At 40.3% G+C, this 144,179-nt stretch overlaps 1 protein-coding gene across 2 annotated transcripts; it reads right to left on the bottom strand.

The window, feature by feature from the left end:
• Positions 1 to 38,167: 38,167 nt before the first annotated feature.
• gfra4b (GDNF family receptor alpha 4b) lies at positions 38,168 to 137,264 on the bottom strand. Of its 2 annotated transcripts, none has more exons than XM_010900914.3 (8): positions 136,570 to 137,264; positions 70,372 to 70,647; positions 68,429 to 68,509; positions 67,275 to 67,620; positions 44,073 to 44,182; positions 42,374 to 42,508; positions 40,350 to 40,504; positions 38,168 to 39,988 (listed from the first exon to the last, which is right to left on the bottom strand). In XM_010900914.3, the coding sequence occupies exons 1-8, from the start codon at positions 136,610 to 136,612 to the stop codon at positions 39,854 to 39,856; spliced, it is 1,281 nt and encodes a 426-aa protein (XP_010899216.1). In that variant the 5' UTR covers positions 136,613 to 137,264; the 3' UTR covers positions 38,168 to 39,853. The 2 variants fall into 2 exon arrangements, with proteins under 2 accessions (XP_010899216.1, XP_034147572.1); XM_034291681.1 differs by having other exon boundaries at positions 136,941 to 137,264.
• Positions 137,265 to 144,179: the final 6,915 nt, after the last annotated feature.

Genomic DNA, 144,179 nt, shown 5'->3' with positions numbered 1-144,179 from the left:
ACCTCTCTGATTTCCTCCACTCTTCCGAAAACCACCAGTCCCTCCCCCATTTCCACCGAATTGCTGACCTTGTCCCTGATAACACGAGCTGAGCAGCCTGGAGCTTGGTGTTTTCCTGCTGCTGCCATTCTGCATGTTTACAATGTTCAATCACAGTCTGTAGAGGTACTGTCTCCCACCCAATGCAAGTGAGTTTCACAGTTTTGCTCAAAGCAGGCTGGAGGCCATGCACCATGGCAGCCTTTAGGAGGCTATTATAGTTATCAGAGCTGGTCAGGCCACTGTATTTCCTGAAACATTTCTCCAACCTGTCTCTGTAGTTCTTCCATGGATTCCTTAGGACCCTGTATCGCAGCCCAATCAGTCACTGTGGGGTAGGCAGTCTTGATTCAATCCAGGAGAAGAGCAAGTTGAGTTTGGTATGCCCCCTCTGCGGATCAGAGAAGGACCTCATTAAACCCCTCCTGGGCACCTGCCCAGCGTAGTTTCATCCTGGAACGCGTGATGTGTGCAATCTCTGCACCGGACGGCTTCTACAGGCACATCAACTTGATCATGTGAATCCCAAACTCAGCATCCTTGGTGGGATCTGGCATTTCATTAGCAATGTCCTTCAGTTCATCCAAGTCTTTTGGATGTTGACCTCAGGCATCCATTCGTTATGGCCAGCCTGTCATTGGGCTGGCTGTGGCTGTGGGTTAGGATAAGTCACCAATGGAGCCAGAAGGAAAGCCTAGTTAGGGTCAGGCGATAGCCCGGATCTTGTAGTCATGGGAGCTGGTTCACAAAACAGATGATAACACACACACAAAAATGTTTTAGTTCATGAGGGAGACCTCTCTATTTTCGCATTTGTCACCAAACCATACAATTTTGGCAATTATTCTCTCTTTTTATTTATTATGTTTACATTTTTTATTATTTTTTGGTTTATTTTAGTTGAATATGTTTCGTTTTCGTTATCTTTCATGTATACAGGTGCTGGTCATAAAATTAGAATATCATTAAAAAGTTGATTTATTTCAGTAATTCCATTCAAAAAGTGAAACTTGTATATTATATTTATTCATTACACACAAACTGATAGATTTCAAATGTTTATTTCTTTTAATTGTGATTATTATAACTGACAACTAATGAAAATCCCAAATTCAGTATCTCAGAAAATTTGAATATTACTAAAGACCAATACAAAAAAAGGATTTTTAGAAATGTTAGCCAACTGAAAAGTATGAACATGAAGAGTATGAGCATGTACAGCACTCAATACTTAGTTGGGGCTGCTTTTGCCTTTTTACTGCAGCAATGTGGCGTGGCATGGAGTCGATCAGTCTGTGGCACTGCTCAAATGTTATGAGAGCCCAGGTTGCACTGATAGTGGCCTTCAGCTCTTCTGCATTGTTGGGTCTGGCGTATCGCATCTTCATCTTCACAATAACCCATAGATTTTGAATTGCTCTAAAACGTCCTGGTAGATGGCTGCGTTGACCTTGGACCTCAGAAAACACAGTGGACCAACACCAGCAGATGACATGGCACCACAAACCATCACTGACTGTGGAAACTTTACACTGGACTTCAAGCAACGTGGATTCTGTGCCTCTCCTCTCTTCCTCCAGACTCTAGCACCTTGATTTCCAAAGGAAATGCAAAATGTACTTTCATCAGAGAACATAACTCAGCAGCAGTCCAGTCCTTTTTGTCTTTAGCCCAGGCGAGACGCTTCTGACGCTGTGTCTTGTTCAAGAGTGGCTTGACACAAAGAATGCGACAGCTGAAACCCATGTCTTGCATACGTCTGTGCGTGGTGGTTCTTGAAGCACTGACTCCAGCTGCAGTCCACTCTTTGTGAATCTCCCCCATATTTTTGAATGGGTTTTGTTTGCGGTTATCCCTATTGCTTGTACACTTTTTTCTACCACATTTTTTCTTCCCTTCATCCTCTCTATTAATGTGCTTGAACACAGAGCTCGCTGAACAACCAGCCTCTTTAGCAATGACCTTTTGTGTCTTGCCCTTCTTGTGCAAGGTGTCAATGGTCATCTTTTGGACAGCTGTCAAGTCAACAGTCTTCCCCATGATTGTGTTGCCTACAGAACTAGACTGAGAGACCTTTGCAGGTGTTTTGGGTTAATTAGCTGATTAGAGTGTGGCTCCAGGTGTCTTCAATATTGAACCTTTTCACAATATTCAAATTTTATGAGATACTGAATTTGGGGTTTTCATTAGTTGTCAGTTATAATCATCACAATTAAAAGAAATAAACACTTGAAATATATCATTCTGTGTGGAATGAATGTATACATTATACAAGTTTAACTTTTGGAATGGAATTACTGAAATAAAACTTTTTGATGATATTCAAATTTTATGACCAGCAGCTGTACATCTGTGCCATGTCATAGCAATTATCTTGTCTATACATGCATCTTACATTCATCCTTGATGAATTACAGTTTCCCAAAAACTGTTTACTGTGCAGCCTGTCTAGGGGCCCCATGGGCCCGAACAGGTTTTATTATAAGGTCTTTAGAATATTGTGTGTGAGCTCCCTGAACCAGACTGTTGTGCGCGCAGTTTACCTTGGAGTCCCCAGGAACGATCAGTGAACTGAGTTAGCCGTCCCATCCTTGTCGCCAAATTGTCATGGAAATCACTAGATGGGAAAGGCAAAGAGACTGTAGATTATTTTCACAAGTAAAGCTTTATTCAAGCTCCCAGTTGAAAGTTGAGCTCAGGCCTATATACATTCAGTACAGCCCACTGTATCCCCCTCCTATGCATGGTTAGACTACATGTCTCACCAGCTTCTCTGCGAACTTCGGCTTAGAAAGATAACAGCATGAGCAGTTCAGCCATAACTATAGCTACCTGTTGTAGGCACATCCAAGTGAGCAGAGCCGAAAAACACAACAGCCTTACTAAATTACTGGATTATACTTAAAATAAGCAATATGATTTTATTTTAATATGGAATAAGAAAATGTCTACCACAGGAAGCAGTGTGATGGTTTGGGCATTGTTCTGATGGGAAACCTTGGGTCCTTCCTTTCATATGGATGTTTCTTTGACATGTACCAACTACCTAAACATTGTTGCAGACCATGTGTGCCTTTTCATGGAAATGGTATTCCCTGATGGCATTGGCCTCTTTCAGCAGGATAAATCGCTTTGCCACAAAGCAAAAATGGTTCAGGAATGGTTTGAGGAACACAACAATGAGTTCAAGGTGTTGACTTGGCCTCCAAATTCCCAAGATCTCAATCCAATCGAGCATCTGTGGGATGTGCTGAACAAATATATGTCTGATCCATGGAGGCCCCACCTCACAACTTACAGGACTTAAAGGATCTGCTGCTAAAATCTTGGTACCAGATATCTTAGCATACCTTCAGAGGTCTAGTGGAGTCCATGCCTCAATAGGTCATGGGTGTTTTGGTGGCTAAAGGGGACCTACACAATATTAGGCAGGTGGTCATAATGTTATGGTTGATCTATGTTTTTCAACATAGCATGGCTCGTTAGTAAAAGAGTCCGGTTGCTAAACTGGCCTGCCTGCAGTCCAGACCTGTCACCCATTGAAATCATTAGTCACGTTATGAAATATATTTTTCCAAAAATAATACAATTTCTCAGTTTCAACATTTGATATGTTGTATTTGTACTATTGTCTATTCAATATAGGGATTAAATAATTTGCACATGATTGCATTCTGTTTTCATTTGCATTTCATGCAGCGTCCCAATTCTTTTGGGAAAGGGGTTGTATATTCCTCTAAATAATCTTTTCATTTTTGCTATATAAATCAAATTTTCAACTAAACTGATACTTCTTAAGTGTTTTGGTCATTTGTGTTCACAAATAGCATCGATCCACATTTTCAAGTGTCAAAGTAACTTTGTAAACAACCGCTCAGCATTCGCTAGCTACCGATGACATCATTCCTGAATAACAGACTGGCTGGGTGTGATTCCATAGTGCCAGTTTTGTCAGTATGCAGTGAAAAAAAAGGATGCTTGCGTGACAGATTACTGAATTTTGTTTGACGTGTTTTTTAGTTCAGTTCATTTCCTCCTCCAATGCAGCTTTTGTGGATCGGGACACATACTTTCAATTCCTAATTTTGGACAATTGTAATAATGTCCCAATTCCAGACTGGGACAACTGAATAATAGCTTGTTGTGAAAAATGACTCCATGGGCCTTGAAGAACAACTTAGGCTAAGCAGAATTTCACACTAATATGAATCTTGATCAAAATATTCCTTTCAAATCATAATACAAATGCAGCAAGCAATGGTTAAATGAGATTGAGATACAGTACGAAATCTATGTTTGCTCTCTTGTCTAACAGGAATAGCTCAAAGCCCCCAGTTGATATGTTGAAAGGGACAACCAAAGTAGATTAAGTGACACATTATTTACTTGGGAAACAGTATAGGCAAAGTAATTTCCCCATTAAGTATTTTAATACATGCTGGAAATCTCAAATTCCCACTTGAGAATTGTGTAAAGTCATAGGGTTCAGTTACATAATTAATGGGAGTCTGGGGCTTTTTCCTCTGTCAAGTACGTTATTGACATTCTGTGTCTCTACTCTTATAAGCAAGCTGACGATACAGGGGTGCTTTCCAATTAAAAGTGCAAAAAATATATATCATAATAGAAGAGTCCATTATTATCAGGAGCAGAGCTCTTCAGAACCCATCAAGGTTTTTTTGGCCCCTACTTCCACCTTTTATGGGGTGACAAGTCCTGCAGCAACTCTATTGAGTTGGTTTATTGATTTGTTTATTCTTGTCTATCTGGTTATTATTGTGCAACCATATGTTACCTTGGACCAGTTTAATTTGACTCCACCTTTTGAGTGACTTGAGTCACATTGCTATGTGCTTGCAAGCAACATTTTCAAAGTGGAATCAATGACTGGAAAATAAGCAGCAAACAATAACATATGGATGTGTTCATTTATGGCTATGATTAATTTAAACACAACATAGAAAAGTTTATGCTGTGTTTATTACATTATTTATCCTTATTACAAATTATACCTGTTCGGGGAATTGCCTTGGTAAGAGTTCCAGGTTTTAGCTTGTACCCAAGACCTGTGTGTGAGTTAGTGTTACTATTGGACAAAAAGCCACTACGTAAATTATTTTGTAATAAGGGTGATTGAAAGTTTACCACTAATTAGGGTGTCAGCTATAATTGCAAGGGTTTATAACCTTCAATGACTGAAGTAAAATATGCATAATCTGACTCCATATTGTTTTTAAATATACGTGATCGTAAGTTTGCATAACCTTGGAGAATTGGTAAAATACAGCTCTGTGGTCTCTTAATTTTTTCCAGAGCTGTATGTACCATTTGTAAAGAAAACATGAGTGAGCAGGCAAAACACATGTTTTATTTCTTATGGGATTCATTTTCAACAGAATGGCACAATCACAAGACAAAACACAACAACAAAGAAAAAAATGAACTGAAAAGTCTGCATACCCTTAGTTCTAAATACTGTGTATTGCCCTCTTTAGCATCAGAAAGTGTGCAGTCTTTTGTAATAGTTGTCTACGAGGCCCCAAATTCTTCTAGTTGGTATAGCTGCCCATTTGTCTTGGCGAAATGCCTCAAGGTCATGCAAAGTCTTTGGTTGTCATGAACCGCACATTTGAGATCTCCCCAGAGTGGCTTGATGTTATTAAGGTCAGGAGACTGTGATGGCCACTCCAGATCCTTCACCTTTTTCTGCTGTAACCACTGGAGGGTCAACTTGGCCTTATGCTTGGGGTCATTGTCGTGCTGGAACGTCCAAGAGTGTCCCATGCGGAGCTTTCATGCAGAAGAATGCAACGTTTGCCAATATTTTCTGATAACATGCTGCATTCATCTTGCCATCAATTCTCACAAGATTCCCTATGCCTTTAGAGCTCATACCCCCCCCCCCCCAAAACATCAGTGAGCCACCACCATGCTTCACAGTGGGGATGGTATTCTGTTCACTATAGGCCTTGTTGACCCCTCTCCAAACATAGTGCTTATGGTTGTGACCATAAAGCTCTATTTTGGTCTTGTCACTCCAAATTACAGGTGCCAGAAGCTATTAGGGGTGTCAAGGTGTTGTCGGGAATATTGTAGCCAGGCTGTTATGTGGCATTGGCACAGTAAAGGCTTCTTTCTGGCAACTCGACCATGCAGCTCATTTTTGTTCAAGTATCATCATTTTGTGGTCTTGAAACAACCAGAGCAGCCTGTATTTCTCCTGAGGTTACCTGTGGGTTTTTCTTTGTATCCCGAACAATTCCTCTGGCAGTTTTGGCTGAAATATTTCTTGGTCTACCTGATCTTGGATTGGTATTAACAGATCCCCAAATGTTCCACTTCTTAAATAGTGATTGAAAAGTACTGACTGGCATTTGCAAGACTTTTGATATCTTTTTATATTCTTCTCCAACTTTATAAAGTTCCATTACCTTGTTACGCAAGTCTTTTGAGAGTTCTTTTCTGCTCCATATGGCTTAGTATCTATCCTGCTCAGTGCATCCACATGAGAGCTGACAAACTCATTGATTATTTATACACAGACACTCATTGCAATTTAAAAAGCCACAGGTGTGGGAAATTTACCTTTAATTGCGATTTTCACCCGTGCGTGTCACCTTTTGTGCCTGTAACAAGGCCAAACATTCAATGGTATGTAAACATTTGATCAGGTCCATTTGGGTGATTTCTGTTATCATGATTTAAAAAGGAGACAAACAACTATGTGATAATAAATGGCTTCAGATGATCACTATCCTTAAATAAAAGCAACAAAATATCTTTGCATTATAATTCACAATTTCAAAATCAATGCCACAATTTCACAGTTTCTGTCAGGTTATGCAAATTTATCAGAAAAGGTAGCAAATACTTTCATCACGAGCCTAGCATTAAAATGGCATGTGTTCCTGGGCCCACCGAGATTATTTTGAATCCAAAGACTCAGGGATGAATAGTCTGGTTACCCATGAAGAGCAGGTGTTTTATTATTTCTTATTACACTTGTAGAAGTGTATGAATGTAAGCTTGTTAAGTTTAGATAACAAAAGAACATCCGTTTACCCGTACACAGGAAGTCTCGTTCAATCAAAGCGCGACAGTAATTAGCCAATGGGCTTAAAGTACTGTGTATTCTGTCCTGCGCTGTCTATAATGTAGAAAATGACCGGAAGATTCTTTTAGATCAAGTTGGTGGAACGAGTTTGTAACATCATGAACAATGGACTATCAAATGCTGCAATAAATAATTCAATTACTCTCTCCCTTGACGACCAGGTATTCAATCATTATTTCACCACTATAAAAACGGCTGATTTCTAACACACTACACTTTCAAGAGGGTTTGATTGAATTTAGTCTTTTCAGAACTTAGGCTCCTATACAGGCAACTGTAATCTCACTATAGAAGATTTACAGTGCCACTGTATCCAAACTCCTGACCAAGTCTACAGCACTACCTTTGGTGTCCCCCTCAAAAATTGCTCTTGAGAAAATGTTATGTAATTGTCCCCTCCAAACTTGATAGCAGATTTTCGCCCCTGCTTTGGGCAGGGACAGCTGTGAGTCATTTGGGCCAGGTAGTCTTGAGGTGTGGTCCAAGGGCTCAAGTCCTCCTAAGTTTAAAAAGAGCAGGACACCAGGACATTTTGAGAGTGAATTTCTTGGATTCACAAGTCACTGCAGTTTGGTCACTTTGCCGTATGTGTGTAAATATCTGTAAGGTCTAAGACCAAAAGTATAGACATGGGTTCACAAGGTATTAGTGTAATTGGAGATTTACAGTGAATTCCATAGTAATATACAGCTCCGGAAAAAGTTAAGAGACCAATGCAACTTTTTCTTTCCTTTCCAAAAAAGTTGAAAAGGAAAGTTTTGAGTGAGGAACCGAAGCTTTAAAATTGCAGTGGCCTCTTAATTTTAACCCTTCTGCTCCTCACTCAAAACCTTCCTTTTCTACTTTTTTGGAAAGGAAAGAAAAAGCTGCAGTGGTCTCTTAATTTTTTCTGGAGCTTTATATTAAAACGTAAAAATGTTACAATACATCACCTAGTAACACACCAGCAGTATTCAAGGTCCTCTTTGATTGTCTGAATACATACAAAATATACCACAAGTGTCTAAAACACATTATAGCAAGCCAAAAAAACTGCATTCACACATTTACATGTATTCAATTAGCCCCATACAAAGCTAGACAATTGGTTTTGCTTGACTATAAGGGATTCTTGTAAATGAGCAAAAATTTACCTGTTACAAACAATACATAACATATACAGCATTGAAACATTTAAGAATGCATCCCTATATGAGACACTTTAAAAGACAACAATATAATTTATCCAATGGATGTCATTTTACTATTTTGTTGGTTTGTCTGTCTTCACATCTGGTTCATCTGTGGGGCTGAAAGGAAAAACAGTAGGCCCTGAAAGGCAGAAAAGGGGAAACTAAAAGCCCTGCTGAGTAGCAATCCCACAACATAATGCTGCTTTCAGCCTTCATTTCTCTGAACAAAAATAGGCTGAAGAGTTTCAGAAGAAAGTTATTTGTTTCTGGTCATTTTGAGCCAGTCAATGAACCTACAGTGCTGATGCTTCAGATACTATAGTCTAAAGGACAGTTTTATTGATTCTTTAATCAGCACAACAGTTTTCATCAGTGCTAACATACCGCAATTTAGTGCATTTTGCGCGGACCCGTGTTAAAACGCGTACCCTTGCATAGCGCACAATTTTTCAGTTTTGTGTAAAAAACTGTCCGTAAAAAACGCGCAATTTTACATAACGCGCACATGACGCCAAAATAATATTTGTTTTAACATGCTTAAAAGCAAGTTGTACACTGCTGATTTTAATTTGCAAGTAAAAAAACATGCGACGGACAAGGGGAATAGGGCTGATGGTCGAGAGTTCAGTGCTGGTGAAATGTCCGTTTGAGAGTGGAGAAAAGAAGAGAAAGTCTTTAATTTTGCAATATACATTTCTAGGAAATGTATAAACGAAAATTATTTAATACTTTTCTTGTGTTATTTCGTATGTTGTTATATTGTATATATTGTAAAAGTAGATAAATCGGTAGCACCTTTACAATGCAGAAAGAAATCGGTGGTGCCGTTATAATAAGTACTGGTAATTATTTTATCATAGGAGAGTAGCTTGATATTCCGCCTGCCGGACATTTTGGTACCTGTTGTTCTTTGACTCAAAACCTGAAACAGAGCACATTGTTTACGTGTAAAAAAAGATGTTTGTAAAAATGAGTATAACGCGCAAAAATACAGAAATTGCAAAAGAGTTTATAATGATCAAATAGCTTTTCAAAATGAATAACTTTGATTAACAAACACAGTGTGTCATTGGAACAGGACTGATGGTTGCTGGTCTCTCTATGGAGATATTCCATTACAAATCTCCCGTTTCCAGCTACAATAGCCATTTACAACATTAAGAACATGTTAATTAACAACATGTCTAAACTGTATTTCTGATCAATCTGAAGTTATTTTATCATTTTTCTTTTGAAAAAAATGACATTTCTAAGTGACCCCAAACCTTTGAATGGTGTATCTTTGTTTTTTTTCCTACATCTTTCTCCCTACATAACATTACATAACAATTGATTTTGAGTGTCAGTGTTTTAAATGTCAAACTGAAGGAAACGCCAATGTTGTAAGAATACGACACAACCAGATGGTGGAGTCAGACAGGCAGTGGTTGATACACAGAAGATCAGAAAGGCGGAAGTACAAAATCAGTCAGGTTCAAAAATGGGGTTGGGACTAAACAGGTAGAAAACAGGTCAGTACACTGGAAAATCTAATAACTAAGGAGCACTCTACAAAAAGGCTTAGTACCTCATAAATACAAACAATACCTCACAAAGAAAACAGTGCAACAAACTGATTTAAATAGAGAACAACTAATTGAAACCAGGTAGGTGAACAGGTGTTTAGAATTCGGGTGATTGGGAACTGGGGAGCAAGCTGCGTTCATGGTAAACGGGAAGTGCGGTGTGTTCAGGAAGCTGAAGATGATTGATGAAAGGTGAACTGGGAGTCGGTCTAACTAATGTACTATTTTTTATTCAGTAAAATTAGAAAGGCATTATCCCAGCAAGCAACACGCCAGTGGCCCACCGGCGGCCCACTAGCTTTTTGCTGCTGTGGCCGCCGAGCATTTCTGCAAAGCATCCGGTCAGCTTCGCTTCGCTATTTTATATAGCACGCGTCGCAGTCGGGCCGCCGGTGGGCCGCTTTCATGACAATGCCTTCTAACATTACCCTGATCAGCGGCTCACCAGAGGCCCGATGGCGTCTAGCCGCTTTTATGCACTAAACCCAGTGGGATGCCTCACGCCCCAATATTATGTTTTATTTATAATAATGCTTTATAATTATTTTGGTCATACCACAAATGACAGTGAACTGAATAAAATCTAAACAATTTATTTCAAATAGTGCAAGATGCATTCAAAAAAACATGCATTATACAGCAAGCATACAAAATAAACATGTGCAAATGAATTGAAATAAAACATTTACAAAATCAAATAGTGCAAAAAAACGTGTCCAGCCACAGATATAGTAAAATTACAGTATTTGAATGCGAAGGTACAAAATAAACATAATACAATGCAACATAAACAAGGGCTAGAATGACAGTAATATAAATAAGTATGACCTAGCAGCAATAGATAGTTATTGAATATCATAGATACATCAGTACTGCAACTTAGAAGCAATATTGGTGGTGCTGGAGATGTCATTCATATTCACGGCAGGTCCCTTGTACCAGTCAGCTGCCCCTTTCTGGTACCTGGGGACCTGGTTCTGTACAGCCTCATCAGTGGCATCCCAGTTTGAAGGATTCTTCCTTATACTTCCTGTAATACAGTAATCAGATATTGTACTTAAAGGGTCTGACATGATTTTGAGAATTGCATGAAATTCAAGACAAATGAAATGTTTCAGGATGACAAAATGCTAGCGCAACTATAGTGTTGTTTTTACTTGATTGTAGAGCCAGCTGTTCCCTCGGCTTGACATTCTTTTCAGTCAGATGTTTATCAGAAGCTAAAAAGCACAATGAAATGTAAATAGCTTAATAGTGAAATAAACAAAACTGCCATATACATGTAATTTCAGAAAGGCTGTACAGTATTGCATTTTAGTAAAAGGCACACGTTCAGACAAATGAAGTTTTATTAAGACAAAATGCTAGCGTAAATATAGTCTTGTTTTTACCTGATTGTAGAGCCAGCTTTGCCCTCAACCAGTCAGCTGCTTGATCTTCTCCAAATGTTCTGAAATTATATCTAAATATCTGGTTATTTTACAATCAGAACTCAAATCGCAGTGTAGGCCAAAATGTACATTCTTATCTTCATGTACAGAGCTAAAACATCCCCATACCTCTGCCTTCTTGCCCTTTAAAATAAATAGAAATTGACAAATGAAATTGGAAGCAACATGCTTTAATAACAAGTTAAGCATCTGGGTTAATTGAATGAACCCACACTTACCTATGTAGCAATCCTCTACATGGTGGCGTGGAGTACCTGTCTGGTGCCTTGGAGTACTGTGCTTGTTCCATCCTAAAAATAAACATAAAAGTTGGTGAACAGGTAAATATGGTGAAACCAAGTAAACATTGCAGCAATTACGAGATCAACATGTAATTCACATACCTCCAAGGCTGCAATCCACAGGTTGTTGTGGTGTAGATATACGTCCTTGGGGTGGTAGGGGCCCACGCTGGAACTATTTTCATTCCTCTGGCGATATCTGTCCGGCCTATCACGTGTCTAGGAAAAGTTACGGTTTTGTAAGCATTTACACTGCAAAACATATTTTCATTCCAAGTTTCAAATTGTTATTATGTTTTCAAATTCACCTGCATGCTTGATGAGCTTATAAGGGACAGCCTCTCAGGTGTCTTCAGGTGGTGAACAAGTTCTGGCAAACTTGTTGTGGCTGAAGGACTTCCTGCTGGTGATGCTGTGTGGTGGCCAGTAGCAAAGTCCACCTTTGAGCCACTGGCGTGGAACTACTGCCACACAGTCATCCTCCTCTGGGAACAAAACTACAGAAAACGTCATCACCCGAAAGCAATGTTTAGAAAAGACGTTTAAAACACCGGCAGCATAAGACACACACAGGCTAGCTAAGAACTATGTGGATACACAAAGATACCTCAGTAATGGAATTGTAACAAGTGCAGGTTTAGCTAATCTAAATTTACTGCCAAGAGTAACGTTATCCACATCATGTGGTTAACGTTACACAAAGAAACAAGATTTAGCTAATGTTACGTATCAGTTGATAAAAGTTACAAGGAGTAAGCACATATTACAACATTCTAACTTGTTGATACACTAAGAAACACGATTTAGACATGTTAGCTAACGATGTTACCATACCTGTTCAAATGTTGATATGCGAAGAAGCACAAAACATCCGAACTTGAGGACAAACGAAGAAACAAAAAATAGTAAGCAACCAAACTTGTAGACACACAAAGAAACAAGGGTTACTGTAGGTATTTCATCTCAGGCCAATGCTGTTTTTTTCAAGCTCAGTTTCTATAACTTGTTTTCCCACCAATGGTTTAGAACTTGCGTTCAGCTACCAGTAACTTGACTAAAGAATTAGAATGTTAATAGAATATTGCAAACAGTCATTGTTTAATACAAAACAGTTATTATGTTCTTGCTCAGTAACCTAACAAAACTTGATGCTAGTTACTTATAATAGAACAGAACTCACCATAGATGTAGGTGACTCGGTGTTCAACAATTTTCAGTCTGATAATATCCTAGATCTTGGTTTATTTCGGGAGTTCATCAAATTGTAGTAAAACAATGTCATAATCCACATGTTGTATTGTCCAATTCAGAGCAAATAGCTTATACCTTACACACTTTGAACAAGAGTTGACGAAATAACCTAGTCACTGAAATGAATGATCACGCTACTACAGCGTGGGATTCCAAATGGCGATTGTCTTGCCTTACACATGTGCAATTCACATTCGCTATAGCGCTATCTATGGACACGGCAGTGTTTAAACACAGTAAAGAACTGTCCCACATGAAGCATTAAAGTCGAGACTATAGGCGAGTAGTTGAACCGGTACCATGCAGTGAATAATGGTAACCAATTTTATGGTAAGCAATGGGGAGAGACGGCTGTTTACACAAAGGGTCTATGTGTTTACTGTACATGTCTACACAAAGGGCCTATACACAAGCAAGAGTGCAATAGTCAAAGTCTATTTTATTTATAAACTACCAATGTTAACCAAAATTCTGTACGCTAAGATTTAACAATATTAAAATCAATCAAATATTCAGTACAAGAATAAAGGGGTACAATAGAATATCTGCTGGAAGAAAATGGCAACACAAGCAGATACAGCAGACTAAAGCGCACGCCCAACGCAGTCGGGCCGCTGGTGGAAAGCCGCCTGAGATGCAAATTAGCTTGTGCAAATTGAGATCAGGAGAAAAGCGGCCAAAGCTGGTGGCCCGCTGGCTGTACGACATTGATTGCTCATTGGAATATTGTACCCTCATTCAGATAAGTCACTTCATGTCTGAAAAATACAAATGACAAGCCATGAGTCTTGCAGTGGTGTAAGGCACTGCTTTGCTCGACAACTGCGTCATTGCAGGTGTTTAACTTCTGGTCACGGCATACCAATATCCAGGGACAGCATAAAATAGCACATACCACAGCCCTGGGGTGGGCGGGTCGAGGTAGGACATGGATACCTGGTCTCTTTTTACTGTAAGAACTGCTTGTGGTAGGTTGGGTGCCTGTGAGTTCACTTGAAAAATAAGTTCTCTTTCAGTCCATGTGTACTAGCTGAAACATCCTCGATGAGCATGCAGTGTGATAACCAGAAAAGGGACCAGGCAATCCTAGTTCAGCCAGTCCACGATTAGAAGGGATGAATGTTGTTGTCCCTGGCTGGTTTTGATCTGCAGGTTTATATGTGGTAGACTGTGACTTTAACCATTACATGATTTAAACGACAGGAATGCAACTTTTACCTCAGCCATTATATTTTTGCTGAAATAATGTGGACACCAGAACATTTATTAATGGAATTAAAGTGTACTCTTGTACAAAGATTACTGTACATGGCTAGCTAATAGCTATACAGTACCTATAAAGAAAACAATGACTCCAGTCACTCCATGGCTGGGCTGTTTCTTTAGAAAGCAATACAAATATAAAAGGGTCATGTAATACAATTATTCTTTTAAATATATGGCATTCAGGGTATTACAGAGTGGATATATATTGTTGTGTGATGGCTGAAAAGTACAGAGTGGATGAGTATTTCTGAGAGACAAAAATTGGAGCGTCTGAGAGGGAAATCCAACCGTGGTCAAAATATTGAAGATCAGGGATGCTCCCACAAGACCACAAGCACTGCAACTTTTATCTGAGGCATTATATTTTTGCTGAAATAACATGGGCAACAGAATGTTTGCTGAAATAACATGGGCAACTAAAGTGTACTCTTGTACAAAGACTAATGTAGATGGTCCTCCATACAATAACAGTTTAATAGATAACCACTATGCTATGTGAACTACAAGGAATTCGATAGCATTGGCTGAATGTATAGTAGATTAGATTACATTTTATTGTCAAATATAAGTACAGTACAATGAAGTGCAGTTTGCATCTAACCAGAAGTAGAGGAGGGCAGAGAATTTACACGTATTAACTATAATGTATCTATAAATGGGATAAATAGTTGTGTGGGTACAAGTGGCAATTCTCAATGGCATTCTGAATTTGCGGTCAAGGCAAATTAAAGGAGTAGGGTAGCATGTGCAACTGAAATGCAGGGATAGCAGCAATGAGGTTCCCGAGGTAGACATGTACATGTATGTAACAATTGAAAATGCAAGTACAGTGGCAGTTCTAAATGTGCAATGAAGGCAGTTTTAAGGTGCAAGTCGGCATGTGCAAATGAAATACAGAAATAGCAGCAATGACATGTACCTGTAGACAAACTGAAACTTCGTTATCAGACTTTGTAAGGCAGTGACATAGTCCAGCAAATTGTTAGGCAAATTAGATATTCTCATGTTCATGTCTATATATATATGAAAAATAAAGTTACCTTTTACCAGAGTAAACAACTGTGTGCTGGAAGGTTTTTTCACACTCTTCCCCATGTTCCTTCATGTTAAAATAAGCCATTAGTATGTTGGTGAAGAGCCTGAGAATACATACATAAAATGGAAACAAAATCACAGGTTAAGATCCTGGCCAAACGTCTACAAAATCATCTCTTTCCCAATTCACTCTTTTCCTTTTCTAAGCGAGAAGAGGAGTGTGAACAGAGCAGGCAATGTGTAAACATTTTACTGCATAATTATATTTTATATTCAGAGCATGTGGCAATTGATTAATAGCTGTCCATCACTTTATGGATGCACTCTGGATTGTTCCTCCCTCTCACTTTTGAGAGGTGGGATACCTGTACGTGTCACATGAAAAGCAACTCAATACCAGTACATTATGAATAACCCCATGGTGTTAATGAATCTACTGTATGTTGCCAGATTGAGTTTGAAGGTGAACTGGTCATGTTGATTTATCCATACATTTTGAGTCCAGCAATTAAAGCTATTATGGGACAGTAGCATACATCTACAAAGGCATGGAAATACTCCTTTAAACAACTTGAGCGCTGTGTATCCCTCAATTCCACATTTTAAAAATAAGTTAAGTGTGTCATTTCTATTATTGTGTCAAGTACTTTATAAATCAGAAATAATTATGATACAATAATCAGAATTGACCATGGACGTACTAGCATGAGACAGGGAAAAAGCCCTGTCATTGGATTGTGAATTCATGGTAATGCTATGCTGATGTGTGTGAGAACATCTAAATGCTGAAAAAGAATTACAAAAACAGCAGCATCACTCATGAAATAGTTTTTAAACACCGCTGCTCCTGCAATTGTGAGTGGAATAATAGAGGTTCCACTCAGGAGAAATGCAAACTATGAACAATGCAACTGATCATGGAATGCAACTGACCACACTTCTGTGTTCCCAGACTATGATGTCATGGCAATGCTATGAAGAGGTGTGCCAGAACGCCCAGATCCTGATGTTACGCATGTAGGTATCCTGTATGTGCGTTTGTGTTTTTCCTTCCTGCCATTTCCCAGGGTGCCCTTATGTTCCTGATTGTGCTCGTTGGTGTTTCCTACCTGACAGTCATGGGTGCATCGCATGACTGGTGAGGTGGACCAATCAGTGGACACTCCTCCTAATTGCACCACCTGTTCCTTTTTCCATTACCCAATCGCATCACTTATCCCCTGGTTTAAAAACCCAGTCAGTTTGTTCTCCCAAAGAGACTCTTTTGCTTACCCCACATGGACACAGACACTCTTCAAATACATACCCTTTTGATAGACAGACACTTTGTTCATTCTTACATCACTTAGTATAGCACATACATCTCACTCTGTCCTGTTTCATGTGACTATGTATTACTGTGGTGTTTTGTTTTGGTGTTGTCTAGTCCATTGTTTACTGTTTAGTCCTTGTCCGACCTGTGTGTTTTGTTTGTCCCTTGGAAAAGTTTTATTTTAGTATGTGGCCCTTGGGCATACACAACCCATAGGAAACCTATGTCTAAAACAATAGTTAGAACTGAGCAGACCATCCACTGTATTTTTGTATTGGTTAGTAGTCAGTTAAGTGGTTCTTGAGGCACACAGGTTTAGTTTAGGGGTGTTTGGACTGTATTATTTCATTGCTTGGGTCCAGCTCAGCCCCTTTTCCCCGACCCTTTACCGTGTGTTTATAATAAAAGTTTTATGTTTGACGGTAGCTTTGGTTGTCTGTGTCATTTGTTCTCACTATTCATTTACCCTACACTAATTTGCATGGGTTTTATGAGACTGCTAGAGCCACAGAGTTCGTAACATAACGTGGGGGCTCATCCGGGATATCTCATTGATACCCATGCCACTCATGCACTTTGGTTTAATTGTCTAGTTCAGAGTTGAACTGTGCAGCTGTGAGTGTGTGATCGGCTGGTGTTGTATTCTGTATTTGTTGGCTCGTGTTGCTGGCTTATGATGGCTGCGTTTGAATTGGATGCCTGTTTGAATAACCCTACATGGGATGATTTTGATAGATGCCATAAAGTGGATTTACTGGCTTTGGCTGACCATTTTTCTTTAACCATAACGAAGAGTTTAGTTAAAGCAGAGGTCAGAATACTTGTTAGATGTTTTGTTGGAGGAGCAGGTGCTTGTGCTGCCGCTGCCTGAGCCTGCTGCTCCTGTTTGGGATGTAGCTGCTGCACCTGTAAGCCCTTCCATGTCTGAGGACGAGGCCAAGGCTCCAGCCACAATGCCCCGTTTTGACCCACTCTCCCCACTGTCAGACAGAGATGCCAGAAGGGACATCCGTTCAACACTGCTCCAAGTGGAGGTGGAAGAGAGAGCACAGATCAAGCGAGAAACTCTCCAGTTGGAGATGTGTACCTTGTTGCTGATGCAATACAGTTACCAGTAATCCATGAGCAGCTGGTTGCTGACCAAAAGGGTGACAATAGCCATGCTAAATATTTTTCCAGTGTTGTCTCAGTGGAGGAGCTTAAGAAGAAAAACATGGCATACTTCATTGATGGTAATCTCCTCATGCGCAAAAGGACATCCCACGGTGATGCCGATTGTGATTGGAATGCTATTTACCAAATAGTGGTTCCTACAGCCTTTTGACAAACTGTTTTATCCCTTGCTCATGAGCACCAGTCATGGTCCAGTCATTTGGGAGTCACCAAGACTTATGATCGGGTGCTGCAACATTTATTTTGGCCCGGTTAAAAAAACAGGATGTGGCTCAGTACTCTCGGACATGCCACACCTGTCAGGTAACTGGAAAACCACACCAGGTTATTCCTCCCGCTCCTTCTTGTCCCATACCCTCCATAGGCGAACCATTCGAACAGATGGTAGTTGATTGTGTTGGACCATTACTGAAAACAAAAGCTGGTAACCATTTCTGTTGACAATTATATGTGTGGCCACACGATACCCTGAGGCTATTCCTCAAGGATTACTGCTCCGGTGGTGAGCATAGCCTTGATTCAATTATTTTCAACATTTGGGTTACCTAAGGTGGTACAAACTAATCAAGGTTCAAATTTCCCCACAGTCAGAGGACCTATGAAAGTCATTAAGGATCAGTTTTTATCAGATAGATTGTGTGCAAAGGACAATGTATTAGACTATGCGGCTCACTTTCATATGCGCCAACATGGCGCCTGTGTGCTGGTGTAACTGGTAGTACACTGTCATGTGAGATATCACGTGAGGTACACGGAAATGAATGCCCGTTCAGTAAGCTCCGACTTCCCCTTTTCCTGCTTTTGTTGCTTCCTGGTGTGCCTCGTGTGCTGTTATCTGTTCTGTGGTTCGAGATTAACGCTCTGTGTGGTTTGCAGGTTCACTGGAGGAGACAGCCAAGGTACTTTTGCTTTGTTTGATTGTCACTTTTACTGTATGTTTTGCCATGCCGGGACAGATCTTGACTTGTTTTGACTAGTCTGCGTTTTACACTTACTCACTTAGCTTACTTTTTTGTATAACATTTTAACTTATCGATATTGGAACCTTTGCCTGTTTGTGTATTGTTACGATTTGGTTTTATGTTTGTATTGAGGAGAGTTAAAAAGAGGTGGTGACATATAACTGGCTAAATGGTAGTTTGTTTTTCGCAGTTATTTTAGCACGTATAATAGTTGCAGACTGTCTGTCTTTAGAGCGGTTAAGATGATCTGTAGAAAACACCTAGTAACACAGTCCAGGGCAGACTGGCGTATTATTAACCATATTTAAACGAAGAAAGACGTTGTTCACTGGGTAACTATCAATACACACCGGTCAACTATAACATTATGACCACCTGCCTAATATTGTGGTGGTCCCCCTTTTGCTGCTATAACAACCCTGACCCATCAAGGCATGGACTCCACTAGACCTCTTAAGGTGTGCTGTGGTATCTGGGACCAAGATGTTGGCAGCAGATCCATTATGTCCTGTAAGTTGCGAGGTGGGGCCTCTATGGATCAAACCTGTTTGTCCAACACAACACACAGATGCTCGATTTTGATTGAGATCTTGGGAATTTGGAGGCCAAGTCAACACCTTGAACTCATTGTTGTGTTCCTCAAACCATTCCTGAACCGTCCTGGTGCCATGTGTTCTCAAAAGTAACGTGATTCATCAGAACTGTCACTCACTCAGTAAGAGACATTGGCTTTTCTTGGCCAGCTACGCCTACACGGTCCGGCAAAAAGGAAAATGACTTGAAGAGGTATGCCTTATCTCCCCAACACTTTAGAAATTAAATTAATAGAAGTTTTTTTGATTCAGATTTTAGATTCATCGTCTGAAATTGAGTAGAAAGTGTTGCATTTAAATGCAATTTCAGAAGATATACTTTAATAATGATCACATGGAAAGTTCACTATTAAATTATTGTTGATTATTTGCAGATGCTCCATTAGAATTAGGCTGTTTCTACCTTTAAGTTTGTTGTATTACATATAGGTTGGTGTGTTCAGAAAGGACCAGAGCAGGGACAGTATAGTGTAGACATAGTGTAAAGCCTAATAATTAGTAATTAGTGGAAAAGGAGCCCCAACCAAGTATTGATTGCATTAATTAACAGACTTAGGAAAACTTTGCAGGTGTTTTGAGCTTTTATGACTTTTTTGTCAATTGCTACCCATAGATACACAAGCTAGGAAATACTAAAAAGTGCCTGCAAAGATCTGGAAAAAGGTTTTATGGATCGATATCAACATGTACAATATTGATGGCAAGAGTTGTGGAGGAAAAAATAGGAACTGTCAAAGAAACACGAAATAAGGATGAGAGGGTGTACTGTTTTGGGTACGAATGACTGCCACAGCTGACAGTCTGCATTTTAACATTTTTGGTCTCTGCATCATTTCAAATAAGAATGTATTATTTATAAATATCTGATATCTCATTTTAAATCATAGTGGTAAATCAAGTAAGCTGATTCAACACGTTTTTGTCAATAATTTTATGGTGGAGCATGGCAAGTCAACCTTGTAGTAAACAGGCTAGACATTTTTTCAAATTGTTTCACCCCATTCTGTTCCACAAAGTAAGCTTGTATTCATTCCCCCATCACAAAATGATTAAATTGTCAACCTTGTTGCTGTCAACCATTTTTTCTGCACATAATATGCACCTACTATAGTAATTTTCATATGGGAAAACATGTTTTTTCCTAAGCAGGCTTGAGAGAGCTCTGTGCATATACTTTATTTATAATTGGCTGCTAAATGACTAAATTGTAAAAGTGCTTTTCGGACAGAATATTATGAAGGGGAAATGAAACAAAATACTTTACTAAGCTACTGTAAACTTCTCAAAAGGCACGATGCAGGATCTTAATTTGTTTGACTGTGTTGTAGGAAAAGTTGCCTACAGTGCAACTATTTTAAAAGTCTTACTGGAACTGTATCACCCCATACACAAAAATATCCATTAATTGATTCACATTCTGAACTGCTGAATGATTATTATTTTCCTTCTGTTCATTATGATTATTATTATTATCATTTTCAAACTGGCTCAACTTATAATTCTACAGTTGTACTGTTCTTGATGGAACAAACCACAAAACATGTACATTAAAAAGAGTATTGACATTTTCCCTTTGCTTGCTCAACTATCGACAGAAAGTCAATACTGTGCCTTCTTGCCTGGATAAAGGAAACTGCATCAAAGTAAAAAAGAATTGCCACCTTTGTCCAGGTAGCCATGAATTAGCTGAAGCTGTAGCCCATGGGTCGGAATGATGTAACTCTTCTAACTGTCCAGTGTATCAACAAGCACAATGACATAACGTGTCATGCATAAATAATGTACTATAACCCGAAGGAATGACAGTTGCTGGCTAAATGGCCCCTTGCAGGCAGAGTTTCATGTCAGAGGGCAGTCTAGTCAACCCACAGGGAGTCTTGGGTCTCAGATGGAGGGTAGAGCGAGTTGGACCCCATGGGGACCCACTGGCCAACAAAGAGAGCGGTAAAGGGAGTGGGAAGCTAAGCCAGCCCAGCTGATCCCCTCAGCACTCCCTTCTGTTCAGGAGCATACATCTGCCACACTGCAGCTGCAGACCACTGTGATAAGAGCACTGAACACGTGCAAGGGCACCGATGCAATACACACATTCTCATATTTTTCCCACATAGATAAAAACTTGCTCACACACAGAAACAAGAGAGATTTTCTAAAGAAAAGGTACACACAGGCATAATATATATGCTAACTAGACACATATACAGTACACACACATATGTGCTCATCTGGAGCCACCCTGACCCATTTTCTGAATCCACAGTGATACCTGTGTGACTTCTCAAACTTCCCACAGCAAGCCAGCTGGGAGACAGGATACAGCTGCAAATACACATAAATATGTAGACCAGTAACATATTCATTCCGCCAAACATAACCTAACGTTGCAGGCATTCAAAGAAACACCTGGAACTACATTCACCATATAATTGTTGTGATGAGAAGAAAAGAAAATTGGCTAACGTTCCTGCACTGTTCCTGCAAAACAAATTTAACCACCTTCTGCACTGTTCAACCAATTCAGTAAATGTCAGTGAGGGGTTAAGATGGAGTATTAACTTCTAACCTAACTTCTACACCTCTCTTTCCAATTTAATTTGTCAGGTACAGGTTGGTCAATCAGTGACGTCATATATTTCTGCTGGCTTGCACTGGATTTACATTATTTTGCAAAAACTCTTATCCAGAGGAGCTTACATTTTTCAGTGAGTGGATACATTTTTATACTTATTCCCTGGGTCAGACCTGGTAAAATCAATGTTAAATCAGCACTCCATTTATCAAGATGGGAGTTTTCCATCGATTCCACCACATTCATGGTAACCAAAAATTTGTGAACACATTTGACATAAATGATCCAGGTCTGCTACAGTTGGTGTTGTCACAAATGTAACTGAATGCTGATTGAATATTCCAGAAAGTGCAGTGTTTTGACAGATTTGTCATTGAACTTTGAAAACCCAGCAATGCCCTTCAGACAGAATTTTAGCATTTGAGTTAGACTGATTATAGCCAAACTGTGCAAATAGGTTCCAGTATGTGGATTAAAGCTTTAGCCAAATAAAACACAGACGTCACTCTTTTCTTTGAGTGTCTATCTTAAACAACTCTGGAAAATGGTTTTGTCAATTTCTGATTAAACACAGCAAGCAACCGGTGGCCCACTAGCTTTTTGCTGCTGCGGCCGCCAAGCATTTCTAAGCTTTCTAACAATACCCGGATCTGCGGCTCACCAGCGGCCCGACGGCGGCTAGCCGCTTTTAGGCACTAAAGCCAACGGGATGCCTCACTCCCCAATATTATGTTTTATTTATAATAATTTGTCATATCACAAATGACAATGAACTGAATAAAATCTAAACAATTTATTTCAAATAGTGCAAGATGCATACAAAAAAACATGCATTATACAGCAAGCATACAAAATAAACATGAGCAAATGAATTGAAATAAAACTTTTACAAAATCAAATAGTGCAAGAAAACGTGTCCAGCAATAGATAGTAAATAAATTGTAAAATTACAGTATGTGAATGTAAAAGTACAAAATAAACATAATACAATACAAAATAAACAAGGGCTAGAATGACAGTAATATACATAAGTATGACCTAGCAGCAATCAATAGTTTTTGAATATCATAGATACATCAGTGCAATAAGCTTATGAATGGTGGCTTAACACTACAACTACAGTCAGAATTAAGAACATTCACACAGAGCTATAAATATATTAAGAGGATAATGCAATCATATACACTCACCTAAAGGATTATTAGGAACACCATACGAATACTGTGTTTGACCCCCTTTCGCCTTCAGAACTGCCTTAATTCTACATGGCATTGATTCAACAAGGTGCTGAAAGCAATCTTTAGAAATGTTGGCCCATATTGATAGGATAGTATCTTGCAGTTGATGGAGATTTGTGGGAAGCACATCCAGGGCACGAAGTGCCCGTTCCACCACATCCCAAAGATGCTCTATTAGGTTGAGATCTGGTGACTGTGGGGGCCATTTCAGTACAGTGAACTCATTGTCATGTTCAAGAAACCAATCTGAAATGATTCAAGCTTTGTGACATGGTGCATTATCCTCCTGGAAGTAGCCATCAGAGGATGGGTACATGGTGGTCATAAAGGGATGGACATGGTCAGAAACAATGCTCAGGTAGGCCGTGGCATTTAAACGATGCCCAATTGGCACTAAGGGGCCTAAAGTGTGCCAAGGAAACATCCCCCACACCATTACACCACCACCAGCAGCCTGCACAGTGGTTACAAGGCATGATGGATCCATGTTCTCATTCTGTTTACGCCAAATTCTGACTCTACCATCTGAATGTCTCAACAGAAATGGAGACTCATCAGACCAGGCAACATTCTTCCAGTCTTCAACTGTCCAATTTTGGTGAGCTTGTGCAAATTGTAGCCTCTTTTTCCTATTTGTAGTGGAGATGAGTGGTACCCAATGGGGTCTTCTGCTGTTGTAGCCCATCCGCCTCAAGGTTGTGCGTGTTGTGGATTCACAAATGCTTTGCTGCATACCTCGGTTGTAACGAGTGGTTATTTCGGTCAAAGTTGCTCTTCTATCAGCTTGAATCAGTCGGCCCATTCTCCTCTGACCTCAAGCATCAACAAGGCATTTTCGCCCACAGGACTGCCGCATATTGGATGCTTTTCCCTTTTCACACCATTCTTTGTAAACCCTAGAAATGGTTGTGCGTGAAAATCCCAGTAACTGAGCAGATTGTGAAATACTCAGACCGGCCCGTCTGGCACCAACAACTATGCCATGCTCAAAATTGCTTAAATCACCTTTCTTTCCCATTCTGACATTCAGTTTGGAGTTGAGGAGATTGTCTTTACCAGGACCACACCCCTAAATGCATTGAAGCAACTGCCATGTGGTTGGTTGATTAGATAATTGCATTAATGAGAAATTGAACAGGTGTTCCTAATAATCCTTTAGGTGAGTGTATATAACACTGTACATAGCAGCAGTTAAAAATAAATAAATAAAAACAGTACTGCAGCTTAGCAGCAATTTTGGTTGTGCTGGAGATGTCATTCAAATTCACGGCAGGTCCCTTGTACCGCCGCAACGTCTTCTCCCACGTCTTCTCCCACCTTTTTGGTACCTGGGAACCTGGTTCTGGACAGCCTCATCAGTGGCATGCTGGTTGGAAGGATTTTTCCTTATACCTCCTGTAATACAGTAATCAGATATTGTCCTTAAATGGTCTGACATGATTTTGAGAATTGCATGACCTTCAAGACAAATTAAATGTTTCATGATAACAACATGCTAGCGCAACTATAGTCTTGTTTTTACCTGATTGTAGAGCCAGCTGTGCCCTCAGCTCGACCTTCTCTTCAGTCAACCGCTTGATCTTCTCCAAATGTTCTGAATGTAAAGACAGACAGTTATTTATTCAGTCCTAAATATCTGGTTATTTTACAATCAGAACTCAATTTGCAGGGTCCGACAAAATGTTCATTCTTACCTTAATGTGCAGAGCTAAAACGTCCCCCTACTTCTGCCTTCTTGCCCTTAAAAATAAATTGATATTGACAAATAAAATTGGAAGCAATATGCTTTAATAATAAGTTAAGCATCTGGGTTAAGTGAATGAACCCACAATTACCAATGTAGCAATCCTCTACATGGTGGCGTGGAATACCTGTCTGGTGCCTTGGAGTACTGTGCTTGTTCCATCCTAAAAATAAAAGTTGGTGAACAGGTAAATATGGTGAAACCAAGTAAACATTGCAGCAATTACGAGATCAACATGTTATTCAGTGCTGCAATCCACAGAGTGTTGTATTGTAGATGTGCCTCTTTGGGGGGGCAGAAACTGAAGGACTTCATGCTGGTGATGCTGTTTGGTGGCCAGTAGCAAAGTCCTCCTTTGAGCCACATGCCTGGAACTACTGCCACACAGTCATCCTCCTCCGGGAACGAAACTACAGAAAACGTCATCACCCGAAAGCAATGTTTAGAAAAGACGTTTAAAACACCGGCAGCATAAGACACACACAGGCTAGCTAAGAACTATGTGGATACACAAAGATACCTCAGTAATGGAATTGTAACAAGTGCAGGTTTAGCTAATCTAAATTTACTGCCAAGAGTAACGTTATCCACATCATGTGGTTAACGTTACACAAAGAAACAAGATTTAGCTAATGTTACGTATCAGTTGATAAAAGTTACAAGGAGTAAGCACATATTATTACATTCTAATTTGTTGATACACTAAGAAACACGATTTAGACAAGTTAGCTAACGATGTTACCATACCTGTTCAAATGTTGATATGCGAAGAAGCACAAAACATCCGAACTTGAAGATAAACAAAGAAACAAAAAATAGTAAGCAACCAAACTTGTGGACACACAAAGAAACAAGGGTTACTGTAGGTATTTAATCTCAGGCCAACGCAGTTTTTTTCAATCTCATTTTCTTTAACTTGTTTTCCCACCAATGGTTTAGAACTTGCGTTCAAAACAGACATTACGTTCTTACTCAGTAACCAACCAACACTTAACGCTAGTTATTTATAATAGAAGAGAACTCACCATAGCTATATAGGTGACTCGGCGTTCAACAATTTTCGGTCCAAAGTCCAAAACATCAAATTGTAGTAAAACAATGTGATAATCCACATGTTGTATTGTGCAATTCAGAGCATATAGCTTATACCTTACACACTTTGAACAGGCATTGACGAAAGAACCAATTCACTAAAATGAATGATCCCACTAGTTTTCACGATACTACAGCATGGGATCCAAATGGTGATTGTCTTGCCTTACACATGTGCAATTCACATTCGCTTTAGCGCCATCTACGGACACTGCAGAGTTTAAACACAGTAAAGAACTGTCCCCCATGAAGCATTAAAGTTGAGGCTATAGACGAGTAGTTGAGCCGGTACCATGCAGTGAATAATGGCCATTAGTTCAGGAAAATATTATGGTAAGCAATGGCGAGAGATGGCTGTTTCTGGGTGTTTAATGTACATGTCTACACAAAGGTCCTTTACACAAGCAATAGTTCAATAGTCAAAGTCTATTTTATTTATAAACTACCAATGTTTACACTAAGATTTAACAATATGAAAATAAATCAAATAATCAGTACAAGAATAAAAGGGGTACAATAGCATCTCTGCTGGAAGAAAATGACAACACAAGCAGATACAGCAGATCACAGAAACACTCTCTCTTCAGTGGCTAGTCGGCAGTGTCACGCAGTCGGGCCGCTGGTGGAAAGCCGCCTGAGATGCAAATTAGTGTATGCAAATTGAGATCAGAAAAAAGCGGCAAAAGCTGGTGGCCCGCTGGCTGTACGACATTAAAGCCTCCTGCAGCCCGCCAGCAGCAAAACACTGGCGGGCCGGCATCGATTGCTCACTGGGAAGCTGTTCAGAACACATAACACTCACCTACAAAGTACAGTTATTTAGTGGAAATGTGAAAACAGCTTGAAGCACATAGACATCTTAGCCATACTGTTGAAGTCTAACACTTCCCCGAGTTGGTTTGTTGGAAAGGAGAATAAAACACCAGGAGTCAGGTCAATTACCGTATCATATGTCCATTTATTACAGAAGCTTCTGGAGACACGTGTCGCCGCACAATGTCTAAGGATCAACATTCAACAGATCATTTTATACTTCTACTACGCCCAAAAAGATAGAGTCGTTAAATTCACAGAACAAGTGTGCTATTGGTCCAGTTCCAGTTCTATTCCTTATAAGGATAAACGCAAACATCTTCTTGTCTCCTCCTGGTTTCTGTCTGGCCTGTCAGACTATGTGTGTGTGTGTGTGTCTCTAACCTGTGTCCTGTTTCTCAAAAGACAGACATACTAAATCTTTCTCTCCCCGGCAACTGCTTAAACAGGGTTTCCTATTCTCCTACTTGCTCCTTCAGTTTCGGTTCATATTACAAACATTTAATATTTTGTTTCATTGGTTACAACAGCTTATAACAATTCACTAACTTATATAATCAATACATCTACATTGGTTACAACAGCTTACAACAGTTCACTAACTCATACAATCACTACATCTACAATTCCCCCTTTTGATCTCTCCCCAGAGAGATCACCCCTATTCGCCAAGCTCCAGTTCTCCCGGGTCATGCTGCTCCAGTAGAGGCAGCAGCATCCCTGATGGCGATCCTGGAGCCTTCTCAATGGCTGTAGAGATCACTCTCATGGCAAGCCCTCTTATGCATGGGATACAACAACACCCACAAGTAACCATTATAGCACCAAATGTAGCAAGCGATAAAAGAACAGACATTATCAAACCTTTCCACTGGCCGAACATCGAGATCATCCATTCCTCCAGCGGATTATCTATCCCAGAATGCTCGTATGCGCCCCTTGACATAGTCCAATTCAATCCCCCAAATTTCCTCAAACAGGTGTCCTCAGGTGGGGTCGCGAACCTCTTCGCTGGGGGAATGAAGACCCGATGCCAACCTGGGAAACCTGTAACAACATACAACACACATCATTATTCCACCAATGTCCATCTACCACTTCATTCTATTCTCATCTCCTCAGACCTTTCTCTGTAACCCTGTCATCTTGGTACGAGTGGTAGCCACTCTGTGTCCTATACCCCTTTTGTTACAGTATTCTTCAGTTCTTTCCCCTAAGAGTCTATTCCCCTGACGCTGTCCTTAAACTCCTTCACTCGCTCGTGGTCCTGCCGTGTCCTGGGGTCCGCTCCTGGCACCGGTCCGGCTGGTGTCGGTCCTTCTTCCGTCCACGCTGGGGAAAGCTCCTCCTTCCCGGTTTGGATGAGGTCCGTTAACGACCTTCCTGGCTCCTGCGCTGGTGTACACTGACTCCAATGGTACCAGGTCTCTCCTTTGTCCCTCAGGCGGACCGCATGACTCGTTCTCTCCACCACCTGATGAGGACCCGTCCACCTTGGCTCTGACCACTTTCGCTTGATAACCTCCAGCAACACCCACTCCGCCTGGGGCAGGTTCTGGTCCAGCGGGTGCAGGTCCCTCCGTTCTCCGACACTATTGGTGAATTCTGAAACGAGAGCTCGCAATTCATCAAAATACACTTTATGGTCTTTGGGCCACTTTTCCCCTTCCGGGACCGCAGGCCCCGCGGCTGGTCCTGGAAACTGTCTCCCCGTCAGCAGCTAGTATGGGGTGAACCCAGTGGTCTGATTTAACGAGCACCGAATCGTCATGAGTGCCAGTGGCAGTGCATCCACCCAGTTCAATTTAGTCTGTGCACATATCTTAGCCAACTTGTTTTTTAAGTTTTGGTTCATCCTTTCTACCTTTCCCTGGGACTGTGGGTGGTACACAGTGCCAAAAGCATGTTTTAGGCCCAATAATCTCTCTACCTTCTGTAAATCACTGTTCTTAAAGTGAGTCCCATTGTCTGACCTAATTTTCTCTGGGAAGCCGTGTCTGGGAATGTACTGGTTCACTAAACACTTGATCACTGTCTGACTGTCCTCCCTTCTTGCCGGCCAGGCTTCTGGCCACCCTGTGAACATGTCCACACACACTAACATGTAGCGGCACCCCCGTATAGTTTCCCCCATGTCCGTGTAGTCTATCACTATCTCATGTCCAGGTTTCGTCGTCATGGGGAACGCCCCCATCTCAGGTTTGATCGTCGGTTTTGGGTTGTGGTGTGTGCAGATGGTGCATGTCCTAGTGTAGTTACGTACCAAGTCTACCATAAACGGGTGCCACCAATGGCACAAGTTCCTCAACATCTGTGCTGGCCCTACATGGCCCAACCCGTGGGCTTCTGCAAATTTATCTCCCCGCATGGCTGGTGGAAGTATTACTCTACCATCTGGCCCTCTCCAGAGCCCGCTCGTCTCTGTTGCTCCTCTCTGTTGCCAAATTGTTTTCTCAAGCCCCCTTTTGATGTCTCACTAGCCCATCTCTCTCAGGGCCTTCTCCCCACCCCACTTCCTCTTCTGCTCTTACCACCATCACTCGCGGAGTGTACCCTGCTGCCTGTTTTGCTGCTGTGTCTGCCGCTTGGTTTCCCTGAGCTACTACACTATTTGAATTATCGTGTCCTTTGCATTTTATGATGGCTACCTTTTCGGGCAGGTCTAGGGCCTCAGCTAGTTCTCTCATCTCTGCCTCGTGTTTAATCGGTTTGTCTCCTGCTGTTCTAAACCCCGCTTTTAACCACTGTCCTAGCTCCACGTGTGCTGCGCCTACTGCGTATGCCGAATCTGTGTAAATGTTTACTCTTGTACCCTGGGCCAGTCTGAGGGCCTCTATTAGTGCTCTAACTTCTGCTATCTGGGCTGACTGCATCCCCTGGAGCCTCTCTGCTTTCAGCGTGACTAAACCCTCTGGTGTTAGTTTCACTACCACAAAGGCCGCCCTCAGGCCGTCTTGTTTGTGTCTGAAACACCACCCATCAGTGAAGAGGTCCTCTGCCCCTGGGAGGGGTTCTGCCTCCAGATCGGTTCGTGTCTTACTCTCCCTCACTACCTCTTGCGCGCACTCATGTGGTAGCCCCATCCCCATTTGGTCTGCAATATTTATCCCTTCATGTGTGAAAATCAAATTTGGAGCCCCAAGAATTTTGCTTAGGTGTTGTTGCCTGAGAGAAGTCATAGTGAACGTCTGTGAATTTACATACGCCACTACACTGTGTGTTGTGAGTATCTGAAGGTGATGCCCCATCACTACGTGTGCGCATTTTTGAATGAGTCTCGCTACTCCTGCTGCATGGTGTGTGCAGGTGGGGTGCCTTTTTTCGGTTTTGTCAAATCCTACGCTTATGTACATAAGGATGTTCCTATCTCCCCCTTTTTTCTGAAACAGGACCCCGTTCATGACTTGACCTGTTTCAGAAACATCTAGAAAAAAGGATTTTGTGTAGTCAGGTATGGCCAGATCAGCTGCAGTGGCTAGTTGTTGTTTCAGCAAAATGAAGGCCTGTTCGGCCGGGCAAGTCCAATTGAGAGTGGCTTTAAGTTTACGCATTCCCTGCTCCTTAACTAGCGCTGTAAGTGGCTCTGTGAGCCCTGAATAGTTTGGGATGTAATTGCGGCTGTACCCCGTGAGCCCCAGGAATGATAGCATTTCCTGAACAGTAGTGGGTTTAGGATGGTGGAGGATGGTTGTGCGGTGAGCTGGGGAAAGCCCTGCTCCCTTCTGCGAGATTACTCTGCCCAGAAAGGAGACCTGCGTCCTTACCAGCTGTAGCTTTTCTTTTTATACCTTGAACCCTTTCTCTGCCAGTCTGGTGAGGACCGTCATTGTAGCTTGGATGCAGGCGGCCACCGTCGGGGCCGCCAGCAGCAGGTCATCTACGTACTGGACCAAAGTTACCCCTGTCGGCAGGCAGCATCCCTGCAGCGCTTCTCTCAGTTGCTGGTTGAATATACCAGGGGAAAGCGCGAACCCCTGTGGTAGTCTTGTGTACCGCCATTGCCGACCCCTATGTGTGAAAGAAAAAATATCACGAAGTTCCTCTGCTAGTGGGAGTGAGTGTCCAATCAGTGCATTCGACCGCCCTTTTAACCATGGGCCCCAGGTCTTTTGCTTGGTGTTTAGGATGCAGGGCCAGTGACACATGCGGGACGGACTCCTCCGCCATCATGTACCACTGATCCTGCTCCTCTGTCAACTGTACATCCGCCGCTACCCCTTCAGGGCCTACATATATGAATTTAGACCCGACCTGCCACATGTCCCCACACACTACATCCCCAAACCCCTCTCTATACACCTCATCGCCCTGCCGATCATAAAATAGGGTTACATGTGGGGGGTCTGGCGGAGGAAAGTACGGCTCGAGGAGGGAGATCCACGGCCTCCATTTGAAGTACTGGGACAAAATACCCTGTTTGTCCGGCTTTTCCGGTGTCAATAGTCCCCAGTATATCTCTGCTATTTCACCCTTCACCGGTTGTACCAGGTACTGCCCTTTGCGTGTGGTTTCAGGTCCGCACACCGCCAATGTCCCGTCTGGTAACGTGACAGTTAGTCCATCTGGAGAACATAAGATATTAGCCCCCAGTTTTATCAACAAGTCTCTCCCCAATAAGTTCACTGGTGTGTTTGTCGACACCACATACGGATGGCTGAGGGCCTGTTTACCCAGTATCGTTTTAAGAGGAAATGTCACTGGCAAAGTCTGTCCCACTCCTTCAAACCCCACAACTTCCACTGTCTTGGAGGATAGTAGTCCTGTGACGGGAGGGGCGGTGATGGTGGAAAAAGTGGCACCTGTGTCAACCAGAAAGAGGAAGTCCTTCCCGTCGACATTCAGGGACAGCATAGGGTCTGCCTTTCCCCCGCTGTCCCCTCCCCCCCCTGTAGACCGTCACGCCTGGTCCCACCCTCCCTCATAAGAGAGTGGATATTGTCCAGGTGCGCTAGGTGGTGGGACGGCGTGTGGATTGGGAACTGGAGCTGCCCCTTGGTTTGGGTATCCTCTGCCCCCTGCAGTGTTCTGTGGGCACTCTCTGGACCAGTGGTTCGGGTCACCACACGTAAAGCAGACTCCATATGGGACTTGGGCTCCTGGAGCCCCTCTGCCTCTACCACGCCCCCTCCCCCTACCATAACCTCCCCTCGGGGTCCCTGGTCGATATGGCGCGGTGAATGCCCCCCGGCCACTGTGAGGTTGGGGTGCCCATGTGGGAACAGGGTATAAAATCGGGTGTGTCAGGTTCTCCTGAGCCTAGGGCTGCCATCTGTCTGTGTTTCTTTTTCCCTTCATTAAACCTCACTTTGGCTTCACCCAGCTGTAAGCGCAACAGGTTCTCTTTCAGTCCCTGTGTCTGTTTGTCATTCTCTGTCTCCTCATCTTTAGCCCTCTGTAAAAGATGTGTCTTTCCCATACGTGTGATTCACTACCCGGCAAGTCAGGATTTGCCATCATTGCCTCTTTTATTTTCTCTGGAAGTCCCTCTAAGACCGCCCTTCTAAACCACTCCTGCTGCAGACCCCCCTTCCCCGGGTGGTGCCCTGTGTGTTTGGCCCATGTGTCCTTAAATGCTTCTAGATACTGTCTAGGGTGTTGCTCTTTTTCCCAAGGTAACTTGGGCATCGGGGCCCCAGCGGGCAAGGGAAATCGTTCCCTCAGGGCCGTGGCTATGCGCCCGACCACCTGACTGAAAGGGGTGTTATCAGGGCTCCGCCTAGTGGCGGCCCCTTTTTCTATCTCAGTCATAGCCTGGGCGGACACGGCTCGGGCGGCTACTGCCCTCCAGTCCCCCAGTGCCAACATTTGACCAGCTGTGAGTTTATCAAATTGTGACAACCATAGTCCACCTCCCTCTCCCATCGGGGGTAATTTATCTACCAGTGCCTGTACGTCTCCCAGCCCCAATGGTTTATATCGCGGTTCGCCGCCTCCCACTCTAAAGAGAGGCAGCTGAAACCCAGCACAACCAGCTTCCCCTGCTTGTGACCGCGTATACATTTTATTTTGAGTCTTTTGAATTGATTCTACTGCGTCATGGTGTAGTTTATGTTCTGGTGGGGGCGTACGCGGCAGAGGGTATACGTCTACGTCTCCCTTACTCCCATCTCCACTACTGTCTGCGTCGGGGTCTTCGTCTGAGTCAGTCCATCTCCCTACTGCATTGCCCGTGAGTACCACCCGTCCTCTATGTGAATTCCCTTTTTTCTGCCTAGTTCTGGTCCTTCTCACTGTGTCACTATCGTCCGACCCCGACCCTGAGTCCTCACCTACCCTGCCTTTAGTACGGCCTGACCTTCTCTTTATGGCCCCTGTAATCTCATCTTGTTTATTCTTTCCTAGTCGTCTCTTCCCATCGTATATCCCGTATTCTCTAACAGCCCTTGCCTTGAACGGTTTCACCTCCCCCTCAGTGTCTGTTTCGCTCTGTGACTCCGCCTTCCTAGTCAACTTTCTCTTATCTTGCTTTCCTGTGACTTGAGTTATGGGCTTGCTATTCTGTGTGTCTAAAGACAATATACCACTCTGTAAACGTAACACTGGATATAATGGTGCCTGGTCCGTACCAAGCCCCAAGTCATCTTCATATGCTGGGGGTTCTATCTCTCCTCCCTCTTTTTCCTCCTTAATTTTCTGTCCCTTTTTCTCTTTGTTCAAATGGTCTACGCCCTGACACCACACTGCTAATTTACACCATTCTTTTCTGTGCTTTTCCCATTCCTTCTCCTTTTCTCTATATCTCCCTCTCTTGACCAAATTTACTGTTTCCTTCTTGTCTCTAACTCTATCTCGATTTTTGGAACACTCCTTCTCCTTATTCCACAAAATAACATGTAATGGTCTCCTTTCCTCCATCCTTAATCGTGCCTCACTCACCACTTGTCGCAATTTCTCTTCTGTCCCTTCTTTTTCTTTCTGAATTGGGTCCATCCTGCCTACAACAGTCATTACATTTGCCACCTGTATCCCCAATTGTTTCCACTTTCCCGTGCCTGGACCCCACCCATCTTCATCAACTTCTCTCTCAAACTCCCCGTCCATTTCAACCTGACTTACGTTACTGTGAGTCCCATTTGTTAATTATAAGAATAATTAACAAATGATTTAACGGGTCCCTGACCCAACACTTTTTGGGACTTAAACCCAGTTCTCTTATAAAAATTTGGGGAGTTCCGAACTCCCTGGGCCTCTAACCCAGCCGAACCTTTACGCACAATAAGTATTTCGAGGTGCCCCTAAGTCCTCAGGCCTCTAACCCGACTGGTTGCCAAGACTCTAACTCGCAACTCTCCACCGTCCCCGTCGGGAAGTGGCGTAGGGTAGTCAACCCTAGAACGATTAACGGGCCTCTAACCCGACTTACAGTGAGACTCTAACTCACACACCATTAACGGGCCTCTAACCCGACTTACAGTGAGACTCTAACTCACACACCATTAACGGGCCTCTAACCCCAGTTACAGTGAGACTCTAACTCACACACCGGTAAAGGGCCTCTAACCCGACTTATAGTGAGACTCTAACTCACAGACCATTAACGGGCCTCTAACCCGACTTACAGTGAGACTCTAACTCACAGACCGTTCCTCTGACCCCCTGAATTTAAACCAGTCCCACTACGTTTTTCACAGGTCCACAATTTAGTTCATAGCCAATATGCAGATTTAGATATAACAGGCTCTGCTTACCTTTATCATGAGCCGGCTCAGAACCTGTGAATCTCGCGTAGGTTGTCTGGACCAGATCGAATTCCTTCTCCTCTTTCCAATCCCGGACTAGCCCCCAAAATTGTTGAAGTCTAACACTTCCCCGAGTTGGTTTGTTGGAAAGGAGAATAAAACACCAGGAGTCAGGTCAATTACCGTATCATATGTCCATTTATTACAGAAGCTTCTGGAGACACGTGTCGCCGCACAATGTCTAAGGATCAACATTCAACAGATCATTTTATACTTCTACTACGCCCAAAAAGATAGAGTCGTTAAATTCACAGAACAAGTGTGCTATTGGTCCAGTTCCAGTTCTATTCCTTATAAGGATAAACGCAAACATCTTCTTGTTTCCTCCTGGTTTCTGTCTGGCCTGTCAGACTATGTGTGTGTGTGTCTCTAACCTGTGTCCTGTTTCTCAAAAGACAGACATACTAAATCTTTCTCTCCCCGGCAACTGCTTAAACAGGGTTTCCTATTCTCCTACTTGCTCCTTCAGTTTCGGTTCATATTACAAACATTTAATATTTTGTTTCATTGGTTACAACAGCTTATAACAATTCACTAACTTATATAATCAATACATCTACATTGGTTACAACAGCTTACAACAGTTCACTAACTCATACAATCACTACATCTACAATATCCATGGATGACAATGAGAAACTGAAATTTTTTTATATTAGTTTTCCATTGTACAATGTCGACAGTTTAACCTATCCGAAATTCCCAGATTGAGACTAAATACAAAGTTAATGATGTTAATCTCTGTGTTTATTGTAGCGGGTTGAAATCATGAAATGGCTACAAACAAGCAATTACTCAGGAGAGTAGAGCACAGAGAAAATTAAGTTGATGTGTTTCATGAACTTTGGCTCTACTTTGTTGCAGTGTTTACAGCAAAGAGCTTGGCCAAGCTTGATCGATCACAATGCTCCCTTGCATAGGTGGGCTTTGGAAGGTAAAGGAAAAACTCCTTTGAATACAAAAATGTGATTGTTTAAAAAAAAACTGATATTATCAAGTGTGTAGGTAAACTCAGGACTAGTCTAGAGGTAGCACCAAGCTAGCAGTGGCAAAAATAAGCAAAGGTTTGTAAAATATTTTAAAGAGAATTGAACTATGGATTACAGTTTCTCCAAGCCCATATAGTCTACATTCAGGTTAAAGAACCATCTAACATGAAGTTGTAAAATAGGGAAATCTGCTTTAAAGTGAGTCCATCAAATCAGTGTCCCTGCAGCATCTGGTAATAAATAATTGAGGGATTCCATGTGTGGCAACATCAATCCATGACTATTGTCATACCTTGAAAAGTCCATTAACTGTGCATTCCTTTGGAGATTTTACATAGGAAAAGTGTTACCATTTAAATTTGTTCAACCATGAGTGTGAGTTTGATTGCAGTTTTGCAGCTATCCAATTCATTAAACTCAACTCATTGTGTTATAGTGTCTCATATAACTTCTTAAAGCTTTGTTTCTTTTTTATATTTGTCTAAAGCAAACAGGAAATCTGATACAGTAAAAACAACATGCTAGATTTAAATGTTGAGATATCTGATTAATTGCTAAAAACACCAACAATTATGTTATATAAATCAACACGAAATTATATATTTATTAAATAAGCATACATTTTACATAGTTTAAACTTTTCATTATGTCTTCTCAATCTATGACCACTAATTTGGCAGTATTCTGAAGTCAATTTGTACATCCAGTAATTTCCAAATGTTTTCTATGTTGTTTCAATAGTAGCTCATTCAGTAAGCGCCCTTGGTTTAAAGAGTACTCTTATCTTATTTGCCTCTGTTATTTCCTTTAAATAGTGCTTTGTAAATTTGTCTGCAAAGTAAGCCAACAGTATAACAGACTCACAAAAATAAATGGGAAACATAGCCATTTCACATTTTCGGAGGACTGCTATTACTTCTGTAGTCTTTAAATGTCAAAAGCAATTTTCTGTTGAGTAAAAAGAAAAGCATGTCTAGACTCATCATGAATAAATATTACTGGTTATTTTATATTCCCTCTTGAATGCTTTCTGATGTTGTATGTTTCCTTTATGGCTTATCACACCTTACATATTTTCTTGAGCTAATCAAAAGCTTTGTTTAAGGACAGTGAAAGCAATACCAATGCAAAACTGGGAGTGCAGCCAAGTACAGTGATGTTCATGTGCATGATGATACAATTGTTCAAGCACATCTACTTTGCGCTGTGTTATTTGTGCATGGCATGATTAACCACAAAGAGGTCAGTGTAATTATTTTTGGCAGAGGCAATGTTTTAGTGGTAAAAAATCCAATTGGTGTCAGGTAATTTAAGGTAAGCAAAGTGGACCATTTCCATGTTCATCTCACAGTATTGTTGTGCTTGAAGATTAAAAGTTGTCAGTCTTGCAGTGCATGCAGTTGAGTATACAACGTGATCTCATTGCAGGTCATAGGAAGTAATGTAGTGAGGGGTATTTGATAGTGGTTCGGAAGGTTTACAAGGTTACCGGGGACAGCTAGGGAAATGAGTGCAAGGTAACGTAACATTAGTGATAAATATAAATATATATGTATATAATCTTGTGTTGTTAGTAAATACATTTTATCGTCAATCACCATATGTTAGAAGTCCTTAGTAAACGTTAGCCACTCTGTCATTTGACATGTGTTTCTGGATCCATCCAGACAGGTCAGAAAACCCAGAGCTCAGGGATGCCCACAATGACATGTGTTCCCGGGTACACATAGACCCAGAACTCAGAGATGCTCACAATGGCATGTGTCCCTGGGACCAACCTAGACTCAGAACTCATGGATGCCCACAATGGCATGTGTCCCTGGGACTACCCAGACTGTTCAGAGACCCAGAACTCAGGGATGTCAAGTCTGGTCAATTTGATTTATGTATGTGTCTGTGATTATCAGTACGGCCTTACAAGCTCGAGTGTGAAGATGAGCGAGGAATGCCGTAGTAATCTATATTCCTAAGTAATACAATTTATTCCAATCAAGTAATAAAGTTACAATACAAAATATATTTACATACCAACACAATTCTACATCATCCCAACTATTCTATAAGTCTAATAAGTATACCATAAGACACACTATAGCACGAGGGTGTGCTAGGAACGATAGAATCCTAAATATGACTACAACAAAATGTGTTGGGAGGTCTCGTTAACGATGACAAATTCCTAAATATGACTACATCACGTGTTGGGAGGTCAAAAGGACAAACAAAAATAACTTTTTGGAGACATTTATCCTAAAATCAGATGTATTTAAAACACTCCCCGAATAGTCATTACTATTACTTTACCTTGGCAAACACAATGAACCTAAAGGGCAGGAACTGTCCCACCTAATCAATGCAGAATTATTGAATGGACGGGGTGTTGCTGCCAGTTGTTGTCAGACATACAAAAAGGACACTCATTTCCGCAATGTTCTTGTGAAGTTTGATCCATAACCTGTAAAGTACAATAAAGCATATCAGCCTATTCTGCCCTTTATGGGGAACAAGGGAAATAATGCAGACACAGTGACGGAAAAAAGTATTTGATCCCCTGCTGATTTTGTATGTTTGCTCACTGACAAAGAAATGATCAGTCTATAATTTTAATGGTAGGTTTATTTGAAGAGTGAGAGACAAAATAACAACAAAATAATCCAGAATCTGTAAATGTCCACAATGTCATACATTTAGTTACACCCTAGTTTACTCAGAGTTTCACACCTCTCCAGGTGAGCTTAGAAAGGTGGGGCTGATGGCCCACACCTGTTGTTCCAGATCTTTAGAGAAGCGAATGTTCCCAGGACACTGATTAACATCACCAAGAGTGTGTTGGAGACTTGGTGGGGAAAGACGTACCTCTTCGTCGAATATACTTCCACTCTTCTATACAGTCACACTAACCCAATGCTCTCACTGAAAACCATTCCTGTTAAGTAGTTATATGGAACCCCATAATCTTTAGGAAGTCACCTTGTCAGATGTATTCAATTCCTGACACCCTTGCCACAGTTCCTAAGAAATAAGGTATTCTTTACTTTCAAAAGTAATAAAATAAAAAAACGTAAACAAATCAATCTTTAAATGTCTATATCCAACTGACTTTTGAGAGGACTTCTTTGGAAAAAAACATTCCAAGAAAGAGAAAAGGACTGGATGATTTGACAGCTTTTATTGGCAGCACTTCAGAGGATTCCTATGATATCAGAAATCAGTCATCCTCCACTATTAACATAAGCATCATTCATACATCTAACAAAGAACAGACCACATATTCACAACATTGTGCTGGCCCTAACATTACTGTACTCTGATATTGAAGATATTCTATTCTGACTTATCTTTTCACATTGTGCATTTCAGCATGGTTTTAGCAACTATGGTGGATGCATAACGAGGCCAGCACAGGTTTATCTTGGCTAGTCTCCGAAGCATTTTAAGGGTCAAATTTGACACTCGAGCCCTTCTTCCAACTTTGACACCCTTCCAGCAAATGGTCAAATTTAACATGGCACCTTGACACACCAGCCCTTTTTCTTGCTCTTTATGGAATACCAATTCCAACACCATTTCAGAAATCTCCATTTACACAATGAGAAACAGAGGAAAGTCCTTCCCCACAACACCGAACAATGGTACTGTACACAGAGAAACTGTTTGCTCATATAACTTAATTTGAAACAAGTCCAAGTCCAAGAAAGTGTTTTATAATGAACATTAGCAAAGCATTAGTGAGAATAAATGAACTGGCGATGGCAGCATTACAAAGAGCCCAATCTCCATTGCAGCATGATAATCGTTTGGTCAGAGTCATCCCATACGTTGAGTGGATTCCACATCTCTTGCAACTGACAACACTTGGATCTGAGTGTGTGTATTTGTCCAGGATTGGCTGAATAAGCCATAGTTGCATTGTCTATTGCTACCATTCCAGTATTGATCAGAAATAATGTTCATTCTTCAGTCTAGTCAAGCTGTATTAAAGACCCCATATGCTCAAGGGTCTTTTCCAATCAGTTTGTGCAGTTGCGTACAAAATAAAGACAAAGCTCACAAGTTCACTGGAGCTGGATTTCCTGACAACATTTCAGGTATGAGCTTTCTTTTTATAGACAGATCATAAAGGATACCCATGTAGTTTCAGACTGCATTTTTTATTTCAGTCTTGAAAACAATGGATATGCTCAGGTAGATGGATGGTAGGTGAGTCCACACACAAAGTACTTTCATCTTGACTCGAAGCGATAACAATGTACAAGTTTACAGATTGGTTTCAATTTGTTTCCGTCTCTCCACACCGTTCACCTCAGGGACTCGTAGGTGGAATTGAACCACTAAGACACAAACAAATAGAAAAACGACTATGCTGTACATGTTTACGAGGAGGAGTATGGGCCAAAGAGTCACAGTTCTCCAGAATATGTGTACAAATAGGTGGTTCTTGGCATGCTTTCTCCTTTAGTGGCCATTTGAGAGCAAAGATAGGAGCAGAAAACCAGTAAAGACCATTAGAGGCAGTAGGCCAAGTGTGGATGCTGAGTTTGGAAATCCATCTGATGTTGAATCTCCCCAAAGTCGGTCGTTTCCACTTGCCTATGGGTGAGAAAGAAAGATCAGTGTTGACCAAAAAATATTGTAGCTTACATGTTCAGCCTAAAAATATAACAACGCTTGAAAAGTAATTCTTAATTTGTTCTAACAAGAGCATCAGCCAAATTACTTAAATGTAAATCTAGGTATGATGCCCTGCAGGGCCAAACAATAATATGCATTATCAATGTTAAAATGTCTGAGGTGAATGAATGGGATTATTCTCAATATGCAATGATTATCTCCTTGAACATAGCTGATAAAGGTTTCAACTACTTTTAGCTAAAGTACTGTACAAAGAGCTGAACAAGTAACATTGTAGCTCTGATCTTGATGGAACAATCAATGAAACAGTCGCCCAAACCTGTGTTGGTATAACTGGCTCTGGGACAGTCTGTGTGGTCGCAGGAGGAGGGTTGGTGACATAGCCCTCTTTGCCAGCAGCTGAGCTGAACTGTCCCGATTGGCTGGGTGTAGGCAGAGTGTCAGTCCTGCTCCCAAACGCCAGGAGTGCATTCCCTATTTCACAAGATGGAGAACAGGCGCAGTGTAAGAAGAGAAGCAATTTGAATAGAGACCCCCCTCCCAAAATGGATATGATGCATCTTCATCAATTTCCCATAACAGCCACATTTAGTTACTGCAGAAGACCCATTTTTCTGCATTCAACATGAGCAGCTCGGGCTAATTTAGATTTGCTCTGTAGGGAAGAAAAAGGCGAATATACTCAATATTCTCTTCAGGTTTCCCCCACTGCACCTGCCTCTCCACATCCTCTCATTAACAAACAGACAAGTGGCATTTGCCAAACAAGTCTAAGACCACTCTCTGTCTCTTTTCATGAGAGGCCACTAAGGAGAGAGGTGTCTCTTGATTGCTCTAGATTAACCTCACGCTATCCAGGAGGACAGCCACTGTCACTTTAAACAGGTCAAATGGAGAGAAACCCCCCAGCAGAAGTAGCAAAGTCAATAATAAGGATGACTAATTATTCACTAAACAGAAAAGACATTAGAAAGATGAAAATAAAGATGGACAACCAACAGGGCGAGAGAGATAGAGATCACAGGGAGCTGTGTCGTGAATCACGCGCTGACTCGTGAAGTTCCCACAATAAAGCTGAGGAATCATGAATGTATCGCACAGGACCATACTGTCTTTCATACTCTTTTCCCTCTCTGCAAACCATCAGAAGGTTAAACTAGCTTGTCTCCTCACGCAAGGCAACAATACACAAATATTACATGTTACAATGCCCTTATTATTGCGCTATGACAGATTAGCCCTGAGAACTGAGTGTGTAATTCACACAAAAGGCCCACAGAAGCTAATGTATATACTTACGTCTTCTCAGCAAATATTTAAATCAACTGTTTAAACAGGAATGAATACACAAGTTGGTAAGACAGAGAGCGTACATTCATGAATATGCAATAACTTTAGAATCACATGGCTAACATATTTCCTATTCACTCAGGGAAGGTACAGTGAATACCCAGGGGGAATTACCAAGCATACAGCATGAAGAGGGTGATTAATGAGAGAGAGAGAGGGAGAGAGAGAGATGGAGAAAGAGAGAGTGACAGAAAGACAGAAACAAGGGGAGAAAGATAGTGAAAGTAAGAGCCAGTAAGGGAGCACAAGACCATATTTTGACTGGTAATTTTCCCACAGAGAAGATAACTCTTTTTAACACATCTTCATTCATTGCTGTTCAGCCTACAGGGTGTTAACTGATGTGGGACGCATCTGTCTTATTGTATTGTATTTGCCCCCTGTCAAATTATATTTTTCATAATGTGGCTCCTTCTGCTCCTCATATTGAGCCTAATTTGATGTTGTCACTAGGCATAGGTATTCATTAATGCAAATAAGCTATGCTGTAACAAGGAATAACATCATCCTCTAATTTTAATCATCATAAAATACCATTTGGAAACAAGACAGGAGCTGCATTCAATCCAAACTGATAATTAGAATTAAAAAAATGTTCTAAGCCTTTGGACTCAAATTGGACGCAGAAATGTTGTTTGTTGAGATAATTGCAAAAGCATACTTTTGTAGACCCAATAATAGATTTTTCTCAAAAATAATAATCCAACCATAAAATAACAACAAGAAATAAGTAAAGAGGTTTATCTAGCAAAATCCCCAGAACTTAGTATATCTTTTTTTTTATATAGGTCATGATGGTCATAACCATACACTAAGGCTGGTTACAAATGCTTCTATATTCCCTATTTAGTGCACTAATTTTAATCACAGCCCTATGGAACCCTGTCAGAATAAAGGCCCTAACTTAAGAATAAGGTGTTTTCTGAGATGCAGCAACTGGAAAAGACTTTCTGTCATGACATTATGGATCGGGAGCCATTGGGAGCCACTCACTGAGACAGATGTTGTTGGTGAAGTATTCCAGAAAGTTGGTACATTCTCCTCTCTGGTTCCCACTGGCAGAGCAGGAGCACCATGGGGCAACGCTAGATGTGGAGTTATCCACATAGTTGGGAGTAATCGAACTGCCTGCAGAAACAATGTGTGCTCAGTTTAGTATCAAATATTAATTCCCTCTAAAAATCCATTGTTACAACATTCTTTTTCACAATGTTATACAGGCTAAAACATTTATGAACAGTATTTTAAATTCACAGATCAACTGCACATTGTTAGTGGAATATTGTTCAAGAAATTTGCAGAAAGGCAGATATATGAGTTAAGGTTTGTTGAGGGCCATCGTTGCCAAATATCTTTGGCATTTATGGAGTCAAAGACACTTCAATTTGCACTTCCGTTGAAGACGGTTGGAAGTGTTTTTGTATGCTATTTCTCTCCCAAGTTTTAAAATGGAGTGGAGAGTTTTCAAGTGCTTAATAAATACAGGCAAGAACGAAAATGTCAAGTGTTTGTTGGTGCTGAGGGGCAACATTGAATGCTCTTCAAATGCATTAAGTCGCATTGTGCTCTTTTAAAGAGCATGAAAAAGAAATGGCCATTCTTTGGCCATGTGCACAAAGCAAAGCTTCCATTAATCAAAGACAATTCTGAAAAGGGTAATAACAGCCTTTACTCTTCAGAATCTGGTTGAAGATGTCCTTATGCGTATCATGGCATCCATATTATATACAGTACATACTGCTTTAAAACATCTACAAATAGGATCTACTCTTAAAACCCTACTAACTTCTTACTATGGTCACAGTACATGTAGCAGCTGCAACAATGGCACAGCTAGACATAATAATGTTATGTTGTCGCATATCTGTCAATGCCTTGACCCATTTTGGTTTGACTGACAGCTAAGATATGCCAACTCATGGCGTCAACTTTAGCTGTCAGTCAAAGTGAAACCAAAATGGGTCAATGTTAGGGATGGGGCTAAACAGAAGCAATTTGTTGGTTAAGCTTTGGTATTCACGTTGAATGGTTAAACAGTTAAGGTTTAGAAATTTTTAAAACCAAAAAACAAGCACATGACAGGAGTATCTCCAAGCATCTCCAAGCCTAAGTTGACAGCTTGAACATCTACCAGCTCTACAACACCCTAGAAAGCCACTCCTGTAAATTACTAGATGGTAATATTTACTCATACAGTAAGTACCTGCCAACATTGCCCCTAGTGGATGGTATATCTTATACATTTTGAGAGTTCCAAATGCAATCTGGTACCTGCAGAATAGGGTTAGGAAAGAATAAGCATTTCCACCTGCAATTAGCAATGAGGTTGAAATAACAAACAAAACAACACCTCAGCATGTTCTTGGGGTAAACATTAGGTCAAAAAGTAGTACTCCGCTCCTGCTATTTCTAAAATCCACACTGAATTATCCTGTGACTTCAATCTCCCCTCTCAAGTGTTTCCTTTCACATTGTCTTCTTCTCTACATGAGTAGTTTCTGTCCTACCCACACTTCTGTAACTGCCTTCTCCTTTTCAGTACACCGTAGCTATTAACATTGTATCCACACACATGTTGCATGTTAAATATTTCATCTTTCCTTTATTCATCGATTTACCCTCTTATATTTTCTCCACTCATTTGCCTTTCTAGAATCCATTTCACATTCATTCTCAACAACTTTGTACCCACCTATCAGGCCTGTGTAGGCCAGTAAACAGTCTCCATAGTTCCCATGCTTGCAGCCATTGGCAGACGACTCAGCTGGTTGGCAGTCAAACTGGAACTGAGCTAGACGGGACCTATATGGAGGCAACAAAATTAGCACTGTTAAGTAGCAAGAGACGGACACCATGGTACAATGATGTTATAAAGGTAGCATGCTTATGTAATAGTTTTGAGTGGAGGACTGCACAGCTTCACTATCTTGTGCTATGGATTTGTTACAGCACTTATTTGTGTAGTATGTGTGTAGTAATGTGGCAAACTGTGAAGGGGCATTGGCTTATCTGATTGGATTCATTCCACCCCCGAGAATCATTAGTGGCCAATACCACACAAATGTCAAAATCCTAAAATAAAATAATTTCCAAAGGACACAATGTTCCATATTATCCTTGAAATCTATAACTTAAGTCTCAAATAAGAGAACTGGCTTTGGAAAGGTCTCGCATAAGTGGTTTCTTTGCTCATTTGTTGTTTTAGGAAATGGCTTTTTACAATATGCACAGTACATTTTATTCTTTTGAGGTTCTATTTATGAAATGTAAGTTGCCTTTACAATCACTTCTTTAAGCTACTGTTTACAGGACCCCTGGGCTGTATACTGCAGTCCTCACTGAATTATCTTCCTATAAGATAATTCAGTGAGCTTGTAACAATATATGTTTTCTGGACATCAGTATTCACATGGAAGAGTCCACTGATCTACTCCAATTCCCACTGGAGCCCACTGGATCACTAAGTTCTGTCCATCTCTTCGGACATGTGCATTGTTAGAATCATACAGTGGATATCGCTTTCTCAAATGGAACAGATATTGTGAAAGCATTCTTCCGTTTGACTATGTTTACAACCACAAAACGAATTGTCTTGGACCCCTGCCAAGTACGTTCCAATTCAAAAGCCATGGTATATGTTATCAGACAAACTAAAGAAACCTGGATGCCCATCCAGATACCACCTACCTGAGGAAATCAGATTAAGTAAAACAATTCCGTTAACCACCTCACGAGGAACTAAACTTAAACATGTGTAAATTGGTTTTAATATACTACCACACCTGTGAAGGTGGTAAATAAACATTTACATTTCTGTGTTCCTCAGGGTTCAGATTTCACTATACAATACAGTGAGGGAAAAAAGTATTTGATCCCCTGCTGTTTTTGTACTTTAACCCTATGACAAAGAAATGATCAGTCTATAATTTTAATGGTAGGGTTATTTGAACAGAAATATATACATTTATTTGCATTTTAGTGAGTGTATTTGATCCCCTCTCAATCAGAAAGATTTCTGGCTCCCAGGTGTCTTTTATACAGGTAACGAGCTGAGATTAGGAGCACACTCTTAAAGGGAATGCTCCTAATCTCAGTTTGTTACCTGTATAAAAGATACCTGTCCACAGACGCAATCAATCAGATTACAAACTCTCCACCATGACCAAAGAGCTGTCCAAAGATGTCAGGGACAAGATTGTAGACCTACACAAGGCTGTAATGGGCTACAAAACCATAGCTAAGCAGCTTAGTGAGAAGGTGACAACAGTTGGTGTGATTATTCGCAAATGGAAGAAACACAAAATAACTGTCAATCTCCTTTGGTCTGGGGCTCCATGCAAGATCCCACCTTGTGGAGTTGCAATGATCATGAGAACGGTGAGGAATCAGCCCAGAACTACACAGGAGAATCTTGTCAATGCTCTCAAGGCAGCTGGGACCATAGTCACCAAGAAAACAATTGGTAACACTACGCCGTGAAGGACTGAAATCCTGCAGTGCCCGCAAGGTCCCCCTGCTCAAGAAAGCACATGTACAGGCCCGTCTGAAGTTTGCCAATGAACATCTGAATGATTCAGAGGAGAACTGGGTGAAAGTGTTGTGGTCGAGCTAATTGGCATCAACACAACTCGCCGTGTTTGGAGGAGGAGGAATGCTGCCTATGACCCCAAGAACACCATCCCCACCGTCAAAAATGGAGGTGGAAACATTATGCTTTGGGGGTGTTTTTCTGCTAAGGGGACAAGACAACTTCCCCGCATTAAAGGGACGATGGACGGGGCCATGTACCGTCAAATCTTGGGTGAGAACCTCCTTCCCTCAGCCAGGGCATTGAAAATGGATCGTAGAAGGGTATTCCAGCATGACAATGACCCAAAACACATGGCCAAGTCAACAAAAGAGTGGATCAAGAAGAAGCACATTAAGGTCCTGGAGTGGCCTAGCCAGTCTCCAGACCTTAATCCCATATCTGTGGAGGGATCAGAAGGTTTGAGTTGCCAAATGTCAGCCTCAAAACCTAAATGACTTGGAGAAGATCTGCAAAGAGGAGTGGGACAAAATCCCTGCTGAGATGTGTGCAAACCTGGTGGCCAACATATTGCTTATTCTAAGTATAATCCAGTCATTTAGTAAGGCCAATGTGTGTTTCGGCTCTGCTCACTTGTACAGGATGTGCCTACAACAGATAGCTTTGGCTAAACCTCTCAAGGGCTGTAAACATCTTGTTAGCAGAGAAGTTGGTGAGACATGTAGACTTACCATGCATAGGAGGGGGACACAGTAAGAGACCACTGCACCTTTTTCTTTCCTTTCCAAAAAAGTCAAAAAGGAAGGTTTTGAGTGATAATTTTAGGTCTAATGCAGAGTTTACGCTATAATTTGGTCTTTATTTAAATTAGTCAGTAGAATAACCATGCGTACATGGTATGTTTGACATGCTCTGCGGAAAGTTATAGCCTCAGATCATTTAGGCCTACTGAAAAACAAATTGTGGGTGTGCATGCACCTTTGTAGTCAGGACCAAACCACTGTTGAAAACCATGAAGTGAATAATAGCCTTGCAAATGCATATAGATAGCCTAAAAGATTAAATAACATTTAATCTTGTATTTATCAACAAAAGAGTTAGGCCTAAAAACTATTTGAAAAGTAAAATAAATTGTATGACTAACCTTAAAATATTTTCTAATATCACTGTCTATGTTAGCCGGCAAATAGTGGCTATTAGCCGGTATCACCTGTTGTCTGCAGACGAAAATAACAATGGCCAAAATGTCTGGTGGGAAATATGGCAAATAAATGAATTACTTAAAAGCATATTAAATAGCCTAATATTGTGGGACCTATATATTGCCACGCCTCCGCTCGCTCTTACAGTAAGACAATAGCCTACTGAGTGTTTGGTCGTGTGACTACGCAAAACGTTTTTCAACATTGTATGCAATGGGACAACATATATTCATATCTACACATTTTATTGGCCATTATCTAATTAGGAACTATAGTTGGAAATGACAAAATGTTCCTAAATATTTTACATGTTTTTCTTTTGTTGATCAGAGTTGATGCTACAAATAAGCAACTGAAAGGTGTTTGTCTAATAATAATGTTGCAAAATTAGGCTACATTATGGTGCATTGCAAAACAATTGTAAACTAGGTTTAAACATATATGTACAAGATGCGCCATCTATCGATCATTGTGTGTCAGCAACACACTCCCATTCAAAACACGTATGTGTCAAAATGAACCCTGACGGAGCTTAAAGTAGGTGTCAATGGCTCTGCGCTTTTAAGTAGATGAGCTATGGTGAAATTCCCCTTTAAGGCTACCACCTCAGTTTGCTACTCCAGTCCAAATTTCACCCACTGAATTTGGCCAACAATAACAGTTCAATAAACCAAACTTTGCAGACTGAATTTGTGCAATAAAGATAAAAAGTAATCAAGACAACGCAATACTTCTTTACAATTACACTGTGTGAACAATTATTAGGCAAGTGAGTATTCTGATCGTATTACTATTTCTATGCACATTTCCCAACTCCAAACCAACTTGAATGCTCATTGGATTGAATCATTTTGGAGTGATATGTATTGGCTAGCAAGCAAGGGCCTCAAAGATGCCCGAATAATGACCTGGCCCCCTTCCTTACTTGACTTAAATCCTATTGAGAACTTGTGGACCCTTCTCAAATGTGAGATTTACAGTCAGGGAAGACAGTACACCTCTTTGAACAGCATTTAGCAGGCTGTGATTGCTGCTTCAGCGAAAGTTGACCATGAACAGATCAAGAAACAGACTGCATGGATGGAAGGCTCACGGCAGTTATTGAAAAGATGGGTGGCTGTATCTGTCACTGAATATTTTTGAAAGGCCAGAAATGTTATTTAATTTTCATTTTGTGTTACTTATTTGTTGCACTTACTTATAAGTGAGTTGGAGAAATTATTTTTGTAATTTAGTTGCCTAATAATTGTGCACACTAATTGTTGCCTAATAATTGTGCACACCTATATTCCCATGAGAAAGTTCAAAACTCATTTTTCCTTTGTTAAACATTCAGGTTTGAGGATCGATTACATTTTTGATTGACTGAGAGTATTATATTTGTTCAACAATTATTAGGCAAATATGATTTGCCTAATAATTGCGCACACAGTGTACACCTGAGTTGTAAAGAAGTATTGGGTCTACCGTTGACAGTTAAAGCAATCTTGATGCCTTTGCAACAGAAATCGACACAAATGGATGTAATCCCTGATTCAACTTTGTCCGGTTAGTATTGGGAGAGAAAAACTATATCATGCTTTATTGACTGGTATCCACAGTCACTGCATCTTTGGGGGACACACCAGACACAGTCACCCAGTGGCGTTTTTATATGTAAAAAATTGGTGGGGCACAAACCATTTCAAAATATTAGATACATACCACTAAAGCTACAAAACTCCCTCTTGCTACTGATGTGTTTATTTAACACATCAACAAACAGCGTGGCTCCACAAAACACCTTTAACGACAGAGCGGCTTGCTTCTACCAGGTGTTGTAATACACACACTGGAAAGAGAGAGACCTTCTTGTGTAATTGCTCTCCTTCTCACTCACAGACATGTAAATTTACCCCTGTCACATTTACAATGCTAAATTAGGAATGCAACCAAGCTCAGAACAAATGCCTACAGGGCCATACGCGAACAGCAATGAGCTCAACACCACTGAAGGCCACAACAAAGCGGAAAGACAACTTTTTAGGGATACAGATTCATTCTTTGACAACCACCTTAATAGATAAGCATGGACATACTGACACTTGTCACCATCTATATCAATCGATCCAACGCAAAAATATGACCCCACAAAGGCAGGATGATAAAATATGCTTTCACTCACCAAGGCTGAGGGCTCATTTGAAGAGAAAGGTGGCACGGGGGTTCTTCCTCTGGGCAAACTTTTCAATGACTTTGGGAATGAAGTCATGTAGCTGGCATTCGATGGACAACATGGCCAATGCATTGAGTTGCGGCTGTTCCATGGTATTGCAAGTGAAGGTTTTTACCCTCTTCAAGGTGGAAAAGTTGCTCTCTGACCCGTGTGAAGCTCAGTGTTGCGGTACAGAGTGGTCAGATCAGACTTTTCCTAGTTTCTTAGAGGCCATAGTTTCACCGCACAGTCAAGCTCACATTTAGGGAATGACAGAAAAAATTGTGGGAAGAGCGAGCTGTCAACCAGCTTGGCAGCGATCAGGTGGTCACTTTTTGGATACCTCTGCTCCACCTGGGAGATGACTGTGTTTTCCCAAACCACATTGACAGTTCTACTTTTAAAGTTCCATCGTACAGCGGGTGGCCTTGGAATGCGTCTGTGTTGTCTCAGCAAGTGCCGCAACATGTTTTGGAGCACCAGATAAAAAAATGTCAAAAGCAGTTAAATCTGCAAGAAACACCTTCAGGTTGCTCATCCTTGCTGAACAAAGTTGCTGCAAGGTCAGGTTCAGCTGGTAAGCATAGCAGTGAACAAACTAGGCATGTGGGTATATCTCTTTCATTAGCATCTGTACCCCTCGTACGTTTCCACTCATTGCAGCCGCACCATCATAAGTCTGAGCGATCAGCTTTTCTCCCAGCTTCAGTGGTTCCAGCACACCTTTGATGAGGTCGAGTCGAGTTTTATCTTTGACTTCCACAAACTCCAAAAACCTCTGTCACTGTACTGTCAGGCAACATGTATCGCAACACAACCATTTGTGATTTACAGGAGACATCAGCTGTCTCATCTGCCTGTATGGCAACAAATGATGTCTCGTCCACTTGCTTGGCTATCTCCTCACTGTACACTTCATACATACAGTCTAACAGTTCGTTTTCTACAGTGCTGGATGTCCCTTTGAAGATGGGCTGAGCATCATAGTGTCTCTGAAGTCTCGAATCGTCCTCACACAGTCTCGAAAATGCATCTGAATATTCCCGTCCTCGACCAAGTACCATCTCCACCAAATAGCAGACTTGGAAAACAGTAGAGTTCCTTCTTTTGCATGCTAAACGTTAGCCACATTTTCTTCATAAACCGCTCCACGTTAAACCTGCGGTTACATTTAAAAGCAGTTTGAGTGATGACAATATCCCGTGGCTGCTGGACACCAAGTCGCTTTACTTCATGTTTCATCTCTAAATTAAAGGCTTCAAACCGTTGCTTGAGTATGAAATCCACTATATTCATTTTCTCAAGTTATCTGGCATTTGTGAAGGTAACAAGATAGCTAAGACAATCTACCCTTCTCGCTCTTCTTGCCGACTAATGTTGGCGCCAGAAAGACAGACAGCCAATCAGTGTCATGCTCTCCACATCCACCTCCTCATAGTCCGGGCCAAGCTTTCTCTCTCTCCTGTCTGTCCATGTATGTGGGGCTTTCCCCCACTGCCCCTCAAGTCTCCACACCTGCCGTTCAATCCCTCATCAGCCTGCCTATTCAGTGGGGAGAACAAGTATTTGATACACTGCTGATGTTGCAGGTTTTCCCACTTACAAAGCATGTAGAAGTCTGTCATTTTTATCATAGGTACTCTTCAATTGTGAGTGACGGAATGTAAAACAGAAATCCAGAAAATCACATTGCATGATTTTTAAGTAATTAATTAGCATTTTATTGCATGACATAAGTATTTGATACATCAGAAAAGTAGAACTTAATATTACAGAGATCATACGTTTCCTGTAGTTCTTGACCAGGTTTGCACACACTGCAGCAGGGATTTTGGCCCACTCCTCCATACAGACCTTCTCCAGATCCTTCAGGTTTCGGGGCTGTCGCTGGGTAATACGGACTTTCAGCTCCCCCCAAAGATTTTCTATTGGGTTCAGGTCTGGGGACTGGCTAGGCCACTCCAGGACCTTGAGATGCTTCTTACGGAGCCACTCCTTAGTTGCCCTGGCTATGTGTTTCGGGTCGTTGTCATGCTGGAAGACCCAGCCACGACCCATCTTCAATGCTCTTACTGAGGGAAGGAGGTTGTTGGCCAAGATCTCACGATACATGGCCCCATCTATCCTCCCCTCAATACGGTGCAGTCGTCCTGTCCCCTTTGCAGAAAAGCATCCCCAAAGAATGATGTTTCCACCTCCATGCTTCACGGTTGGGATGGTGTTCTTGGGTTTGTACTCATCCTTCTTCTTCCACCAAACATGGCGAGTGGAGTTTAGACCAAAAAGCAAAATTTTGGTCTCATCAGACCACATGACATTCTCCCATTCCTCCTCTGGATCATCCAGATGGTCATTGGCAAACTTCAGACGGGCCTGGACATGCGCTGGCTTGAGCAGGGGGACCTTGGGTGCGCTGCAGGATTTTAATCCATGACGGCATAGTGAGTTACTAAATGTTTTCTTAGAGACTGTGTTCCCAGCTCTCTTCAGGTCATTGACCAGGTCCTGCCGTGTAGTTATGGGCTGATCCCTCACCTTCCTCATGATCATTGATGCCCCACGAGGTGAGTTCTTGCATGGAGCCCCAGACCGAGGGAGGCTGACCGTCATCTTGAACTTCTTCCATTTTCTAATTATTGTGCCAACAGTTGTTGACTTCTCACCAAGCTGCTTGCCTATTGTCCTGTAGCCCATCCCAGCCTTGTGCAGGTCTACAATTTTATCCTTGATGTCCTTGCACAGCTCTCTGGTCTTAGCCATTGTGGAGAGGTTGGAGTCTGTTTGATTGAGTGTGTGGACAAGTGTCTTTTATACAGGTAACAAGTTCAAACAGGTGTAGTAATTACAGGTAATGAGTGGAGAACAGGAGGGCTTCTTAAAGAAAAACTAACAGGTCTGTGAGAGACAGAATTCTTACTGGTAGGTAGGTGATCAAATACTTATGTCATGCAATAAAATGCTAATTAATTATTTAAAAATCATACAATGTGATTTTCTGGATTTTTATTGTAGATTCTGTCTCTCACAGTTGAAGTGTACCTATTTACAGACAATAATTACAGACCTCTACATGCTTTGTAAGTAGGAAAACCTGCAAAATCGGCAGTGTATCAAATACTTGTTCTTCCCACTGTATGAGGAATACATTTTCAGAATTTTTCCAGTCTCCTCCCGTTTTGAAGTTAGGAGGGCATGAGGTCCTGGCCTACATCTGCGGAGTACCTGGCTTGGGGGACCGTTGCTGTCCCTGTCCGGAGTCCTCCTGGTTGTGTTGTAGATCGAGACAATGCCTCGACCATTTCAGCTGCCACTGTGCAGACACCTCCCCCTCCCCCTGTGTTGTCCCTTTCCTTGTCCATCTGGTCATGCTTCCGACCTGGACTGGAAGTTCAAATAGACTCTAGACTCAGCCCACATGCATTTATTAATTATTACAATTGTAATCTTAATATGTTCACCTGGCACAGCCAGAAGAGGACTGGTCACTCCTCTGAGCCTGGGTCCTCTCTAGGTTTCTTCCTAACTTTTGGCATTCTTAGGGAGTTTTTCCTAGCCACTGAAATTCAACACTACTGTTGTTTTCTCCTTGGGGCTTAAGGCCAGGTGTTTTGTAAAGCACTTTGTGACATCTGCTGATGTAAAAAGGGCTTTATAAATACATTTGACTGATAAAATAAATGTGATTGATAAGGAAGCACATTCACAGTAGCCAAGCCTTGACCACTGTTCAGTCTGTCTGCATAGCTCTTTGTTTCTTTGCATGTGGGACAATCTTGCACAGTGTTGGTGATGCAGGTCTTGTGAAGGCACCTGCATGCCGGGAAACAAGGGTATACCTTGCTCTTAAGCAGTACCTGTCTATTTCCAGAACTTGATCATCTTGATAAACAAAGAATCAAGGAGGCGTTTTATTCAAATGCAGGTATGTGACAGTTAAAATAAATGTAAAGTAGCCTCCAGGTTGACATGCCTCTGTATTAACGTAATCCTTTTTCAGGCTTCCCCAATGTCATAGGCACAATAGACTGTACCAATGTACATATTCAGGCCCAACCTGGATGTGTCGAGGTAGACTATGTTAATCAGAATTATTTCCATAACCATAGGTCTGGACATATTTGGACACTGATACAATTTTCATAATTTTGTCTCTGTACGCCACCACAATGGATTTAAAATGAAACAACCGAGACGCTATTGAAGTTCTTATGGAAATTCTTGAACTACGGTACATTTGAGAAATGTCTGCTTTTCTATTAACTGGTATGTAACTCTGGTCTTTGTTTGTGACACACATGTCAGTATAATATCAGAGCATCACTAGGTACTCTGACCATCTGTTCCTCTGCCTAGACCAATAAGGGTATCTGTCCTTTGTTCCTTAGGAATGTAGGAGAGGGGGATCTTGTATTTGCCTAGGGGGCATCATTGACTGGTATTGGCAGATCATAGGGTTACTCATTAATATGCCCATCTGTATAACTCATCAGGGCATCTATTGTCTGTCCGGAGGCTGTAAAACCTCTCCCAGAGTTGAAGAGGTTACCCATGTGGGGGAGGACAGCATGCCCCTTGTGTGAAGCCTAAGTAGTAATAGAACAAAGGGAATGTGTTCTATTGAGTTAGGTCAGCTGTGCAGCAACTTACCACACCCCTTTTAACTGTAATAAATATGGACTGTTCATGTTTCTACCTCAGAGACTCTTCAGAGGATTATCCAGGAAGCTTTTGACACGTCTCTCTATTTGCAAATAAACTTTTAATTTTGCCAAAATAATTTTGTTTCTGTACTTACTCCTTTAAGAGTGTCTATCGATGGAATTACCATCACAAAGTGCAGACTTTCAGGCTGAACAAAACATTGTATAAAACATTTAGGAATTGTATGAAATTTCACTTGGCTGGATGTTGTGAAGGGGTTTCTCTTTACCATGGAAAGGATCCTACAATCATCCACCACTGTTGTCTTTCCGTGGACATCAAGGCCTTTTTGTGTTGCAGAGCTCACCAGTGCCTTCTTTTTTACTCCAAATATATCCAACTTTTGATTTGGACACTCCTAATGTTCTACTCTCCTTTTTTTTTTAGGATGTCCTTTCACTTGCATTGAGAGCTACTTTGACCGCAAGTTGTGGGATCACAGCAACAGTTTCAAAATGCGAATGCCACACCTGGAATTAACTCCAGACATTTTATCTACTTAATTGATGAAGAAATAATGAAGGAATAGCCCACACCTGTCCATGAAACAGCTTTTGAGTCAATTGTCAAATAACTTTGGTCCCTTGAAAAAGAGGGAGCTACATATTAATGAGCTGTAATTGCTAAACCCTTCCTCAAAATGTTATGTTAATACGCTCACTTTAAAGCAGAGACTGGACTTTAAGCCCATATTCATTATATAACTGTAACTTTAACTGTAATATAATATATTTTGTTAAACAGACAAAATAACATAAAACTTGAGTCAGTGTTCATTATTTCCGGACCGAACTGTAACTCTGCATAAATAAGCCTATACCTTAGTTCAGCCTTCACAGGCCTCCAGAGCAGTGTTCTTCCTCATTAATATATTTCATTACATTCATTGTCTTCTTTCTCCATTTTCTGCTTCATTCATCACACTATACTTGTCTGTGTACCTATGTATGTATACATTATACACTACTGTTCAAAAGTTTGGGGTCACTTAGAAATATCCTTGGTTTCGAAAGAAAGCACATTTTTTGTCAATTAAATTGACATAACATTTATCAGAAATACAGTGCAGACACTATTAATGTTGTGGATGACTGTTGTACCTGGAAACGACTGATTTTCAAAGGAATATCTACAAAGGCTTATAGAAGCCCATTATCAGCAACCATCACTCCTGTGTTCCAATGGCACATTGTGTTTTCTATTCCAGGTTAATCATTTTAAAAGGTGAATTGATCATTACAAAACTTGTGTGATTATGGTAGCACTGCTGAAAACTGTTGTGCTTATTTAAAAAGCAATAAAACTGGCCTTCTTTAGACAAGTTCAATATCTTCATCGTCAGGGTCAAAATAACCAGTAACAAAGATATTTCTTTTGAAATTCATTAGTCTATTCTTCTATAAATTTGTCTATAAATTAGGTTATGCCATGGCAAGAAATTGCCAAGAATCTGAAGAGCTCGTACAACATTGCGTACTACTCCCTTCATAGAACAGCGCTAACCAGAATAGAAAGAGGTGTGGGAGGCCCTGGTGACCAACTGAGCAAGAGGACAAAAACATTAGAGGATCAAGTTTGAGAAATAGATGCCTCACAGGTCCTCAACTGGCAGCTACATCAAAAAGTACTCGCAAAACACCAGTGTCAACAGTGAAGATGCGACTCCGGGATGTTGGACTTCTAGGCAGAGTTGCAAAGAAAAAGCCTTTTCACTGGCTATATTCCCAGCCCTGTATGAGGAACTGTAGGAGGAGGTACCGCCTGGACAGTTAAACATGTTGCACAAGTTAATACCAAACCCAATACCCCCCCCCCCCAATCCTTAGGGACACCACTTCCACAATGTTGTGTCATTTCATGCAAGTTCCTCCCATGCTTAACCTCCAGTGACCACAACGCTATGGCCAGAACCATCCATATATAAACACATACCCCATCTGAACTATGCTTACACACCTAGATGACATACATACACACCCATATCCAAGTTTACATTACATGCATACCTACATTTCTCATAAGACATCTGAAAGCGCATCATCCCAATATATACACACAGGCAAAGACCATGGTGCCTTGTGACGTGGATATAATTTGTTAATTATGAAAACATTATTTAATCTTCTGTTCTCCCCTTATTCAACTGATATTTCCATCCATGTCATTTAAAAAGTTCAAACAATAATGGGTGTGCAATGCGCATTTTCCACTGGCTAATTACATTTTGTATAAATAGGCCTAATTGTAGGCAATATCAACATTGCAAGCGAAACATTATTATATGTTCCATTGGCCTTATTTAATATGGTGATATGTTTAGGCTAATTTAGGTTAATGAGGCAATACTTGTGATTGGACTAAAATGTAACTAAGACATAAGGGCATTTTGTTGACTAAAATTGATAAAACTAGACGAAATAAAAAACGGGTGCCAAAATTACACTGTGCTACATCACTGTCTGGGTCCAGAAGTAATTGTGGCCTTCTCCTAATCTCCCACCCCTCCCCAGCACAGAGCTATATAGCGCAGTCCTTGGTGTTGAACAATGATCAATAGGCTATATAGCGTTATCCATTAATTGTGCTGATGAGATTATGCTTTACTCTTTTTTTTCTCTCTCTCTCTTCCATTACTGAATAAGTATAGTTAAAGGCATTCATTAAAATATAATCAAAATTGCGCTATTGACATGTGGAATATCCAAATCGCCCACTTCACGTGATTTTCAGCTCCAGAAATGGTGAATGATATGTGCTTCATGCGAGGCAACAGGCATGCATCGTACATCCGCAATTGTTTTTCTTGCGGGTGCTGTAGGCATTTTTGTAGATTACTTAAATACCTGGATTAGTTTTGTTTAAATACTTGATGGTTTTTCAAAATTAGTTTGAGTCAACACTGCAACTGCTAGTGAAGACGTCTGCTTCAAGTTAGCAAGAGGCACAAAGACATATTGTCCCACATACACAACAACATGGTTATTAAAATTGTTGGCTTCAATGTCTGTGCCTACAAACAAACTTAATATGGGAGACAATACACCTCAAGGGTTGAGAAATCTTGCTTAACCAGCTATGGCCATGGCAAAAACATCTGCCAAAATCACTGCATTAAATGAGCAGTTATACAAATAGTTGGACACAGGCTGCACCTTCAAATTAGTAATAGTAAAAGTGTAAAATAGAAAACACTGAACTTTAACTAGATTTTTATTCAATTTAATAGCACATTATTTTGGTTATGATCTCTACTTTTAAGTGAGATTATCTACGCTGTTCACACCCATGTTTGTCAAAGAAATCACGATTCAATATTTTATCCAAATCATGCAGACCTGGTAGACAGCCATCAGTCTATTGACGTAGGAGGCAATGGTAGATGCTTTTAGATGGAGATACATTTTGAGAGGTTAGGGGGATGGGCCTCGAGCTCCGAACTTGTGAGGAAGCCGCTGCAAAGTCTGGGTTGCCAATTACTTCATCCCTCCAAATTCCAGAGATTTAACCATAATTCCCAGTACACTACATGTTTTTCATTTTCCACTCCAATACATGAATGTCATGGCAATATTGGGCTTTCAATTATTTCTTTGAACTGTTATTTTTCTGGGCTGAATGTCCCTTAGCAAGTTTTATCTTGATCAGGCACATTTGGCAGCCATCAACAAGCTTCTGGCAGGATTTTGGTTGAATATTTGACCACTCTTTTCAAATATTTCCTGGCACAGACAATGTGGGTAGGTCTTTACCAGGACCACTGCATGGTAATTTACTTCCACGTGCTGAGCTGTTACACTGAGATAGTACACGTTGGTAAATTTAAACCGAGTGATAAATTAGATAATTGTTAAATTATGATTTTCTAATCTGATAAAATATAGTCTCATGGTTTTCTTACAAAAGGTTAAAATATTGTGTTTTCTCTCTCTTCAAAGTATAAAGTAGTAGAATAAAGAATCCACATAGTGATAGTCTTTAACGTAAAGAAAACGCGCTCTGTCCCATGAGGACTGAATTTGAATAACATACAGTCATAGCCTATAAAAAAGGGTAATACAGCCAAAGCAGGTTTATTCCCCACAATAACATGTTTTTACCCATTTTAAATGCTGAATTGAGTTTGGTTATATTATATGGATTCTCTTTGTTTGTGTTTACCAATGATAAATTAGATAATACTTGTTTTAAAAACCAACACCTGATACTTCTTAAATGGTAAATTGACAAATGAACTAATTGAATAGATTGAAGTGTTTAAGGTCCATTTTAGTTGATTTTAGTGATGTGATATACATGTTTTCTGTCAAAATCACAATTCTTATGAGTTTTCTTAATTTTCCACTGTAATGTTTAGATGCTGTGTAGAAATGACAAGCACATTTTTACAAACTGCAACAATATTAGACGGGTGGGCCAATAAATCGTAATCTTCAGTTAATGAAGGATATCGGCTAAGTTGAAAGAATAACATATCTTGCTACAGATTTTTTATGTGGAAGCTTACATTTCTTAAACATTAAACAAAGCACTTATGGTGGCCTTTTTAATGGCTCACCATAAGTGGGTAATGCTAAGGGGTCCAGGAAGCGGGGAAGACCCCCCAGGATGGCCCTTACCATTGTTTCCCATTAAAACAGGGTAGCCTATTACTATGAGTTAAATCTGAGTCAGGCTTGTCTCACCTGTGGTAATTTCCTGTGGTAATGAGCATATTCAGTTTGGGATAATCAAACATTAAGTGAAAGCTAAATAGATTTACCTCTCAATAGCTTTAATGTTGAAATGTATGGTTTTGAAACCAACTGCAGTGAGGCTAGGATCACAGGTAGAATCCTGTGAAAATGCTAAATTTGGGTGCTGTAGATATGCTAATCAATCAATCAAATGTATTTATAAAGCCCTTTTAACAACAGCAGTTGTCACACAGTGCTTTACAGAGACACCCGGCCTTAAACCCCAAGGAGCAAACAACAGTAGTGTTGGATTTTAGTGGCTAGGAAAAACTCCCTAAGAAGGCCGAATTTTAGGAAGAAACCTAGAGAGGACCCAGGCTCAGAGGGGTGACCAGTCCTCTTCTGGCAGTGCCGGGTGAGATATTAAGAGTCCAATTAGAATAATAAATACATTTCTCTGGGCTAAATCCAGAGTCTATTAGATTCTAGACTAGGTCAAAAGTATGACCAGGTGGACAAGGACAGGGACAGCAACGGGCCCCCCAAACCAGGTACTCCGCAGGTGTGGACCAGGACCTCATCTCCTCCTAAAATTTTAAACTGGAGGAGACTGAGAAAAGTTAGAAAGTGCATTCCTCATATCCCCCAGCACAATAATATAGCAGCGTAACACCTTGGAACTGAGACGGGGGGGTCCGGCGACACTGTGGCCCTACCCGGGGGAGGCCCCGGACAGGGCCCAACAGGCAGGAAATCAATCCACCCAAATTGCCAGGCATCAACCAAAGGGACACCCACCAACCGCAACCCCCCTGAAAGAGGGCAGAGTATTGCCAGCAGCGTACAGCCCAATTGCACAAGTGCACAACAGAGAGACAACAACAAGCCAGTGACTCTTCCCCTGAAAGGCATTGGAGGGAGGGCATCCCAAGGGTGGACAGTATCAAGCCTACTGGTCACCTTCACGCCCCCGGGCCAGGCTACACCTAATTATAAACCGTGTTGTAGAGATGAGTTTTTAGTAGACACTTGAAAGTTTGCACTGAGTTTGCATTTCTAACCTTAATTGGCAGATCATTCCACAGGAGTGGAGCTCTATGAGAAAAAGCCCTGCCGCCAGCTGTTTGTTTAGAAATTCTAGGTACAATTAAAAGGCCTGCATCTTGCGATCGTAGGTTACGTGTAGGTATGTATGGCTGGATCATTTCAGCAAGGTAAGTAGGAGCAAATCCATGTATTGATTTATAGGTTAACAATAAAACATTAAAATCAGCCCTAACCCTAACAGGCAGCCAGTGTAAAGAGGCTATTCTAGTTAGGATTCTAGTGTGCAGCACTAATTGAAGTTTATTTATTGATTTTCAGGGTAACCGGAGAGAAGAGCATTGCAGTAATCTACTCTAGAAGTAACGAAAGCATGGATACATTTTTCTGCATTCGATTTTTATAGAAAGTTTCAAATTTTTTGCAATGTTTCGAAGATGAAACTAAGCAACTCTTGAGACATATTTTATATGTTCTTCAAAGGAGAGGTCAGGGTCAAGGGTAACGCCAAGGTTTTTTACAGTTTTTTGGGATACGACCATGCAGCCGTCGAGGTTCACAGTGAGATCTGCTAACAACGCTATTTGTTTCTTGACACCTGGTCAGGGAGGTTCAGGACATTTTTAGGACAACTGAGATTTTGAGGACCATAACTAATTAACCTTTTCACGCGTGAGTTTCAAATATTCCTTACCGAACCCCCAGCATGAGTTTTTTGCGCGTGACTTCAGTACTTCAGTACACGCCAGCATTTGAACAGTCACCTTGCTAGGTAAGGAACACTACATGCATTGCAAGCTTCTCTCGTTGACTCGAATTCTAAGAGCTGCAAAAGTTGGTTGATTTATAACTGTAGCTAGCTAGAAAACGTCAGCTAACCGCTAGCAAACGTCAGCTACCCGCTAGCTAACAAATCGTGAACAGTAATTCAGTGCAGTGAAAATGAATATACTATATAAAATGCATACAACAGGTAACGTAACTACTAGAAAGTTTTTGCAATGGTTTTGATCGGTAGTGGTCGCTAATATAATTCATTTTTGTGTATTAGTGTTGGCTGTCTGTTGGTACGTAAGTAACACTTCTTGTCCCAATTTGAATGCTTTCTACCTGGTTAATATCATAGTATGGTCTTGAAACAATTACAATCAGGAAATAAAGTTATAAACACTGTTTGAGCTAAATGTGAGTAAATAATAGCACGGTTTTACCAGCCATTGTTACGTTACTTGTAGCTAGGCATGCTAATTGTGCGTTCTAAGTATGACGTTGTAATCACACCAGTGTGATCGTACGCTTCAGGGACCACTCTAGCCTGATCACACTGGTGTGACCGTAAGCGTCAAACGGTTAAGGAGGAGTCAGTTTAATTGTTTTCTAATGGTGATGATCTTTTCATCAAAGTAGTTCATGTATTCATTACAACTAAAGTGAAGACCAACCACACTTGCTAAGCTTTGCTTTTTTGTTAACTTTACAACTGTAGAAAGAGACATTTTGGATTGTTTTTGTTCACCTCAATCAGGTTGGAGAAATAAGCTGATCGAGCAGACGTGAGTGATTTTCGGTATTGTAGTGTACTGTCTATCCAGGCTAGTCTAAATACTTCCAACTTGGTGGAGCACCACTTTTGCTCCAATTTTCTGGAGGCTTGCTTAAGTGCTCTGGTATTGTCTGTGTACCAGGTAGCAAGTTTCTTGTTGCACATTTCTTTAGTTTTTAGTGGTGCAACTGTGTCTAATGTATTTCGCAGTGTTGAGTTTAGATCCTCGATTTGATCGTTTACAGATTTTTTTACTCTGTCGTTAATGAGCGAACGTGTAAGAATATCAAGGAATTTATTTGTAGTCCGAGAATTTATAGTACAGCTTTTGAAACTCATTGTTTGCGGAGCAAGTGGATTTCTTGTTTTAACACGCCAGCATTCGATCATCGACCTACGGCTTAGGGCGTCCTGGTGCCACGTGCACTGATGGACACCCTTATGCTTGAACATATTATTGTTTATGGACAAACTGTGACTAGCACAGAAGTCCAATAACTGAACACCACTCGGGTTCAGATCAGGGGGGGCCGTTCCTCCCAATCACGGCCCTCCAGGTGTCACTGTCGTTGCCCACGTGGGCGTTGAAGTCCCCCAGTAGAACGATGGAGTCCCCAGTCGGAGCACTTTCCAGCACCCCTCCCAGAGACTCCAAGAAGGTTGGGTACTCTGCACTGCCGTTCGGCCCGTAGGCACAAACAACAGTGAGAGACCTATCCCCGACCCGTAGGCTCAGGGAAACGACCCTCTCGTTCACCGGGGTAAACTCCAACACATGGCGGCAGAGCTGGGGGGCTATAAGCAAACCCACACCAGCCTGCCGCCTCTCACCATGGGCAAGTCCAGAGTGGTGAAGAGTCCATCCTCCCTCCAGGAGTGTGGTTCCAGAGCCCAAGCCGTACGTAGAGGTGATCCCGACTATCTCTAGTCGGAACCTCTCAACCTCACTCACAATCTCAGGCTCCTTCCCCGCCAGCGAGGTGACATTCCACGTCCCTAAAACTAGTATCCGTGTCCAGGGATCGGGTTGTCAAGGCTCCCGCCTTGTCGACTGCCGCCTTGTCGACTGCCGCCTTGTCGACTGCCGCCTTCGACTGCCGCCTTCGACTGCCCGATCCTCTACTCACCGACCCCTTATGGTCCCTCCTGCAGGCCCCACGTCGCTCCTTCAGGCTGAGCCCGGCCAGACCCTGTGGGGAAAGGCCCGCTCACATACGAGCCCCGGGCCTGGCTTCAGGGTGGGGCCCTGGCTGCGCCATACCGGGCGATGTCACAGTCCTCAAAATGTTTATCATCATTAAAGGGTTTTTGAACCGCTCTTAGTCTGACCCGTCGCCCAGGACCTGTTTGCCTTGGGAGACCCTACCAGGGGCATATAGCCCCAGACAACATAGCCCCTAGGGTCACTCGGGTACTCAAACCCCTCCACCACGTTAAGGTGGCAGTTCATGGAGGAGCCTCATATTGTAATTGCCCAATTTGACTAGCTATACAGACAGAGCATGAGTTACACACAGACATGGCTATAGTAACTGACTATACATCTATCCAGCAGATATTGTTTGCAGGTTTTGCTACTACTACCAGCTTCTAATAACACCAGCTTGCCAGAGAGGACAATGTTAGCTGCCTAGAATAACCTCATATTGTTGTTAGTAATTGGCTATTACTAATTACCAGGCGAAAACAATTGGCCAATTTGGTTAATTAGCTAACTTTCTGTGGATAAAGAGGCGAGCTGCCGTCTGTTCATGCTGTTTCCTTTGTTTACTAGCCCAGCTAGTAGTACTGTAGTCGGAAAACATTACCAGGCCGAGTTTAGACTAGTAGCAAGCAATTCGTATGTTTCCTATGTATGCTACATCAGATATATTTTGTTTATTTTATTATATACTAAAATGTATTAATCGTATGTCAACTCACCTGGTCGGATTAAGATTTTTTTTCTTAGATGAGCTGAATAAAGAGCACAGATAATGTGTGGGGCTTTAAGAGTAAATTGTCATCACACCAGCGACAGCTGAGATTTCTGGGGAAATGAGGTGGAAATACTTACTGTTTTGAAAGTTACGTCCTTCAGCTTTAATGAAGTGAAAGCAGGGAGGTTGTATGATATGATCATTGATTACGATTGGAAAGAGTTGAGTCAAGGAATCAAACAATGGAAAAGGTAATTTAACACAGACTACTGTATTATGGAAACTCACTCTAATAGTTTTTTTGCAGTTATACTTTTGACAAATCAAGAGATCACAACCCCTTTTCTGATGATACATCATGTTACCAACTGGACACAGACAACTGAGTGTGTGAATACAGCAACATGTTCAAGAAGGATTACTACAACCACACTGGTCGAATCTGTTCCAAATCTTCCTGACCTCTCACATGGCAGAACATTGCCAGGGTCAGATCACTTGGCTTCACACTCCATTTCGAGATTAATCATCGACAACAAGATGAGAGGAGAATCCACCTGTCCTGTAGGACACCACAAAATACAGGTCAGAGTATCACGGGCCAGTTGACTGGACATGTCACATGTCCAACACAGTGGAAGACACTGTTGTGGTGTTAATCTTGAATTAGTGAAGTGTTGGAAACTCACTTCCACTACACACCTACTCTGTCTTGTTAGGACAACCAGGCAATTTGCTGGGTCTACATCACACTGACTGCAATAACTACATCACTGATACAAGACAGAAGACTGAAGGCTAGAACTACAGGACATTTGAATGGAAACTAATTTCATTTCTTACAGTCTAAGATTTTCCTATGTGAACTGATATGTATGAAGGTTTGTTTCTCGCAGAACAAGTGTGTTTTTTATGTATTACAATAACATCACCCCTTTACACCAGTCTGTCTTTCTTGTCAACTTAACATTATTTGACAATATACACTGTCAATCCACTGTCCAACATTCGAATGAATGATACAAATGAACAAGTCACTAGAAAAAAGGACTTTTGAATCATGGTCACTAAAACGTTATTAGTGATTCGCAAATGCAAAGCACTAATAACGTTACACTGCAGAGTTTTATTGTGAAGACAAAATACAAAAACTTCAGGTCTTATTGTGGCTGCCAAATCTCTAATGTTGTCTGCATGAATGACACAGATCTATTGCAGCTATCAAGTTGTGACTTTAGCTAGCTAGCTAGCTTCTTACCTTGGGTTGTCGCTCATACGTTGGCTAACCTTCTTTTTATCAACGTGACAGCCACCTACTGACTGTTCAACACAAATGTGCATGTGCAGATACTTTTCTCTGATCTCGCTCGCTAGTTTGATACAATGTTGCTCTGCTCTGATGCTAGTGAAATAGTAAACTGCCCGCGATGGAAAATGCGCTAAGCTTGTTAGGAAAAAAATAGTATGTCATGAAAATATTCTGTTTTTCTATTGCGGCACATCACAACTCATTTCAATATGAGGGAATCATTGGGTACAAACATTTACCAGCTAGTGTAGTGGATAGCCTTCCGAGATTTACTCGCCACATGTAAAATCTACCAGCATTTTGCGCTTGGCAGGTGTTCATTTCAGACCCTGCAGGGTAGGCACAAATATAACTTCTTAGCAAGATAAATCTCAAACTAATATTATTGCCAAAACTGGAACAGAAATCCATTGTATAACTCTATACTTCTAAAAGTAATATTATTATCAACTTTGCAACACTACACTGGTGCTGGCTAGTAATGTCTGTTTAACAAAAACTGAACCATGGATTACAATTCCTCTTGGCCCATAGAATACTTCCAGGGTGAAGACCCATTCGACATCAAGTTGTAAAATTCTGAACTTCTCCTTTAAGCTCATTATTCTGGCTACAATTATACCTTGTCTGTGGTTACACACTGTGTCTCCCAGTGTTCTGTATTGGCCATCTTACTCTTCATTGTCCACATCAGATCATCCATCACTTCAACGTTGACTTTCACAACACCCAGCTCTACCTCAGCACAATATCCCTCGTCAAACAACCTCTCTCAGGTACATCAGGTTCAACAGTGATACAACTGTTCTTTCTGTCACAGGCACCAAATCAACTCTCACCAAAGCTGACAACCTCACCATTGATGACAGTACTGACTTTCTCTCCACCATTCACGCAGCCAGGGCCTCATCCTGCACACCTTCTCCTTTGAACCCCAAATAAAACATTATTCTTCCACCTTTGTAACTTTGCAGAGTAAGGTTCTTTCTCGCACATCTTGCTGCTGAAACCCTAATATGCAAGTTCAAGTTTAATCTATAGCCTCCAAATGGTTAAAAATGGGTAAAAACCTCTTAACCACACCAAAGTCCTGGCAGCCCTGTCGTCTATGAATACCACTGGCTCCTAAACTCCTGATGCATTCTAGATACAGTCATACTTCCAACCTACACTGTGGTCCACCATCTGCACACACAAACATTCATGTATACACTGATACACAGTCACCCATCTATAGATTTTCCCACTTTTGAGCCCTTCCTTTTGTTATTATTATTAAATCAGTGTGTAATTATGTAATCTGTATGCCTTCTTCTAACACCAAATGTGTTTTGACTGATAAATTAGCTATATAAATATAAATACTAAGCTATGTATATAACATACAGCTCTGGAAAAAATGAAGAGACAACTGCACCTTTTTCTTTCCTTTCCAAAAAAGGCATTTTTGCTTTCATTGATACATTAGGGGGAGAAAGAAAGCGCTGCAGACCAGATACAAAACCATGCCACACCAGAACATAGCAGCACTAGAGGCAGAAACTGAAAAATGTGCTATATCGTAATGTTTATTTCAGCTATTCAATTTTGAAGTTAGATATTTCAGTGGTTTCGGCCTCATATAAAACTTCAACCACTGGCCAGTGTAAATCTACATGGCAAATGGCAATTAATGTTTTGACTTGAGAGTTAAGAGTCTACTGCACCCTTTTCTTTCCTTTCCAAAAAAGTTGAAAAGGAAGATTTGAGTGCGGAACAGAAGCGTTCAATTTGCAGTGCTCTCTTAATTTTAACCCTTCTGTTCCTCACTCAAAACCTTCCTCTTCAACATTTTTGGAAAGGAAAGAAAAAGGTGCAGTGGTCTCTTAATTTTTTCTGGAGCTGTATGTCTCAAAAAGTATTTTCAAGTTTTTCGGGACAGAAATTTCAATTTCATATAACGTCCTTAATGCTTTGATTAATTTCTTGATATCAGTGGAATATGTTCCCTTCAAATGGATAATATAGACCCACACAAATACATTTAAAATGTTGGTCCATTTTGTATGACATCAAAGTTATGATTTTGCATGCAAGGGTAATGTCCTTGCTGCTGAAATTGCCCCAGTACATCTGAAGAGCAGGAATGGGTGTGATGAAAAATAATGGTCATGACCAAAGACCACAATGAGCAATAACTCTGATCGATCTATGTTAAATATTTAATGTGTTATTCCACCACACTCTATGGGGTGTTCAAACCAATGATAGCTTGGGGGTAGAATATTGAGCAATTTTCTTGAATGACTGGTTTCCTTGTTTGGTTTCATGAAACCTAATACAGAGGTGGTTCCCAAATATTAGGTCATGGCCCAAGTGGTGGTTTTGTATGTGTCATGACAGATGCCTGGCTTGAAGCATCAGTTTCGTGGAGTTGGTCACAAGACAATACCTTACACTTTTTTTATTTATAAGTGGAACTAGGTTTGGGAGCAACTGTTATATGTATTAAACTTCCTGAGAATATGAGACTGTAAGGGGGAAGGGCAAGGGGGAAAAATAAAAATGACACAGTAATTTTTGTATGAGGACCTATAATTGCAATGCTTAAACTGATCTATCCCTTTAAATAAAGGAAGAGTTCAAACTGTTCTGAAGCAGGGCACAAAATGTTCCAAGGAATTGAAAGAAGTGAAGAATAATAAATCATAATTACCTTTGTCCCAAAGTCATAAACTAAGTAGGTTCAAAGTTGGTACATTACACACACATCAGCAATATTTTGCCTTATTGGACACTGACCTGCACACATAGTCAGTCCTGCAAGTACGCATCTGTGTGAGGCAGCTGGGTTTTTCCAAGCCCTCATAGGAGCAACCAGGCACAATGGTTTGCCGGCGTCGCTCAGCACATGCTGTGTCTATGCAGGGGCAGAAAAGCAGCTCGTGCGTGTAGTCTGGAGGGACACGGTCAAAGAACCTGCGGAGCGCCTTGTTACACTTGGCCTTGTTGCAGAGGCCAGACCTGGCAGCGGGCTTGATGCAGGCTGACACGTACTCTGTGCGGAGCTTTTGGCACAGGTCATCAACGTTACACGCTTTGGCTGCATCCAGGCATCGATTCACAGTCACCATGCCAGCATCAGAGTCTGTTGGCGCAAGAGAAAGGAAGGAACCAAGGATAATTCTCAGAAATAATGATCAATACTTTCTGGAAATCTATGAACAGATTTTTTATTGTTCAGTGGTATTTCTTGTTTAAATGCTTTGGATTCTGACATATTGGATAGCAAGGCAAGAAAACCATGTTCCTGGAGTGCTACAGGAACTGCAGTTATGTTCAAACTGTGCATTACACTTAACCATTATAGCTAATTGATTGTTCAGTGATAGACTAAATGCAACACACTTGTTCTTCCAGGTTGGTTAAATCGAAAACATGAAGGGCCTGTGGCAATCTAGGCCAGGGTTGCCTACCCCTGCATATACAGACCTAATCTCTTGAAATAAACAAAAATAAGCATATGTTAATCGTTGATCTATTTGATGGTAACAGTTATTTAAGAAATTAGGTCCTGATTTCATTTAGCAAAGCTTATCTTATTGAATAAACACCTTCAGTCACGCATCAGCCTCAAGGGAACTGACATTTCATGAGAAACAAAATAAAAATGTATGGAAATTGTTTCTTCTCTTACTTCAAGCATAATTTTGAATCAGATGTAAACAAAGTCCTTTTGACAAGATACATATTATTAATAAAGCTTTTTGTGTTCAGACTCATGAAAAAGGCTTTAATTTTTAACTATGCCTCCAGGACAAAATGTGGTTTATTCTTTGCCTAAGGCTAACTTCCAGGGGGACCTAAAAGATACAAGACTGGTTCTTTTCAACATGACACCCCTGGTTCATGGTCAAAAAGGTATAATCAAAATGAACCCTGATCAACACCCTTACCAGCAGTGATGGAGGCCAGACGAACATAGTCGTAATCTCTCTCCACAGCTTCGTAGGGGTAGCTCTCCACCAGGTTGAGTCCTGAGAGAATACGAAAATAATACATTTTATGACAAGGGAATAACACAAGGTATGGTTGCATTTTGCTGGTATTTTCTCGACTCCTCCTAGGGTCCTTCCAATACACATTATCCATTTGGAGCTATCTAACGAACAGTACATTATTCAATTTCCGGTAGTTGTCAGTGGATATAAAAAGTCTACACGCCCCTGTTAAAAGCCTGGTTTTTATGATGTAAAAGAAAGAGACAAAGACTAATCATGTCAGAACTTTTAATGTGACCTATAATGTGAACAATTCCATTGAAAAACAAACTGAAATCTTCAAGGTTGAAAAATGTAAAATAAAAACCTTACAATAACCTGGTTGCATAAGTGTGCACACCCTCTTATAACTGGGGATGTGGCTGTGTTCAGAATTAACCAATCACATTCAAACTCATGTTAAACAGCAGTCATTACACACCTCCCATCATTTAAAGTGTCTCTAATTAATCACAAATAAGTTCAGCTGTTCTAGTAGGATTTTCCTGGCATTTTCTTTGTTGCATCTCAGAGCAAAAGCCATGGTCTGCAGAGAGCTTCCAAAGCATCAGAGGGATCTCATTGTTGAAAGATATCAGTCAGTAGAAGGGTACAAAAGAATTCCAAAGCATTAGATATACCATGGAACATAGTGAAGACAGTCATCATCAAGTGGAGAAAATATGGCACAACAGAGACATTGCCAAGAACTGGATGTCCCTTCAAAATTGATGAAAAGACAGAAGAAAACTGGTCAGGGAGGCTTCCAAGAGGCCTACAGCAACATTAAATGAACTGCAGGAATTTCTGGCAAGTACTGGCTGTGTGCTACATGTGACAACAATCTCCCGTATTCATATGAATGGGCTATGGGGTAGGGTGGCAAGACGGAAGCCTTTTCTTACGAAGAAAATCATCCAAGCCCGTCTGAAGTTTGCAAAGACAAACTTCAAGTTTCCCAAAAGCATGTGGGATAATGTGTTACGGTCTGATGAAACCAATGTTGAACTTTTTGGCCATAATTTCAAAAGGTATGTTTGGCGCAAAAACAACACTGCATTTCACCCAAAGAACACCATACCTACAGTGAAGCATGGTGGTGGCAGCATCATGCTTTGGGGCTGTTTTTTTCCAGCTGGAGGGGCCTTAGTCAGGGTGGAGGGAATTATGAACAGTTCCAAATACCAGGCAATTTTGGCACAAAACCTCCAGGCATCTGTTACAAAGCTGAAGAGGAAGCTCACCTTTCAGCACGACAATGACCCAAAGCACACATCCAAATCCACAAAAGCATGGCTTCACCAGAAGAAGATTAACATTTTGGAATGGCCCAGCCAGAGCCCAGACCTGCATCCAATTGAAAATCTGTGGGGTGATCTGAAGAGGGCTGTGCACAGGAGATGTCCTGGAAATCTGACAGATTTGGAGAGCTTTTGCAAAGAAGAGTGGGCAAATATTACTACGTCAAGATGTGCCATTCTAATAGACTCCTACCCAAAAAGACTGAGTGCTGTAATAAAATCAAAAGGTGCTTCAACAAAGTATTAGTTTAAGGGTGTGCACACTTATGCAAACAGGTTATTGTGAGTTAAAAATAATTCCCCCTCAAAGATTTCAGTTTGTTTTTCAAATTAATTGTTCACGTTATAGGTCACATTAAAGGTGGAAAAAGTTCTGTCATGATTTCTCTTTGTCTCATTCTTTTACATCACAATAACCTGGCATTTGAACAGGGGTGAGTAGACTTTTTATATCCACTGTATGTCTCTTCCAGGTTAATACAGTAAATAGACACTTTATTTTGTAAGAGGTATGGACTTGGCCGGTATTCTGCCCTATACAAAACGCAAGTTATTCACCGTGTATGACAGACTGATGGAGACTCCAGTAGATGCTCAGGCAGTTCTTCTCCTTTTTCATACCACGTTTGCACTGGCAGCCGTGCAGGGGGCTGGAGAGCAGGGCCGAGACGGCGTTGGCACACTGGCTCCGGGCCCCGGGCCCCAGCTTCATGCTGCCGTCGCCCGCTACACACTGGCGCAGTGTGCGCAGACGTGGGCTGCAGGTCTCATCGCTGGAGCATGAGTCCCCGGCAACCAGACAATCCCTGCCAGCAAACAGAACTTCCTGCAGGGCTGCAAGATGGAGGAGTGTATAAAGAGAGTGGAGGGGATGTTGGAATGGCAGGAGAAGAGAAGAAGGGGACGAAGAGAGGAGTAGTGAAGGGAGAGAGCAGGGGAGTGGATGGTAGTTATGATGCGCTTAATAGATATAGGAAGAAAAGGTGTTGATCTGAAACTGACTCATCCAATGCTCAGTGGCAGTTTATAATGATAGTTTAGCAGGTTATTTCAGGTAACTGTTACAATTTCTGAAAGGCCAATGTATCATAATGCATATAACCTTAACCATCAAAAAAATAAACATAGCGTTGAAGTATATCAATTAATGCTTTTTATGTTTAGTTAACAAAATAATATCCGTACACAGGCAGTCACATTCCGTCAAAGTGCTGCAGTAATTAGCCAATGGGCTTACAGTACTGGGATGTGTATTCTGGTTGGGATGTGTATGAGTAGAGGTAAAACCGAAAGTTTATTTGAGATTGAGTGCGATGAGCTCGAGTTTGTAAGGCAGAGTATCGAGTCATGAACAATAGACTATCAAATGCTGCAATAAATAATTGAATTACTCTCTCCCTTGACGACCGGGTATGTGATCATTATTTTAATCACTATACGAAACGGCTGATTTCTATCATTAGCTTATTACCTTGTAGAATCCAATTAAATGAAAAGAATAAGGTGAAATCATCTGATGAAATACCAGAAACAGGTGGGTACAACTACAGGCTGTAAGTAAATGTTGGTCTTTAGGTCACCAGGACATCCATGGATACCTTTGTATTCCAGAATAAAGTTTTGAGAAATTACATTTTTTATACAATGCAGCCTACGTACCTTGAATTGAATATCTGTTATTGCTATTGCAATACAAGCCTGGTTCAGCTTCCATTCGATGTTGGCCTAGGAGGAATGACCTACTGTTTTTGTGATCATTTCATTTTGGTGAATAATAACACTGCGGGAAGTGGCTCCAAAAGGAAGTAGTTATTTTGCAGGATGTATGTATGATCATAAAATTAAGAAGTATTCGTTCAGAACATGGATTCAGGTAGCCCTACGCTGTTAATCTCAGCAATGGAGGGAATGCCCATTTATAACTGTCTATCTGTCTCAATAACACAACATGACAACTGGCAAAATGAGACCTCTTGTGTCTTCTTAGAGTGCTCTTCGGAATCTGATGTTTCTGTAGAAGGATTAGGGAGGGATAACCGTATTTGATACGGTGCTGGGCGGTGTTAAGCTCATCAAATAAAACACGATGAGACAATGCATTATTTATACCACACTTCTTCATTCCCTCTCTTTTCCATGCTGCTTTGAAGCATATTAATGAGGAGATTTTGAAGTTAATTTCATTATTCTTCTCTTCCTATTCTGTCTTTCTATTTGTATTTCTCCATCTAATTGTGCATAACCTTTGCATAACCTTTGTGTGTGTGTGTGGAGGGGGGGGGGGTGTTTTGTTTTTTGGTGATAGTAGTGAGAGAGAAGGGCTGTCATGTCTAAATGTTCATGTAAATGGGTTGTCATTGCTGATGCCTTTACAAAAAGTAGTGAAGTATAGGGGTCACACTGAGTATGCCTAGATAATGATCAAATGATACCGCTGGGTTGTGGAATTATGCAGAGAAACAACAAGCGGTGAAAGGGAAGATGAAGACTGAACTACATGGACAGTGTATAGTTATCGCAGTTCATGAACAGCTACGTACATCTAATTAGGATACATAGGAAATGTGCTCTGTCAGTTATAGTTGACCTGGATACAACTTTGAGAAATGTGTCAAGATTTTAGGCCCAACCTTTTTTAGTAGGTGACAAATGGCAACACATTTTCAGGCGTGATGTCTTACTGGAGTTTATACAGTATGACCAAGGTATTTCTATGTAATGTAGAGGTGTTTCTGTGAGGTCTAAGACCTGAAGACTTGAAGTGGGTGAAACAGTATTGTGGCTTACATGATTTGAACAAAGCTTGCCACAATACATCCACATGTTCAATAAAAAGGTACTTTACATCCCATATACATAGAGATCATATTGTAGTTTGAGAAAAGTATTCTGTTGAATTATTAAATGCCTTGTTAAATACATGATCCAAATGAAAAAAACACCTTAAATGCTATAGGTGCATGAGCAAGGCAGTGTAAAACTTACTTTCTGAGACAATCTCAATTTCCCACAACAATAACGGACGCCAGAGAACATCACCACAACAATCATCATGCCAAGTGCCAATAATAATGATCCATTTCAACATGCTGCTTGAGTTCTTCCCTTTCTACAGTGTGCGTAATTGTGGTGCAAAATTGCAATGGGAGAGTTGTATCGATTTCGGAAAGGGCACTTCAAACAGTCAGCTATTGTCAACGCCTTTCTATCATGTTATCTGTAAGCATAACAATACCCTTACCCCTTAGAGTGTTAACCCTAAGTGAAAGGATAGGTCCCACAAAAAAGAACTCCCTTAAACATCCCAAATGGAAACCCATTCAGCACACCCACTGAGTGGCTCCCCTGAAGCAACTTACAGAAAATCCACAACAACAGTTAAACAAATTAGGGAAACCTATAGACTTACTATGTGCGTATAGTACATTGTACACCTTCAATCTGACATGTCAATATGCATGAAGGCTGTAAAAGTAGGCTTTTGATCATTTCAGGTATTGTAAAAACCAGCCACTCAAAAAATGCACCCCAATATGACCTAACAGAATGTTTAACAATAAGTACAAGCATTGCATGTAGAGTGAATTTAATTTTATAAAATTCACCCAGACAAAAACAAAATCACCCAAACAAACAGCAAATAAGTAGAAACATATCCTAAAAGTACAGTACAGAACTAAAGAGCCTTATTCCTCCTGAGATTTGTTTTTAGAGCTATTTATCTGGGCAGCAAGTGTTTATTCGCTTATAAAAACACTATGTAATAGTAGAAGAAAATCAAATTAACATGAATATAACAACAATAAGAAATTTTCTGTTGTACAAAATGTAATTTATATCTTGTAAAATAGCTAGAAGAAACATCATGAATAAAACCAATAATAATACTTGGCCAAGTTACTGCAGAAAACGCAGTAGAAGGCCCACTAGGCTGTCGGCAGCTGATGAACAATAGTTCATCATCAACAATAGTGTCACTTCCTTGAGGGAATGAACAAAATTCAGTGAAGTACTAGCTCAGCATCTGGCATCAAAGTAAATGTTTTTGACAGGCAAAAACATTATCTTTTCCCAAACACTCTAATCTCCAACATGTGTAAGCTCCCAGTTACTATCTAACTAATGCAACATAACATAACCCAACTCCAATTAGCAATTATTACTAAATGGAGCCTAAACAAACCGCATATAGCCATTTTGTGGATTGACAGAAGACTGAGCATTCCAAAAAACTTAACAAACTGCTATGTAGGCTTACCTGGCAGATATACTTCATATTATGAGTAAATATATACAACTCAGTTTTAAAAAAAGTTGGGACACTGCATTAAATGCAAATAAAAACAGAATGCAATGATGTGCAAATCATTTATCCCTATATTTAACTAAAAATAATACAAAGGACATCAAAGAACATTTGATTGTTTTTGGAAAAATACATGCCCATTTTGAATTTGATGCCAGGAATACATTTTTAAAAAGTTGCGCCAGGGGCATGTTTACCACTGTGTTGCATCACCTCTTCTTTTAACAATACTCTGTAAGGGTTTGAGAGCTGAGGAGACCAATCGCTATGGTTTTGAAAGTTAAATGTTTTCCCATTCTTGCTTGATTTAGGATTTCAGCTGCTCAACAGGTCATGGTCTCCATTGTAATATATTTAGTTTCATAATGCGCCACGTTTTCAATGGTTGACAGATCTGGACTGCAGGCAGGCCAGCTTAGCACCCAGACTCTTTCACTATGGAGCCATGCTGTTGAAATATGTGCAGAATGTGGTTTGGCATTTTCTTGCTGAAACAAGCCAGGCCTTCCCTGAAAAAGACATAATCTGGATGGCAGCTTATGTTGCTCCAAAAGCTGTATATATTGTTCAGCATTTATAATTACAATAATTATTGCATTTGTAAATCACTTTTCATTATAGTGGAATCATCTCAAAGTACATGAAAAAGAAAATGATAATATTAAATAAATAAAATAACTATCATAGAAATTAAAGAAAATATATATACAGATATATTTGTGGTGCCGTCAGACCCTTGCCATGTGCACTAATGCACCCCAATACCATTATGGATGCTGGCTTTTAACCTGTTCCCTGAAAACAAGCCGGATGGTCCCACCTCCTCTTTAGTCCAGAGTACTCAGTGTCCATGATTCCCAAAAATAATTTCACATTTTGATTTGTCAGACCACAGGACAGTGTTCAACTTCACCTCAGTGATCTAAAATGAGCTTGGGCACATACGAGGGGATGGCGTTTCTGGATATTGTTTATGTATAGTTTTTTCTTTGCATGGTAGAGTTTTAACTTGTATTTGTGGATGCTGCGATGTACTGTTTTCACAGACGTCTGCATTGGCGTCTGAGGGACCGAAGATCACGGCCATCCAATATTGGGTTTTGGCCTTTGTCCCTTGTGTATAGAGATTACTCCAGTGGTTCTGAATCTTTTAATGATATTGTGTACCATAGATGATGAGATCCTCAAAAATATTTGTAATTTTACGTTGTGATACGTTGTTCATGAATTGTGGCATTATTTTAATGTGTGGTCTTTCACATTTCTGACAGACTCGTCTTCTCTGGAATGATCTTCTAATACCCAATCACTTTACTGACCTGTTGCCAATTGACCTAGGCCCGGATTCCCGAAAACGTGGCACATAGGGCGGTTTAACGCCTGTTTTCCAAACCATCACGTACATCACTCTTTATAAAGTGCATCGTAAGTGCTACGTTACGGTCATTTGGAATGGAATAAGGCCACGTTTGGGGTTTGGAATGGAATCAGGTCATGAATACGTTATAAAATATACCCTGCTGCATTTCAATAGAGTTTGATTACTTATCAGAAGCATATAATATCGGTTTTTTTTCTTTGTTAAATTGTAAAGTTATGAGGAACACTTGCATTCTATTCACGTTTTCTGAACAACATTTTGGAATCGAAAATGCCTAATGTAAATGTTGATTGTACAAAACTTATGACATTGGCTAGGAGTTAGAAGAGTAAAATGTTGCCCCTAGCCAACGTTACTACTTTTACAAGAGTAACAAGTACAACGCCAGTCATGCATTACTTATTCTCATGCATTGTTAATATACAGGTGCTGGTCATAAAATTTGAATATCATCAAAAAGTTGATTTATTTCAGTAATTCCATTCAAAAAGTGAAACTTGTATAATGTATACATTCATTCCACACAGACTGATATATTTCAAGTGTTTTTTCTCTTAATTTTGATGATTATAACTGACAACTAATGAAAATCCCAAATTCAGTTTCTCAGAAAATGTTCAATATTGAAGACACCTGGTGCCACACTCCAATCAGCTAATTAACTCAAGACACCTGCAAAGGCCTTTAAATGGTCTCTCAGTCTAGTTCTGTAGGCTACACAATCATGGGGAAGACTGCTGACTTGACAGCTGTCCGAAAGACGACCATTGACATCTTGCACAAGGAGGGCAAGACACAAAAGCTCATAGCTAAAGAGGCTGGCTGTTCACAGAGCTCTGTGTCCAAGCACATTAATAGAGAGGCGAAGGGAAGGAAAAGATGTGGTAAAAAAAAGTGTACAAGCAATAGAGAAAACCGCACCCTGGAGAGGATTGTGAAACAAAACCCATTCAAAAATGTGGGGGAGGACCATTGTATGCTCATACTTTTCATGTTCATACTTTTCAGTTGGTCAACATTTCTAAAAATATTTTTTTTGTATCAATCTTAAGTAATATTCACATTTTCTGAGATACTGAATTTGGGATTTTCATTAGTTGTTAGTTATAATCATCACAATTAAAATAAATAAACATTTGAAATATATCAGTCTGTGTGTAATGAATGAATATAATATAATATATAAAAATTTCACTTTTGGATGGAATTACTGAAATAAATCAACTTTTTGATGATATTCTAATTTTATGACCAGCACCTATAAGTGTACTAAGTAACACTGATGTTAATCTTCCAGCTAGGATTAAATAAGTAAGATTATGTGCATTTCCCTTTTTAGCTGTGGGGTTCATATTTAACCGATAAACAATTTGTGAGTGAGAGAATTGCACTGATAAGCACCTTGAATGATTTTGCAATAACAAACAGTTGAGATTTAGGCTTCTCACCCTATCTCTAAGGGATCGCCCAGCCACCCTGCGGAGAAAGCTCATTTCGGCCGCCTGTATCCAGGATCTTGTCCTTTCGGTCATGACCCAAAGCTCATGACCATAGTTGAGAGTAGGAACGTAGATTAACTGGTAAATCGAGAGCTTCGCCTTGCGGCTCAGCTCTTTCTTCACCACGACAGACCAATACATCAACCGCATTACTGCAGAAGCTGCACCGATCCGTCTGTCAATCTCCTGTTCCATCCTTCCCTCACTCGTGAATAAGACCCCTAGATACTTAAACTCCTCCACTTGAGCCAGGCACTCTCCACCAACCTGAAGTGGGCAAGCCACACTTTTCCGACTGAGGTCCATGGCCTCGGATTTGGAGGTACTGATTTTCATCCCCACCGCTTCACACTCGGCTGCAAACCGTCCCAGTGCATGCTGAAAGTCCTGGTTTGAAGGGACCAACACGACAACATAATCCGCAAAGAGCAGATACGAAATCATGTGGTCCCCAAACCTGACACCCTCCGGCCCCTGGCTGCGCCTTAAGCAATGACAGTTAAGTTCTTTATAGTTCTCTTGTCAATATCAGAATTATAGAAAACACAACTCACGTTCAAACGTGTCAGGAAACAATAATCCATGAGGTGCAATGGCAAACGAACACAAGATATACACAACTGATGAGTGAGTGAAAACAGGTGCGTCCTTGGGGTGTGCTGCTGCCATCACTTTACAGCTGCTGGTTAGTACACTGGCGAGGAGGAGCCCCAGATAGGAAGAGGAGCTGCAGTGCCATGTAGAGCTGCGGGGCCACACATCCTTTACCTTCTAAATGACACAGAACTGCTCCACATACTGGGGCCCAAGCTTACGGCAGGGCAGACGGAGGGGTCCCTCATGTACAACCACACCTTGTCCCCCGGGCAGTACTCAGGGGTGTCGACTTGTCTCGACAGCCTCATGCAGGCAGACATGGGCGGCGGACCAGACCTTGTTAGACTTCCTGAACCACTCCTCCGTGGCCTGGATGCAACTGGAGCTCCACACCTAGGGGCAGAGCAAAGGCTGGAATCCGAGCACCAGTCTCGGATGAACCAGTGGTAGAAGTTGGCAAACCCGGTGAGGCTCTGTAGTTCTTTGATGGTCTTGGGGACCGGCCATGACCTCACCGCTTCTGCCTTCAGCCCTTCCATTCGCACGCCCTCCAGAACAATACGCACAAGGTTGTACACGCTCTGGATGTCCAGCTTGGTGAAGACGTGAGCCCCTCAAGCTGCCCCATGGCCTCGTTCTCAGCCACAGAGAGTGGGTATATCCTGTTCCTGGGGGGCGTGTTGTCTGGGAAGAGGTCAATGTCGCAGTCCCAGGAGTGGTGGGGAGGGAGACACCTGGCTTTGTTGCTGGAGAACACCCTGTTCAGGTCCACGTACTCAGGTGGGATGTTGGCTGGGAGGGTGCTCTCGGGACTCTCCACTGACGTGGCTCCACACGTGACGGCCAGGCAGGCTTTCTGGCACCTCATCGACCATCCCAGAACCTTACGCTTGCTCCATGTGATTGTGGAGTCATGCTGTTGGAACCATGGAAGGCACAGGATGACGGGTAGTATGGAGGATGACAGCACAAAAAAGTTCCAGCCGTTGATGGTGAGCGTGAGAGAGCGAGTAACATGGGTTATAGAGCCGGACCCCACAGGACGATAAGGAGCACCCCTTCCAGAAATGCCCCTTCTCCCCGTAGAACAGACACAGACCCTGATGACTCCAGCGTTCTCTCTCCTCCACGGGAAGTCTGATGATTCCCAGCTCCATGGAGATGGGAACAGGATGCCAGGCAGTCTTGGTCCCGGAGCTGCCCATCAATGGCAATTGCTCCAGCGACATGGAAGTGCAGCGACATGGAAGTGCAGCGACATGGAAGTGCAGCGACATGGAAGTGCAGCGACATGGAAGTGCAGCGACATGGAAGTGCAGCGACATGGAAGTCTGGATATCCGCCCGCAGAATTTTACGGAAGGGTGTCCTAAGAGCCGGCGGTGAGCAAGTCAGACGCAACTCAGATTCACAGCCCAGCACCATGCAGCTCAATTGGCATTTGCTAGAGAACACCAGAATTGGCAGGTCCGACATTGGCGCACTGTTCTCTTCTCAGATGAGAGCAGATTCACACTGAGCACATATGACAGGTATGAAAGAGTCTGGTGATGCCAAGATGAATGTTATGGTGCCTGCAACATCATCTGGCATGACATGTTTGGCAGTGGGTCAGTGATGAGAACAAGGCACCAATGGCAGAACTGCTATTTCTGATGTTCTCTGGTGAATGCAAATCGAGCTGCATGGTGTTGGGCTGTAAGCACAGGTCCCACTAGAGAACGTCGAGCCCTCATGCCACCCTCATGGAGTCTGTTTCTGACAGTTTGGTCAGAAACATGAACACCATTAACCCACTGGCAGTGTTCCTCCTGTTCCCCCTCACACAAAGGACCACATACAGGGTCCAACTGCTGGGTTGATGCCCTTCTACGGCTCATTCCAGCTCTAATTCAGATTCTGCTGAAAATGGCCATGTGCATTGCGTTTACATGGCACATTTCCTGGTTGTCGTCATCCATCCAGTGCCACCAAAACTAAGGCGCACCTGACCAATGGAAGTATCATTTTAGGCTTCCTGTAGCTATAGAAGGTTGTAACCAGCAATGTTTTTGTCTATTCTGAACAAATCCTCTTTTACCACTAGCCGTTTTAACAGCTAATTAGCCATTCGTGAATGACATTGAGTATCTATCAATATAGGTGACGATATACACTCACCTAAAGGATTATTAGGAACACCTTTTCAATTTCTCATTAATGCAATTATCTAATCAACCAATCACATGGCAGTTGCTTCAATGCATTTAGGGTTGTGGTCCTGGTCAAGACAATCTCCTGAACTCCAAACTGAATGTCAGAATGGGAAAGAAAGGTGATTTAAGCAATTTTGAACGTGGCATGGTTGTTGGTGCCAGACGGGCCGGTCTGAGTATTTCACAATCTGCTCAGTTACTGGGAATTTCACCCACAACCATTTCTAGGGTTTACAAAGAATGGTGTGAAAAGGGAAAAACATCCAGTATGCGGCAGTCCTGTGGGCGAAAATGCCTTGTTGCTGCTAGAGGTCAGAGGAGAATGGGCTGACTGATTCAAGCTGATAGAAGAGCAACTTTGACTGAAATAACCACTCGTTACAACCGAGGTATGCAGCAAAGCATTTGTGAAGCCACAACACGCACAACCTTGAGGCGGATGGGCTACAACAGCACAAGACTCCACTGGGTACCACTCATCTCCACTACAAATAGGAAAAAGAGGCTACAATTTGCACGAGCTCACCAAAATTGGACAGTTGAAGACTGGAAGAATGTTGCCTGGTCTGATGAGTATCGATTTCTGTTGAGACATTCAGATGGTAGAGTCAGAATTTGGTGTAAACAGAATGAGAACATGGATCCATCATGCCTTGTTACCACTGTGTAGGCTGGTGGTGATGGTGTAATGGTGTGGGGGATGTTTTCTTGGCACACTTTAGGCCCCTTAGTGCCAATTGGGCATCGTTTAAATGCCACGGCCTACCTGAGTATTGTTTCTGACCATGTCCATCCCTTTATGACCACCATGTACCCATTCTCTGATGGCTACTTCCAGCAGGATAATGCACCATGTCACAAAGCTTGAATCATTTCAAATTGGTTTCTTGAACATGACAATGAGTTCACTGTACTGAAATGGCCCCCACAGTCACCAGATCTCAACCCAATAGAGCATCTTTGGGATGTGGTGGAACGGGAGCTTCGTGCCATGGATGTGTATCCCACAAATCTCCATCAACTGCAAGATGCTATCCTATCAATATGGGTCAACATTTCTAAAGAATGCTTTCAGCACCTTGTTGAATCAATGCCACATAGAATTAAGGCAGTTCTGAAGGCGAAAGGGGGTCAAACACAGTATTAGTATGGTGTTCCTAACAATCCTTTAGGTGAGTGTATTTATAACTGACTTTTTTGTCAAGTCAAAAGAAAATATAATTATGTAGGCAGCAAAGTGTTTGTCTTTCCTGAACAAATCCTTATATCCACCAGAACTGTTTTATTTTAGGCTTCCTATTACGTAGCTACATAAAGTTTAAGTCAGCATAGTTTTTGTCTGTCTTGAACCTCAGGCATCATTTGTGTTGACTGCTACAGGAGTCAAACGCGAGACATTGTGTTCCCTAGCCCACGTCTCTAAACACTACTCTATTTAACAAGGGTCAGTTAGTGAGTCAGTCAGTGACGGGCGGACTATGTAAGAGACATTCACTCTTCTAAGTAGGCTCCGCTTATGCGATCCGTCAAAAATCTGATATACTTTATTGTCCATTTTTCCCTCAAATACTACCTTATAAGTACATTAACATCCATTCTAAAATACAAATTCATTGGTTTATGTTTTGGTGATGGTATGTTAGATGTGGCCAAAAAGTTTCATGTTTTTTCGCATGTATTTTCCCTTACTCTTATGAGCTTCCCGCCAAAGTGCCTGGTAAAATTGAAAAATGTATCCGCCACTGGATAAAACTACCCACAGGTGGTGTGTGTTAATGTTATTCCCTGCTTGAGTGAGAGAAAAAAGGCAAAGTAAAAAAGGAATTGTAAATTCTGCAAGAGATGTTAGATGACAATTTCTATCTACAATAGTAAATCTAATCTATCTAAACCACAAAAATATTAGAGAAATAGCTGTCCTTCAGAGTTTGTTGTAATTAAAAATGTTATGGTAAGAGCATACCCAAAAAAACTGAATACAGTTTCATTCAAATTAACACAAAATCTGTGGTTCAGAGTCACTGAGAAGTAGGCTGTCGATCTGAAATCACACATTAAGCACTCTGGAAAACAAGTTAAATCTCCATGCTTAATGATTTAAAGCCATAACACAATTGTCAAACTTTGCCTTCCTCATGAAAAGAATGCTAACCAAGAACCATTCGTTAAGCTAAATATTTCAAACTAGAAGTTCCAAGCTCAAGATTGCCCTATCTTTACCACCAAACCTGGAAGAGGACTTTATTCACCTGCTTCCACGTCACAACAATTCCAATATAAGCACCAAAGACTCATTCATACCGGCCTCTGGATGGTCAGGCCATGTAGGAAGTCCTGACCCTGTCCTTTTATGTTTTAAAACTGCACTAAGAAGCAGAAACCTCCAGCACTATTACTTCAACACTGCCTGACGTCTCCTTACCACTACTGCAACAGGTAACACTTTCTTTTGAGAGTCCCAAACATATGTCTGTACACACTCTACTGATTCTCTACTGAATATCAGTAACATATTCATTAAATACTAACCCTAAATATTATCCAAACTTCAAATTTTATCCTAACCAGTACCCTAAAAACCTTCTTCTAAACCTAACCCCAACCTTAGCAAGCAGTTGCTTATTGAAAGTTTGTTGAACATTTCTTGAAAGTATTAATATCTACAGAACATCAACAGGAGTCTCAAAATTAAGTGTAACCCCATCCAGAACCATCATGCTTCCACAACAATCCAATTCAATAGTCCATGCGAATGTTTACGCTGTCTAGGATAGCAGTATATTTCATTGTTTGTGTAGGTGGGTGTGCATGCATTCAATCTAAATAAAAAAGGGTGTGGGGTTGAAATTGTGCAAATATTGATGGTTTACACAGAGATGAAGTCTGCTGACTCATGGCTAATCCACACCCCCACCCCCAAAACAAAATAATAATAATCCACACGAATGCCATTGATAGAATCATCATACAATAGCAGCAGCTAACATCCCATAGATTTCTAAGAGCATCATGATGCATAGATAGGAATGCCTGATGCAAGCGTCAGACAGTTTTTCACTGCAATGTTCCCTAAACCTGGTCAGAATACAGTTAGTGGCTAGGGTCCAGGAGATGGTAAGGCACATTTGCTTGGCACCTCCTAGGATGGATCCAGTGACTCTTTGTGATAGTTGGGGCAAAGTAGGTGGAATGCCAGGGACTGTGTTCAACCCCAGCGTGTGTGCCAGTGAAAATGTTCTGCATAAACAAGCAGTGTGAAAAGAAGTGGAACGGAGAACACGTGAAAAGAACATGTCAAAAGAAGTGCGCATAGGAGAACACGTGTCAAATTCCTCTTCAGGTTTTACCAACCACCGAGCTGTGGACCAGTACCAGGCCAAGGAGAGTATTTTACAAGTCCACAGGTCCTTGACATAAAAAAAATGTCCCTTATAGTGAGCAGAATCAGTAATCAACATTGTGTGAGCCAGTAGTGCATATCTGACTCCCTGAAAAAAAATCACACCTACTACAATGTTGATTGGATAGAGTGAACGACCACTATGACTGACAGTCCAACCTCATCCCCACTCCCCAGGCTATTATGCACAGTGCACGGAAGTGTGGGAAAAAAAGGTATTGCTTTATAAAGCAAAGTTTACTAAACTAATTGAATAGATGGATGTGAGCCCGTGTTGCAAAAGAAAAACCTTGGAATCTCAAAACCACGCCAACCCCTCTGAAGGACAGATGGTCAGTTGCAAATTTGAGGCAGAACTCCCAGCGCTTTTCTATCTCAATTTGTGTCAGTTTGTGCTGCCTGGGCAGAAGTTGGAATAGACACCATACATCATGAATGCAAATGAGGCACTTGATTTGACATTTCCAATAAGCCCTGTCTCAATGTACCAATGGGTTTAGCCAATTAACCATGTCAGTAATCAATGCCTTCCGAGCCTTGGTTAAGTCCTCAGTTTGCCTGCCACATAAATCATGGGAAGATTAGCAGATCAGTTACCCAGACGCACTCACTTAATGGCCCACTTCAGAAGAGATAAAATGGAAAATGAAACTTAATGAACTCTGGTGAAATGCTATGCTTAGCCTATCCTTCTTTCCAACCTGAACAGCAGTGAGGTTGGAAGAAAGAGGTAATATAATGGTGTGTTTAAAGCCTATCAGAAAGAGTTTTATCACTGCATATTTACAATTATGGAGCCTGACGTGAGTCGTCTCTCGACACCAGCCACGTGCAAATAAATGATGTTGAATACATGTTTGTTAAAATTGAATCCAGCCTGCTGGTATGTCATCATGTCATGCAAATCACATTCCAGAACATATGTCAGGAAAAGCTTTTTTCCATCACATTTTCAAACCGTTATTATCCAGGAAGTCTAACTGATGTCAAATTGTTTTTTTTATGAATGAGACCTAGCAAATTCAGCCTGATTCCAATAGAAAGAGTAAGTACTTAGCTTCTTTAAATTTCCTAGAATGTTTTTTCATCCCATGTTGAGAGGTATACTTCCAAGCAGAATCAAAGAGCCCAAATAAATAATTATTTCTGTTTATATGCTGTTTATCAAGATTATCTGACTAACTCATTAATCATGCTACTGTACTATACCCCTCCGGTCTTACTGAGGTCTACAATAATAATTGTAGTACTTTGACACTGGGAGGTTGATTTAAAGCACTGAAGTGAGTAATAATATGATATCCAAAGGTTGCTGAGCTTTTCCAGAATGCATAAGGCATCTGATAATGGGTACTATTATCCACAAATGTAACCAAATCACCATGCCAGATTCCTCAGCCATGTTCATCCAAAATGTTTGTTTGAAAACTTCTTACAGTGCCATACATGCTTTATTCCTCCATACATATTTTTATTTCTATGTCTACATAGTAATGAAGTAGACAGAAATTAGTTATGATAATACATTTATTAACCTCTAAACTCAAAAGGATTCATCATCTGTCTCAAATTATGATGTTAACTCTTTGTGCCCCAGAAGTGGACTTTATGGCAGGGTAAGTGACTAGATGCAGCCCCGGGCAATATCATTTGAAGTGGATGGACAGGGGCTGGAACAAAATTAATGATTACATAATGTATTATTTAATTTCTGGGAATACTTGGGAACAAAAATTCTAAACTTAACTCACCCACCGGAACTTCTACTACACCTTTCAAAGAATTTTAAGGAACACACAGTCATCACAATATAATAGCACATTAATTAACCTTCAGGATATCAATCTGTCCAGTTAGGAAGCATAAGTGATCAACGTCACCGGTTTTGGTGCAAATTACAGTGAAAACAGGTGCACTGGAGAGGAAACAGCAAGACAACCCACAAAAAGGGAATGGTTTTGCAGGTGATAGCCACAGATAATTGCTTTCTCCTTATCCTTACTGAATGATTCTTCTCTAGTTTTGATTTGATGGTGTCCTTGTCACTACTGGTAGCATGAGGCAGTACCTGTAGCCCATTCAGGTTGCACAGGTCGTCCAGCTCCTCCAGGATGGCACATCCATATGTGCCGTTGCAAGGTTTGCTGTGTGTCCCATTATAGACTCAAGAGCATTGAGGAGATACCAGGGGACGGGCAATTACAAGAGGAGAGCTGGACAGGGCTGTAGATGGGCATCAAACCGGACCGGTATCTGCTCCTTTGTGCGAGGGGGAACAGAAGGAGCACTGCCAGAGCCTTATAAAATTACCTCCAGAGAGCTACTGGTGTGCATGTTTCTGACCAAACTGTCAGAAACAGACTCCATGATGGTGGCATGAGGGCCTGACGTCGTCTAGTGGGACCTGTGCTTACAGCCCTGAATCCAATTGAGAACCTCTGGCACATTATGTACCAGTCCATCCAACGACATCATGTAACGCCACCAACTGTGCAGGAGCTCACTAATGTCCTGACCCAGGTCTGGGAGGAGATCCCCCCAGGACACCATCCTTTGTCTCATCAGGAGCATGACCAGATGTTGTTGAGAGTGCATAGAGGCACATGGAGGCCAAACACACTACTGAGGCACATTGAGTTGCTGTGATTAAATTCATGCAAGCTGGAACTGCCTGTGATTTAAATTATTTACTTAGATTTTTTTGTTTAAATCCAGCCTGCAATCGGTTGGTGATTTTCATTTCCATTGACCACTGTGATGTTATTTTGTTCTCAACGTATCACAATGTACAGTAAAGATTTTGATCTTTAATATATTTCGTTCATCGAGAACCGATGTTTAATTTTTTGGTCAATTTTTCTATTGACCAAAAAATGTCAATCTAAACCAGCCAAGTGCTGCTTTCAGGGTCCAAACGCTAACTTTACGGGCCAGTTGGTCTGAAATATACTGACCTGGACTGAATTTAAAAAAGATACCTAATTTAATTGTATTTTATAGATATAGAATGTAAATATCATATCATCAGAATATTGATTTATACGAAAGACTTGCATGTGATATGAAACATGAGAGCTGATAAAAGCAATTGCTGTTTACATAAATATGATGCATTACTTTTTAATAAATGGTTACCCAAATATTAGTTACTACATATACACTCACCTAAAGGATTATTAGGAACACCTGTTCAATTTCTCATTAATGCAATTATCTAATCAACCAATCACATGGCAGTTGCTTCAATGCATTTAGGGGTGTGGTCCTGGTCAAAACAATCTCCTGAACTCCAAACTGAATGTCAGAATGGGAAAGAAAGGTGATTTAAGCAATTTTGAGCGTGGCATGGTTGTTATTTCACAATCTGCTCAGTTACAGGGTTTACAAAGAATGGTGTGAAAAGGGAAAAACATCCAGTATGCGGCAGTCCTGTGGGTGAAAATGCCTTGTTGATGCTAGAGGTCAGAGGAGAATGGGCCGGCTGATTCAAGCTGATAGAAGAGCAACTTTGACTGAAATAACCACTTGTTACAACCGAGGTATGCAGCAAAGCATTTGTGAAGCCACAACATGGACAACCTTGAGGCGGATGGGCTACAACAGCAGAAGACCCCACCGGGTACCACTCATCTCCACTACAAATAGGAAAAAGAGGCTACAATTTGCACGAGCTCACCAAAATTGGACAGTTGAAGACTGGAAGAATGTTGCCTGGTCTGATGAGTCTCGATTTCTGTTGAGACATTCAGATGGTAGAGTCAGAATTTGGCGTAAACAGAATGAGTACATGGATCCATCATGCCTTGTTACCACTGTGCAGGCTGCTGGTGGTGGTGTAATGGTGTGGGGGATGTGCACCATGTCACAAAGCTCGAATAATTTTAAATTGGTTTCTTGAACATGACAATGAGTTCACTGTACTGAAATGGCCCCCACAGTCACCAGATCTCAACCCAATAGAGCATCTTTGGGATGTGGTGGAACGGGAGCTTCGTGCCCTGGATGTGCATCCCACAAATCTCCATCAACTGCAAGATGCTATCCTATCAATATGGGCCAACATTTCTAAAGAATGCTTTCAGCACCTTGTTGAATCAATGCCACGTAGAATTAAGGCAGTTCTGAAGGCGAAAGGGGGTCAAACACAGTATTAGTATGGTGTTCCTAATAATCCTTTAGGTGAGTGTATATATAATCTTTTCATGAAGATGCTTCTTTATTTGATGTGACATAAAAGTATGAAAATAAAATTATTGAGTTAATATATGTATGCTAACATAAATATGGTGCAATACATTACTTGCACTAGTTGGTTGACTGGCTTCTTGTGTGTCACTGCTAGCAAGCAATTAAGGCAGGTGTTGTTAACATGACACTTACTGTCGACAAGCCATGTACGTATGGTTTCTCTATCCGTATTCACGGACTATGTCATGGACGTAGTCCGTGAATGGTCTCTCCTTCTTCACAACATGATAGGAGATCGTAATTAGTTTTTCTATTTGGCTACGCGTCACCTCATTCATTCGAAGCAGGCAGACATTCATTTGCACCAGCAGGGTTGTCAACAGCCATTTTGGCCGCTATACAAGCTGCAGGGACTTAAGATCAAGTTTTCGGTAGTTGTTTGTTCCCTTAAACGACCCTGCCTTATCGGCTTTCATCTGGAACACACAACACATGTTCCTTGCCATTATCATTTTCAATCCATGGAACCTGTTCTTTCCACAAAACCTAAAATGAGCGCAGCGGGCCACTGTTGATGTTGAATCCTGACAGCTTTACAGCTAAATTTGGCTAAATAATTATTTTGTAGCAGTGCCTCTGACAAAGTAATATATTGCTGTTTTGTCACAAATGGGGTAAAGTTAATGGGTGGGGAGGTTATTGCTTGTAAGTGCACAGGATCAGACAATATTTGCATTTCTGGCACAAAACATGAATTACAGACATCAAAGGCAAATATATTGCTGCTGGTGAACTAAGACAGCAAAACACTGAAGTCGTTTAAAAATGGAAGAAATTCCAGCTCCCTTAAATCCTCATATTCAACTTCAAACACATCCTTTCGTATGCTCCAGAGGTAGCCAAAGGGAAAGACTGATTAACCTGAATTGTTTTTAGAAAGAAGCAATTTTTTCACACTGAATTTCAGAGGGAAATATGTCCTCGTGGCATTACACAACACATTTGAGAAAAGGTCTTTGTCAACTGTAACATTGCTTAGTCACTTGAAAGACTTATACACTAGTAAACTATAGCCATTCAAAAGGGCTTTAACTTTCAGCATTACTACTCTGCCTATGATCTCATACAAAGGCAATCCAGGGATCAAGGATGATTCTATGATGGGCTTCGACACCTGTATGAATGAAAGCAATTGAGCACCTGAAATGAAATATATAACATGTATACGACATTTAGCCGTGGCGTTTAAGATCATGGGCACATTTAAAAGAAACAGCATGAGTCATTGTAACACAGACAGATGCAGGTTCACAGACACATAAATACAACTCACAAAGACTACAGGAGAGTAAAAGGCAGGAAGATTGCCCTAGTCTCGTGAGGCCACACCTCCAATCTCATCTGGCCCCCTTTGAGGTCTGTAAACTAACCTATTCAAATCTCAGCAGCAAGATTTCTATTGGATGTTATTCTAAAAAAAATCCAGTCACAGGCTTGTTGAAGGCAGGCTTAGAGTGGTTTCACTATTTCTTCGAAGTGATTAGAACACATTTCCTGAAAGTTTTTAGTTCCTACCTAGGTTGCAACATATCAGAAAAGAAGCAAAGATGGAGGAAATGATAATTATGTTTTGGAAGAACTCGAGTCAATAAAGCTATTAGAACTTTTCTGCTTAAATGCTGTTCTGACAAAAAGAGATATTTTGGCGTGGCTTCCTACAGGCTATGGTAAATGTTACATTTATCAAGCATGGCCATCAATCTGCGATTTACTGAAATTTAAAATGGAGAAGTCAATGATATATCTCCTAAAGCGAGTGTCTAGTCCGGTCGCAATAACAATGATTTACCTATGAAAAGGTTGTGTTTGTTTTTCAAAGATATGTTTATTTCACAAACGCGACATACATCCATAGATTTTGATGGGGTCTTATTTTGGCGATTTTGCTGTCATCTTCACTTAGCTAGCTACTGTTGCAATGAAAGCATTCTTTTTGTGAGCACCTGTATAAGCCCCTCCCAAGCAATTCATTTGATTGGGTTAACATGTTTTTAAGACGTTACTGAAAAAAAAACTGTATTATTAGAGCACAACACAGTACATACTTGCACTGATTTTACACTAAACTTAATAGCAGTGAAAAAACACTCGCTAAGGCTAAGCATTGATACTTATTCATCTTAAAAAAAGGCTTGCACATTGCATCTAAATTTAGGGTTAATGTATATTATGTAATCATGATTCTTTAACATAAACCTGATGTCAAAAAAGGACAGTTGAGCACTCTCTACTCCCTCTTCGCAAAAAAGTTGTGGATAAGTTTAAAAACTGAAAATGATTAACATGAATTACATTTACTCTCATTGGTGGCCAAAGGATCAATCTGAAGGCCCCGCCCAGAATAGACCACACCACTTAAAAAACATACAAAATAAAAAACAAAAAATGGTCCAACTAAACTCAAAAAAGTAGACAATGGTTAAAATAGATTAGCCTTCCAACCTAACATGTTGGGTTTCACAATTGACCCAACAAACTGGGTGAAAATCAACCAACATGTATACTCTCCACTATTTAAACAACACTGTTTAACAAATAATCCACAATGGGATGTTTTTACCCTAGCAGTTTTTAGAGAGTAGTTTGTTCATGTTCATATGCCTTTTCCCCATGGCTTTCCTGCATTGACAAACATGATGTTATTAATCAAGGCCCGTCACTGGAAGCATGTTGTTGCCATAACATCACACTACTGTAAGGTGTCCTAATACACAGGCAAGACTCATATGACACAGTGAGAAAACACATCTGTGCCTCACAAACTTTTTGATTCCTTACAAGGTACGATAGGTTTCGAGGTATTCCAATTTCTAGGCCCCAGTGCACATTTACAAATGCCTATAAATTGCCCTGTAAAGCTGAGGCTGCTTAGAGATCATGGAGAGCAAACATAAACAAAAGATTATATCAAGAAACACCCTTGAGATGTTGGTTATTATTCAGGATGAACTAGGCTCTTGATATTGAGCGTCCATGTCATTTCGATTCAGAAGATAGATTATGAGTGACTGACGATTTAGCCCTATAGCAGGCTGCAGCCTTGGCTGGCTGGGAATGTTTGTGGAGTCTGCTACATTTGTCCAAGCCTTATCCTCAGGTTCCCCTTCAGGTGTTTTCCAAAGGTCTCCAAAAGGGATTATATCACCACGTGGCTTCAGGCTGCTTGCGGTCAGAGTGCCCATTGCTCATTGCCAAACAGAGTCAAGCACGAAGCAAAGGATAACATAGACAAGCAAAACAACCAACCTTCCCTTCATTCAGAGGAGATGGGCTAATAACTCTTGAAACCTCTTGAAAGCTTTCATTGACCTATAATGAAGATTCTTATATCTACAGCATAGACACAGTGGCACCTAAATATATAATTACAGACAGGCAATTTGGTACCTCAAAGGGTAATGACGAGCTAGATTCACAGCCGTTTTGCTGAGGCTAATGGACAGGACGTTGGACTGTGGAAGTAAACATTTACCTCCCCAACTAAAGGCTAGGTGTGGGTCAATAAGAGGACAAAGCAGGGGCATACAATAGCATAATGGAGTACAGAATTAGAGAATGGTTCAAAAGGCAACATGTGCCATGGCACAGAGCGTCAATGCATAGGAGTGTAAATGGGCAATGCTAATGCTATCGACAAACAGGGCTGTATCCTGCGCAGAACAAAAGAATATTTATGAAACAGATCATCAAGATACATGTATTTTAGGGACAAATTGAATAAATTAAATGAATGCCAAATAATGGAAATACTATGGGTCTTTCCTGTCAGTAAATATATATATTTTTTTATTGTGTGACGTTTGCATGTTACTACAGTTTGATTAGTTATTCATTAATACTTTGTTGATTTGTTGCGAGTGTATTCCAAGCACATCTAGAAAACAGTAATTGCCACCTGGAAGCCCTTTAGAATGTAACTCCCCTTTCATGAAGAAACAACTCCTGACATTTTATTCACAAGGAGGAGACACAACTTGTCGTTAATTAGAATGTGAAAGCGTAGAAGCATTCATTTTTGTATGCAAAATCAAATACATTTTAGACTGTGCCTTGGAGATTTGAATTTGATTAATTCTGTTTGATTCATTTTTTCTTTTTTAACAACTTTGATTAATGACAAATGTCTGATGTCATCAAGTGGTTGCAATTCTTATACTGTGTTTGATGGCATGTCAAGTTCAGTCTCAATGTCACACCACCACAATGGTGCTTTATCTCATGATGGGGAACTGTGACATTATAAAGGCCTAGTCTATTGGTTCATAATGGTCGCAATCAACTTATCAGCATATCGTCCTTTGCTTTGTGACGGTGAGAGCATGACTCACTGGATTTCATCCTCTTGAATGCCCATCACCATACTGCAAAGGGACACATACTATCTAGAACACAATTTGTTTGGACTACCAAGATTAAGGCTTTTGGAATGTGAAGTTCCCAGCCCTGAATCACCAAGAGAACATTTGCACAAATTAACATATACTAAACGGTTGCCAATTAAAACCCTCATTAACAATAAGACTGCACTATAATATTTCCTCACTAAAATATGGCACGAGTGATCCTACTCTATATCATTAATCATCCCATTAGGTATAGCCTAATCAGTATTCACTTCAGACCTAAATAGTATTTCTACTGTGTCTTCTGAATGACAAGTTTCCCACTATTTTCACACTAAACAGTTATTGTTTTCACCCTGTGGGTGAGTTGACAGGTACAGTACAGAAGAATGAACACTTCTAAACACATCCAATAAGAACTCTGATAACAATGTTACATGATACTGATATTGAAAGACAGATGGAGAACAGCAAGAAAGACAGCAAACATTCATATCTTGGTGTGAACCAGTTAATGGTGTTGGATAATGTTAATTTGTGTTACTATGAACAAACTGAACGCCTGCTATTGTTGCTTTTTAAATATTGGTGTTTAATCGGAATGTTGCTTGTTATCTACACAAGAACTGTTCATCTGGAATGTTAACAACACTCAGTGATATTTTTAATCAAAGCTACCCTTATCATTACAAAATAACTCTTTATGCACTACTGTAGTTTTTCTTAGGATGATCTTTACTATCTGTGTTCTGCATGTACTGTACATTGATTCATTAATTTGTAAATGTTTGACAGAGCTTCCTAAGTGATTTTTTTCTTCTTTCTGGAATACTCTTTAAAAAAAAACACTCTAATTTGCAGTCTAAAGGGTTACATTAGTCGTTAAGGTGAACACTAACTTCTACATTTAGCTAGTGAAACATTCAATGCCACTGGTATGGGGCAGTGTTGGTGTTAAATTAAAAGCTTTCTGGTCTTTCTAATACAATCAATTCAAAAGTGCTACATCAAACCCATGCTGTCTGTAACATCCAGGCACTGAGATACAATGCCTTCTCTCCCTCATTTAGAGTATGGACACCTTTTCCTTGTTAACACTTTTCCTTGTTGACCCCTAGTATCTGGCAGAGCCGAACGCTATTTCACGTCATTATCAATCAATCAATCAAATGTATTTATAAAGCCCTTTTTACATCAGCAGTTATCACAAAGTTTATTTTACAAAAACATCCGGCCTTAAAATCCAAGGAACAAACAACAGTAGTGTTGTAGAGATGAGTCTTTAGTAGACACTTTGCACTGAGTTTGCGTTTCTAACCTTAATTGGCAAATCATATAACAGTAGTAAAGCTCTATGAGAGAAGGCCCTGCCTCCAGCTGTTTGTTTAGAAATTCTAGATACAATTAAAAGGCCTGCATCTTCTGATTCAAGGTTAAATGTAGGTATGTATGGCTGGATCATTTTAGCGAGGTAAGTAGGAGCAAGTCCATGTATTGATTTATAGGTTAACAATAAAACCTTAAAATCAGCCCTAACCCTAACAGGCAGCCAGTGTAAAGAGGCTAGTACTAGAGTAATGGGTTCAAATATTTTTGTTCTAGTTAGGATTCTAGTGTGCAGCACTAATTTAAGTTTATTTATTGATTTATCAGGGTAACTGGAAAGAAGAGCATTGCAGTAATCTAATCTAGAAGTAACAAAAGCATTTGTATGCTTCGTTTTTCTGCATCAGTTTTTTGATAGAAAGTTTCAGATTTTTGCAGTGTTTCAAAGATCAAAATAAGCAACTCTTGAGACATATATTTTATATGTTCATCAAAGGAAAGGTCAGGGTCAAGAGTAACGCTGAGGTTTCTTAGTTTTTTTTTCAGCAAGAGCATCAGATCATCTACTGTGTCATCAAACTATATGGAAAAATTATTATTTCTAAGAACACACGCTATAAAACTTTCATTTGTTTATTAGGCCCTTCAAATATACAAAATGAAAACTACACAACAATTCATATAAATTGATAAATCCATTAGAATTTCATTTTCATTCTGATCTCAGTTTGATGATGAACAAGTTAAAAGAGACATAGATTACCAGACTCCAATTAAAAAAGGATATATGCATGAATAGCCATACATAGGCCTAAAGCACGGTTGCCTGATAAACACGATACATTTCAAATAACAAATAACACATAGGACAAATCCAATTCATAGAAAAACATTTGATAGATCCAAGGATATGTAGCCCTCCTCAAGTAAAAACATTGCAGTGTATTATTTGATGAATTTCATTTGTAAATATGATTAGCAGAGTAAAAGGATGATCAAAGGATGATTTATACGGTGGCCTACGGGTGCACAACACAAAATTAGCAATGCAAACAAAAGTTGAAAACTCAACAACCTCATCACACAACAAAACAACATTAACAAAAATTCAACATTTATAAGAACACTGCATTTCAGAAAACAATCAACTACTCAAAACACCACAACCATGAAAACACGACAATATTATCTCACAACAACATTGGTTCACACCACAACGGCATCAGCCCAGAACACAACATTTGCAGTAACATTTGCAGCTCAAGTTGTTCACAACGGACGTGCTCCAGACCACTAGGGGCTGTGCAAGGGGGTGTTTTTGGTGTTTTACCTTTGGTTGAAAAATCAAGTCATTCAACGTAAGATTATAATTTAATTATTATAAAAATAACGTACATTGGTGAATTTAAATCACGTTCTTCTTGGTTGGGATTATTTCAAATTGGCCTTGTGCCAATTCCTTGACTGAACGTTCCACGCCCACTTCCTACTGGTTTCCGGTCCCACATATTACAAACCAGTAGCAATAATATTGCTAGTGCTATGTCCAACTATGTTGCTGTCTTTTACAAGTTGTATCCAGGACTTGCCTAAACTTAACATTAATGATGTACATCGAATAGTGAAATCCGCCTCCAAGACTCACGCTAGCAAGAAGGAAAATGGGTTCAAGATGTATGTTGGAAGCTACATAGACAACTATGAAGGTAAGTGACAAGGCAATGACAGATTTGCAATCACACATATTAGCTAGATAGTTAATTTAAATACTTAGCTACTCAGTGAATGTAACATTGACACAGCTAGTTCATGTTAGCTATCTTGCAGGGAATCTAGCTGAAAGTGTTTGTATTTGTGTTAGCTTGCAATATAATTATAATTCGAATAAATTTATTAAATGTGGAAACACATTAAATGCATGTCAAACACACATACAGACAATAACGTCCATGATAATGACTGAGTCTGTATATGTCAAAGCAGTATCCAATCACAGGACAGCATCCATCCATCCAGACAGGAAAACAGTTATAGGATAAAACAGGCCAATATTAGCTATTATGGAAACCAGCGAAGCTGATGGGTTGTTTTTCAGATTATTTGAGATTGTCTGGAACGATGGTTACTTTCGTAACCCCAGTTCTATGAGTGGAGGTTTACCCCTCTGCCAATAAGCAGGCACCTCTCATGGCCATCTGCCCCCATGGCTATAAAAGAGGTCGTCACACCCCAATCTGTCTCCTGACATACCTTTCTTCACGAGAAAAGCAGTCAGTGACTGGTCAGGGCATGAATGAATGAATGAATGAATCAATCAATCAAATGTATTTATAAAGCCCTTTTTACAACAGCAGTTGTCACAAAGTGCTTTACAGAGACACCCGGCCTTACGATCCACTCATAGAACTGGGGTTACGAAAGTAACCATCGTTCTATATTGTGAAGCTTTGCCCATAGGGGCTTCGCTCCTATTGGTTTAGGGAAAAGCGAGCAAGCCCAAGATGTACTCCCTGCCGATCACCCACCTCACCAAAGAGAAAAGTGCCAAACAGGACGGCCCAGGCGTGGAAACCCACAACACCGAGCCGCTTCCATCCAGCTCACACTAAGCACATATGGTTGCGCGCTGACCACAGCCCCCAAACGAATGTACTTACGGCACCAACCCATCCGGTACCACCACGATCAGTCTCGACTGAATTGGAGCCTCCGAGGCCAGCCCAGAGAACACGCTGAGACTCGGACTCGGCGCACAAGTAGATGCTCAAGCACAAACAATGCGAGCGTCACATACAAAATTGCACAGGCACATTGGAGCAGCGGACAGACCCATGTCAAATGTGCCGTCCCAGTAGCTCAACGGACCCAACTCACACCCCAGACTCAGCCACACTGAGCACAGACATGTCACGCAAGTAAAGAAGAGGACCTTCTCCAGCTCCTTCAGGGAGGCCAGCGCTAGCCACAGGTGCCGAACCTGCACGACCGACGTCGCCATCAGCGTGAGTTTCAAGATGGCCGCTGAAGCACGCGCCACCTCGCTCACCTCAGCCGGGGACAACGAGGTGCGACCCTCCATCATCCCGGCCACAGCTGCTGCAAGAAGGCCCACGTTGTTGCAGGCCACGAGAGACTGCACGGAGAGGGCGTACTGCTTCTCTGCCAGGCTGGCGGAGACACGGTCCCTCACAGATGGCAGGGCGGGGCACTTGTTGGACCTGGTGCTCAGGCCCGGAACCAGGGAGGACCCCAGCGCCACCGCGTTCAGCGGGCAGCCTCAAACTGGTCATCCCCGTCCTCCGGCGCGGGCACTGGCATGGGAATGGGAAATAAGTCCTCCTCCACTGCCGGGGGTTGACACCCCTGTCCTTGGGGGGCACGACAGCCTCCTCCGAAGAGGAAGAGCTGGAACAACACCGCACCCGCTCAGCCGAGCGGGGGAGAACAGTTCCCGAGGCGAGAGAAGCCAAAACCGGGCCGGTCTCCTCAGCCTCTGACCCCGACTCCTGAAAGGAGTCCTCCTCAGAGAATAGAGAGACCTCCTCGGCGAAGTATGCAAGCCTTTCCATCCTCACCGTTAAAGGGAGGACGGCGCAGTTGGTGCACACATGCTCCTTGATGGCACCGTCATGAGCATGCAGCATTCCCAGACACGCACAACACAGCGTGTGCGCGTCCACCGCCGGGTCCAGCTCGTTACACTGGCAGGCCAACAGAGACGTCAGTGGCAGGGGTGCCGCATCAGAAAAAGCCGCTCCAAGGGCTGAAGTGGGTGAAGCCATCCTTAGCTGTGTAGAATTCACTAAATGCATAAATAAACATAGATAAAACTTTCTCATGGGGGCAGATGGCCATGAGAGGTGTGATTTGCATATTTACATTTTCAGCGCCTGCCTATTGGCAGAGGGGTAAACCAATAGGAGCGAAGCCCCTATGGGCAAAGCTTTACGATATAGAACTGTAGAGGTATTGGGAGCAGTAAACTGACTCAGGAGGACATGTACAGAAAGTAGTCTGGTCCTCATTCTCTCAAGGTATCTAGTGTTTCCCTCTGCACCCTTGTGTGTCTAGGACTTAAAGAAAATCAGCAACAAATAAAATGTTCAGTCTTAACAGATGTCCGTGTAGCTACTACCAGAGGCAAGGTACTGTTGATTTCTTAGTTTGGATTCTGGACTAGAGATTACATGGTGGGTGGATTTGTGCAGTGGTTGTCAAAACTCCTCTGGAACCCCCAGTTATTCCATGTATTTGAAATACTCAACTGCTTACACACCTGATCTAATTAAATTAACATTGCCAAAGAAAGAAATCAACAATCACAAATTAAGAGTTAAAAATGTCTAGCCCTTGAATTGTAAATTGGGTGGTTCAGGGCTTTAACCAATATTTTTCTCAAGCAGCTAGCTGTCATACATCTTCCAATCACCTCTCCCTCCACAAATGCTTACATTTTGGCCAGTTTGAGACAGAGACCAACAGGAGCAAAAAAGGTTAGGCCTTGCTCAAGGGTAAACTAAGAACTTTCATCTGGGAAATTTGAAAAAGCGACATCTCAGTTACAAGCCCAAAACTCAGTTACACTTCATGACTGGATGATATGAGCAGAGGTTTTTCACAGGTAGATGCATCTGTAGTTTCCACCACCCTAGATATATGAACTCCTTTTAGATCCAGTACCTGTGGTAGTCTGCAGTATCCAAGCTCTGAATAAACAGACAGCTATGGTCACTGATGGAATGGACAAGAACATTAAAGACATTTAATACACATGAATAGAAGGTTTTTTCATTAGCCAATAGATTGTTATTAAACCTGTTATTTTACCAAGTAAGTTATGAGGTACACCAAGTAAGTTTTTTCACACATGTATAAATCTGATTACGCACACACGGATTGAGATACAGACACACAATTCTCCACACACATTTGTAAATAGTTTTGCAACAATAATGCCCCCATAAATGTATGTTATATGTTATAAGTGGGATATGTAAATGTGCAAATTGAAGGTGCAAGGTGGCATGTGCCACAGAAATGCAGGGATAGTAGCAACGAGGTTCCCGAGGTAGACGTACATGTAACAACTGAAAAAGAATGGGAACAACATGTACACAATTTCTAAGAATGATTTACAGTATCCTACATGAAAATATAGAAAAGTCATATATAGTATAGCGCATTTATCCATTGACATCATGCATTCAGTGAGGGGTGATTAGCGCCTGGGTACCATTAGCGGCTGCCTGAGTACCAATGCTAAGTTGGGTGATTAAGTAAAAAAGAAAATACAAAAAAAAAAAGGTTACAAAATAATTAGTAAATAGTCTCTAAATAGTTTTCTGTTTGTGAGTTTAGAATTCTGACAACGGAACAATGTAATATATGCCTATTCAGGAAAGGTCATGGAAGGAGGAGGGTGTAGCTTTCAAAATGGCAGTTTTATTTAAATTACAAACTCAAACACTAATTGGCGTAAACATTTGGCGGTCCTAGTGTTAATGCCCACAGCTGTGTTACAGATCGCAATCCCTATTGAAGTTCCTCTTCACATTCCTCTTGTATCTTATCGGTCACTGGCAAGTTTTGTATTTTTGTATTCCATTCCTTTTTGTAATGTCAATCTGTTGATGTCTTGTTTAATTTTTGTCACATCTTAGTTCTTCTATTAAACGGCCTCCATTCTTCCTGTGTCTGTATCCTGCCTCCTACCTGCAACGTTACACTGTCTTCAAATTAATGATCAGATTTGGCTGTGCAAACCAACAAGTAGAAAAACAAGTAGTTTTTTTTTGGTAGACCCCACAAACAGAGAGATCACAGTTAAATCACTTTCTCCAATATAAGGGGAACATAGACGGGGATGCAGCAGAAAGGGCCATCTTGGCCACCAGCTGTAGCTGTCACTCCAAATCCCTCGCAGTGGGGGGGAGGAGTCAGACATGGTAACTATTCCATCAGCATGATTGATGAGTGCTCTTGCTGATGAGACTAGACTGTGCTGCAACAGCCTATGTGATATCCTGGCTGCAGAGCATACTGGGTAGAAGGCCCACAGGCTATAGGACTGGAAGCAGGCATAATGTGACAAGGGAAAAACGAGAGGGCCCCTCACATCAATCTTGAGATAGGGCTTTTCAGCTGATTGCCTCGACTTTGGGCCTATTCAGAAGACAACAAATTAATTAAAGATTTCAGAATTATACCTTTGGATAACCCTTGTGATCTAATGTAAATTTGCTAACTTTCCAAGTTAGACATGGCCCCGATCAAGGTAGGGCAATGTACTGTAACCACAACTCTCCGGTTCAACTAATACTCATACTACAGTACGAATGAAAATAACAGAACAATGCTTTTGAATCAGCTGAAGTCTACAGACATTTTCATAATATTTAATACTGTCTGGGGGGTGGTGTTGACTAGAAATTGCAGCAAACGTGTATTTTGGAAATGAACAAAGAATATGGAAGCCAAATCTTGCCACCAGAATTAAACACAAGTGAAGAAATGTACCATAAATATGCCATAAATACCTAGGATATTTATAGCTATACATTCAGATGTAACATAGCATTCATTTTGTTACCCCTTTATTTTTTGTAGTTGTTCTCAGTAGGCTACAACTGTTTAGACTGAAGCACGAGACTGAAGAAGGGGTGTGATGCAACTTGCATTTGGTTTGTTACTGACTTAGACTACATTTGATTCATTGGAATTTTGTATTGTAAGCCTTACTTATGAGAGGGGAAGGCTAATCATTGTTTTTTCATAAGCTTTTGTAATACACGCTTTTGTCTTAAAACTAAAATATAATTAGTGTAGCCCTCAGATGACAAAATAAGACCTTTGTCTGGAAATGCTTGTGAACTGTGTCATTATTCTAGATTTCTAGTTTTATTATTGTACTATGGTTAAGATTAAAAGTAATTTACATAGGCCAGGTAGATGGATAATAAATAAAAAACCTGCATATGCCCGTGGCTACTGTGACTGCAATTTATAGCAGTGAAGAACGAATTGATTACTGGGGTGAAGTTAGCTGCAAATTCAAGATTCGGACTTTGAACCTCAATACCTCATCAACGAAATCTGCCAGAAAGAAACAAAATTAAATTTTCCGAATCTGCTCAGGATTGCGAACAAGCAACACCTTGTTTTTCCATATCGGATTCATATTTATCTTTCAGAGTCGAAAAGACCTCGAAAAACGATTTTACTAACATGTAAGGGTTAAGGCACTATCTTAAAAATGCACTGATATCTGGTCATGTTTATGAAAAAGGTCAGTTGCTAATGTAACTGTCAATAGCTCGTATTAAATAACTAACCAATATATCTTCAGACACAACAGCTCTACCATCAACATCGTTTAGTTTTACAATTTTCCAATGTAGGAAATGATTAATAGTTTTTAAACACATTTTCCATAAAAATTGTTAAATCATTTTGACCCAATGCAACTTTTATCCAAATAATCAACTGAAATAATAGTTAATAGTTTTTAAATTTTTTTAAAAAAGCTCAATAGCTCAGAACCAATAAAACCTATATGGATATATTAAACTGATATAGCTTCAGGGACAGCTGCTCTACTATCAACATCCTTTAGTTTTAAAATGTTTTTAAATTATGGAAAGTATTAATAGTTTTTAAAGCATTAATCCATCAAAGACTTTCAATAGCTCTGACCCAATAAAACGTATATAGAAATAATCAACTGATATAGCTTCAGGGACAGCTGCTCTACCATCCACATCCTTTAGCAATTTTTCCATTTTGGCATTTATTAATAATTCATAATGCCTTTTTCCATCATAAATAGTCAGTAACTCGGACCCAATGAAACTTTAAGATAAACAACTTACAAAGCTAAACAACTTAAAACAGAAATACCATCAACATCCTTTAGTGTTGTTAAAAAAATATGCAATGATGCACATATCATTTAAACCCTATATTCAATAGAAAATAGTACCAAGACAACATATTACATTTCGAAACTGAGAAATGTTATTGTTCCTTGGAAAAGACATGCTCACTCTGAATTTGATGCCAGCAACACGTTTCAAAAAAGGTGAGACAGAGGCACCAAAAGACTAGAAACCATGTGTAATGCTAAAAAACTTAACCTGGTGGAATATTACACAATTAATTAGCTCAATTGGAAACAGGTCAGGTACATGATTGGGTATTAAAAGATCCTTCCCGAGAGGATGGGCCTGTCAGAAGTGAGGATGGGGAGTGATTCACCACTCTGTGAAAGACAGCACAGCCACAGTTCAAGAATAAGGTCACAATGTAAAATTTTGTTTGGGGATCTCATCATCTACGGTACACAATATCATTAAAATATTCAGAGAATCTGGTGTAATCTCTGTACACAAGGGACAAGCCTGAAAACCACTATTGGATGGCAGTGATCTTCGGGCCCTCAGGTGGTAATGCATTAAAAACAAACATGATTCTGTATTGGACCCATTCTGTGCATGGGCTCAGGAACACTTCCTAAAAAACATTTCGGTCTATGAACACAGTATGTCGCAGCACCATGCAAAGAACAAACCATACATAAACATCATCCAGAAACGCCTACTCAGGGCCTGAGCTAATTTACAATGGAAAACTGTCCTGTGGTATGATGAATCAAAACCACTTTTGGGAATCATAGATGTTGTGTCCTGCTGTGTCCTCCGAACAAAAGAGAGGGACCATCATTGCACAGTTAAAAAGCCAGCGTCCGCGATGCGATGCAGGTGCATTAGTGCACATGGCATGGGTGAATTGCACTTCAGTGAAGGAACCATAAATGTTAAATAATACAGTGGGGAGAACAAGTATTTGATACACTGCCGATTTTGCAGGTTTTCCTACTTACAAAGCATGTAGAGGTCTGTCATTTTTATCATAGGTGCACTTCAACTGTGAGAGACGGAATCTAAAAAATCCAGAAAGTTTTATTGCATGACATAAGTATTTGATCACCTACAAACCAGTAAGAATTCCGGCTCTCACATACCTGTTAGGTTTTCTTTAAAAAGTCTCTCCACTCATTACCTGTATTAACTGCACCTGTTTGAACTCATAACCTGTATAAAAGACACCTGTCCACACAATCAAACAGACTCCAACCTCTCCACAATTGCCAAGACCAGTACAACCACAAGAACACCATCCCAACCATGAAGCATGGAGGTGGAAACATCATTCTTTGGGGATGATTTTCTGCAAAGGGGACAGGACGACTGCACCGTATTGAAGGGAGGATGGATGGGGCCATGTATCGCAAGATCTTGGCCAACAACCTCCTTCCTTCAGTAAGAGCATTGAAGATGGGTCTTGCAACGCAGGACAGTAATCTGCAGAATATATTAAATATTATTTAAGTAGAGAAACATTTGTTAATGGTGGAGAAGAGTTTTCAACGCTGGTCCTTCGGTAGGAAGGCGTATGTGTGTGGAGGCAGGAGCATTACCATATGATCATGGCTCAAAAAGACAAAACCTTACTATAATGCCTGTAACTTTGCAAACACAAAACACAGCAACATGCACCACACACATTTCTCCTCTATAATGGGTTGATGTTTAACCTTTGGGTCTGGAGCTTCCCTGTGGCTATGCTTGTTCCCAATTCCTGGTTTCCTGTTTCAGCTCTCAGACCAGCTATAAACCAGCAGTCTTTAAAAATTATTAATAATTCCCTAAATAGAAACATTTTAATACTGAAGGACGTTGATGATATGGCAGTTGTCCAAGAAGATATCATTTGGTTGTTTTGATATATGTAATTTTTGGTCGCAGCTATTGACAATGAATGTTAAAATGCGTTAAAAGTTATTCATAATTTCATAATAAAAAAAACTGTAAAACTAAAGCATGTATAGTGTAGGACAGTTGTCCCTGAAGCTATATCAGTAGTTTATTTTTGATATATGTCTTCTGGGGCCCGAGCTTTTGACCATTTATGATGGAAATTTGCTTAAATTTTTTTTTTATTAATTCCAAAATGGAAAAACTAAGGGATGTTGATGGTAGAGCAGCTGACCCTGAAGCTATATCAATTGGTTATTTTGAAAAAACATGTATGTTGTCCGAGCTATTGACCATTTTTGATGAAGAATGCTTTACAGACTATTAACAATTTAAAAACTAAAGGATGCTGATGGTACTGCAGCTATCCCTGAAGCTATATCAGTTGCTTATTTCCACAGGCGTTTTATTGGCTCCAAGCTTTTGCCATTTTTCTGAATTAAAATGTTTTAAATAATACTTATTCCCTAAATAATAATACTGATTGATGTTCATGGTAGGGCTGTTGTCCCTGACGCTGTAGCAGATGGTCAATTACAAAAGTGACATTAGGTCGGAAGTATTGACCTTTATTTTTATATTTTTACCTTGACTTTTTTAATAATTCAAAACAATAATCATGTAAATAGTAGGGCTCCAAATTCTGATCTCTTTATAGTTGGTCTTTATAGTCTATGTTTTTTGGTTTTTCATTATGCACTTTTAAAACACTCCCTTAACTGAGAATACACTGAGAATCCGCCATAGACATGACTGTAATGTCGTCTTTTGAAAATTGAACACACCAAAGAAAACAGGGAGTGTTGCTTGTTCGCTATCGCCAGCAGATTCAGAAAATGTAATTGCTGTCCTTCTGGCAGGTTAATGAGGTATTGACATGATTCCTGTTGCAGTGAGAATAAAAAAGTTAATCTACTGTACATGGTATGTAAATGTTGTGTAAATTGACACTTCGTCCAGGAATATCCAGTAAATGTGAAGACCGTCATACATCCATTTAGATAAAGGTGCAAATAAAGGTAATTTCCATTTTATCTGTTTGGGGTAGTAAAGTGACAGCCAACATCAATACTCCTCACCAATTAGGCTTGATGACACCAATTGACATAAGGTAGAATCTAGAGGTCAACCGTTCTTCAAAAAATCAAAAGGGCACCAGCTGCATGTGGTATGGCACCAGCGCGCAGAGATTTGTGATGCATTTATGGTAAAACAGTTCCAAACCCCGGTTAAGATTACAATTGTTTTATTATGAGAGTGGGTAGACAGGATTAGAATGAGTAGTGCCGCGATCAAGTGAGTTATCCAGTTGAGGTAATCACAGCAACGCAGTCGAGACACAGAAGATTAGCAGATGACAGACGCATCGGCAGTAGGCAATACAGAACAAAATAAACCATTAAAACAAGTGAACAATGAGAGAATACTGGTAGAAACAGTTGAACAGAGTTAGACAGTTCCAGCGAGAAGCGGCAATCCAATGCGACGCCAGCAGATACTCCCAACCGAGTTAACTTTAAGACCTTCAATTTTATAAGCTTGATAAGGTTGTTGGTTATAGACTGACATTATTAATGCATTAGATTGAAGATAACTGCTGCTCTGCCGAAAGCATATGGTCTCTGTTTTGCCAGTAAGCATGGTTGTTAGAATTTGGCTGGCCGTAAGTGCAAGCCTAGCACAAATACTTACTGGTAGCTGAACGCAAGTTCTAAACCATGGGCGGGAAAACAAGTTATAGAAACTGAGCTTGAAAAAAACAGCGTTGGCCTGAGATGAAATACCTAAGTAACCCCTTGTTTATTCGTGTGCCCACAAGTTTGGTTGCTTACTATTTTTTGTTTCTTCGTTTATCCTCAAGTTCGGATGTTTTGTGCTTCTTCGCATATCAACAGTTGAACAGGTATGGTAACATTGTTAGCTAACTTGTCTAAATCTTGTTTCTTAGGGTGTCAACAAGTTAGAATGTTATAATATGTGCTTACTCCTTGTCAACTTTATCAACTGATACGTAACGTTAGCTAAATCGTGTTTCTTTGTGTAACGTTATCCATATGATGTGGATAACGTTACTCTTGGCAGTAAATTTAAATAGACTAGTTAAACGTGGACTTGTTACAATTCCGTTGCTGAGGTGTCTTTGTGTATCCACATTGTTCGTAGCTATACTGTGTCTTATGCTGCCGTTTTTTTAAACCTCTTTTCTAAATTGCTTTCGGGTGATGGTGTTTTGTTCCCGGAGGAGGATGACTGTGTGGCAGTAGTTCCATGCATGTGGCTCAAAGGGAGACATTGCTACGACCAAACAGCATCACCACCAGGAAGTCCTTCAGCTTCAACCACCCCAAGGACGCACATCTACACCACAAGACCCTGTGGATTGCAGCTCTGGAGGTATGTGAATTACATGTTGATCTCGTAATTGCTGCAATGTTTACTTGGTTTCACCATATTTACCTGTTCACCAACTCACACAGTACTCCAAGGCACCATGTAGAGGATTGCTACATAGGTAAATGTGGGTTCATTCACTTAACCCAGATGCTTAACTTGTTATTAAAGCATGTTGCTTCCAATTTTATTTGTCAATTTCAAAAAAAAAGGGCAAGAAGGCAGAGGTAGGGGGATGTTTTAGCTCTGCACATGAAGGTAAGAATGAACAGTTTTGCAGACACTGCGATTTGAGTTCTGATTGTAAAATAACCAGATATTTAGGACTGAATAATTAACTGTCTGTCTTTACTTTCAGAACATTTGGAGAAGATCAAGCGGCTGACTGAAGAGAAGGTCAAGCTGAGGGCACAGCTGGCTCTAGAATCAGCTTAAAACAAGACTATAGTTACGCTAGCATCTTGTCTTAATGAAACTGCATTTGTCTGAACGTGTGCCCTTTACTAAAATGCAATACTGTACAGCCTTTCTGAAATAAGTTTTGTTTCACTATTTCACTATTAAGCTATTGACATTTCATTGTGCTTTTTAGCTTCTGATAAATGTCTGACTGAATAGAATGTCAAGCCAAGGGCACAGCTGGCTCTACAATCAGGTGAAAACAAGACTCTAGTTGCGCTAGCATGTTGTCTTCATGAAACATTTGTCTTGAATGTCATGCAATTCTCAAAATCATGTCAGACCATTTAAGTACAATATCTGATTACTGTATTACAAGAGCCATAAGGATGAATCCTTCCAACCGGGTTGCCACTGACGAGGCTGTCCAGAACAAGGTCCCCAGGTACCAGAAAGGGGCAGCTGACCGTGCAGGTGGGAGAAAATGTTGTGGCGGTACAAGGGACCTGCCGTGAACTTGAATGACATCTCCAGCACAACCAATATTGCTGCTAACTGCTGCTGTGTACAGTGTTATATATATATGATTGCATTATCCTCTAAATATATTTATAGCTCTGTTTGAATGTTCTTAATTCTGACTGTAGTTGTAGTGTTATGCCACCATTCGTAAGCTTATTGCACTGATTTATCTATGATATTCAATAACTATTGATTGCTGCTAGGTCATACTTATGTATATTACTGGCATTCTAGCCCTTGTTTATTTTGTATTCTATTATGTTTATTTTGTACTTTCACATTCAAATACTGTAATTTTACTATATCTGTTGCTGGAGATGTTTTTTTGCACTATTTGATTTTGTAAAGATGTTATTTCAATTAATTTGTACGTGTTTATTTTGTATGCTTGCTGTATAATGCATGTTTTTTGTATGCATCTTGCACTATTTGATATAAATTGTTTAGATTTTATTCAGTTCATTGTCATTTGTGATATGACAAATTATTATAAATAAAACCTAATATTGGGGCAAGGCATCCCGCTGTGTTTAGTGCATAAAAGCGGCTAGCCGCCGTCGGGCCGCTGGTGAGCCGCTGATCAGGGTTAGAAGGCATTGTCATGAAAGCGGCCCACCGGCGGCCCAACTGCAACGCGCGCTATAAAAAAAAGCGGACGCCACCAGCTGGCCGGACGCTTTGCAGAAACGCTTGGCGGCGGCGGCAGCAAAAAGCTAGAGGGCCGCTGGTTGCTTGCTATGTCCTGATAGTAATGTAAACAGCTGTTAAAGACCTCATAGAATGGCACGCTTCCTAATTTTATGAGTAACAAGCTGGCACCATCAATGTGCAACAGACTTTAAATTACGTTTTTCAATGACAACTACATCAGAGATATTTTTCTCAGAAAGCAATTTTCCACTCCATGAAAAAAAAATCTACGCATTATTCTGGCAATAGGGATAGAAAATGTGGGCTAAACCACAGGTCTCACGGTAAACACTGGAACAGCTGATTGTACATCAAGGCTGACAAGTGGCATTCAAGTATTCGTTTTTCAGTTTATTTCTCCCCACAAACGTCATCTTTCGAATATATAACGCAACACTATCAGCTCCCAATTGTTCACGATACAAGACAGAGAGACAGGTAGGAAAAGAAACCATTCAACTTTACTTAACCAATGTGGCGTTCTCTATTCTAAACACCCCAGCCTATCCATTCATGAAATTAAATCGCACACATCAGGATGTTCACTTTCAGGATGTTTAGGATCCACCAAATCACACTTCAGGATGTTCTGTTACCAATGTATACAAGAGATGCCTTTCTGGAGAGAATGCAGACAAGCTGTTTCCTCCATTATATCAGGCTTCACAACTGGAATAACTGAATTTATGGGGGAAAAATAGCTAAAAATGTATACATAGCTCAGGGTTTATGTTAAATTGCTGGCTTTTCGTCGGTATCACATTGTGTAGTTGTCCGGCAGAGCCAAAATGTTTGGATGGAAATATGCCAAATAAATAGATTAAAGTAAACTTAATAACCTAATATTTTGTGACCTATATGATCTGTTGCCAAGAAAACAGTGAGCCTTTGCTGTTTCAGTAAGACATTACTGAATTTGAATAAGCGTGGCACAGGATTCCAAAGCTGCACACTCCGGCAGCAACTCCAGCATACATGTTTAATATGCAATGGGACAACATATGTTTATATTCATACATTTTAATGCCCATTATCTAATTAGGAAATATGGTTGGAAATGACAAAATTTGATGTACCATATTAGTATATAATATTTTAAAACCATGACCAGATGGACAAGGACAGGGACAACCCTGTCAGAGTTGATCTGACAAATAAGCGACTGAAATGTGTTTTCTATTAAATAATAATATTTATTAATAATTATTGACATAATGAAATCAGAGAGGTGTGGAAAACGGGAGAACATTTGAGGGGAAATGTATATAAGAACAAGAAACCAGGCAAGCCTAGTTCAGCCGGCCTGCAATAGAAAGTGTTGCCATCTCAAGATTCGACCCCGCCCACGTGAAAGGCTGTGTCGTTGACCACTACACCACAGAGCTGTACATTTGCCAAGTGTCAGTATAGCCTCTTGTCTCTATCCTGAACAAATCCTCTTTTGCCACTGGCTGTTTTAATAGTTAATTGGCCATTTGTGAATGACACTGATACAGTTAAACTGACTACCGTTTCTTACTAAGTTTACCTCCACCACAAATAGCGTCTATGTATGTTGTTTGCCAATGTCCGTTTTAATAGCTTATTAGACAGTAATAAGTTTTACCGGTATCTACTAACTTACTGGAATAGTCATAAGAATTGAGCAATTGCTATCGTGTCTGCCAAAGCTATTTCATTTCATGGCATAAGAACGTATTTTTTTCTTTCATGGCAAAACAACATAGTTTTTTCTTTCTTTCATGAATGACATTTATACAATAACTATCAATAAAGGTGACGATAAATATATAATAAATAAAAGACGAGAGAATCGTGGAATCTACCAGAAATAATTAATAAATGTCGTTGCTCTCAATAGATTCCAACTTAGGTCTTCCACATGAGAGGCACTGTCTTCGTCTATACAGAAGAATTCATAATGCATACTTCGCATCACCTGAGTGGAGATACAAACTCGGTCCGCTTCTCTAACCACTACGCTATTTAACATGGGGTAGTCAGTCACTCACTCATTCAGTCAGTAAGAGACATTCGCTCTTCTTGGCCAACTCTGCATACGCGGTTTGGCAAAAAGGAATTAAAATAATTAATTAAATCATTAAACAAGACTTGGTAAGGCATTATTTCTAACTGGGTTAACATCAGGACTCAGCAAGTGAATTCAATGTTAGACCAGTTACACAGAATTAGAGTTGCCCAATCACTGTGGGGAAAAACAAAAGTTGCCCTTAATGGGTGTCAACCAATGGAGGGCATAAAGGAAGAGATTCTCCAAGACAGGGGCCCTTGGGGAACCCATGGTTAAATTACACAGCCCACACCAGTCACTCGTAATTCACTGCACTTATCGCAAGGGCCAATCAAACTTTAGCCTCAAGATCAAAGGGATGAGCTCTACTGGGTCAATATGAGTTGGAATCAGAGGTCAGAGAAGCTGAATGACGATTTTGTTTTCGTCAAAGGTACATTATTATCAACTCATCTTTTAAAAAATGGGTTGATCTATAGACCTGTTTTACAAAAACAATTATTAATGAGAAGAGCTACCATAAGGGACAGTCAAGGAATTAATTATTTATTTTTTTTCAAAAGGAAAATTTGATTCTCATTCAGGAGTGATAATTGTTGTTGTTACACAGTGTGAAACACAAAGTCATGCTGAGACGCAGAGTTTTAATTAAGCTTAGGGAGAAAATGGAGTCCAAAGAATCCTCTGTCTCTCTCATTAGCACCATTTAAAGGGATTTATAATATGGATTTTTTCGACAGGTGGTGAGTTACTGTTTCTGTGTCTAATGAATTATAATTTTTATATTATTTCCGGTGAATTTTGTTGGGATGAAAAGATCACATCTAGTTTCAGCATCATTTGCTACATGTGCCATTCATCCATTTATGATAAGGAAAAGATAACTGGCATTTTGTATAATTATACAGTATATAGATGGAATTTTCATACTTCCTAAAGTTGAACGAGTTGATCAACATACTTTAAGAGAGGGTCTCTTTAAATGTTCCCAGCTCTGGATTGATTTTCACTTTTAATCTCACAGTTGCTTTGCAGTTTTTTTTAAACAAAAACCATTGATCCAACTATGTAGCAATTCATTCTAAGGACACAGCCAAATTACGTTTTTTTACACACTGCAATAACTTTAACATGCAACAATCCATACTATATATTGCACCTTTCTACTCTCAAATTTGTATGCATAGGTGACTGATCACATTGTCTACAATAACTACAAGTGTAACAATAAGCAGACAAGTGGTTGGATAAACATTTTCAACATGTTTCAGTAAAGGTCAAGATAATATAGTGGCAATCTATACAGCATTTGCATCAGAATGAGAAAAGGAAACAGCAAGCTTTGTGACTGGCCAGAAAAGGACAGTTAAATTAATGGCACAGAGATGCATCTGAGAGTACTTTCATAACAAGCATCAACTTCATGTTCTTGGTGAATTGCCAAATTAATGTTATACTCTGTTTATCTGTTTCAGTCTAAGAGAGTGTGAATGTATTTTTGTGTGTGTACATGCATGTGTGCATGAGTGAGTGAGGGCGAATGAGCATGTATGAAGGCCACTGAGGTCATGACCTTTTTTAACAGCAGAATAAAATTTGTGAACTGATAAAAATAATATTCTAAAGCAAAGTTTTTGTAGAATTTACTGCGTCTCATTGACCTCTGCATTTTTGGAGTCCTAGATACAGTCTTGCATGTGTGTGAGTGTGATGCCCTCCCCCGGCTTGGATCCGCAACTTCGGTCCCATGAACGAGCCCCACGCTCTACCACTCCTGAATGCACCCCGCTCATTAGATCCCAATTACCATCATTCTGATCACCTGTGTCCCCACCTGTGTCTGGTTTGTGTCCCTATTTAGTTCTGTTCATTTCTCCCTAGACTTTGTGAGGCATTGATTATTTTTCTTTATTGAGTCTTTGTTTTGCATTCTACTTTTGAAGTTTAGCCGTATAGAAAGCCCGTATTCTGACCTTAGCTGTGTTTCCTGTCTACTGGTGTCAACAATTCAGCAATGCATCGCAATGCGGTGTGTAAAACCTGCCACACTAAAATCAAGCATGTTGGCAATACAACTAACTTCACGAACCATGTTGATCGTTGGCATCCTGAGTTGGCTTCAACAACAACACAAAGATTCGACACATCCCAGCCAAGAATTGATGAGTCGCTAGTGTCAACCTTGCCACACAAAGTAAGACCGCCGATGCCAATGCTGAGGAGGAAATGGACTTGTACTGTAGATCCCCAGCTGTGCCTCTCTCTGAGGATCCCTTGGACTGGTGGCATCGCCATAAGGGCACATTTCCTTTCCTCTCTAGGTTGGCAAAGAGATACTTGTGCATCCCAGGGACAGGCGTGTCAGCAGAGAGAGTGTTCTCCACTGCAGGAGATGTTATCACTGCAAAAAGAAGCGCTCTCAAACCGGACCATGTCGATCAGCTTGTGTTCTTACACAAGAACCTTGAAATTCCCAAATGCTGAATAGTGATAAATTATGATGTAGGCTTAGGTCAAACTATATATTTCCTCCCTCTGAAACAGATTGTTGATGATGGTGATGTTGAACTCAGACGGAAGAAGTTGTTTGCACAAATTTGGTAGTAGGCTAAGCCTACACACTTTATTTTTGGTTTACATTACAATGTGTTTCACATCTTTATTTTGTTGTATGCAGCTGTGATTGGTAGGATCAGGTATATAATTGTCATTGTCTTAAAGCTGCTAAGCTGCTGTTTTGTTAAGAATAGTTGCACTTGACTTTACTACTTGAAAAAAAGTTTCACAGTAATAAGTGGTTATTGTGTGTTGCACTGAATATTTTTATTGCTGGGTGCCTGGGTGGTTGTTGTAACTGTGATTACTGATTAATATTTGCACAGGAGTTCAGGAAGTGCCCTGTCTTAGAGCTGCTATTTTACTGTGTGTAAAAAAACAAAACACTTATGGTCACTGCTGGAAAAAGTTGGCTGTTATTGCTCTATTTAATTTCAAATGGTTCTAAAGCAGAGAGAAGAGAAACATTTCTCATTCAAAGCACTGAAAGCAGTGATTTGTTTTCTTTTTCAGGTTTGAAAATGCCATATCCAATACCATGTACCATTTTATTTAATGACATTTATGTTAAAGATACAGGAGAGTGATGATAATAAACACATAGCAGCCAATACAATCTGTTGTTCAATATCTGACTGCTTGTATTGCCTCATGACTGATGAAAAATGTCCCTTGTGTGCAGTAGAATTTTGATGCATCGCAATGCATCGTAGAATCAAATTGAATCGAATCGTTACCTGGTGAGTCGTAATCGAATTGAATTGTGAGGGCAGTGCCAATGCACCTATTCCTGTCTACTCTGATTTAGCCCCGTGATTTTGGATATTTCGCCTCAATTCTGACACTCAGGTTTTGACCCTTTGCCTGCTTCCTTCGACTCTGCTTCTGCCTCGCCCTTTGCTTAGTAGTGCCCACCACTAAATAAACTGCTCACGCTCTGCGTCTGGATCCTGCAACCAATCTCTCCGGCTCAGTTATAACAGTGAGAGGGTGGAGAGAAAAAACTATTGTATGTACCCCTTTGTGATTTTTATTTATTATATCAGTTTGAATTTTTAATCATTAAATATTTTTAGATCTTAATCAAAATCTATTAAAAAAGGGGAACCCAAGATTTGAATATTTATTTGCTTAAAATTGTGCAAAACCCTCCACCACCCTATGAAAACATGGTTTCTGCTTTACATTTAATAACTGGTTGTGCACATTGACTCCAACCGAAAGCAGTCTTTCAGGTTCTTATGTAGCAAAGCATCCCTAAAAATAACACTGCCCCCAAACCTATGTCAAATAGATTTTGACACACCTGAAAGTACGTACAAAAGACTCTGTTCTGTGGACAAAAGTGGAGCTTTATGGACAACATTGTTCCCGTTAGGTCTTGTGATATGCATGGAGGTGTTAATGTGATATTTTTGGGATGCTTTGCTTAATAAGGACTTGGAAGACTTTGTATCGTTGAAGGAAATATAAACGATTCTCTAAATCTATCAAAAATACATCAGAGTAGCAGGAAATCAATATATGTAACTATTTAGAATGGCTTGGTTAATGGCTAGACCTAAACATAAGGCAGGTTTAGCTCTATCCGTTAACTACAAATTCCACAAAGTTACACCAGTTATTCAGGAACAGTGGGACATAGGAATGTAAAAGCCTGATCAATAATGAAAGGAAGAATTTGGTTGGCAACCTTCGCATAAAAATCACAAAGGGGTCAAATTATTTTTCATAGCAGTTTATTTCTACCTCTCAAATTGCTCTAAAATGTCCACTTAAGTGACAGTCCCATATACAGTTGGGCTCATAGGTTTGCATACTCTGGCAGAAATTGTGATATTTTGGCACTTTGAAAATATGACTGATCATTCAAAAACAAACTGTCTTTTATTTAAGGATAGTGATCATATGAAGCCATTTATTATCACATAGTTCTTTGGCTCCTTTTTAAATCATAATGGTAACAGAAATCACCAAAATGGCCCTGATCAAAAGTTTACATACCCTTGAATGTTTGGCCTTGTTACAGACACACAAGGTGACAAACACTGGTGAAAATTGCAATTAAAGGTACATTTCCCACACATGTGCAATTAGTGTCTGTGTATTAATAATCAATGAGTTTGGTAGCTCTCATGTGGATGCACTGAGCAGGCTAGATACTGAGCCATGGAGAGCAAAAAAGAACTGTCAAAAGACCTGCATAGCAAGATGGAACATAATAAAGACGGAAAAGGAATTAAAAAGATATCCAAAGTGTTGCAAATGCCAGTCAGTACTGCTCAGTCACTTATTAAGAAGTGTAAAATTCAGGGATCTCTTGATACCAAGCCAAGGTCAGGTAGTCCAAAAAAGATTTCAGCAAAAACTGCCAGAAGAATTGTTCAGGATACAAAGAAAAACCCACAGGTAACCTCACTGTAATTTGGAGTGACGAGAACAAAATAGAGCTTTATAGTCACAATCATAAGCGATATGGTAGGAGAGGGGTCAACAAGGCCTATAGTGAACTGAATACCATTCCCACTGTGAAGCATGGTGGTGGCTCACTGATGTTTTCAGGGTGGGGGCGAGCTCTATAGGAACGGTGAATCTTTTGAAAATTGATGGCAAGATGAATGCAACATGTTATCAGAAAATACTGGCAAACAATTTGCATGGGACACTTTTGAACTTTCCAGCACGAAAATGACCCTAAGCACAAGGCCAAATTCACCCTCCAGTGGTTACAGCAGAAAAAAGTGAATGTTCTGGAGTGGCCATCACAGTCTCCTGACCTTAATATCATCAAGTCACTCTGGGGAGATCTCAAACGTGCGGTTCATGCAAGACGACCAAAGACTTTGCATGACCTGGAGACATTTTGCCAAGACGAATAGACACCTGTACCACCTACAGAAATGTGGAGCCTCATAGGCAACTATTACAAAAGACTGCACACTGTCATTGATCCTAAAGGGGGCAATACACAGTATTAAGAACTAAGGGTATGCAGACTTCTGAACAGGGGTCAGTTAATTTTTTTCTTTGTTAACATGTTTTTTTATGATTGTGCCATTCTGTTATGACCTACGGTTGAATGTGAATCCCATAAGAAATAAAAGACATATTTTGCCTGCCCACATGTCTTCTGTACAAATGGTACATATATTACCATTTCTCCAAGGGAATGCAAACTTGTGAGCACAACTGTAGATACACTCTCATGTATTTACTGGGTACTTCCATAGTGTAATGAATTAATCTGATGTGGAGGTTATGTCGTTTTATTATGATCCATCCAGGTCTTTACTCCAACTGGAGATCTGTTCTCAGTCAACTAACCTGGTAAAATAATGAATAATGAAAAATAATATACAATGGGGAGAACAATTTGATACACTTCCGATTTTGCAGGTTTTCCTACTTAAAAAGCATGTAGAGGTCTGTAATTTTTATCATAGGTACACTTCAACTGTGAGGGATGGAATCTAAAACAAAAATCCAGAAAATCACATTGTATGATTTTTAAATAATTATTTTACATTTTATTACATGCCATAAGTATTTGATCACCTACCAACCAGTAAGAATTCTGTCTCACAGAATTAGTTTTTCTTTAAGAAGCCCTCCTGTTCTCCACTCATTAACTGTATTAACTGCACCTGTTTGAACTCGTTACGCATGGAGGTAGAATCATTATTCTTTGGGGATGCTTTTCTTGCAAAGGGTACAGGATGACTGCACCGTATTGAGGGGAGGATGGATGGGGCCATGTATCACGACATCTTGGCCAACAACCTCCTTCCCTCAGTAAGAGCATTGAAGATGGGTCGTGGCTGGGTCTTCCAGCATGACAACGACACGAAACACTCAGCCAGGGCAACTAAGGAGTGGGTCCGTAAGAAGCATCTCAAGGTCCTGGAGTGGCCTAGCCAGTCTCCAGACCTGAACCTGAATCTTTGGAGGGATCTGAAAGTCTGTATTGCCAAGCGACAGCCCCGAAACCTGAAGGATCAGGAGAAGGTCTGTATGGAGGAGTGGGCCAAAATCCCTGCTACAGTGTGTGCAAACCTGGTCAAGAACTACAGGAAACGTATGATCTCTGTAATTGCAAAGGTTTCTGTACCAAATATTAAGTTCTGCTTTTCTGATGTATCAAATACTTATGTCATGCAATAAAATGCAAATTAATTACTTAAACATCATACAATGTGATTTTCTGGATTTTTGTTTTAGATTCCGTCACTCACAGTTGAAGAGTACCTATGATAAAAATTACATGATTTGTAAGTGGGAAAATCTGCAAAATCGGCACTGTATCAAATACTTGTTCTCCCCACTGTATGTGCACCAGAGGTAGCAGCTTAGACCATTGGCCATTGTATATGTTTTATTTTTCTGTTTTCCATTTTGCGCAATTATCTATCTCGCCAAGCTTTTTTTTGTTTTGTTTTTTATTGCTAATTTTATACTTCTACATGCTTTGTAAGTGGGAAAACCTGCAAAATCGGCAGTGTATCAAATACTTGTTCTCCCCACTGTATAGTATGATGACGTGATCAATATGAAATTCCAAGTTGTTATAAGGAGTTGGGATAAAGTAGATGGATAATGGAGATCAATGTAAAGGTGTTATATTCAAATTAAATCCATAAAATTGTATTATGTACTGAAGCTGACAGGTCAGTTAATTTCCCTGGCCTTTACATTAGCATTTTTATGATAATCACATAAATTGCTTTTCCGCATCTTTCCTTTAGTCATGAATACAAGGGCCGTCAAGGCTATAGTTTATGTATTTAAGAGCTCTGCAGCATTTCAAGGATTCTGGTTATTCAAACAGGAATTTATTCTAAGGATGAACAGTCTACACTGTACATGAATCAACACAAGTTAAAGGTTTCACATATACAGTAGACATTGGATGATTTAGAATTGTAATTATCTCGAAGCACACCCTTTACATTATTTGAATTTACTGAATGAAAGAGTACCATAGAAAGGAGTATTAAACATGCAGTTGTGCATGCAAGATGGACTGTTCCTTGAATTTAAAAAGGTAGTTGGAACCTTGAACAGGCTAAATGCTACAATGCAATGCAATACTACATTACACCAAATAGAATGTAAAATAGAATGATAAAATCTTTATTTTCACTGATCTAATAGGGCTGGTTTATAACACCAGTAATGCACATCCAGGGTTTGTGGCATATATAGTATATGCCAATAGACTACAGCTCAGTGCTGTATTCAGTGTTACACTGACTGCTGTTCATCCATTTATGTGCATAGGTCAACTGTAATAACAGTCCATAACCGTGGTATAATGACCATATCCGTCCCTTTCATGAATTATTTTTTCAATACACCACAACACAGGTGATATGTGGCTGCCCAAAATAGTGACCTAAAAGTATAATCATGACGTTGTGGCTGTTAATGCTAGTGATGACCAAGCTTAACCAGTGGATAATTTTAATTGTGGTGATAAATGTATACATTTTATAGGGTGTTCAAGCCCTCAAAGCCACTGCCTCCAGTTCATACCTTGGCAGAATGGCTTCAAATCAGTCCCGTCTCTTAAAGACTAAAAGCCTGAAACAGAACATATCAGCAGTGCTATTACATTCAATATAAAGATATCCCAGTGCAATTGGTCCTTAACACTAAAATCACCAGGCCTTTCAGACCCCTAGTATCCGCCAGAGCCAATGCCGTTTGATGCCATTAGCACACAAATTGTCCTATTAGCATCAGTTTATCTACTGTCATTATCAAACAATATAGTAAACTATATGCAAAGAATGAATTACAGAATTTGTATGTATTAAAAGTCTAATACATTTAAAGAAAACAAGAATGTGGTTGTACTAATGGTCTTCTCAGTAGAAAATGAAAAAAAAACAATTATTTCAACTCGGGAATATAGAGTTTTCAAAATAAAAAGGAGCCTAAACCATACTTAATTTTTGACGATGTAGAAGGTGAAATAAATAACATTATCAACCAGTTTGTGAATATCATGGGATGAACGCATGATTAGCCGTGTGACGGTGCGAGTGCGTAAAGATGAGGCAAAAAAGAAAGGAAAACAAAAACGAAGAATCACGATCAATGGAAACTTTACTTTTCTTTTTAAGAGAACGAGAATCACCACCTCACAGTAAAGTAACTACAAAACAACAGTCCATGGGGTGCAATGGTGAAACAAACACATATATACACTAATTGATGATGGGGAACAGGTGCGTCCTCGGGGAGTGCTGCTGCCATCAGTCTCCAGCCGGTGATTAGTAAACCAGCGAGGTGGAGCGTCAGAGAGGAGGGAGAGCAGCCGTGCCACGCGGAGCAGACGTTACAAGCCGTATATAGGCATAAATAGCGGAAACTTGATAAACATTATACATTGCAAAGGATGAATAACATAAATACAAAGCCATATTTGGCACATTAATGCTATGCATTAAATAATATTTCAAAGAATGACTTACAGTGGTTTACAGGATGAAAAAGGTGACCGAATTCGTGAACGGGGGCACATGTCACAACTTTTCAGGAGAGACGTTTTTAAGTAAAACATGTTTTGGGACATTTTGTTCTTTTTGCACTAATGGCTTTCATGTGACTTAATAACAAACTAATAGTCAAGTGAAAATATGAATTAAAAAAAAAACTGAAACCCTTGTTAAACCAGTGGAAAATACAGGACTTTTGCTAGACATGATTGGCTAAGATAATGAAGGGGCTGGACATGCTGACATACTGAGTTCTGATTGGTCTGCCAAGTCACCGACTTCTGTCATAACGCCCGTATGTTGCCAATTGACCTAGGCCCGGATTCCCGAAAACATGGCACATAGGGCGGTTTAACGCCTGTTTCCCAAACCATCACGTACATCACTCTTTATAAAGTGCATCGTTACGGCCATTTGGAATGGAATAAGGCCACGTTTGGGGTTTGGAATGGAATCAGGTCATGAATACCTTATAAAATATACCCTGCTGCAGTTCAATAGAGTTTGATTACTTATCAGAAGCATATAATATCGCTGGCAATGTATTCTACTACTACTTAGGCATCATTAGGAAAATGTTAAACTCGAAGAAGTAGTGAAATTTAGGGTGGATGAAACATATCCAACCAATGGGGTGGACTTCAGCCAATCAAAATCATATCACCGGAAATTGATCATGTGACATCAAATTATCAGTTCCTCTGGTAGCTATATAGAATATGCACTGATCAGCCATAACATTATGACCACTGACAGGTGAAGTGAATAACACTGTGAATCATAATCCGTAGTTGGTCAGTATTATCTTATTTTGTCAAAAATAAAAAGCATAAAAATGTTTTCTTTGTTACATTTTATAGTTATGAGGAACACTTGCATTCTATTCATGTTTTCTGAACAACATTTTAGAATCGAAAATGCCTAATGTAAATGTTGATTGTACAAAACTTATGACATTGGCTAGGAGTTAGAAGAGTGAAATGTTGACCCTAGCCAACTACTTTTAGAAGAGTAACAAGTACGACGCCAGTCATGCATTACTTATTCTCATGCATTGTTAATATACAGGTGCTGGTCATAAAATTTGAATATCATCAAAAAGTTGATTTATTTCAGTAATTCCATTCAAAAAGTGAAACTTGTATAATGTATACATTCATTCCACACAGACTGATATATTTCAAGTGTTTTTTCTCTTAATTTTGATGATTATAACTGACAACTAATGAAAATCCCAAATTCAGTTTCTCAGAAAATGTTCAATATTGAAGACACCTGGTGCCACACTCCAATCAGCTAATTAACTCAAGACACCTGCAAAGGCCTTTAAATGGTCTCTCAGTCTAGTTCTGTAGGCTACACAATCATGGGGAAGACTGCAGACTTGACAGCTTTCCAAAAGATGACCATTGACATCTTGCACAAGGAGGGCAAGACACAAAAGGTCATTGCTAAAGAGGCTGGCTGTTCACAGAGCTCTGTGTCCAAGCACATTAATAGAGGCGAAGGGAAGGAAAAGATGTGGTAGAAAAAAGTGTACAAGCAATAGGGATAACCACACCCTGGAGAGGATTGTGAAAAAAAACTCTCCACAACCTCCCAAACGCATTCTCCTTTACGCCCCATACGCACTCCTCCTCTACTCCCTCCATCCAAATACACTCTCTTAAATCTCCAAATAAAATAACACACACATTCTGTTTTCACTCAGCAGACATTCCTATTTTCATCCAAGAAACCACACTCCTCCCCTACAAACACTATGTCCCATATTTCTGCACACAACACATACACACATTCTCCACTCTATACACACATGGTTTTTGCCTGACCGTGTAAGCGAAGCCGGCCAAGAAGAGCAAATGTCTCTTACTGAGTGAGTGAGTGAGTGACAGGCTATCCTTTGTTAAATAGCGTAGCGGTTAGTGACACAGACTGGCATGCAGCTGACGAGTGTTCAAGCCTCACTGCCGACAAAACAAATTATGCATAAGGATTTGTTCAGAATAGACAAAAACTTTGCTGGCTACAACCTTCAGTAGCTATGTTATAGTAAGCCTAAAACAAAATGGTTATATTGTGAATGATTCTGTTGGATTATGCATCTGTGTATGCTTTTTGAGGTAATATAGATCACAACCCCTGGAGACTATTTGGAGGAGCAGTGTCTACCAGTAGGCCCTGTGGTTTAGTGGGAACATCCCTGTTCTTCAATATTGTGGCCCCGGTTTAATTCCCCTCTCAGACATTCTGAATTCGGTATCTCAGAAATGATTATCCACTAGGTACTTTTCAGCCTTCACACAACAATATATATATCCCCTCTGTAATACCATGATTCTCATATATTTAAGAGAATTATTGTATTACGTGACCCTTTTATACTGTTATTGTTTTCCAAAGAAACTAACCAGCCATGGAGTGATTGGAGTCATGGTTTTCGTTATAAGTAGGCTGTATGGCTATTAGCTAGCCATCTACAGCAATCTTTGTAGAAGTCTACTCTTTAGTTCCGTTAATTTATGTTCTGTTGTCCACGTTATTTCAGCAAAAATGTAATGACTGAGGTAAAAGTTGCATTCTGCTGCTTAAATAGCATAATGGTTAAAGACAGTCTGCCATATAGAAAACCAGGGATTGAAACCTGCCAGCGACAACAATATTCATCCTTTCTAATCGGCTGAACTAGGGTTGCCTGGTTCCTTTTCTGGTTTCAAAGTCTTTTTGTTTTGTTTTAATTTCCTCTTCTTTGATTGGACATCCTGACTAGTAGTGGCATTGGGCATTTCTAAATAGCAAAAATTATTTCTCTAGTGAGAGCATATAGTGAGATGCTTTCTGTGCCCTGCCTAGGCCCCCTGAAACTCTGGTCATAGCTTTAATTATTTTTGTCTTTGAAATACTCCCGCACTTTGAAATTTTTTTGTTTTGGGTTGCGATGTGTAGGTTCGTTTCAAGTGAAGTTTCAAGTCAGGTTTGTGAGATTGTCATATTCACAGAGCGTTATCAGGCACATGTAGGCCAGTAGGGGCAACATTAATAGGTGACTAATCAACAGCCAAAACAAAAGTTGATGGATTTTACTAGTTGCATCATTTCTACTTACTCAAATAATCATTGCAGTCCTACCTGTAACATTTAATTAATGTTTTGCTTGTTAGTTCATTCTAACATAGCAGATCTTTCACTGTCTTATCATGGGTTGCTACTGAACAAATGGCCTTACAGGGACTGGACAAAACTACAACATTTAAAATGTTATATTTTTTGTCTCACACAGCGTTGCCGTATGTTGTATCTATAGCATCAAACAGGTGTCTTTCACAGGTTCAGAGGGCATTTACGAGACTGTTAAAGCTGATAATCTCAAAGAGCAGCTGACTTTACACTGGATCCAGCACTTACATCCCTTATTGCCAGAGTGTGAGGCTGCACAAAATATCTGCAGGCTCATTATGATGCAGACCATAGGATCTGTAGGGCAATGGATCAACTTTGGCAAAGAAATAACAAAACTGCTACAAACTTGGACTAAGACTTTGGCTCTTGTAGTTTCTATTGCCCATTTTTGGAAGGCCAATGAACGGATCGTTTGCCAAAGGCTTTTCCACTCAATGTCACAGCTCCAACTGTTAATGTCATCAAATCTCACTCAAAGCAATAGTGTTTGACTGTGGCCTGCAGCAGATAAGGAAAGCCAAGTCCAAACGTGCCCCGTCCCCCTGTCAGTTTGCTTTTTAGGCCAAGTCCATGTAGTCCTCCTCTTTCACATGCCTACTTAGTGCTGCAAAGGATGTTTAGAGATTCTCACCAGTCTGCCGTTATGGTGTTATGATAATGATGATTTTTCACCACAGATAGTTTGTTTACATAGCAGGTTAAGTAAATGAATGTGGCTGGTTAGGAGAATGTGGTTTAGGTTAAGAAACTGATTTGGATTAGTTAAAGTAAAGATGCAACAGTTTCCTTGACCCAAGTACTGGTAAGACCATATCTAGAAAAAGAAGAAAAGAAAAAAAGCTATCAAATGAGGGGAGTTGTTTGAGTAAGGTAATAAGAAGCCAGTTGAAAAGGGGGTCTGGTTTAGACAAGGCACTGGTAAAAAGCCAACTGAAAGACAGGTCTGGTCTTCGATTTTGATTGGGCATTATGTGACAAAACTAAAAGGGTGAACCAGACACACATAACCAGGCCACATATGGATTGATGGATGCCAAGGATTGGTCAGGCATGGCTTACTACCCATCTGCTAAACACCTTTTCAAGAAGAAAATCTTAAAGGTGTATTTATTTATGCAAAATCAAATGAAATCTGTAGAAATGAATCATAAAAACATTTTCTTGCACAAAGTGTAAAGTATGTACATAAACTCGTGACCAGTCTTTTAGAAAATTGAACAACATGTTAATGCTCCGCTCCTGATTAAAACAATTGAAGAACTGTGTGTGTGCGTGGGGTTGGGACTTAGTAAAACAGTGACAAAGTCACGTCGTTTGTAACACTGGAGTGGAGTAAAATCGTCCAAATTTCTGGGGCGGGGCTTAGTGACGTCAGCAGTCAACACTGATACTGCAAACCAATCAGGAAAGTCATTAGCAAAGATAGGAAATCCAGTGCTGCTCCATTTCGCAGGTTAACACATTAAATCCCCTGCTTCTGAGAAAAGAGAGATTCAATGGAGTGATTCTTCTCCAGGGGACGCTCTATAGCAGTGGGCCTGTGTTTTTAGCCGCCACTCAAATACTTACTGACATTCTTTCAAGCCAATTAATTAGGGCCTAACAAGCTATAAGAAGAAGTTGGATTTAGTCCGAAGCAATGCAGAGGCAAAACCCTTTTACAGATCCGTCCAACAGCATGTCAGGGCCTACCCAATAATGAGGTGGCAGGAGGAACTTGGTGGCTCATGTCACGTGCCTTTGCTAGCCTAGCGGGTCCATGCACTAGCAACTTCTGTGGGAAATCTGGGCTTTCTCCCCCTGTAACATGTGTGCTTTATATTTCTAATCCCAGTCTGAGTAAGTAGCAGTTACAGTAAAGCTGTGAAATCACTGTGTGTCTTAATGAAACAATCAGTGACAAGACAAAGGGCATAGATGCATTTTTTATCATTTGGCAACCAATACCGAATTAGAAACAATACAATGTTGAACTAGGAGAAATGTTTTTTCTGTGTATATAGGTTTTGCAATTATTAGTTCGCATCCTCTTCAGTGAGTCTTAATTAATCAAGAAGTGGTGAGCAGGGGTGGCAGCCACTCCTTCATAGAGCAGATGTTGTAAACCCACTGAATCTCACAGAGGCAGGTGCCCTCTAGCCTCTTTGTGTCTGCTGCCTTGGTATTAGTTTCTTTCCTTTCCAGTGAAACCAGGCATATCACTCCAACCTCAATTAGCTATGCATTACAAGGTTACAGAGCATTTCCAAAGCATGCATTGGTGTCCTACGACTCTGCTTGATAACATCTACAGTTACTGAGTAGACAGAATAAAGACGGTTGGGCAATGAGGTCAAAGGATTAGCAGTATATATTGTAGCCATTGCCCCATTTCCAGTATTTGGGCTGCAGCCTAACAAAGATCTCGCTACAGGGCAGAAAGTACTGATCCAATTTATTGTTTGGACACAAGCATTCAGACTTTGATATCAACAACCACAATGAAGCCAATACACTGGTATAATTGATTTGATAAAGAGAAATGTCCCTCATGAAAAAACTTTACTGGAATAATGTCTGTGAAGAATAATTTGGTAGCATGGCCCTTACTGGTATATTCTTCTAGCAGTGCCTAGTGATAAGATGCAACTTTATTACGTTTCTGAATTGCAACGTAATTCACTTCACTGTGCATGTAGGCAAACACTGGAATGTAATAAAATGCAATGGACACTGAGGCCACGTTTATGTTGAATGAAATAATAATAATAATGCAAATAATACATGCATAGCGGTGGATATAAAACCTGTTCGTTTAGTGGAGCTCATTCATTCTACCTGCCATAAAAGCTGTGTTTTAACCACAATGAAATTAGACAGCTGCATCCATCATGGCTTTGCCGGCGACGTCTTTGTGAAGCACACTGCCAGGCTCTGTCACCCATTTTCAATTATGTATTTTGTGTACTCTTCTCAGTTTCCTGTCAGCAATTGTTTTAGATTTCTGGGTAATAAAAGGAAAGGAATACCTGGTGGACAAAAATTTCACAACAAAAAGTATTTTTATCCCAGCAGGGACAGAAAGATGTCCATAATTTTCACTTCTAATCTTAATGTTTTTCAAGTTTGACTATTCAAGAAATAAAATCCCTGAGGATCCTACAAATCTATAGGTGGACCACAGGTACACAGCCCTGCTTTCTATTGATGCATAAACTGTCTGCTGATGTCACATTAGCAGTTGGTTTAGGCTTTAGAGGAGTCTTACTTAAAAATGCCTTTCATCATCTTCCTTCTCCACTACAAACTTATTCTCACAGAAATACCATATTGTCTGTATTAAGTGTAATCTATGCCATCTAAATATAACCTGTATTTCAACCTGTATTTCATCTGACAACAGGAACTTATTCAAAATGATAAGTTCTTGGACCTCTGTCAGCTATTCCCTTTCAAACACACCTATCTACCTAATAAAACCTTAGTGATTCATCCCAAGATAGTTTTGTCCCAGAAACACAATGTGAGACTGGATAGCTATTTGGTAGCTGAGCCTAAGTCCTCCATTTGAAGTTGTCACAAAGGAGCTGTGTCTACCAGTCTGAAACAGGCTTTCTCTCTGGATAACTGCCGACAGACTCCAAGCTAATGAGGCTCTGTTTGGCCCTTAGAGGCCACAGTATGTCTATAACCCGAGAGACATATCCTGAATTTCTTTACAAAGGGGGAGGCACAGCTTTTAGCCGGACCAAGAGTCACTTTTAACAAGTACCGTTTCAGTCCAACTACTCATTTTCGGCTCTGTGATCAACAGCCATTTCCAGCTGACCTGCCACAAAGATTAATCCTGAGCCAAGGACCTTGGGAGTTTTTCAACTGTGACTTGCTCCTAACTCCTTACATTATGTGCTGTTTGGAGCCATTATGGTTTAATATTGTAGGCAGATGATTATGTGGCATATTGAATAATGTCAGGAGGAAAGGTCAAATCAATCAAGCTGACTGACACTAGATGAATGGCAAAGTGCCGGGCTCAACAGCATGGTTTAAAGGATGTATAATTAAATAAGATCATTTTAAATGCCCAGACAATGGCAAAGAAACAGATGCAACCCACAGGTAGGGAGCATGTGATAACCATCCTGTCTGTGAAGCTTTTAACATTGCGTTCTTTCAAAAAGAACATTGTGATCACATCTCAAACAATAATGACAGGGTCTGGATGGATAACTAGATGGATGGTAAAGTAATTCTGGGGATGAATTGGCAATGGCACTGAAAGGTTAACTGAAATTATTAAAGTCTAAGGAAGAAATTGTTTCTGCTATTTTATGAAACGAGATTTGAATAAAATCATTTTATGTGACCTACTCTTATTAGGGGTGTTAAAGTTAATGTGTTTAATAGCACTACATTGTTCATGCCATTAATTGTTTTTATGGCGTTAATTGCATTTGCCGTAATTTTTTTGTGTGCATTTTGTCCCTTCAATTTCATCATATCCAATTATATCTACTGTGCTGTCTCATCACAACAACTCTCAGCGGATTCCACAGAGTTGAAGATCACAGCAAGCTTTCTATTTATGCAAACCAGGCCATTCTGCTTCCTTTAACCAGGAATTAACGTGGGTCTACGTGTGAGGGCACACTAATTCATCTGATGACCCCAGTTAGATTTACATGCCAAGGAAGTCACTAAAGCACGATGATTTCAGGAAGTTCAATGGTCACATACAATCCACATGACCAAAATGTTGGAACTACAAACTTCTAAGTGTTTCTGTTTGAATTAAAAGAGTCTCTGGAAAAAAATTTTTTTGTGGTTTATAACAGCCACAAGCCATGCTATTAACCAAAAGCTAAGCTAAGTATTCAGTGGAAAACCACCCTTAACAGGTAAGAGCAAAAAATTATAAGAATATGCTCCATGTACAGTAGAATCTCTGGAACAAGTGGTTTTGGTTGTGTTCTAGGACACCCACAGACTGATCTACAAAGGTAAGCTACAGTACACTGTTGGAAAATGGACAATGAGGGTAAGATTTTTTTCCCCCTAAAAATATAATTTTAATAAGTGGTTTTCCTTCCCTCTTTTGGAAAACAAATAGGCAAAGCAGTAAATCATTTTAAAAACATGTTTTCCACATTTTATGGAACACTTGGTAAATTTTATAGAATCAGATTTTATGTACAATAGCTGAAGGCACTTTACAATATCAAATAATTTCACATAATTGTGACGGTGAGGTGACGAACAGCCACGTCATCTCCCGCTTTCCCCGGTTTACTTTTCATACACGAACACATCCCGGACTTATCTCTGATTATCACCCACACCTGGTCCCAATCCGGTCGTTAGTATGTGTTTAAATGTTGCTCCTCTGCTCCCCTCATTTGTCAGTCATTGTTACTTGTCTACTTTTGTTTCATGTATGTGGTGAGTGGTCCAGTTTTGGTTTATCCCTTTTGTTTGCATGTTTTTGGTACTCAGTGTTATTTTTCATTAAAAAAGACATCATCGACTGCCACTCTGCCTGCATCTGGTTCCTTCCTCTCCACCCCTATGCCATTCGTGACAATAATCTTCTGGGATAACTACATAGGTCCTACTACTAATATCAAAACACAAAATTACCTGTGGAAAGTTCATCTTTGCAATCTAACAATTGCAATCTAACAGTTGCATATGTTCACTTTGCAGTAACGTAATTTAGTACCTTGTGTAATGAGTTGCATAACAGGTTTGGTTTAGGGTAATGAGTTGGGGTTAAGGCAAGGTTTCTGTGGTTAGGTTTAGGTTTATGGAATGTTTTTTTGGTTATGGTTAGTGTAAGGCAAGTAAAGATTTTGATTTTTAAAGATAAATCTATTTTGATGTCCCCTTTTATATAACTTGGTTGAAAGTGTGTGTGTTTCTGTTTCTCTATATTATGGGAACAGAAACACACCCGAACTGTGGTTAAATCAGGCAAATGTGACTATAAAGTCCCCATTTTGTAGGAATATTTTTTTTGGATGGTTTAGTGGATTTTGGACTAAAGATATAGTGTGGTTAAGGTTATGATTATGATATGGGGTAGGGTAAGGCATTACTACACATACAGTGGGTATAGAAATTCACTACTCGCTTTTAAAATGTTCACCTTTCATGGCCTTACAGTCTGAAATGAAAACACATAAAATGTGACTTTTTATGGATTTATTTACACTGCAACCCACAATATTCATCTGAAAAAAACATGCGAACTCTTAAAATGAACTAAAATTAAAACCGTAATATTTGTATAAGTGAACATCCCCCTGAGTTGACACATGGTGGAACTCCCTTTTGCTTGAATTACAGCCATTTGTTTCTTAGAAACCATTTGTACAAACTTTGAACACCTAGACTGTGTACTTCTTTCCCAGTCAAATTGCATGGTGACAAATTGCACTCTTCAAGCCATTCCACAGATTCTCAATATAAGTAAGGAGACTGGGCCACTGAAAGACATTCACCTTCTTGTCTTTCCACCACTATATGGTTGCTTTGGCGGTGTGCTTTGGGTCATTGTCAGGTTGAAACGTGAACCATCTTTCCATTTTCGACTTCCTGGCAGACGGCTGCAGGTTCTCCTAAAGAATCTGGCAGTATTTTGCACTGTATATTTTCTCTTCTATCCTGAAAAGTTCTCCAGTCCCTGCAAAAGAGAAACACCCCAAAGATGTACTGGGTTTTCGATAGACATTCCGTTTTGTGTTCAAGCCCAATAACTAAATTTCAGTCTCATCTGACCACAGGACCTTTTTGCTACTTGGCCTCAGAATCTAGTGTGCCTTTTGGCCTAGCTAAAACCAGACTTCATGTTGCATTTTTTTAGGAATATTTTGTTTTGCCAACCTCTGATAGTGGCCAGATTTATGATATTGTGGATAAATGCGCACATTGTCCTGTCTTTGCCATAAAGACCTGAAGCTCCTTCAAAGTTGCCATTGGCTTATTAGTAGTCTTGCGAGGCCACACCTCCAATCTTGTCTGGCCTCCTTGTAGGTCTGGAAACTTACCTATTAAAAAAACTCCACTCAAATGTTACTATTTATTTGAACTGGATATAACTGTATATTTCCTGAGTTTTTAGTTCCTACCTAGGTTGCAACATATCAGAATAGAAGCAAAGATGGAAAGACTACCAGAATAATCCAAGGGCAATTTATGGGGGTATTGTGTTTTTTTTGTGTGTTTTTTTCTAACCCTCTACCACACACCTATAGAAAAAAATATTCAACTCTTTTTCTTTTCTTAGAATTGCTTAACTTGAAATGCTGGAAAAAAAACTTTATTTTAAGGTACTTTATATGTTTTATACATTTACAAGCATTCATTTTAATTAATTTATTGCTTAGAAACTTTGTGACCGCATTAGTATTATTTTCATGGAATCTGAACGGCCTTAATAATCCTGTCAAACGTTCCAGCGGTCTTGATATCCTAAAAGGAAATCACATTGATATAGCAATGCTGCAAGAAGAAGAAGAACAAGAAACACACCCGAATTTCTGAATTGCTTTTGTTAAATGTCAATATAATGGTCAGAAAATAGCCTTTATTAATGTTTTTTCTCCAAACACACATGACTTTAACTTCTTCAACTCTTTGAACAGCATATTGTTACAATTAACTGATTTGCATTAGATTATTCGGACCGACATGAATGCTATTCTGGATATCCGGGATAAATCTACAAATACCAACTCCAATCCATATTCTACCAAGGCTGTCCAATGAGTCATCTCTGATCTTATTAATACTTGGGGAGAATATCATATTTTAAGAAAATATATTTTAATTAAAGTCTATTTAATTAAATAGACATAAGACATACTCCTGAGTTGATTTTGTACTCATCTCAACATCTTCATTTCCATTATTAAAAAAAATTGAAATAAGTATAAGTGTGAGAATAAGAAATAAGACATATGAGATCAGATCACCATGCATATTACCACCAATTAGAATTTTAAGATTTTTGTAGTAGTAATGCGTCAAGTAATGTGTCGTCATTATAAAACTATATTTTGTGATCAATTTGAAAATGAACTAGATTAATTCAAAAATATTAAAAAAACATCTGTTGAGGATTCATAGATTCTGTGGGATGCCATTAAGGGTTTTATAAAACATAATTTAACTGCATTTGCAGCTGGGTTAAATAAGATGTTATCGGTGTTGGATCTTTAATCTGTGTCGGTGTTGGACAAATAAAATTTTCTAGACAGGTAGCCATCACACTTTCTAAGACAGAGGGCACAATTTCACATTCATCGTGTCAGAACTAATCATTACTTTCATGGCAACCGCCATTGTCATTTACTGCTAATAAATTAACAATGATGAATTAGCGGACATAGTGAATATTAGGTGTGAAGCGGTATGTGTATTCGTATTGAACCGTTCCATACAGGGTCCATGGTGCACGGTTCGGAATGCACTGCGAATACATAATACATTAATCATATACACTGCTTAAAAAAATGAAGTGAAATTGAAACTGAAATCACACATCAGCTCTCAATGAACTAAATATATTAAAGATCAAAATCTTTACTGTGCATTTTGTAATTCGTTGAGAACAAAATGACGTAACAACGGTCATTGGAAACCAGAATCACCAACCGAGGGCTGGATTCAAACTCAAAGTAAACAATTGAAATCACAGGCTGTTCCAACTTGTGTGTATGGTGCCCACGTGCTTGTAAACACTCCCGACAAAGTCTGGGAATGCTCCTGATGAGATGGCGGATGGTGTCCTGGGGGATCTCCTCCCAGACCTGGATTAAGGCATCAGTGAGCTCCCGGACAGTCCGTGGCGCTACTTGGCAGCGTCAGATGCACTGATACATAACGTCCCAGAGGTTCTCAATTGCATTCAGGTCTGGGGAACGTGAGGGCCAGTCAATGGCATCAATGCCTTCATCATCCAGGAACTGCCTACACACTCTGGCTATATGAGGCTGGGCATTGTCCTGCACCAAGCAGAAACCAGTGCCCACTGCACCAGAGTAAGGTGTTATAATGGGTCTGAGGATTTCATCTCGGTACCAAACAGCAGCCAGAGTACCGTTGGCTAGAACGTGGAGGTCTGTGTGACCCTCAAACGATATACCTTCCCAGACCATCACTGACACACAGCAAAACTGGTCATGTTGGATGATGTTTCGGGCAATAAAACATTCACCCCAGCGTCTCTAGAATCTTTCACATCTGTCACGTTTGGACCTCCTCTCAACTGTGAAGAGAACGGGGCACCAGTAGTGCACCTGCCAATTTTGGTGTTCTCTGGCGTATGCCAATTGAGCTGCATGGTGCTGGGCTGTGAGCACAGGTCCCACTAGAGGACGTCGGGCCCTCATGCCACCCTCATCGAGTATATTTCTGACAGTTCAGAACATGAAACACCAGTAGCCTGCTGGAGGTCATTTTGTAGGGCTCTGGCAGTGTTCCTACTGTTCCACCTCACACAAAGAAGCAGATACTGGTCCTGCTGCTGGGTTGATGCCCTTTTATGGCCCTGTCAAGGTCTCCTAGTGTAACGGTCGTGTTAAGTTAACATTAAGCTTTTCCCGACCAAACTGTTTCTACTTGAGCATGTTGAGTTTGTGTATAATTGAGCAGCTCAGGCTAGCTAAGCATTCACAATGTTACTGATGAATTCACCCATTAGTGTCATATTTGGTGAGATCTATATTTCTCCACAACAGAAACATTGAGGTATTTAAATGCATTACAGTTTGTATTAACATTTACAGTATCAGCTTTATGTAGTACCCTGGAATGTTTTCCAACAGTCTTGAAAATGATATTATGTTACAGTAACCCTTTAGTTTTTAATTGTTTTATAACAACTACTGTTGAATTCAATTCCTGCATATCCGCCGGAATTTAATCCATAATATTGTTCCCAGACACTTCTGCCCAACTACACCAACTAACTCTCACTACACCTTCCCCCATATGTTTCTCATATTCTGCTGTGTGTACCGTGTACCCCCCTTGTTACCCCTGTTAATACGTTAATATATCACAAACCCCCAAGATGCCTTATTGTGATTATAAACTGGTTACCAATGCAGTTAGAGCATGAAAAGTGACGTGATGTCATACCTGTGGTATATGGTCCCATATAATTTACATTGATGATTACATATAATAAACTGGTAATCATTCCTTGTTTAGGATTTCCATGGGCAATAGCAGTATTGAATCCATAGATGGAGCCTCGGACTTGCAGTCTCGAGACCACTCAAGACTACATAAACGTGGTCTTGGTCTTGGTCTGTGTCTCAGTCTCCAGTGTTGCAGTCTTGGTTTTGGTCACCTCTGTACAATGAGACCAATTTTTCATATAGGCTAGCTTGTCCCTTTGCGTACCTGTAGTACTGTATTCACGTGTTTTCTATCATGCGTAGTCCCTTTGCGCAACTTTAGTACTGTATGTGCACGTTTTCTATTATGCGTTGTTAAACTGCATGTGAACTGGCAACAAACAGGTCTGGAGCCGCCTGCAACCCTTGATGTCTGCAGGTAAATCATAGCTAGCTAGCTAATATGCACCTTATTATCTTAAATGGTCATTATTTGTTCAGTTATACTTCAGACATAAATCATTACAATACAGACTGCTGTAATATTATATTCATATATATTATAACAACAATATTATATTAATATATATTACCAAGCTAAAGTCTTGGTAAGCTAGGCTGGGTAGCTACACTACCTAATTTGGCTAACATTAACATTGTGATGGGATGGACACAAAACATTTCATTGTGGCCAGAAACTTTACAGTACATGAAAATGCTGTTTCCAGTTTTGACAAGTACCCACAGCCATTGATGTCAATACTATGGGTATCCAGAACAAACCTGACTGAGCAAAGTTAATGTTAGCCATCTATTTAACTACCTAGCCAGTTAACTAACGTGTTCGCTAGCTTCCTAAGCACAGCAGTGTGAAAATAAGCTATAACATGTATGGATGTGTCAATCACATAGCTTTTTTTTCTTATTTCAGTCTTTGTAAACCAATTTCAACCTAATAATTTCTGTTATAATCAGTAAGTAATTTCATCTAGTAACATATGTTTACTTCTATAAAACAATGCTGTGCTGTGGCCTACACAAAAAATCATTTTTAGCAAAAATATTTTCTCATTGTATTATGTTTGGGAAACAGTGGACAGTCTAAGGTCTCGGTCTTGGTCTTGGTTTTTGGTGTTCAAAGTGGTCTTGGACTTGTAATGGTCTTGACCCACTGGGTCTTGGTCTTGGACTCCAAGGTTTGGGTCTTGGACTTGGTCTGGGTCTCCAGGGTTGTGGTCTTGACTCCATCTCTGATTGAAGCACCTACAGTATGTTACGTTAATTGAGGATACAAAACTGTCAGTAATCACCCTTACATGTAATTATAATATAACAGAACAGATAGAAAGGAATGATTCCAGATGGTCATAAATATACAGCTCCAGAAATAATTAAGAGACCACTTGACCCTTTTCTTTCCTTTCCAAAAACAATGAAAAGGAAGGTTTTGAGTGAGGAACAGAAAGGTTAAAATTAAGAGACCACCGCAAATTATACGGTTCTGTTCCTCACCCAAAACTTTCCTTTTCATCTTTTTTGGAAAGGAAATAAAAAGGTGTAGTGGTCTCTAAATTTTTTCTAGAGCTGTAGATCTAATAAATGCAGTACATGCTCCTACTAAGTCATTCCTCTATGCCAGGGATGTTCCATTGAACCATCAAGGGTTCTTAAAAAAAAACTAAACTAACCAGTGTTTCTCGAATCACCACTAATTCTAAGAGCGAATCTGGGTCTCTAAAAATGAAAGGGCTTGTCTCAATTTTACCAGAGATCATTTCTTAACCTTTCAATATAAAGTATTATTATTCAATGCAATCATGCAAGCTAACTTTGGGCTTTGCTTATCAAAATGGAATGTCAATGATCTCACTGTGATGATGTAGGCCAAAAATAGGTATCTCTAAGTTACCACGGCTGCTGAATAATTATAAAAAGGGAACATTGCATTACACATACGCATTTCATTTTATGTTGTTTTGGCCCCCTATATGGATCTGTCAAAGGCAACCCTTGTGCACATTCATCATGCAGATACGATCGATGCTTGGACAGTTTCTTCTGGCTTTTCCAATTCTTCGCCTTTCTCCTTTCTTTGTGGTGGACACAGTGGATATTCACACTGAGCTCCAACTCATCTGAATGCAGTATCTAGCCCTCCTGTTAGATTAATGTCTTCTTGGAGACCCTTGGCCCTGGATGGAAGACCATCATCTTTCTTGGTCTTTCTCTGTACCAGCTAGTCTTAATGAGTAATCACTGAGGTTCACCGCAATGTATGATACAGTTGGCCCTCTCGTCTAGAGAGCTATGCCAATTTCAGCAGTACAGTAGTATTCAATTTTTTTTTTTTATCTGTGGTTACAGTGTTCTCCTTAGAATTACACAAAGCAAGAAAATACAAAAAAATAAAACATAAGACTTAACTAAAAACATTTTCATATAACAAATATGTAACTTAAAATTTAATCACAAAAATGTAAGCCTGAATCTCTAACTTTCACACGACTGAAAATATGGATATGCATCTTTTGTTCACAGACAGTTTCAATCTATAGCATCTCAACACATGCTCAATAGGTGACATGTGAAATGAGTATGCAGGTCTTGGAAGAACTTTTTCAACTTCCAGGTATTGTGCATATATCCTTGAGACATGGGGCCAAGTATCATCAAGCTGAGACATACAGTGATGGAGAAAAAAAACTGGGCGACCTGGCATAGTTACACCTGATCTGCGGATGTCCAGTTGGTTGGACATACTAACAAATTCTCAGAAACAACTGTGGAAGCTTATGGTAAAGATTTGAAAATTATTTGATCAGGCAAAAGCTCGGCTAGACATTCCATCAGTCAGTAAACCAACTACCCACACCCTCAAACATGAACATCTGTGTAATTGTGTTGTGTGACAAAACGCTTTAAAATGTATTGTCCCCAGTACAAGCAGGGTTGGGTAGGTTACTTTTTAAATGCAATCCATTACAGTTATAGGTTACCTGTCCACATTTGTAATCAGTAACTTTTTGAATTACTAAAACTCAGTAATGTAATCTAATTACTTTCATATTAAACGGCATTAAAAAACAAATAGGAATAGCCTATAACCAATTCAACACCTTTTGCAGAATCAATCAATGTTAAGAGTTTGCATAGCTGACCAAAAATTGAATTAGCATTTTGAAAATGATAATACATAATATAAGAGGATGTGACCTATCAGCACATTTTCTGTTTTGTTTTGATTGTATTGAATTGGTGGCTCAACAACAAGAATGACATTACGTGAAAAGAAATTACCATTGTAAATTCAAACACCAAAAATACTGCAGGCTAATGCGAGAACAAAAGACACAGACTGAATACTTAAATACTGGAACCCGTGCTATTATACTCCGGTCGGCATTATACATCACCTATATGCCTGGATTCAAAACAAATTCAAAGGCTAGTCTGCACCAACCCCTCTAGAACAAACTAGTGATACAAGGTTTTTTTTCAAGGATTTGAAGACCAGTGACCTTGGGGTTTCAGGGAAGAAAATGGCAAACCATCCAATTGACATAAACACACCTCCGCTCTAGCTTTTGCCATTAGAATGGACATTGACATGAATCTCAATGCATGAACTGTATTCATCTCCCTTCTGACTTCTTCACCTCCAACCCCTTAATATCTCTTATGAAGACAGTCACAGAGATGCTAAAGAGAATATCAATAGTGAGGCAGGCTTTAGTGCAAATGCCTATTCTTGTGTTAGTCCACTGTTGATGAGATGGAAACACCAGGGCCAATTTCAGATGGAAATGATACACTTTGATGTCATGGTCATGTCAATAGCTATAATGGCATTACTAATGCCTTGCAACAAGGTCAGGATTAACATGTGTCAGTGTTGTCTGGACTAATAGATATTGATAACTTTTAACTTATACCTTTTCTTTCTCATTTGCTTCAGATGCACAAAATCAATAGCAAATTCATCACACAGAGTGTCTTCTGTCACTCTCTGTGAATAAACCCTGTGAACAGTACCTCAGTTGTCCGTCCTCCTTACCCACACCTACGACCCCAAACCTTTTTCCCACTCCACAGGACGTTTACATGCAGCAGGGTGTTGCATTCCCTCCCCTTGGAGGCGTTCATAACAGTTGACAACACTGACAAAGTCATCTATGTACCCCAGCTGAGTAAAATAAATAGTCAAGTACTGCAATTTAACTACAATTGTTCCTCTGAAATCAGTCAAATTATCAATGTAACAGTTGATGAGGTGGCAGTAAATTAGGTTAGACTACCAATTAATTGTAAACTAATATATTAGAATATATGTCAAAGTAGGATTAGATTAAATCTTAGTAGGATAAAATACACTTGAGTCCTATACTGCAGCAAGTTTGGAAAATAATCTGATTGCCCTGTTTTGAGGATTCAATAATGTTTTACCACATTTCCTGTGAGGAAAGGCAGCAGGTCATCCTATGTGGTAAACCATAAAACGAATGATTAAACTCCTCACAGCAGAGAAGTATAGAGCATGTTTACAGTTATAAAAAGCAACGGATAAACCTTTCATAGACATTCAGCCATTTACTTTGAAAAAATATATATACACTGGAATTACAGTTAAGTGCCTTGCTTAAGGACTCAACAACTGATTTTCATTTTGTTAGCTCGGGATTCGAATTAGAGACCTTTCAGTTACTGCACATCGGTAAACACAAAAAAAGTTGACATCTGCTTTGAATTAGTAGCAATTCAGTGTAACCTAAATCTGATAAGTTGCACACACATACACAACCAAACTATCGATGCTTTCCTGTTACACAGAATGTTCCGTAATGCGGATGACTGGGCAATATAAATAATTTCTATAGCATATGTGCTTATCACAAAACACACATGAAGTGCTGAACTGTGGAACATTTCGACCTCAAATTATTTAAAGTGGCATAGGCCTTAATTTCATGGAATATTGCAGATGGCGTCAAACTAATCTTCAACTTATGCAAAAATATTGCATTTCAACAACAATCACACCTAATAATTTATACCAGTAACAGTTTGCTAGTCAGCTCTGAACGAATTGTACTATATAAGTTAGTAGCATTGCCATCATTAACTTCATTTGCAAGCTGCCGTCTTGCTGCAAATTGCGAACAGGTTGCAGAACTAAAGTCTCTCTAGCATGATACACTCATGTGAGTTAAATTGTCCCTCAAAATTCATTGCAACATGTCTTTAGGGCAGTACAGGTGTCAAAAAACATTCTTTACTCACCAAAGCAAACGAGATGAAATAGGTAAACTCCCCAAAGATCCATTTTGATTTCCGATGTTAAAATACTTCCAGGTAACGTACGATTACATCTATACCACTGATATTACACTAAAAGAAAATCCAGTACAAAGGGGATCTGTAACCAAAATAATTTATGTTTCCCTTAAACATATTTCCGAAATCCATAAGTTTCCCGAAAAATGTTAGCCTAATTAATCATATATCTTTGACATCAAATAATCACGGGCGTCTATGTAACACATATAGTAAAATATCACTGGAAGTTCTCTTAGCTACATCTGTAGGATCCGGTTTAAGAGCGTTGGTTGCTCTCAGCTTCGTTCTCCATCAAAAGTCCTCTCCAAACGTACCGGTTTTAGCTGTTGGAGTAGCTCAGATGGACAAACTGCTGAGACCGACGTAGGTGAGCATGAGGGAACTGGAGGAAGGGGGTGCACCACGGTTTACGTAGACTGGACTGGTTCTAAGGGCAGCGACAAATCTGTTCGAGTGAAAAATTACGCAACATAACACCGCCTCATAAGATTACAGTCATGTAAGTATTCTTGAAGTTATTTTGTTCTGTAACTTCCCAATCTTTCTCAGTCCCAGATGGAAATAAGATTTAGCTGACAATTGGTGAAACTGACTAACAATGATTAATGAACACCACCAGGATAGATGGTCTGACTCAATTCAACAAGACGGCTGCATCTAATTGTTCCTGCGCTACATGACTGGTGCTGAATTCAAATACATTTTATAGCAATGTTTATCCCAACTTTGTGTGGAAACTCAAGGTCAATTTACATGCTTATGCAGATTTAAGTAAGTGGTAAATAAACAATAAACCTTGACATCAGGCTAAGACAAAATGTTTAAAAATGCAATACGGAAAATAAATGAGAGCAATAAATTCGGTGGTAAAAATTAAATCAAATGTATAATAGGAGTGACAGACACTAAGTTCCTGGGGGAATAATATTCTTTGATTACTAATTTGCCGGTCTGCTTCAGTAACTTTCTATTCATTATTTCTGTCTTGTTTATAAAGCACATTTCTTTTTTACCCTTCTTGGCTTTTGCTTGCTATCTCAGATTTCATGACAACTGGTCAATATTTGGTTTTTGGTGTGAGAAACAAGCAACATTGATTATGATTGTCATTAAGAGAAGTGACACTATAAGGATGAGGGAAAGAATAAGGATTAGGGGAAAGGAGGAGCATATATAACGTGTCTTGTTTCACACGTAAAAAAAATCTTAATAAGATTTGTCAAAGAGTAGAGTTGAAATTAAGCCTTTTAATAAAATGAAGTTAATGCTTAAATGGTTTGATATTCAACTATATAGTGTGAAGTATATGTTTGATGTGTTTGTGACAATAACAGCATCATCTAGAAAGCAACTTGTCCTATGGTTCTAAGTGAATATGATTTAATTGTTGTTATTAATGGCACTGAACATAATTTAAAATATGTTTTCATTCGTCTTTATACTGTTAATCAACGGTAAGTGCTTGGGAAGTTACGTTTCATGACATCTTTGCCCAGCCCCTAATGAAATGACAGCAGTCATCCAGAAAATGCATTTGGGCTATGTTGATCCACCCTTTGGCTCAGCTCAAAAATCATGACAGCTGCCAGTGGAGTTTCTATGATCCATCCAAACAGAGCTGGCAGAGGGCAGATAACCACCGGTCTGTCAGCCATTTTGGATTATCGTGTAAGGCTGCCCACAGGTCCATGAGGATAATACAACTGTTTGCTAAAGACTGAAAGGAGAACACTGGAGTAACAGTTGTAGCTAGTTGGTGTCTCGTTGATGGCCATTCATAGTTTTCCTCAATAAAGTACAGCAAAAAAAAAATATTATACCACACCGGCATGGAGGATAATGGGGGGCAATTATAATGATGGCTTATTTCATTTTGAGTACTGAAATTGGAGTCCCAAACGTATCAGTGCAGGGCAATGCAGCCCAGCCAGAGGAATCACTAATTGTGCTCTAAAGCAACCTACAACACTGACTAATGAAGGTTTTCCCTTTACAAGCTTGGTTCCTAATAAGTGTACCATTTTATCATTTGTAACACTACAACATTAACATCTGTCGGAGTGAGAACTACTTAGACTAGAGGGAACATTTTATTATTATAATAATTTTTTTTACAGATTGGGGATCTTTTAGTAAATTACATATTTGTGTATTTTGTGACTGCAGAAAATTATTGCAAGAAAAGCAGAAAGCTCTCTCTGATAGAAAGGGAGCTTTGATAGCATCAGTTGAAATTTTCTTCTGAAACCATGAAGCCTCCCTACATTCTCTGAGAAACATTGTACGTCCTGAAGATTTATCATTCTTCTTGTCACATTATAAAAAGGTTTCCCTAACCTGACCTGAATCAACTCCAACAAGGATATACCAAGACAATCTGAAGAGGGGAATACATTTTGGTCAAAGCAAGTCCTCATAATATTTACAATTTCCTTTGAAGGACTTTGCTCTCAATCAATCCAACCTTCTCTTAGTCCTCTGGACTGCTTAGTTTTCAGAAGGAATGGTGGGTCAGGTTTGAATGCAAACAAGATGGACAGGCATCACTTTCTAGCCGCTGGCGAGGGTACATTGATTTCCTGTCATCCGGCGCCAAGGTGGCGTGGACCTTTCATAATGAGGGTTTACATACAGTATCTGTGATCATTGTTATGTCGATGTAATATACAGTCTGATGGATGATGTTGGCGATGTCACGTTGTCCTATTGTTTTTGGTAAGATTTAATTCCTATTTTTACTACTGAATTTAGACATTTAGGTTTGACTGACTAACAATGTTAGCATGATACATTAAAGAACTGGTGGGTTTCCCCTGACATTTTCTCTAGTGCAGATTTCCTGACTCTGTGGGAAATATGTTTAATTCTCTTCTTTTTTTATTCTGCTTTCCTTTTCAAGTAGACCAGTGATGTCGACAGTTCTATGTTGATAGGTATAGCCAGAGATGTTAGTTGCACTAATTGTTTTAGTGAGTTAGAATCTGACTACATGTTTCCAAATTTGTTTGGCTCATTTAAAAGGTCTCCTATAAAGAACGTGTCATTTCAAAGGTAGTGATGACATGGCTAGTTTTCACTGCACAGAGTGACGCTTGTTCTGCATGAACTGTGGGTTCGATTTTTGTTTGTACCTTACAGTGCAGTGAGGTTACGACTGAGTGGCTGGTACTTGAAACGACATACAAGGAGTGCACTTGCCTCTGAAAATTGCGGTGTCAGTCTCTCGAATACGTGAAATACATTACCATGGGGAATATCAGCCTGCAAGCCAGTTACATACCTCCCCCCCCCCATGTGGCGACTGTCGTTGTTAAAATGGAACACTTTCTTGAAACGTGCCCTTGTCTTCAATCCGGCAAAGGGAAGGCTTTTGATATTTGTTAAATGTCTGGAGAGGTATGGGGTGGATGAAGCCACAAAACTCAGAGGGGGTATTTCACAGCTGCTGTCAAACAGAACACTGTTCAAATGCAGCGAGATTTCATGGTGGGCACTGACATGTAGTGACTCTGTATCCACCACATGATAACAGATGGTGAGTCTCATGCCTTCTGTGTGGGAAGGTTAGGTTACAGCACTGTGGAAGCCTAGTTCTGTCTTTAAACCTAATTAAGACCACATACGTGCATACACACATGCACACGGGAACACGCACACACACACACACAGAGAGAGGGAGGGACAGGAGGGGCAAGGGCCACCAGTGAATTCATCAAGCAGTAGCTATTGATAAAAACAGTCAATTTGTACTGCAACAGGAAGCACACTGAATTTTGGCACTGCAGCCTAAGCTGTAAGGTGGTCGACACTCCTTTCCGCCTCGCTACTTTAAGACAACAAATGTCTCCCCTCTTCCAATCTGAGTTTATGACGGGCAGAATATAAAACAGAAGAGCTGTCATATCTCAGTATTTCATCATTTCCGTATAGGGCTTGTCTCACAGGGCAACTCTAATGCGGCTCCCTTTCTTAGGATGGCACCTTGGGTTTCCGCTCGTTTAACAAGAGATTAGTGGAGACGCAGGGAAATAGCAAAAAGATCTGGTTCCCCTGGCAGTATCAGATGTTAGCTTAAAGAAATACTTTTGAAGCGGGGGCCCTCACTGTCTCTCTGCTTCTTTAGGGGGTTGAAGGGGTGAACTGGGACATATATTACTGATTTCCAGACACTCCAGGTGGCCTACAATAATAAGATGGCACCTGGATCAACAGCACTGTGTTTTCGGATCCATAACTCATTTTCTGCTGGATGTCAGTGTTTGGGGGTGTGTGTGTGTGGTTCTTTACGTGAATTTTATATTCTAAAGTGAATGTATTCATATCACTAATGTTTTGTGGTAAAAACATGAAACATTTGGATGTTAAACAAATCTTTATTGTAGCCTTGTCTTGGTCTGTGTGACGGTTTGACCTGACCTGGTAGTTTACTTGCTGAGTCCATGCTTATGATATATTTCACCCTTGGGAAATATGCAGTTAACAAAATTCGAAGAAAGAATAAAAGGTAAAAAAAAAAAGAAGCTGTATTTCTCATTTTTGGTTGTAAAGCAAACAGCAGGACCCTCGTATTATTGAAAGAAATTTAAACCAATCATCCTTTGCAGGCTATTGTTTTTGTTGTTATCTGGTGGCATTTATTCTCTCTTGAATGTTATCTCTTTCACAATCTTTCTCCTCTCTCTCTCTCTACCACACAAAACATGCTTGTGATGACCCAAAAATGAATTACCATTAAGTAATATTTTCACTAATCCCAAACCCTAATGGAAAACCTTACCCTACTCCTAATCCTGCAGTACATTTAACCCCGAAAATCGAATCCAAAACCTAAATCAAAACATAACTTTCACTCTACCTAACACAAAATACCCAATCCTACTTCTAAATCTAACTTTAATTTTAATGTAATCTCAAACATTCACCAAAAGCCTAAAATTAAAATTTTAATAACTGCTATCTCACCCTCTTTGAACTCATCATCATCACTGACTTTCATCACTCTTTAGAACATTAAGTAATTTGCCCTTTGTCTTCAGCTCAGTGTGTCTTTAATAGGCTTGAGAATGAACATTTGAAATGAAGGTAATTTTTTTAAATACAAAATAAACGTGCATTCTATAATGAGCCCTATTGCTCTAACATATCACAAAAACAGTTGTTCAGTAACGTGTTTGACAATTTGAAAAACGCTGCAGTACCATACCATACCATCTTCTTCCGCTTCATCCGGGGCCGGGTCGCAGGGGCAGCAGTCTAATCAGAGATGCCCAGACTTCCCTCTCCCCAGACACTTCCTCCAGCTCTTCCGGGGGTCACAGAGGCGTTCCCAGGCCAGCCGGGAGACATAGTCCCTCCAGCGTGTCCTAGGTCTTCGCCGGGGTCTCCTCCCGGTGGGATGGGACCGGAACACCTTCCCAGGAAGGCGCTCCGGAGGCATCCGAAACTGATGCCCAAGCCACCTCAGCTGACCCCTCTCGATGTGGAGGAGCAGCGGCTCTACTCTGAGCTCCTCCCGGGTGACCGAGCTTCTCACCCTATCTCAAAGGGATCGGCCAGCCACCCTGCGGAGAAAGCTCATTTCGGCCGCCTGTATCCGGGATCTTGTCCTTTCGGTCATGACCCAAAGCTCATGACCATAGGTGAGAGTAGGAACGTAGATTGACCGGTAAATCGAGAGCTTTGCCTTACGGCTCAGCTCTTTCTTCACCACGACAGACCGATACATTGACCGCATTACTGCAGATACCTAAACTCCTCCACTTGAGGCAGGCACTCTCCACCAACCTGAAGTGGGCAAGCCACCCTTTTCCGACTGAGGACCATGGCCTCGGATTTGGAGGTACTGATTCTCATCCCCACCGCTTCACACTCGGCTGCAAACCATCCCAGTGCATGCTGAAGGTCCTGGTTTGAAGGGGCCAACACGACAACATCATCCGCAAAGAGCAAAGACGAAATTGTGTGGTCCCCAAACCTGACACCCTCCAGCCCCTGGCTGCGCCTAGAAATTCTGTCCATAAAAATTACAAACAGAACCGGTGACAAAGGGCAGCCCTGCCGGAGCCCAACATGCCCTGGGAACAAGTCTGACTTACTGCCGGCAATGCGGACCAAGCTCCTGCTTCGGTCGTACAGGGACCTGACAGCCCTTAGCAAAGGACCCAGGACGCTGCAGTATGCAGTATAATATTTTTTCCCAATTCATAACAATTCTGTAGACACAATATCCAAAATATAAGCTCAATTGTACATACAACATACCAAGATCACATTTTGCTCCCATGTACCAATCAGTTCTATGTTTGCTAGGATTGTCTTTGACAGCTTATTAACGCCTCAAAGAGCTAAAACTGCCTGAGGCTTCAAATATGCAGTGTATAATTTGTATTATATTGCATTAGGTATAACACCTACCTTACAGTTAAGGACAGGTTAAGTCAACATAATATTGTACCAGTAGATCCAGATGGCTATTCACACTATCATGGCCATTACAGGAACCTTAGCATTGGGCAATAATTGGTATACAGCTCTGGAAAAAATTAAGAGACCTCTCCTAATTTTTCTTAAATCAGCATCTCTACATGTATGGCATCCATTCCATTCCAGTGTCTGTTCAATTCTACTTAATGAGGTACTGATTAGGTGGTTACCTGAAACAAATCAAATTTAATGAGGAAAAGTATAAAAACCACTGCTGTGATCACTATCCTCTTGCAATAGGACCAGCTGGATGGAAAAAACAGTGCAAGTAGTACCTCAAAGGTAATTTGAATGAAAAAATAACTATTCAGCATGAAAAAAGAGTTGGAAAGAAAAGCTTTGAGTAAGGAAAAGAAGGGTTCAATTCTGGCTTTACTGGCAGAGGGATACAGTGAGTGTCAAGTTGCTTCCATCCTGAAAATGTCAAAGAAGGCGGTTCATAAGAACAAGGTCAAGCAACACACATTGGGGACAACAAAGCTACAGACTGGCAGAGGGCAAAAACGACTGACCGAGATGACCGTCAACTCATTCGAATGTCATTAAACCGTAGGATGACATCAAGTGACCTACAAAAAGAATGGCAAACAGCAACTGGGGTGAAGTGCATGGCGAGGACGGTTCAAAACAGGTTCCTAGGGGCAGGGCTGAAGTCGTGCAAAGCTAGAAAAAAGCCCTTCATCATTGAGAAGCAAAGAAGAGCTAGGCTGAAGTATGCAAAAGACCATAAGGACTGGACCGTAGAGGAATGGAGTAAGGTCATCTTCTCTGAGGAGTCAAATTTTAAGCTTTGTCCAATACCTGGTCGTCTAATGGTTAGACAGAGACCTGGAGAGGCCTACAAGCCACAGTGTCTCGCACCTACTGCAAAATTTGGTGGAGGGTCGGTGATGATCTGTGGATACTTCAGATTTGTCTTTATGAAGGATGCATGAATCAAGCCAAGTACAAGGTTATCCTGGAAGAACATCTGCTTCCTTCTGCTCTGATAATGTTTCCCAACTCTGAGAATAGTTTTTTTCCAGCAGGACAATGCTCCATGCCACTCAGCCATGTCAATCAAGGTGTGG

The sequence above is a fragment of the Esox lucius genome, chromosome 4 (assembly GCF_011004845.1).
Source record: "Esox lucius isolate fEsoLuc1 chromosome 4, fEsoLuc1.pri, whole genome shotgun sequence".
Lineage (NCBI taxonomy): Eukaryota > Metazoa > Chordata > Actinopteri > Esociformes > Esocidae > Esox > Esox lucius.
Note: the sequence above shows the minus strand (reverse complement) of the source record. Positions and strands in the feature narration are given on the sequence as shown.

Excerpts from the sequence above, each read along its gene's own strand:
- gfra4b (XM_010900914.3), bottom strand. The coding sequence starts at position 136,612 with ATGGATCTTTGGGGAGTTTACCTATTTCATCTCGTTTGCTTTG. Across the intron at positions 70,648-136,569 it reads ATTTCATCTCGTTTGCTTTG|CCCTGCAGGAAGTTCTGTTT; the intron begins GTGAGTAAAGAA and ends TCCATCTTGCAG. Across the intron at positions 44,183-67,274 it reads AGGACTGACTATGTGTGCAG|GTCCCGTCTAGCTCAGTTCC; the intron begins GTCAGTGTCCAA and ends GCCTCCATATAG.